Here is a 144,179-nt window from a genome sequence, read left to right as displayed (position 1 = left end):
CAGTACCGATCGCTTCAAGGATGCACATGATGTGGTGCGGTGGTGCAGCCAGCACTTATCCACTAGTGCTACGTCCTCGTTTCAGTCGCGTGACGATAGGGTGGTGAGCCGGTATTTTTGGTGCGTGGACATTGGGAGTCTTGATCGGTCGAGGCCTTTTGATTGTCGTTCTGTGCCTGGCACTCTTGATTTCCATTCCATCAGGAGTGTAGGTGAGTCTCACCCCGCGATCTTTTCTCGACGGTTTGCATGTTTTTGCTCTGCATGCATTGATGATGATTGGGGAGGGTGCTCCATGATACCATGGGCCGATCCATGGGTACGGCGAGTGCTTTCTCCCTTCCAGCCTTGGGAGGAGATACATGATGATCAGGATGCGGGATTCAGTTCCTCTAGAGATTATGACCAGCTTACAGATATTTTGCGTATTGGTGATATCTTCGCGGTTATTGCTTCAGAGGGCAATGAGGAGGGTGTGGATTATTACTTGTTGCGATGCTCTATGCTGAAGAGTGTGCTGAATGAGGATACAGTGGATGGGCATGGGATGCACTTCAATGCTCATAGCATGATCGTCAGTGGCCACTATTTTCAGCAGATACAGAGGCGTGGTCGCTATATTGAGTTCCAGGAGTACATGGCGGATCGGGAGGCATACATGTATTCTCATCTTGTTGTTGGGATCAAGATTACTTTGAGTCGTGTTCGCACTCGCAAGGCGACGTCCACTCCACGATGGCACCTTGCAGTGGCGGATCACGAGAGCATACTTGCAACTATTGGCATGAGAGCTGATCCTGAGGAGTAGCACATTACATATCTTATTTTTTGGGATCATCAGTTGATCAGATTGATTTTTATTGGGTATCACTAGTTGATTACACTTTTTTGTATTCGATATGTATAGGCTCATTGTGTGATCGTACCATTGTAATTTTCATGGACTCATATTTTGTATTTCACTATGATGGCTGTATACACGTTCATACACATCATTGTATTAGATTCTATTTTTAACATGATGTCCGATGTCTTCTCAATGGGATTTGTTGTGTTTGTAATACAAAAAATTGTTTATTAGTAGTAATGTTGTAATTTGTTTTGTGCATTAGGACATTTTAAAAACGTGACTAAGAAAATCGCGCACGTACTAACGAAATACGCGTGTGGACTTGCTTGTTGGGGATGAAACTTCGCACGACTCTTAGGCCACCCTAGCCAATAGTCCACGCGAGATTTGGTCTGAATTGATTTGGTGTGCGCCACGTGGAAGGTACAATGCGTACATTTTTACAATCCCTACTAGCACTCGTGACTACGTATGAGCTATGGCGCATGTACTAACGAAATGCGCGTGTGGACTTATCTGTTGGGAATGAAACTTCGCACGACTCTTAGGCCACCCTAGACATACATCCACGCAAGATTTGTTCTCCAACTTATTTGGTATGCGCCACGTGGAAGGTATAATGCGTACATTTTTACAATCCCTACTAGCACGACTACGTGTGAGAAATGGCGCACGTACTAACCAAATATGCATGTGGACTTATCTGTTGGAGATTAAACTTTGCACGGCTCTTAGGTTACCGTAGACATACATCCACGCAAGATTTGGTGCCCAACTGATTTGGTATGCGCCACGTGGAAGGTACAATGCGTACATTTTTGCAATCCCTACTAGCACGACTACGTATGAGCTATGGCGCATGTACTAAGGAAATACGCGTGTGGACTTATCTGTTGGAAATGAAACTTCGCACGACTCTTAGGCTACCATAGACGTACATCCACGCAAGATTTGGTGCCCAACTGATTTGGTATGCGCCACATGGAAGGACAGTTGCGTACATTTTTACAATCCCTACTAGCACTCGTGACTACGTATGAAAAATGGCGCACGTACTAATGAAATACACACGTGGACTTATCTGTTGGGGACGAAACTTCACACGCCTCTTAAGCTACCCTAGATGTACATCCACGCAAGATTTGGTCTCCAACTGATTTGGTATGCGCCACGTGGAAGGACAAATGCATACATTTTTACAATTTCTACTAGCACGACTAAACCCTAAACCCTAAACCCTGGACCCTAAATCCTAAACCCTGTTGGGCATGAAACTTCACACGCCTCTTAGGCTACCCTAGACGTACATCCACGCAAGATTTGGTCTCCAACTGATTTTGTTTGCGCCATGTAGAAGCAATCCCTACTAGCACGGCTAAACCCTAAACCCTAAACCCTAAACCCTGGACCCTAAATCCTAAACCCTGTTGGGGACGAAACTTCACACGCCTCTTAGGCTACCCTAGACGTACATCCACGCAAGATTTGGTCTCCAACTGATTTGGTTTGCGCCACGTAGAAGCAATCCCTACTAGCACGGCTAAACCCTAAACCCTAAACCCTAAACCCTGGACCCTAAATCCTAAACCCTGTTGGGGACGAAACTTCACACGCCTCTTAGGCTACCCTAGACGTACATCCACGCAAGATTTGGTCTCCAACTGATTTAGTTTGCGCCACGTAGAAGCAATCCCTACTAGCACGGCTAAACCCTAAACCCTAAACCCTAAACCCTGGACCCTAAATCCTAAACCCTGTTGGGGACGAAACTTCACACGCCTCTTAGGCTACCCTAGACATACATCCACGCAAGATTTGGTCTCCAACTGATTTGGTTTGCGCCACGTAGAAGCAATCCCTACTAGCACGGCTAAACCCCAAACCCTAAACCCTAAACCCTGGACCCTAAATCCTAAACCCTGTTGGGGACGAAACTTCACACGCCTCTTAGGCTACCCTAGACGTACATCGACGCAAGATTTGGTCTCCAACTGATTTGGTTTGCGCGACGTAGAAGCAATCCCTACTAGCACGACTACACGTTAGCGTACCACCAAAGTCAAAAGAAAATAGTAAAATTAAATTGTGGCCTAACATGTCACACCTTCCTTGTACTCCCATACATGAGTGGAGTTTAAAAGGGAGAAGTGGGATTGTTAATATGTGTATATTTTTTTGGTGCATAGCCTGTGCAACAACCCTTTCTTTTTACATAAACCAAATACCAACACTTTTCCTTATACCAACCGCCAATCCTTTCTCTTGTACATAAACCACTAAATGCAAAAGAAAATAGTGAAATAAAATGGTGGGCTAGCATGCTACACCTTCCTTGTATTCCCGTATACATGCATTAATTGCCAATTGTGTTGATTTCTCTTCTTTATGTTCATTATCTTTTATACATGCATAATAATTAGATTGGTGCATTGGCAAATGTCATATTAAGGAAATTGAAATAGTCCTTAGAAACTTGGAAGGCATATGCGATTGTGATTTGGAAGGCACATGTGATTGTGGTTCGAATATGACAAATAATTAGGTCTTGTTTTCTTTGATCACCAATTAGCACAAGTATTGTTAACAATAACAGACAAATTAAACACTGAGTCATAATAAATAACAGCAAAATCATGCAAAGGACAAGTCTAACTCCATTTTTGAAAAAAATCCCCAAAAAATTTATATTTTTTAAAAATTGTAGGGACAAAATATACGCTTCATGTCAATAATATTAAAAAACTAGAATTGTGAAAAAAGAATGCATAAAATATTACTTATATTTTATTGCAGAACCTAAAAATGTCTAGTATTACCATTTGCAAAAAGTATTCTCTCCTTTAATTTAAAAAACATGACAAATTGCAAAGGAGAAGAAACTGCTTCATTCAACTAAGAGAGTTGCTAGAGCTTTTTCTTTGAAATACCAATCGTTTTCTATGCAAGTGCCCATATCAAATCCATATAAAAGAATTTCTACACCCTACAAACTAAGCATGTCCACACATTGGTGATTTCTAGAATTTTTTCCTTTTGTCATGTTGTTTAAGTATCTCTAGATCACACATTCCCTCAAGTTCATTGGTGTTGAAAGAATTTTTTATCAATTGATTTACACATAGGTAACAACATTGCCCTCGGAGTCATGGATAAGTTTTGTACCAATATACATTTCTAGAATACTTTTTGTAAATAGCATAAATTGAAAGTTGGTAAAATTGATGATACTTTAATATCTAATTTCATTTGATGAAACAATTTTACATTGGGCTATGGCATTGTCTAAAAAAAGTAATTTTCTTTTTATACAAATTAGTTTATCAAATGGTTGAATTTCAACATATTTTGATATTAAGATCGGAAGGCTAGATTTGGAAGCATGAATATGACAATAGTTGTCTTTTTGAAAAATTGATGAAAATTTGGATTTTGAAACACACTTTATTGACAAACATGAATAGAATAAAATTTTTGTTTAAAAAATGAAAAACTTTAATCCGCAAAATAAAATTTTCATCCAAAATAAGATGAATTTTGATATGTTTAATGTTTAATGTTTGCAATTAATGTTTAATGTTTACAATTACTTCACATGGCATTCTTTTTTAAATACCTTATGTATTAAACAAACTATAAACTGAGATAAACAAAGTGTGAAGAACATCATGAAAGTACGAAAATGCTCATACATCATAAAAGTGGGAACAATATCATGAAAGTACCAAAATGAATCTGTACATCATCATCATCATGCTACAAAAGTGCATCCCTATACAAGAAACATGTGAAGCCTAAACAATCAATCTGAATCTGAATCTGATAACTCTACATATGATCCTCTAGTGGAACGCTGACGTGGCTCCTGTATGACTCGCTGCCCAACCGTCCGCTGTGTGCCCTCAGGCAATGCCGGCTCAGATGGGCCAGCCTCATCACCTGCATGAGATGGGCCAGCCTCATCCTGATGAAGAGGAGGGCATGCTGCACGCGCCACTGCTGCCATCTCTGCATCCCTCGCCTCCTCTATGTACGCGCGTCTCAGCTCCCATAGCCGTGCATCTGCGAATACTCGTGCCTCAAATCCAGCGCGAGTAATCGTCTCTACATGTGAAATACGCTGGTCTCGGCCCCGCCCTAGCTGCAGCTCCACCCACTGCTGCAATGATGTCTGCAGCTCTGCCTCTCGCTCAATCCGGCATGCCTCCTCCGCTCGTGCCTCGTCACCTGGCATGAAGTCACCGTACGAAAAGCGGCGTGGAACGCATGATGCAACCACTGATGTATCCACACCCTCCTGCATCAGCAATGCTCTCTGTGCCTCCTCCCTGTAGTGCTCTGTCAGGACTACACGGGCGAATGGATCAACAGCCTGACGATGACCAGGATATAGATCATCCATGCCCAGTCCTCTGTATGTCGCCACATCAATGTCGGCAAAGCATACCGGGCACACTGAACGTGCCACCATGTGGCAGGTCATGCAGTGGAGATGTGCGATGTGGCCGCACCCTAGTCCAAACCACCCTACGGTGTCAAAGTCCTCGTGGCAGAGGACACAAGTGGAGGTAGGAAGCCTCGCTACGACTGCTGCGTCTATCGGTGTCCTAGTCGGCACATCTACAGAGGAGGAGCAGGGTATAGGGCCACACTGGGGTCGATCCTATGGCGCGACGAATCACGACTGATATGCCTCAACTGCAAGATATAGTGCTCTGCGCGATGGTATGCTATACGTGTCCGAATCCTCTGCTCCTCCAAATCTGTCTGCAAGAGTCGTACGCGAGACTCCATCTCCTGACGCAAGAGTCGTACGCGAGACTCCATCTCCTGACGCAATAGATGTGCCTGCAATGCAAACATGTCGCGTACATGGTGAGAATTAACCAAAAAACTTCAGTTCAAAACACGCTACAAAAAAATAAACTAACATAATCAAAATAACTAACCTCGTCCCTAGACTCGGCCAACACAGCCTCCAACTCTGCAATCCGTCTGTCTCGAGCCTCCAACTCGTGCTGAGGCGCCGTAGATGTGGGAGGTGGTGTAGATGTGGGACGCTCCATCGATGATCGAGGTGAGGGAGGTGGAATCGCAATAGATCTCGATAGGGCCGAGACCATGTGCTGCAAGGATGATGCCACTGAATGAACATCCCCCCTAATCTGTCCTCCCACCGCTCGCAATGCCGGTGCAGGGATGGTGTGCAACTCTGGTCCCTCGCATCGACGCCGAACACCTACAATCTGCCGCTCCTGGCGCCCCATCCCACCACGTCCCGCTCCTGATCCTGGACGGGTACTGAGGTAGTCCACCCGATGACCAAGGATAAACTCAGCATAAAGCTGCATGGCAAACGACCTCGCTATCTGGCGGTTGTGAGGCAACTGACCACCATTCGCAGCAAGATATCTCGGATAAATGTGTGCTGCTATGATGGGGTGCCTACACCGTAAAATATGCAAGGGGAGCCCTGATCGTGGTCGCTGGCCCTCGGTGTGACCATCCCAAAACATGTCGTCCAAGGCCTCCCTGTGATGTGACTCCCGCTCAAACAACTGTCGAATCGCTCTCCAATCCAAGCCACCACCAGTGATCTCCGCCTCGGCCTGTGCCTGAAAGCTATCCACAACATCCTCAACTGTCTCCAATCGACTCAGAGCCTCAATAACTGAATCCAGGCTCGCAACCAAGTGAGGGGGTGCCCTAGCATCCTGCAGTGCCCTCATCTCAGCTCTCAGCATCTCTATCTGCATACGAATAGTGGTGCTAGAACCTGTGCGCTGGCTGGCGCATGCACAAAAAAAACACATGGAAATTAATATTCTATTTGGGTAATGAAAATAATATTCTATTCAATATGACTTATAATCTATTTACGTAATGAAAACTATTTGTACGTACTCCTTGATGAGGTAGATCCTATGCACCTACCGACCGGTAGATGGGCCAAATGTGTGGCTCAATATTAATCAATATTATTAATAATTCTTAATTTTGATTAGAATTTTTTCACTCTAGTCGTTGCATTTTAAAACTTAGATGTCTCAAATATTTTCTCCTTATATGTTTCCCTTTTTTCACTTTTTATCCAATATGAAACTTTTCCACATGTGGTGTAAGGACCACATTGTCCACTAATGGCCCCTATACTAAGGACAGATAGTGGAGAGGTTTGGTTAATAAGACCTTCTTTGAATGCTTTACTGCCTTGGGTTTGCAATAGATATGGAGGAGATAGAAGGATACCTAATACATTACTTTGAACGATACACAAGCAAGGCGCATCTAGTATTTCTCGGACTACACATTAAAAATGAGAGCGGGTTCACACTACAGACCTTTTAAAGCGAGAACTTTGAGAAAATAATTAAGCCTTCTCAATATTATCTATTTTGGTTGGGCAATCCACCTCAACTACTGGCCATTCCTATAGATCATCACTTGGTTCAAGACATTTTGTATAAGACTCACTCGACTTCTAGTTGTAAAAATAGTTTTGGAATGAGATCATCCACATACGTAGCAACAACAAAGGGCACAAGATCCCTAGAAGAGGATTCAAAAACTTTGAAAATTAAATCCTTGGATGTCCCTATGCAATGGGAAGGGTTGCATACGATAACTAATGTTAATTTTGGTTGAGCTCAAGTAATAAGCGTCACCGTTGCCTATGGTTGGACTAGCAAGAAAGAGACCACCCTTGCTTACAATGAAACTAACATATAATTCCTTGAGCATGTGGTTGACATTCCATGTGTGACATAGTTTCAACGAGGGAAAGGAGATATGTAGCATCCGCACTATTTTGGTTATGAGGTGGTTCACGTGATTATTGATACAAAGTCTTTTTGGGAAAACATCTTAGTCGTTTGTAAAAGACAAGATAAATGTTGTTAACATTGTCATAGGTTTCCCTACGGTGCAAAAAGGGATGTATGTGTGCCACATGGCGAGCTGCCATGTAGCAAACAACATGGAATGGGATGCTTCAAATGTCGACTCTTGAAGGTTATGGAGTTCTCTCTCTCTTAAGTCTCTTATCTATGATCATTAAGGGATGATTAGGAGAGATTCAGTCATTAACAGGCTCTATTTGAACTTAGGTCTATAGTTGATCAAAACACTTGCATATATTAGCATGAATGTGGAATGAATATAGATCCACTAGAGTCCCATGTGCAATGAATGTTAGGTATTCTAGTTAAACTTTCAGTTTCTCTATGGCGTATTTCTTTCTTCTTATACATATAAGAGAAGTAGATGAATTATGGAACTAGACAACAAACATGATCAAAGTGCTAGATCTAAAGCATGCCATAGTGATAGCATAAGAATCTCAAACAGTTTATAGGCACAGACCGTAATATTCGAGTTCTTGAAGACCCATCCAAATATTCTCAATCTTGTAATATTCTTTTTTCAGTTATGCTAGAGTCTATGCATAACTTAGAAGAATTAGACATTTGCAACTCCATGTCTTCTTAAGGTCTAAGCCACTATTTCATGTCTTCTTAAGGGATATTGAAGATTTGGACTAAGCCACTATCTAGGCATTTCCAAGCTATAGCCTTATCATGCATGCTTAGTCTAATCAATCTATTGACTAATAGGGGACATATGCCTTCAACTTATTTCCTAGTAGAATCGATCCTTACTAATTGCCAAATAGTTAAAGGATGATTTATCATTAGTAATTTCCCAATATATTAGGGATGATTACCCAAGCTTAAACCTAGTTTCCTTCTAAAGAACTTGCTTGTCCCAAAGTGTCTAGTCAACTTCAAGCTTTGGTCACCAACCATGTCACTAGTCAATCTTTAATGTCCAACTCCAATAGTTGACTAGTAGGTTTATGTTTGTGTATTAATTCGATAAGTCGAGCGAGTCTTATACAAAATGTCTTATTAATTTGATAAGTCGAGCGAGTCTTGTGCCTCATTAAACGTTTTTTAAATTTAAAATTTTCACATTTTAAATTTTAAATGTCGTAATTCAAAAAAAATAATAATTTACAAATGCATTTCAAATTTATAAATACTTAAAAATTATTCCTATGAACGTTTTTTTATTTAATAGAAAGAGCTCTATTTAACAAAAAAAAATCTCATTTCACATTTTAAATAAAAAATGTCGTAATTTACAAATTTCAAAAAAACATTAAAATGCATTATAAATTTTGAAATTTTTTATAATTTTCCTTATAAACTAAAATTTAATTAAATTCTACCAAAAAGAAAATGCTACATTAAAAAAACAGAAATATAGAACTCCTAATTCAAAAATTTTTAAAAAATTTACAAATGCATTTCAAATTTATAATATTTTATAATTATTAATATGAACGTTTTTTTAAAATACAATTTTATATAAAAAAGCTCTATTTTGAAAATACAATTTCATTTTCACATTTTAAATAGAAAATGTCGTTATTCATAAATTTCAAAAAAACATTATATTGCATTTCAAATTTAGAAAATTTTTATTATTTCTCTTTTAACCTAAATTTTTTTATTATTTCTCTTTTAAATTCTACCTCATAAAAAAAACAGAAATATTTAACATTTTCACATTTTTAATAAAAAAAGCCTCATTAAACGATTTTTAAATTTAAAAATTTCACATTTTAAATTATAAATGTCGTAATTTAAAAATTAAAAAATAAAATTTACAAATGCATTTGAAATTTATAAATATTTTATAATTATTAATATGAACTTTTTTTATTTACTAAAAAAGGCTCTATTTAAAAAAAATAATTAATTTTCACATTTTAAATAAAAAATCTCGTAATTTATAAATTTAAGAAAAACATTAAAATGCATTTTATAATTTTTCTTATAAACTAAAATTTTAAATTACGTTTTTTAAAATTAAAATTTTCACATTTTAAATTATAAATGTCGTAATTTAAAAATTAAAAAAAAATTTTACAACTACATTTCAAATTTATAAATATTTTATAATTAATAATATCAACGTTTTTTTATTTACTAAAAAAAGCTCTATTTAAAAAAAAAATTTAATTTTCACATTTTAAATAAAAAATCTCGTAATTCATAAATTTCAGAAAAACATTAAAATGCATTTTATAATTTTTCTTTTAAACTAAAATTAAATCAAATTCTACATAAAAGAAAATGCTACATAAAAGAAAATGCTACACAAAAGAAAATGCCAACCTGGACTCTCCCGCTCCTGCTCCGTCCATCTCCGTCGAAGTCCGTTCGTCGCTCTCCGTCGCTCGCGCTCTTCCGTCAAAGTCCGGCAAATCCGAAATCGGTGAATGAGGCAGAGCTCGATCGAGGTATGCGGAATGAGGGGGGTCGCTCTCCTTTTATAATAAAAATTAGGGTTTACCTACCTCGATCGAGGTATTTTTTCGATGCGCATACATCCCGGCACATATACCTCGATCGAGGTATTGGCATGCCACGATACCTCGATCGAGGTATTCTTGACATAACCATGCATATCGTTGGCATGCCACAATACCTCGATCGAGGTATTCTTTCCATGCGCATACATCCCGGCACATATACCTCGATCGAGGTATTGCCATGCCACGATACCTCGATCGAGGTATTGTGACATGCCCATACATCTCGGTACATCCACGTCGATGGAGGTTTTGACATGCCACCATGCCTCGATCGTGGTGTGTTGGCAGAAACGGGATGCCAAGTCATGTGTCCACGATACCTCGATCGAGGTATGTCATCCGCCCTGTTGGCTGCCCTTTCGGATGGCACATACCTCGATCGAGGTATGCTGGACATGCCACGTGACCTCGATCGAGGTTGAGCTGGATGGCCACAATACCTCGACGAGGTAGATGTGGCATGTGTAGCTGGCTTGCCAGCAAACCTCGATCGAGGTACAGGCTCGGTCCGGCAAAAAAGCTACGTACCTCGATCGAGGTATGGGCTAGGCTCGGTTGTGCTCGTGTGTGATTTTCATTGGAGCTTATACCTCGATCGAGCTATAGGAGACCGAAGCAAAACCTTTGTATTTTCACTCGAGCGGGTGTCACACTCACCCGAAAGTGGTCCGGAAGTGGACACCCTTAGCTTGCTACCTCCCTGTCCTTCTTCGAAGGGTGGGATGCTCCCCAAGCTTGGGGGGAGATTTGGCACATCTACTTATTAATTCCTGTGGATAAGCTCGTCTTGAATTATCTCTTCTCAATCTCACTACAAAGGTTTCTAGGGCTCAGCTATGGTTGGTAATGTTTTGACCAAGGAATCCCTTTGTACCTAATCAACCCTTTATGTCTCATTTTTAGCTTCAAGTTGTAATTCTTTTTTGTCTAAAGATAAACTATCAACAAAGGATTGCAAGTTTATTTGGTGCTGAACGTCTTGCTCAAGTATTGAATTCTCCCCACCCTCCTTCTACCTATCTTGGACTACCGAGAAACTTGGGATGTCTGGATTTTAGTCTTGGTGTGATGAAATCTTGGATCCTTCAATTTGACGGAGCATATAAACCTTTGACCAAGGCTGCTGGTGTGGGTGTGAAGCTCACTTCACCGGGGGGTGAGGTGTATTGTTTTAGCAAGTCTGCACCTGCAAGTACTTGCATCCAAGCTGAGTACTCAGCACTCATTTTTGGGCTACAAAAGGTGCAAGAACATCACATCAAGCAACTTGAGGTGCAAGGAGATTCTCAACTCGTTCTGAACAAGTTAGTAGAAGGTGGAAGGTGTGGAGGAAGGCTTGGTTCCATAACATCAACACGCATTGGAATTGTGCCAACAATTTGAACAGGTAAAAATTCAGCATATCCCTCGAGCTCAAAATTCAGTTATTGATTTCTTGGCACGAGAAGCTTGTACTTCAATCACACATGAAACGAGTAGAAGCACCGCCCCAACAAAGCCGCAAGCCACGAATGAGAGTGATCGTTTGTAAGGAATGAAAAGGTTGTGGTCATCATGAAACTAAGTGTTGTGCATATTTGATACGAGTTTACCGACTTCAAAACATCATCAGAAAGGTCCTTAAGGACACTGCATGCTAGACCACACACCCCTTGAAGAAATAGCATGGCAACTACAAGAACTAGAGGAAGCTAAAGGTGATGTGCAAGCTCTCCAACTATTGACATTTGTGATGGCATTCTGGTTTGCCTTGATGAACAACCTCATGCAATGCCGTGTCTCTAACCCTTGCCTGTAAAGATGCTCTAAAGATGGATGCAATATCATGCCTCGACCAATAAGGTTTGGTCCTTTCAAGATTGTCTATGAGCTATTCTATGCTAAAGATTCTTCTCGTATAGTATGTCACAATACACCAGTCACACCCTACCCTGCCTATGTGTGCTTTATGGATGTATCTTCACCTTATTTTCAGTTCAAGCTTCCTCTTTCCATTGTTTGCCAATAGATAAGCCTCATTTCGCCTCTCTCTTTTCCATTTTCCAAGCATGGCAAACATTCCTGTGTTCTGTGGACGGGTTGAAGAAAATCCAAGTGAGTATCTTATGGCCTTCAAGTGCCGTTGTGTTTCTCTCAACAGAAAGATGGTTGTTGGTTCTTTCCAAATTTCTAGAGGGTTTGACTCAAGTGTGGTATGAGAAGCAAGCTAAAGACGTTCGCCAAAGTTGGCCGAGGTTGACAGCAGCTATGATTGAGTATTTCAGCAAAGAAGAGGAGCCAGAGAATCTGTACCTGTAGGTGGAAAACCTGAAGCAGTCAGAAGGGGAGACGGCACATCAATATACGGATCGAGCGACCGTGCTCCTAGACCGTTTAATTGCCACGTAGGAGAACAATGCCGAATTTTGAGCTAGAGTGACTCAGCATGTGCTAGGCTACCTTGTAGCAGGAGCAAGTGATGAATTACGCCTCAAGCTTAAATGGGAGAATCCAAAAATCATGGTGCTAGCATAAGAGATGGCTCAGAAGTTTAAAGTTTAGTCTGACCCCGCTTCAAAGAAGACGATTATCCCTTCGCAACCCCCTCCGCTCTCACAACAACAACCTGGGGGGTCCAACTTAGGGGCTCACCCCCATCCCCCATCAGGTATGTATTCACCACCTCCACCTCAAATGTATGGTCCTCCCTTAGATGCTTACCCTCAACAAGGTGTATATCCGCACCCTCTACCTGGAAGATTTTCCCAGCCTCACCCACGAGCCCCCCTCCTTTCTACTCCCTCAGCCCCTCCAACTAAAGAGGCCCCTCCTGCAAAAGAACCTGGAGTCAATGACCTAGCCAAGGCCCTGAATGATATTCGGCTTGAGATGGTGGGCATAAAAAATCAAGCCAATCACCCTCCAAGAGAACGTGCCAATGTTGTATGCTATGAGTGCCACCAGAAAGGGCATTATCGCACCGAATGTCCCAATATTCCAAGGGTGAATCTTCTAAGTAAATTAGGCTAGGAGGATTCTGATGTAGAGGTCCTTGACCTCGGGAAGAGAAGTCGTACCACCTCAAACCCCTCTCCAAATTGTGGACCACTAGGCCGCCCCAGGAAGAAGGTCTCCTTCTCAGAGCCCTCAGATGCTGAGATGGTAGACCCACCGACAAAGAAGGCTAAAAGATCTCGCAGGAGTAAGTGGTCACCTTCAAATTTCCCAATCCGCTCAGGGCAAGAAGACTATTCGGTCGTTCAGGACCTTGCTCATCGATCTTTGAGCATCACACTTCCTCAACTAATAGTATTAAGCCCTAAGGTGAGACATGAGTTGTAGCAAGGGCTCTCAACAAGGAAGAGCAAGAAAAAGGGAAAGGTACAAGAGATTTCTTCTATCTTTGAAGATGTTGATCAACACCCGCATACAGTAGATGTCATCATAGATAATTGCCATGTCAAAAGTGTGTGTGTTGATGAGGGAACTACATGTAATATCATGGTGCCCCGTATCATGAAGAAGTTGAATTTAAAATGCGCAAGGCGTTCCTCCACTCGAATCAAGGTAGTCGATGGTTGACAACTTGCCACCCTGGTAGTCATCGAGGATTTTCCCATCACTGTCAATGGATCGACCACCACCATCGATTTCTATGTAGTGGGCATTGAAGATACATGCAGGAGTTACCCAGCCATACTCAGGAGACCATGGTTGAGAAAGAGTGATGCAGTGAGCTATTGGAAGATAGGACACATGTCTTTTGGTGCTTCAAAGGAGAAGATCCTGGTGCAACCTGGTGCTACTGAACCAGAAAAAGAAGAGGAGCAAGACAGTGATACTCTCTCATCCTCAGTGTCTGAGTCAATGGAAGATTCAGATGGGGGGGAGGAGTTCTTAGAGGAAGAAGTTTACATGATGGAGGTGTCTCCGACCCCGCCACCCACGAAAAAGATAATAGCTAGTCCTCAACAGCTTGAATCTATGCTTTCCCCAGACCTCACTCCGAGTGAGAAGATGAGTTCCTAGAAATGTTCAAAGGTTTCCCTGACCTCTTTGCAACTAGCTACCACCACCTTCGCCATGTGATTACCATAGAACACAAGATAGAGCTAAAGCCTGATGCTAAGCCAGTGGCTCATAAGTTTCGAAGATCAGGGCCCCTACAAACCGATGCTTTGCGCTCAGATTTGCAGAAGCTTGTAGAAGCTGGGTTTATTGTTCCGGTTCACAATACTGAATGGGTTTCACCAGTGGTAGTCATCCCAAAGAAAAACAACAAGTGGCGGTTCTACATCGACTATAAGAAACTCAATGTGGCCACCAAGAGGGACCATCACCCTATGCCCTTTCAAGACCTCATTCTTGAAAAGGTAAGTGGTCATGAGATGTATACTTTCTGTGATGGTTACTCCAGGTTTTATCAAATCAAAATTGCTGAAGAAGATGTGCTTGAAACCACATTTGCCACACCCTGGGGGACGTTTGCATTCAAAGTAATGCCATTTGGCCTCACCAATGCTCCTGCTACCTTTCAAAGATTTATGCAGCTGGTGTTTGCTCCATATTTGGGGGATTTCTTGGAGGTGTTTTTGGATTATTTTTGTATATTCTGAGCACGTAAGGAGCACGTCATGAAGGTTAGGTTGGCCTTCCAAAGGGTCAACGATGCAAATGGCAGTCTCAACCCTGATAAATGTACCATTGGAGCCACTCAAGGGAGGTTACTGAAACATATTGTCTCATCCGAGGGTGTCAAGCCTGACCCTGAGAAGGTAGAAGCCATCCTCAAACTCTCCCCGCCAACAAACAAACGTCAGGTACGCTCATTTGTCAATCTAGCAGGATACTATCTCCGCTTCATTGATCAATATGCTGCTTTGACGTGACCCATGACTATGCTATTAAAAGATGGGGTTGATTTCTCTTGGGATGAGGATTGTGATCGTGGGTTTGCACAAATCAAGAATGCCTTGGCTTCAGAACCCATTCTATGCAATCCTAATTGGTCAAAGACTTTCTATATCAATCCTAGGTTTGGTGAGCACACTCTGGTGGGTATTCTTCTCTAGCAAGGGGAGGATCAGTTCATGTATCCTATTCGATTTGCTTCTCGACAATTGCTCGAAACTGAACGATGCTACTTTGAAGCTGACAAGCATGCCTTGCCTTTGGTGTTCTGCATTGAGAAATCTAAGCAGTATGTGGCTGGGAAGTCTTTCATTATAATCTCTAGCAATGGTCTTGTAAAGCAGGTTCTTCAATCACCAAATCCCATGGGCCGGTTGGCCAAATGGTTGGCACTTCTACAAGAATATGATTTTTCTTTCAAAATTGTAAAAGGGGGTTGTTCCAACTTGAAGAATGCTTTGATTGATTTAGAGGAGTGCCTCAATGTAACCTTTGTAGCAGCCATAGAAGTTGGGGATCCATGGTATGGTGGTATCTATAGTTGTCTGACCGCTTTCTCCTTTCCTCCATAGGTAATGCCTATAAACCCTAGCTTGTTATTGCTTATACCATAGAGCCAGACACCTGTCGGGCATCTAAATTTTATAATTAAAAAGGGCCTCACACCCTTATAAGAGAAAGTTAACTCTATTTTTATAAAGAAAGACAAGGGGAGTATTCCACACCCTGATGAAACAATATTATTGTTGTAAATTAATGGAACTTATTGTAAATTGGGGGATAGTTTGCACCCACAATGAACAACATTTAAATTAAAACAAAAGTTTGTTTAGCCTCTATTAAAGAGGAGTAACTTAATTAAGGATAGCAATAACTCTCTCTAGTGAAAACCTAAATCTTTAAATAAAACCTGCCATGGGAAAACACCACCAACTAAACAAATTAATGAAAAGTTTTTAGGAAAATTAACACCAAAATGTCGAAGGAAATTTGTAAGAAAATTTTAATTTCATCCTATTGATGAAACGAATACAAAAAAGTAAATTACGAAGGACATTAAGATAAATAAAGTTTTAAAGGTTAAGAAGGAAAATATTTATTGAAAAAATTAAGTGAAGTGAAAATTTTAGAGAAATTATTAAAAATCTAAAATTTAACAACTAAAATGAAGGAGGGAAAAAATGAAAGTATATGTATATAGCACATTACTAATGAAATAAAAGAAGAAACTAAATGCAAACATAAAAATGAGTATACGGTTCCAAAGAGGGCAAGCAAGAAAGCTACACATCAATTAAAATTTGTGTTTAAATTTTAAAATCCCATCAATAATTGAGCCATACAATTAATTCCATCAATTCGATCAAAAGTAAAAAACGGAGAAACATGTCAGGGGAAAATCTTTGAGACATTTAAGTTGAAAAATGCAACAACTATGAGTTTGTAAAAAATTTTCCCAAAATTAAGAATTGTTAATAATATTGAGCTTAACAAACACAATATTTAAAAACGATGTCAAATCCTCAGGCAATCTAGGTTCCAAGGTCAGGGTCCACTTACCTGCCACCATCCAAATAGACTAGGTGTTAGAACAACATAGTTACATTTGGGTAGACAGGTAATGCATGTTTTCCCTGGCTTGCTATCGCTTTACCTATGAATATAGACAACCATATGGATTCTTACATAATTTAAAAAGAGTTTAAGTCACAAGTGAAGGGGGAAATGGGAGCATGGGTCGAGAAGGGATTAGTGGAGGTATGGGAGGATTAGTCTGCTTGGTGTGGGGTGGTTAAAAAAAGAGTGTAAAGGGGAGATTTCACGGGCTGTACATAAAATAATAATTCATTGTATACATGTGTGTGTGTGTGTGTGTGTGTGTGTGTAGATTTCATAATCCCATCAATAAATGAACCATACAATTTATTCAATCATTTGGATAATTATAAAAAGTTGCATATGATAAACGAATTGAAATTTTTTAAGAAAACAAAATTGATGTAACTTTTGACAATATTGCAATCCAAACATTTTTTTTGTTAATGACCTGAGCAATAGGATTGGTAATAGAATTTTTCTTTATATTGAGTTTGCAACTTTAAGCAAAGAATTAGTACAAAAGTGTTGAATCCATCAGGTAGTCCAGGCTCCGAGGTCAGGGTCCACTTACCTGCCCACCATCTAAACCAACCAGTTGTTAGAACAATGAAGTTGAATTTGGGACAGGTAATGCCCATATCCCTTGGCTTGTTATCACTTTACTAAAGAATATGAATAAACCTTTCAGAATTCTAAGAAAAAAAGAAGCCCTAAAGGAATTTAAGAATGTGGTGGGCGTTTACATTCTAAAGAATTCTGATAAAGTGAAAAAATCCTTAATGGGGTATTCCACGCCCGAGTGAAGAAAAGCATGAAAATATGATTTGAAGAAGGGGGGTAATCCTCATCCTTGAGTGATAATTGAGGGATTAAAGATGGGGGTTAAATCCACTCCCATGAAAGGTAATTAAGGGAAATTTTATAATATAAAGTGGAGAGATAAAAAGTTGAAAGCTTTAATTACAAAGAGACTCCACATGGAGGGTAATCAACATGGGATACTCTACAATAAAAATGAGGTAATCCTCACCCATGGCAATCAACTAACACAATTACCTGCTCAACAATTCAAAAAAATGTTATTGAATGATGCAATTGAAAAAAATAAAAATATTTTCATATAAATATATATTTCATCTATCATATAAAATATATTTATTAACTAATAAAAAATTTAGGCTAAAATGTCCTTAAATGGATAAAATTAAACTACACAATGCAAATAACAATTAATCATAAGCTAAACCCAACATAAGTGGCTAAATGAAAAAATCTAAGGGCATGTAAAAGAAAGAAAATATTTCTTTAAAAAACAAATAAAAAGGAGATATATAAAAGCTCAATTAAGGAAAAAAGAGGGGATTAACTATCTTTGGACAATTAACTCATGGGGGGTCTTCCACACCCATGTTCTATAAATGAGAAAAAGAAGTGACACCAAAGAAGTTAAAGCAAATAATTTAATAAAGGAAGCAAAATTTAAAACAATTTAAGGAAACATCAATAAAATTCATAATAAAGCAATGAAGAATAAAGAGGGAATAATGACATTGAAAATCATGAATAAGTATTAATCATTGCTTTAGGAAAATTTTCTTGCTTTAGGAAAATTGATTTAGACAAGAAAAAACATTAAATGAAAAAAATGAGTAAGCAACCTGAAAAAATAAACAAATTAAACCTATACACACACACACACACACACACACACACACACATAACTACAAAACAAATATAACAATACATAAATAAATGCAGATATATATACCTACTAGCAATGCATAAATAAAGACAAGAGACCAAAGGTTTAAGACCAAGCTGAGAATTACAAGAGGAAAAGAAGAATTAGAAGGAGGAGTTTAGAAATGAATGCCATGAAATCCATTAAGTTGGCTAAGGGAAAGATGAACATATGAAGGGAACAGTAAAGGGAATAAGGGTTTCAAACAAGCCAAAAAATTAGGATGAGCAAACTAGTCAAATCCATGCATACGAAGAGAAAGTATGAGCAATGACCAATGAAGGGCCATGAGTCATTTACGCTAATCACCATGCAACTCGTCATGAATCACATCCTCTAGTGAGAGCCAATAAAGAACAACATCAAAATGCACCTGGCTTAGTACAAGGAATGAGAGATTCTAAGTGGTAAAGAGTTTACAAGAGTACGTGAGAATGCAAATGAAGACTAGAAATGAGCCTCAGAATCCATGTTTCGAAGGAGGAGCATGAAGGCACGCACGAGGGTAGTGTGGTGAAGGCGTGGACCAAAGAGTAGAGATGTCAAAGTGACAGCGTCGAACAGTAGTTGGAGGAGAAGAGGAAGCAAGTACAGTTCGCGTAGGTTGGCAGTGGGAGAAAGAAGGAGAGTAAGGAGGGAGAAGGGAGTAAGGGGTGGAACAGTGGGCAGCGAGGGGGGGACAGTAGTAGAGCCACATCCAGGGTGGAGCAGTGAGCAGCGGGGGGTAGAAAACAACAGCCCAGCATCAAATCCAGAGCGCGAGATGCGAGGTGATGAGAGGCTTGTAGGCTGTAGGGTAATAGGTCGTGAGTGAAGGGGAGGGGGTTAATATATAAGGAAGGAGTACGATAGTCGGGGGAGTCGGGGAGGTAAGCAATGAGGAGCCTGAGGAAGCGAAAGCGGGAGGGACGATGGGTGCACAGTTGGAGGAATGTAGAACGCAAAATGAGGTGCATAGTTAAAACAAGGCGGCGCGTACGGGGATAAGGGGGTTTAGAATTTAATGATTAGGGAGGAGTAGGGGGAATAGGGGGAATAGAGGATGATAGGGGAATGTAGGAAAAATAGGGAATAATAGGGGAGAGAGGAATTAAGGGAACATTAGGGGAAAATAGGGAAATAGAAAAGTAGAGATAAATAGGAAAATAGGGAAATTAGGAAAATAGAAAAAATAGGGAAATTAGAAAAATAAAAAATTTAGGAAAATAGGAAATTAGGGAGATTAGGGAAATAGGAAAATGGGGAAAATAGGAAATTAGAAAAAATAGGAAAATATGGCAACTAGAGAAATAGAAAAGAAAGGAAAATAGGAAAAATAGGAAAATATGAAAAACTTTAATAGGGGGTGGGAAAATTAGGGGAAAATTAGGCGAAAATAGGGAAATTAGGGAGTGTAAATGAGAGAAAGGACAAAGAGTGTAAATGTAAGGGGGGAGAGGAAAATGAAGGGAGGGGGGGTTTGGGGAGGAGGGGGGGGGGGGTTAAGGAAAAAATGTCAAGTAACTGTAAAGGAAAAAATGAATAGGAAGTGTGTGTGTGTGTGTGTGTGTGTGTGTGTGTGTGTGTGTGTATGTGTGTTGGTACCTAGAAAAGAAATCAGGACAAGAGGCCAAACACTATGCATGGTGACACTCAAGGGCCATAGAGGAAAGGAGAACGTGAGGGCGAAACGTTGTCATGGGTGGGGAAAAGGGATTAGAAGGGGAGGGAATGAAGAGGGAGACTATGGCACAAGGGGAAAGGGAGAGGGGAAAGAGAAGCATGTAGCAACCATCCAATCATCTTGCCCCCTCCCGACATAATTGGATAGTTGTAGATGTGGTAATCTGCCTATGGACATAGGCGTGGGATGGCAAATTGCCTTTTCCCATGTCCTGCCCGATCTCGAGTAAGCATCTATTTGCACTATGATCATTTACTATATCATGCTGTGTACGTGAATGTCAATATGCTAGTGCAGTAGCTAGCAATGCTTACATCGACGTGATAGTTATTTCACTCACACCAACTACTTTTCAACCATATGACACAACTATTCGGAAGATTTAAAAGCATTTGTCCACATTACAAATAGTCTTAAGTATCCGAACTTACCTCACATATCATCAAATAGAATACGTATGAAACTAGCAATTGATTTATTTACAATCCCCATGGTCCAAATCAACATCAAATTACAATGGAATAGCTGCACATATTAAATGTTCCCTCATTTACATCTTCAACTTGTGCACGGGGTATACTACTTTCTGCATGGTTAATGCCTTATAGGATGGCAGCAATAGATTTGACACTTGGTCCCTTACATCCCTTTATTTGTTTTACTTCATCGCTAATCAAATGTTTTCTCATCCTCAAGGCAGATCCTATAAAGACTTTGTTGCAAAAGTTGCACATCCACTTTTGATAGCCTAACATTGTAACAAAATCCTGCAGTTTTGCAACACTTTGCCTTGGTCCATGAGCTTTATTCTGCGACTGATGTTGTCCTACCCTATCTTCTCTATCGGCCATGACATGAAAAAAAAGATAAACCATCTCATATCATTAATATGTTTTCAGAAATTCAAGACAATGTCACTAATATGTCATCAAAAGACAATGTAAGTTTGCTAGACCTCGGGACAAAGCAACCATCCAATCGTCTTGCCCCCTTCTTACATAATTGGATGCTTATAGATGCGGTAATCTACCTATGGAAATAGGCATGGGATGGCAAGTTGCATTTTCCCATGTCTTTCTCTCTCCCTAGTAAGCATTTATCTGCACTATGATCGTTCGTGACATCATGCTCTGTACACAAATATATCGGTATTCATACGCACTAGTGCAGTAGCCAGCAATACCTAAATGTGCACTTATCATGACTCTTTGTTCAAATCTACGGAGTAATGGACACCTACCTAGGATGGACAAACCTTTCATGAGTTTAGACGTAAATAACATACCTACATAAATTTAACTAATTCTTCTAAAAATAAAGTGTTACAGACTATACATAAATGCATGGTATAGTATGCCACATTTTTTATCTTATAACTATTTAAACAAGTGCAGTCCGTAACGTTCTCTAACATATGATTTGCGGTCTGATACAAGCTAGCAATTGCGAGCTACACAACCAACTAGACTTTCAACAGGTTTTTATCAGCATACAGCTAGCAAATGCGAGCCACAACTGGCCAAAGCTTAGCATTTTTCCTAATAAGTATCAATAAACTATAATATATCATTTACTATTTCACATCCATGTGCGAGTAGTTACCAGTCGGCATATGTAGACTGCCAACTAGCACATGGGTCAAAGATATTATGTATCCATATGCGAGTAGTTACGAGTCAGCATACACAGACTCCCCACTAGATAGTTACTTTCAAAACTATCTATCATTTTTACTATTATTTTGTAAACTATATAGCTAATACTTTATAAATATACTAAAAACTATATGGTTTGTGCCCACCAAAAACATCATTTTTCAATAATTTTCAAAAACTATAATAATATCTTTCTTTTTAATTTTTGCATGAAAATAACTTCAAATTTCTTACAAAAAAAAATCTCTTCTCTATGAAAATAATCCTTTCAAATAACAAAAGTTAAACTATAAACTAAGAGACAAAAGATAAACTATAAACTAAGAGCTTTGCATTTGTCCATTTCGCATCCTAATGTGGGCAGATATCATAAGCGAGCCCACCACCGACACTGGACACTTTTTAAAAGGATTCAAAAACTTACAAATTAGCTTGCAAGTTTTCTTTATCCATTTTTGCTTAAACTTCTTTGTTTTTTCTGAGACTCCAAGCAAAGCTAGATTCTCGGGAATGCAAATAGTACGAGGTGAGCACCCAGTATATATAAGATACTGCACCGCACGGTATATCAACAATACCACACGGTACTTATGCTAACCCTGCGTAATATTTACACTTTACCGTGCAGTATATCTACTATCACCGCTCGGCATAGATAAATACCGAGCAGTAATGCCACCTTCTTACCACACGATGTGTCTTTCCATCGTGCAGTAATGGTTACAACTGGTTCTGGTAAAAAAAACATGGTAGGGCTGGTTTAAATCGCTCCAGGGGGGGGCCAAAAAACGTTTAAAACATTTTATTTTTGATGTTTTAAAACGTCAGTTTTAATTCCCTCCCAAATCCCTAATGACTACCCCAAAGTTCCCAATGCGCTTGGTTCTATCTTCTCCCAAGGGAGAGCATCCCAAGCAACTCCCATGAACAAAGTCAATGAACACCTCAGTCACTAATCTCGAAGGCGCATTAGTGGAGAAAGAGGATTGTTCCACCACTTTACAAAGCGCTTGAGGACTGGAAATACTAATTGATTCACCCATCGAGGGGCAAGTGAATAGTTTATTGAACATGGGAGACATAGATGGAGCCCCTACGGGTATTACACTGGATGCATCTGCTCTTCAACAGGAAGTTCCATTAGCAACTTTGTTTGTGCAGGAGTGCATTGCCCTGCTCCTGATTGGGACGCCCGACAACAGCAGATGCTTGTAGACTTTCCTGTGTGATGATAAGCAATCCGAGCTGACCCTAGGACCACTATTAACTTCGTAGAGCACCATCATGGTGCGATGACCTTGGTCTATAAGCTATTTCACTTCAGTTTAGCTATGCCTCCTTCTACATAATGTCCAAAGACAATGTTGTTGAGCACCCTTCGTTCTCTAGACACATTGATTGATGCTCAAGGATTAGTAATGCTTGGAAACGTTAGGCACTTTGCTATCCTTGTTGATTAACTTGAGTATAGTCAATATTTAATCGATGCTCAAGTCCATGATGAATACTTAGAGTATCGCTCAGTAGGAGATGATCGAAGTAACTATAGCAATGCACAGTAGTTTGGCAATGGCCAATGCAACGAGTTAGATTAATGTGGGAATGATTGTACATATGTAGTAAACTTTGGTAGATTTTTATACTGGACAAAAAACTACAACGTTTGTATGGGATAATGATTGAGTTGATCTGACTAGCCTACAGGAAATACAATGTATACCAGACTCATTACTCAATTTTGTAACCTATTGAGAGGAATATATGTATATATATGTATTTTGTGACCTACAAGACAACGATGTGCGCTAAGAGTATCCTGATTATGTCGAGTTGGACAAACAATGAAGGGGAGAGGACATTGCCTAGCCTAAACGAACTAGGCAGACGTCTGTTGAGGATGCACTTAACTAGGAAGCATTATCAACAACCATCAACAAAAACCCTTTCTTGAATAGTAACTTTTAGATGTTTTGTGTCGACGTTCTTATTAGAAATAGCTAAGCTTGCGTTTAGCTTTTGAATTATGTACGTAGCATGTGAGACTCACCATCATCACTCCCTTTCAGATAGACCTTAGGAATACGATTGAAGGACTCAGCATCCTCATTCCATGTTACATCAACCATAATCCTGGAGGCTTGCGACGTGATAATGGTGAGGCAGGAAACCAAAAGGGCTTGACATTGCAACGGTGGACATAAATTATTGTGGCTAGTCATAAGTGGGGCCTAGCATTAGAGAGGGCTGCGAAGAAGGGGTAAAGACTAAGGTCCCTTAGAAGGATACTTGGAATCTAGAAGCTCCACATGACATGCAGTGGTCTTGGAGGGAGAGTTCCAGAGAGAGAGAAGATAGTAAAACACGAGGGGGGGGACATCTCCCTATGGGGTTCTCTCGGTGGACTCATGGCTGGGTGGTGAAGAGATCACAGCCCTCTATGTTCTTAGAGGTGTATCATTGCTATTAGAGCTATATCGACGATGGGAAGATCTCATGGATATTGAAAGCTTCTGACAGAGTGTGATAGCCATTACAAAATCGTTTTGAACTAGACAACGGAGGAGTTTATACAATATTTCATGCAAGCAAGGCAATGTTACAACCGGTGGTAGTGAGTGGTCGCGAACATTGTCAGTGTGGCTGGGAGGTATTAACGTCATCAATTCATCATGTATTTCACCATTTCATCGATTTGTACATAAGATTGTTGAAACACTGCAGTGACAGCTCCTTTCTCGGTGGTGCTTGCTGGTCAAGTGCGGCACAATGGATCTCAAGGAACACAACTGTTCACAAAGCCCTTGGATAACCGGTTCCATTTCCTCTTGTTGGCTATTCTGAGCGTCTCAGGTGTTGCTCAACAATTCATATCGTCTCATCAAGTAGGAGCCGTCACGCCATTCTCCAAAATCGAGATAGCTTGATGTTGGCTTCAGAGATACACCCACCCTTCCCACTTCAAAGACCGCTGCATTTTGAATCATCTTCCAGAGGTGTCTTTCTGGGCAGTCTGCTATAAGAAATTCCGAAATAATGTCATCCAAAACTTCTTTGATTGCCAGTATAGCTGAAGATCATGGCCTCACAATTTGTGATTGTTGCAAGCTAGCCATGTTCATAGGAAGATAGTGGGAATTGGTGCTGAAAATAGTTAGCGACTTGCTATGGAAATTGAATTTGTTGAAGGAAGAGGAGACAAGGCAACTCCAAAAAGTGACCTAACGATTAGGGAGAGTGAAGAAAGAGTGAGAAAAAGGAAAGCTAGTTGAAGAGGAGACAAGGCAACTCCAAAAAGAGACCTAACGATTAGGGAGAGTGAAGAAAGAGTGAGAAAAAGGAAAGCTAGTTGAGGGAATACATGAGGAGGCGCATAATGAAATTTAGGAGGATAATATAGAAATGGACGACATTAATTATAGTGATTATGGAATTCCGTATGCATAATTCATTAAACTTGAAACTAGAACACAAAATATAGAAATGCAGTTAGGGACAATTAATGATAAATTAAAAGCCCTAACTGAAGCCATATCTAAACTATCAAATTCTCAATCCATAGCTCCTATGGCATAATCACCGACTCCTCCTAGTCAAGTTGAGAGATCTATCTCTCGACTTAAAGAAACATCAAATATACTTAAGAACTTAAAACCACCAATTTAACTCATAGAAAGAAAGTTCATTTTTGGCAAAATCCTTTACAAATCTCCTATATAAATTGATGAGCACAACAAGTGGTATAACCTGGGGATAACTAGGCACCTAGAATAAGGATACTCAATAGTCACATGTGAGGTTCCAACTGCCCATAATTTCCCTTAGTCTTCTATCTTGAGGTACTCAATCAGGAGTGCACGTATGCAGAATTACAATGATTCCTCTACTTGTATTTCTGAGTTTTCTATTCTGTTTCAGTTTCGAAGTTCTGAATGAGGAAAGATTGTTTGTCACGTTTGAGTTCCTGTAATCTAATAGGTAGACTTCTACAATAAGAATCTACCTGTTACACTAGCGATCCTGCAATGGGTTCAAACATTCAGCACTCCGCGGAAGAGATCATCCTGTTTTCAGAGAGTGGAGCAGTTCTCACTCTAGAAATTCCAGTCCGTGCGGGAGTTTTCTTGTGGCCAACACTTTATTTTGAACGATGGAGTTTACGGTTCTTGTCTTGTTTGGAAAAGAAGAGGCAATTCGTTTTCTTCAGACTCTCATCCCTTACCTGAGTCATCTCATCTTCTTTAGTGCGGCGCACAATATTATCTTCTTCTCTCTTTCTCTTTAGTTTCTCTGTTCCTCTCATCATTTGCTCATCCATCCAACACGTCAATTCAAAATCCCAGTTGCAAGTTCCCGAGGAAATTAAACAGCCGGACATACTCAAAGGAGGAGAATTCCTGCAAACTGACAAATTGGCTCAACAATCTGGCGCAAAGAATTCCTGTAAATTGAAGTTCTGCTACATCTCTCTACGTCCATCACTGCAACAATTTGAGTCATAGCTACCTGTAACTCCTCGTCCTAGAGTAAAGATGAAACGCAGGACACTCTCATTTCCTCGTCAGCAGGTCAAGCTGAAGGCCGCCGTTTGATTGGCGCTGAAGGGATTGAACCGTAAACATCTCTAGCCAAAACATGGTCCTCGCCGATGCCGCTGCAGTTGGTACGATCATTTAGAACTCTGGAGAAAGACTAGCTCCTCTTTTAAAATGTAGACTCAATCAAATCTGGTTGATCGCTCGGTGTGACTGAGCAACATGGATGAATTCTAAAAGAATTTTGAAATCTGAATTCGAAGATGAAGAGAAAGAGGGGGTGCAAAAGAAGAGTGAAGGAAATGGGTCAAGAAAGAGAGCCGTGGGCATTTTTTGAGATGCCAGAAGAAGGGTCACTGTAATTTGTTAAGGAAAGTCCTTTGTGGCGACGAGCAGCCTATGTTGTAGAAAGGTATACTGTAGAAATGTGACCCTAGGCCAAGGAAAGAGAGGATCAGCCCAAGATGAGAGATGAAGGGTTGGCCATGGTGAGCGTAAGGAACGAAAGTCGCGATGGTTTCTGAAGAAAGGACCCTGTTATGAAACGAATAAGACACTTCTTCTTGTTTTGAAGGAAGGAGCAATCCATAATAAGAAGAGAGGTGGACGGCTTTGGAGGTTCCAATCTGCAACAATGTTTTTACCAACTGAAGGTGTCGACAGTATCAAGCGATCTGGCTTCACAGGTATATCGGATGGGTTCAACAAGTCTGAAACTGCCAACCTCGTTATCCGGCTTGATGCTTCAAATGTGAGGCGAGGCAATGCAAAAATAGACCCGGAAATCTAGTCTCTTTAGATCTAATATCAAGCAAAGCGGCCAAAGTAAAGATCCAAACCACATACAAAGAAAGGAGTAAGAAGGAGCAGCCTCGTATTCATGGCTAACAGGAAAGTCGCATGAGGATTTTATGGTTACCTTTGACTGTCTCTGATTTTAAAGTAGTTTAATCCCTTTCGCATATGAGCTAGTGATGATCAACATAGAGATCCTGAGCTTCCAAAATACCAGAACCTTACAAACGGAGATTCTAAAATATTCCAGATATCTAGAGAGATATCCTAAAGAAACAGAGATTTGTATAAGTACAGAAATCCAAAACTGAACTGAAACTCCAAATGGGCAAATACAGTAATTCGGGATTCAATAAAGGAATCCAGGATTCAAGAGAGAGATTTGGGATCAAGGGAGAGAAAGGAGATCTAAAAAGAGATCCAAAAGAGAGAGAAGGGGGATTCGGATCCTAGAGAGAGATCCGATACTAGGATCCAGAACAAAGAATCCAGATTTGCAACCAGATTTCACCAGTAACCAGAACTTAAAGCTGTGGAATTGTTTGTAGCAAGGTCATCGCGGAAAATATTGTCCATTGCTCTTGGATGAGAAATTTTATCAGATTTATCCTACCATTTGTGAAGAAGAATCGTCCAAAAGTTGACCAAAGAGCTCTCAAACTATTCTAAATTGATTTCTAGTTCTTGATGAAAGACAACTCAAGATCTCAGCCTATGGACAAGCAGATGCAATTCTTAATCTTCAAGGTGCGAGAGAACAAGCAAGCATAAGTAAAAGATCATTATTCTAAAGTTTGAAGCATGAATCGGAGCAAGCAATGTCATTTATGTGGAAGTGCTAATCATAGTTCGAAAGATTGCTATATGTATTTGTGCAAGCATTGCAAGCAATATGGGCATCAAAGGAAGTATTGCACTGATCTTTGGAGCAAAAGTTCTATAAAATATTTCCAGCTTTATGTGAAGAAAGAGCAATCCGAAAAGTCACAAAGCTCTTGGAAAAGCTTTCAGAATATTCAGTTTTGCTTGATAATGCAAAGGATTGGTATGCCAAATTTCATAAAGATGATTACATATCTTTTCGATATATTGCTGATATCTTGGAACTTCAAGAAAGAGTTCAGATTTTGTAGTCCGAATATTCTCATGAGGAAGATGATGATTTTAATTCCAATTTAGATTCTGAAGATGATTCCAAAGATGATCAAGGTATTTGCTGTGTTTATTCAGATATTTCAGTTTCTAATCAAATAACAGATGTGTCAAATCAGATCAGATCAAAAAGTCATTCCAAACAGTCCGAAAGTAGTTTTAGACATTTCGAAAGCAAGTATGATAAGCAAATGAATGAAGAGGATGAAGTGGTGGATCAGTTCCTACTTTCTCTTGAAGATGAAGATGATGTATCTAATCAGGTTCATGCTTTAATGGATACACACACTATGCAAGAAAGACAGGAATCATGCAGTTCATGTCTATGTCAGGAGGCAAATTCAGCTTTCTCTTTGAGTGACCTAAAGATGGATTCTTCTCAAGTGGTATTATGTATTCCAAGACAAATGTATGGATAGAAATCTCATCAACTTGGATCGTATTTTGAATATCAATTGGGTGTGTTTCAGTCTATGCCAAAATGCAGACCTAGTTGGGAGCAATAGTGCAGTCTACTGATTGGTAGTTTTGAGGAGCTTCAAAATCAGGTCAAATGGATTTATTTGACTGATGTTAGATGGCTGAGAGTTAGTCATGTATATGCTTTATACCCACCTAAAATAGTTTTTTATTTGGATAAGTCTAACCCATTCATCTGAGTGTGTTTTTTCAGCAAGAAAGTTGATTTTCTGCAGTCCACAAGTGACAATGCATGGCAAAGTGATGATCCGATTGAGGGTGAGGTAAACAAAGAAAAGAAGTCAGATGAAGATAAATCTAAAGACCAACTCTTTCAAGATTTCAAAATGCAAATAAGTTCAGTTCGATCATTGGGTGAAGAGAATGGTAAGGACAATGTTGCAGAGGGATCACTCATTGAAGTGGTTTCCCAAACAGAAATTTCAGCTTTGAAGAATGATATATATGGAATGATTTATGATGCTTTTACTGAGTTTGAGGATGGATTATATGATGCAAAAGATGATATCATGCAATCAGAATTTGGTTTACATTCAGATTTGAATGATGGTACAGTTTTCAGCCTTTGGCAAGATGCAAGTGCAAGAGCACAATGTGAAAAATCAAATGCAAATGCAACCAAAAAAAAATCAAAAAATGAAATTGCTGATGTTGATGTTGATGTTGATGTTGATGTTGAAGAAATGCAAAAGGTGAAAGATGAGGATAAGTGGAAGAGCCCAAACCGGATCCAAAAGAGCCCAAAAATGAGCCAGAAGAGACCGGAGGAGTTCCAAAATCACCTCTAATTCATACCACAAATATGCAAACTCTTGGCAAGTGGTCAAGGTCAAAATATACAGCAAATGAAAGCTTGGAATCATGAAAAACAGCAAATAGCAATTCAGCAAACAGTTTGGAAGTATGTCCGACAACAGAAAGCAGTTTTGGCATGTTTCGGACAATCCGAAAGTCCGATTATCAATCTGATTTCAAATAGAGGAATTTCAGAAAGTCTAAATGATAGAAAAGCAGTAATTTTTGTGTTCTTTAATTCAGCATATGTTGTTCAAACAGTCTTGATAATTCAGTCCAAAATTCAGAAGGTTCAAATGTGGTGGATTTCATTCCGAAATCAAAATTCAGTCATTGAAATCAATGGAATTCAGAATTCATATTTTCAATGGTGGTTTGATGAATGGAATTTAACTCAAATTTTTCAAAGACAAATGAATGATTTTATTTGAGGACTCTACACTGACATATGTGGCGGATGCTGGAGCTTCATCGATGCATTCTTATTTGCTTGATCGGAGCAATATATCCATTCCGTGCCAATGGAATGTGAACATACTTATTCATGCATGATTCTATTTATTCATTTTGTATGACCTCACATGGATGACATTATATTTTATGGGTTCCCAGCCCTAGCATGTTGCCATAAAATGGTGGCACCGTATTTACACTCACATAATAATGATTGCACTATAGCTTACCTTTACTTTACTGCATAATAATCTCTTTCTTTTGGAGATTAGTGGACAGCTATGTATGGGGGTGGTTTGAACCTTGGTACTGCAGTGGTACTGCACCAAGCTCTTCACTCTACTAACGACATGGTCTTGGATTGATGTGATGTTTACATCATGACAAGGTCTACTAACTTCCATAAGATTGAACCTAAAAATAAATCAATGGGTTCAAGTCTTGGAATTTTTCAAATTCCAACCACCGGGTGTGCCAGTGTGAGGGGATAACTAGGCACTTAGAATAAGGTTAGTGAATAGTCACATGGGGGGATGTGAAAGGGTGTGAATGGACCCTTGAGGTTCCAACTGCCCATAACTTCCCTTAGTCTTCTATCTTGAGGTACTCAATCAGGGAGTGCACATATGTAGAATTACATTGATTCCTCTACTTGTATTTCTGAGTTTTCTAAAATTCTATTCCAGCTTCGAAGTTCCGAATGAGGAAAGACTGTTTGTCACATTTGAGTTCCTATAATCTAATAACGTAGAATTCTGGAATATGTCTCTATCTATTACATCTATCATCGGCAATGTGGAAGCCCACCTTTGGTCCTCATGATTTAATGAGGATGCATGGAAAAATAAAGGGGCAAATGATAAGAATCATGGTCGATGATAGCGCAACATATAATTTCTTAAACTATTCACTAGTAAAGAAATTGAAGTTGCCAGAGAGTCCAAGTGCCCATAAATATGTGGTCTCTCTAGAAAAGGGCAATGATAAAAAGGTTTGGGACTTCATGATTCATGGTGTAGAGGTGGAATTCCAAGGTCATCAGGATGCCTTGGATTTCCAAATTATGCATCTGAATTGAACAGATGTCGTGCTTGGTCGAGAGTGGTTGTATAGTCTTGGGCATAGCTTACAGCGAAGTTATCTACATAACTCCATTATGCTTGAAAAAGATGGTAGAGTCTTCCAGATTTAGGGAGAACATATGACGCCCACCTCTCCTCTTATTTGTTCAATGGAATTGGAACGATTTCTACAACAACAACAACAACAATGCGAGGTATATCTCTATGAGCTTTCTTTTATTGGTGATTTTATTCCTTCTACATCTGAAAATAATAAATTTTATCTTGATGTGATTAAAAAGTATGAATCTTTGTTTAAAGATGTAATGGTTGAATTTAAAGATGATTCTCCTAGTGACTTGCCTGATGGTTTTACCTCCTGAGCGAGATATAGATCATAAAATAGCCATAATTCTTGGATGTACCCCTATTTATAAACCACCCCATATACTTAGTCAAACAAAAGAATGTGAGGTCAAAAGACAATTAGTGGAATACCTTAGAAAGGGCCAAAGTCAACCTAATAACTCACCATGGTCATTGCCAGTTTTACTGGTAAAGAGAAAAGATGGCACTATGCATTTATGCATAGATTATAGAGCCTTAAATAAAATCACAGCAAAGAATAAGTATCCTATGCCTCGCCTTGATGAGCTCTTTAACCAATTGCAAGGGACAAAGTATTTTACTAAAATTGACATAAGATCAGGATATCACCAAGTATGAATTAGGGAAGATGATGTCTCTAAGACATCATTTCGTACTAGATACGAGCATTATCAGCTCAAAGGAATGCCATTTGCTTTAACAAATACTCCAACAACTTTTATGACACTTATGAACATTATCTTGAGGCCATATTTCTCTTTGTGCAAAAGAATCCAAATGTGAATTCTTTGCAAAAGAAGTAAAGTATTTGGGACATATTATATCCCAAGAAGGGATTCATATGGATCCCGATAAGATTAGGGCCATATTGGAATGGCTACATCCTACAAACCTACAAGAATTGCAGACATTCTTAGGTTTGTCTAGATTTTAAAGGAGATTCATCCCAGATTACGCTAAGATTGTTGTTCCGATGATGGACCAGTTTAAGGAGAAGGGAAGTACCTTCATATAGGGTGAACCTCAAAAGAATACCTTTGAGAAATTAAAAGTGGCTATGCTCTTGCCTTTAAGGTAGTGGATCCCAATGAACCATTAGTGGTTGAAATAGATGCCAGTGATTTTGCTATTGGGGTGGTACTATTACAAAAGGGTCGACCAATATCTTTTAAAAGCAAAAAGTTAGATCGTGCCCAACAAAATTACTCAGAATATGAGAAGGAACTGTATGCTATAATCTATGCTTTGAAGAAATGGAGGCACTATTTATATGGTGCCAAATTTGAGATCATTTTTTATCAAGAAAGCATTTAGTGAATTTGCAATCAGCCATAACTTAAAGGTAGAAAAGCGAGATGGGCTGAAATTATGCAAGAGTTTGATATTCAATTGACATATGGGAAGGGTAAATTCAATGTGGTGGCAGACTCCCTAAGTCGAATGCCAATTGTTAATGAATTGAGTTTTACTCAATTTTAAAATTATTTCCTATAGTCCTTAAAAGGAAAATGTGAGTTTGACCCTCACTTTTCTAAAATATGAAAAGCAATTAAGGAGAGGAATGCAACTATTCGAGGAGCTTTCGCTGAGGAGTTACATGGAAATAGTGACACACCACAGGTTGGTGATAAAGGACTCAAATCGAAAAAGTATACGATTGAGGATGGCTACCTGCTCTTCAAGGGTATAATAGTGACATTAGGCACCAAATTATTTATGAGTGTCATGATAGTTCGAGTGCTAGACACCCCTAAATTTAGAGGACGTATGCACTTTTGAAGAGGCAATTCTTTTGGCCTGGAATAGATAAGGATGTCCAAGACTATGTATTGAAGTGCCAAAAATGGCAGGTCAATAAGACTGAACGCCTTAAGGTAGGAGGTCTCCTACATCCATTGGAGATTCCATCTGGCAAATGGGAAAGAGTCTCCATGGATTTTATTGTTGGATTACCTAGGACACAGAGGGGGCATGACTTTATGTGGGTAATTGTTGATCGGTTGACCAAGATGGCTCATTTTATTCATATCAATGAAGGGGTTAAAACTCCAGAACTAGCTAGGCATTTATGGAGCATATTTGTAAATTGTATGGGCTACCAACCAGTATTGTTAGTGACTAGGATAGCAAATTTAACAACCATTTTTGAAGGGTTGTGTTTATGAGGTTGAAAACTTCTTTGAACATGAGCATTGTGGTTCATCCAAAGACCTGATGATTGCAAAAATAGAAAAAAATAGAGGAGAAGAAACTGCAGCAATATTAGCCTAAAGCTAAATCAAAAAAGGTGTTTACAAATCGCGCGACTTCCTCTCTCATATGAGAATCTCCCATGATCTGAAATCATTCCATTCAGGAAGTCAAGGTAATCAATGATCTGAGTGAACCATGAATGATATAGGGTGTTTGGAGCTTAGAAGGAGCTACTGGACAAGATTCTCTGAGAAAGGATTAAAAAAGATTGACTTTCAGGCATTGTAGTTGTGTTGATGCATGAAAATCAATCTTTTATTTTCCCATCTCTCAATATTGGTCACTTTCCCTACTACAATCTCTAAGGGTGCATGATTTCAAACCACTTGTGAAGGTTTGGAGTCTATCCAAATAGATTGTATGGAGGTTTAGGTAAAAAAATCTTCGGAATAATGCAACACAATGATTATTACGAGATTTGTTTGTTAATGATGCAACTTTGAAGAAACAATTAGTTCGTAGTTCATTTTGTGTTTTATTACATGGTTTGACAACGTTGACAGATTTGTTTGTTTTGTAAGAAATGTCATGACAAATGAGACCTTTCCACTCTTACTATCAATAGTTTTCTATAGAAATATTCATTACACATTGGTTTGAAAACGTAGAAAGATTTGTTTGTTTTGTGAGAAATTTCATGACAAATGAGTCCTTTCCACTCTTACTATCAATGGTTTTCTGCAAAATATTGCTTGAAATAGATTTCAAGATGTTTGGGAGCATATAATTTATTTTAAAACAAGAACCATCAACTTCAACATTCTTAGAACACAAGAGGGACCACTGGGAGGGACAAGTTTGATCGCATTTTTCTTTCAAAGAACCTTGCTCTAAGAATCAGGTACTGTTCATTCATGTAGTTTTACAAGGTTTTAGTTTTCAACTCGAATTAGGGTCTATTAGAGCAACTTGCATGGAGATTAAGGTGAGAAAATATTTAGAACAATGCAAGATGATGAAACTAACGAGATTTCATGATGCAACTTTGAAGAAATAGCTAATTTTGTTGTTTTCTTTTAATACATGGTTTGAAGAGGAAGAAAGATTTGTTTGTTTTAAAAGATACACTCTTATGATTGAGGTTTTTTATAGAAGATAGTTTGAAATAGATTTTGAGTTGTTTGGAAGCATATATTTAGTTTTGGAGCAAAATCCATCAACTTTAGCATCCTGGATTACAAGAGGGACCATTGAGGACAACAAAATTGATCACATTTCTCCTTCAAAGATCCTTGTCGGGTATTGTTCATTCACATAGTTTAACAGTGTTTGATGAGAAGTTAATGTTTTGCTGAATTTATAGATTTCTATAGTTAGATTTTGCATGCAATTTGGGGTTTCATTTTTGCTTGGTTTGATACTATTTTGAAACATGTCATGTTTGTATATTTTTTGCTAATGTCAATGTTATATTATATTAGGTAGGAAGTGAATAAAATCATGCACGCCCTAGGAATTAAAAAAAGGTGGATATCCATTTTCAAATTGATGCAGAGAATGCACCATTTCTGAATAGGAATAAATGCTCCTTAGCAAGTGAAAGTGATTTAGTAGCTCTTCAAAATCAAGGAAAAACACAGGAATTTGTGGTTAGAAGGGAAGATATATCCAGTAGATCCACAAACTTGTCAGACTCCTCAATTCCATGGATTGACTAGCTTAATAAACATTTTGTGTAAGGGTGAGAATGGTTTGTTAGGATATTGTCGAAGGTTGATTGCTCATGGAGCAAGTAGCCTTCACAACCAATATCAATCTTCACTTAATGAAAGAGACAAAAGGATTGCAATGTTAGAGGCTTGGAATCAAGATTTGGTATCATCTATGTAAGCTACATGTGTCAGATGTCTTCGTATCATGGCATAGAGAAGAAAATCAAGAATTATAGGTAAAGATTCAAACATTAGATGATAAGTTGGGAGAGACCACTATAAATGCAATTTACTTGTAGATGCAAAATGCAGCTCTAAAGTATGAGATCAAACAATTAGAAAAACATTATCATACATGAAGGATACTCCAATGGATCCAAGACTATGTAAGAGAAAATTGTATCCATTGGATGAAATATCCAAGAAAAGTGGTCTCTGACAGCGTTGAGTGAGAGCTTGTAGGAGTGTTTCAGAACTCATGTCTATCCATGATGTACACTCTGGTGCTATGGGTGAAGTGTTTACAAAAAAAACGTTGGAGTCTATTATACAACATTCAAAATTCAAAAGTCTAAAATCAAAGATAACATCCGAGTCAAAGAACAAAGTTGTGGAGCATTTCAATGCAACTAGTGCACAGGGAGCTTGTGATGCTGTAGGGATAAGTACAAGGGAATATCAGCTCATATTTAAGAGCTTAAAAACAACATGTCTTTTTGTGGAAACAAAAGCTAAAGCCTTGCTTCCTAAACTCATTGATGTCGATAAGGCCAAGCATGCACTCCATTTGGGTGTACTTGATTTAGTCGATGAGCCTCAACATGTATGTACTTGAAAATGAAGGTTGGAGATTCTAAATAATTTGAATTGACAGTCAACGACTTTATGATGGATGTTCGAAGAGTTCTGCAAGCCATGGTGAAGTTTTATTATAAGCCTATGGAGGAGTGCAATAGTCAACTAAAGATCGTACTAAAGTTTGATGAAAGTGAGGTGGTCAAAGGTCAAAAGTTAAAAAGAGTTAGTTTGACAATAATGAATAGAATATTGGACTTTCAAGTTGAGCTTGATGATGCTAGACGATTCAGTGTGTGCAATGTGTGCAATCAGAATAGGAGATTTGGTGGTTAGCTGCCATTGAGGTAAGATGGAAATTTGATTTTAATGTGGTAATGTAAAAAGACTCGAAATATTTTGAAATAGGATGTGAGTTTTTCTTTAGATATAGTGACAAAAATTGGACTTCTCACGAGCAAATCATTACAATGCGATATGGGTGGCCATGTGAGGTCACAATTGCCATACCACATTGTAGTGATCTAAAAATACTATGAAGCAGATTGTACACAAGCTAAATTTTGATGATAAACCAAGAGGATAACATGAATTAAATAAATACAATGAGATAGACATGACTTCTGGAGAGCAAATCGTCACAATGCAAGTGGGTGGCCACATGCGATCAAAGGGCCCAAATCGCGTTGTAGTGATTTGAAAATGCTATGAAGCAGATTGCATGTGTAATCATCAATTTGATGAGAAACCAAAAGGATACAACAAATGAAATAGATACAGTGAAAAAATTTGGACTTCTGAAGATCACAATGCGATATGGGTGGCTACTTGAGCTCAAAGGGCCCATATCGCGTTGTAATAATTTGTATGCATAAGCTACAATTAGAAGACAAAACAAGTGAATGAAGTATGTACAATAATAATAATTGTACTTCTGAAGATCGAATCAAAACAGATGTAGATAGCATTTTGGAGAAGATTGTAAATGTCCAAAACACAACTGCAAAACCACAAGGAAGAGTGCCAGAGATGTCCATTGAAGTTTTACAAACGACAAATAGAACAACTAAAAAGAAATAAATACAACCTCTCAAAGAAAACCATAGCAATGTGGTGTGGATAGCCACACTCTAATGAGACACCAAGATGATACAATGAATGAACAAGATTGTACGAGATAAGCTAGAAGCGGTTGTGAATGAAATAGAAAAAATGACTGATACAACAGGCCAAAGTGAATGGAATAGACCTTACCATAGCTCTCCCATAGCTATGTATGCTCAACCCCCAATCCCAGGAAGGGAGGAAGCAAGAGCCCAAGAGGAAGAAGAAGATGACTCAAAAGCGAGGAAGCGAGATCCCAGGAGACGACTCAGAAGTGAGGGTCCAGGAGATCCAGTGAAAATAGTAGAGCATGACTAGCATGTATGTTGTAGTGATTTTCTTGTTAGCCTTCTAAACATTCCTCTACAAATAAGAGCGCATGTACGAGAACTGATTTTGCATGTACGAGAATTGATTTTGCATGTACAAGAACTGATGTTGCATGTACAAGAGCATAGCTTTGGCGATGCAAAGAGTCCATATTAAGTAATGCATCTCTAGTTATGTCACATAGCTCTGGAAAGAGAGTGAACTGGTTTGAATCCTCTTCTAGAAGGACTATATTTGTAGTAGCCATCTTTACCTACATGACTACATCTCCAAAACATGACTGCTACATAAATGCCCCATAAGCCAACAGCAGCAAGAATGTGTGTTATTGCATGCAAGTTATCTCCTATCACAGGCGAGTGGATTGAGGGGAATAGTACAAGAACAAATTTTGCAATTGAGTTAGTGTGTAGTGGCAGTAGTGATATCCTGGGGAGACCAAACAGCAAATCCATGTGTGACATGTGTCTGACAAGGTGTCCACTCGCTTTCCCCGTGTAAATATCTTGGTGTAAATTTTATCACCTTAAGTGTCTTTCCTACTTATAGAAGTGATTCATTGTGTTTTTATTGCCTTCCAGAAGCATATTTCCCATCACTTAGTTCAAGTGTTTCTCTCTTGGTTCAATTTTCTTCCCCATCTTGAAGCCACTCTCTGTCAGTAATTAAAGTGTCTTCCCCATTGAATTCTCTCTCTTGCCTTCCAGAATTATTTCCTTGGGGTTATTTAAGTCAAGTGTCTTTCCTGACTAATCTTAGACACCTACAAGTCACTAGTACCACGTTTTTCTCCTCAACCCACCAATGAGTCACATTTTTGTCCCTTACTTATGTAGATGAAAAAATTTTCCAAATGTGATGGAGCACATGCTGCATGAATATGATTGCCTATGTAAGAAATTAAAATCACTACAACGTGATATTTATTTTGGGAATGTCCCTTTTTTTGAAGTCACCACAGTGCAATAAAGCCTCTTTGATCCATGAGGATCCCCCATATCGCGTTGTAGTGATTTCAATAAATTCTTAGCATCTCCAATGATACGCTTCACGACATCTTGCAAATGGATCATTTCAATTTCGATATAGAGGTCTATGATGATGCAAACATGGAAGAAACACCAAGAGACAAACTATTTAATTTTTTGTGCAAGGTTTTGTAGGTGCTCCTTTACTTTAGGCTAGGAGCCTTTGAACTATGCTATACATTGTAGTAAGCCATTTGGCATAGAGTCATTGACGGTCCTTTTGAGCGTGGGTGCCTCTAGTGTTAAAGGTGGCTGAAGCTTTGTTTGAGTCACTACCCACTTGAGTATTGCAGTAGTTTGCAAGGTCGGTAGCCCGTGCAAACAAGTCAATGAAGCAGAGGCATTGGTGCCTTCACTGAAGCACTAGCAGAGGAGCGTGGAGGCCAAAGTCATTGGTGACAACTCATTGACAACTGGTTTATAAGAACGAAATCCACAATCCTCCGTCAAAAGATTGTGTGCATTTGCAAGCTTCAACGTGAAATGGCAACCACTCCCATGCTATGCCGTGCTAATGTCTCCAATATACGTATGAAGAAGTCAGCTTAATCTTCTCTTCTGAAAGTATGTCAATGTAGATCAAGCAAGCCTTGGAGACTAGCAGATGAGCAAAGCAAGGTTGCCATCCCATGCTACGCTGTGCGAATATCTCCAATATACGTATGAAGAGGTCAGCTTAATCTTCTCTTCTGAAAGTGTGTCGCTGTAGATCAAGAAAGCCTTGGAGACTAGCAGATGAGCAAAGCAAGGTTGCGGTACTAGCAAGCAAGAGCTGCGTGAAACTGAATAAAGCATGATTGATTCACACAAGAGTTGCGTGAGACAGAATGAAGCTTGGACAAGCACATTGTGCGCGACTTCTAGCTCCTCAACGACCTCCTAGCCAAAGCGGTGGCCCTTGTGCTGAAATGTTTAAGTATTGGAGGATGCAGTCCAGTAGCTGAGCATCACCATCCTAAGCCTTAGCTGCACCATCCTCAACCTCAGCTGCACCATCCTACAATTGCAACCCGGTAGCCGTCTCTCCATCAAAGGCCTCCTCCACCACACCACACCAACTTCTTCAGTCACTCCAATGCCTACCGCCACGAGCCGCGTCTCCATTGATGCAACTCACAAGCTCTACAACGACTCGTCTCCAATAGTCGATCCGCATCCAAACAACCGCCTCAACGAAGCCTCTTTAACGCTCTTCTTCACCACAGGGCTCCCTCCATTCACAACGACCTGCAAGAAGCTGCCAAGACCTTTTTGTCAGTGAATCTCTTCTAGAACCGAGCGAAGAAGTGAAGTTGTGGTGAAGCTTCAACACCAACTGGCAGCATTAAGGTGTACTTTTAGAATCAGCTGGAGAACTGCGCTAGTTTTTTCAAGACACTGGCATATTCGAAGTTGTTCAAGGCTTTTGACCGCCTCGTCCAGCAATTCAAGCCCCGGTTATTTCGTGTCAGAATTAACAAAGGAACATGAACCTTTTTTATACAGCTTGAATATGTGCTATTATATTCTGCTTTATGCGCCGGTACAGCAAAAGTTTTGGTCTTCCATGATAGAAATGGAGTATGGAGGTGACGGGAGCGTTCTACAATCTGATGCTGCCAACATCCTCCTCCAATTCGCTCCAATCGACAACAGCGATGCTCCAGCAGAGAGGCCGCATGATGGAAAAATGATTGTTGAGGATGAGTCTGCGTCAGATTGTGGCTATGCAGAATAGCATTTAACACTTCGACCGCTCGCACCTACGCATCCTGCGACACTCCGATCGTATTCAGCTCCAAGAATGGTCATGTTTTGGTGACTGCCGGATCCTTCACTAGAGCCCAATCAATTCGGGTCCCTGCATGCCTCGTGCTCTTGGATGCCGTGAAAAGCATGATCTCGTGATCGACCGTGGCTTCGTCGTCGCCGTTCAACATCGAGTACCGTAGCTTCATCGTCGTCGTTGCCATCTCTCTGCACCTCTATCTCTCTCTACTTTTCTCTCTCTTGTTCTATGTAAGACACATGGCAGATAAGCTCTTACCACAATTAGAAAGTAATCTTGAGTTTAGTATCTTGTTTGGTCAGCTTAAGCCACGTGGCACCCCTATCTCATCTGACACGTGAGCAGCCCTGTCACGCTGCCACATTAGCCCCGCTTGCCACATCAGCCTCTCTGCAGGCACACACAGTGCTTCACAGTCACTGCATGTGACCACCCCTGCCACCTCAGCACAGGGCTTCACTGGCACACCTCTTGCTAGGCACATTTACCTCTACATCGACGCATCTGACCCAGCACTTAAAAAGAACAAAAGAAAAGGAATTATTTGTTGTTCTTTCATCGAGCAACGGTTGGTTTAGATCTAGATTAGAGTAGACTAGATCGCCATAGAGGGGACGTTTTGAATTTCCCCAAGTTGCCAATCTAAGCCATGCCCGAAGTTCCCGACTAGTACCTACTCGAAGTTAGTCCATACGCTCACATACGGTTTCACATCATTACATTACCTAAAACCTTACATTCAACATTCAGAGCAGACTTCAGAGTTCAGAGGCATATTGCAGATTGTTTCAGTAAGCAGATAGCATTTGATTTCACACACATGCCACCATTGTAAAGCCTATTCAGCTATCTCATGGCATCGTGCACATCATTTTCAGCCTTGTAAAGCCTCTTGGCTATTCCCGGCATCATTGCCACAAGCCTTGTAATACAGATCAGATTTTATATATTGCAGTTCTATCTTCACCGACGGTTCAGAGATTTCACTTGACATAGTCACTGTATTTGCAGTTGATTCATACAGGGATTTTTCAAGACACTTTTGAGTACATTTCTTGCACCATGTCGACTAGCAACCTAAATCTGGAGGCATCTGCTAAGTTAGACAACTCCAATTACGGTACATGGAAATACCGAATGGAGACCATTCTTGTACTTCACGACAAATGGGAGTATGTCGATGGGTCTACACCTAGACCATTGGACAATCCAGCCACAAGTAGCTCTACTCCATCTGTTGTCACAGCACCAGCAATAGGATATACATCTACACAAACAATTTCCGCACCAGTAGCAGATCCTACCATTGCCCAAGCTCAGGTAGAATGGGATAAGAGAGACAAGTATGCCTATCACTTGATCAAGCAGAATGTGCAAGATGTCATGCTAGGATAGCTCAACACAATCAAGACATCAAAAGAAGCATGGGATATGTTTGCAGCTCTCTACGAGTCCAAAAACACATCCAGGATTCTCACCCTAAGAAACCAGATCAACCAAAGTTTCCCCAACAGCAGTGAAACTGGTCATGCTTATGTACTCCGCATAAAAGACTACAACAACCAATTTGCAACAGCAAGAGAGACTATGAACCCCGCAGAAATGATTCAAGTCATTCTGAATGGACTAGGAGAGGGATACGAGAATCTAGTCCAGAGTATTGCCATCCAATGGCAAATTTCAATACTGGAAGAACTTCAACCAGTTCTACTTGGTGAAGAACTCAGGACTCAAGCCATTCAAGCACATAAAGGTCATTCTAATGATCAGGCATTCACAGCTTCAGACAGAAGCAGAGGCAGAGGCAAAGGCAGAGATAGATCATATCAGAAAAGTGGTCATCATCAGCAACAAAATCAAAGTCAGCATCAACATCAGCATTAGCATCATCCTCAACAACATCAAAATCAGCAAAGAGAAAATCATTCCAACTGAGGAAGATTCCAAGGACAAGGAAATGCATCCACCAATGTGTCAAACATTCAGTGCAACTACTGTCACAAGTTTGGACACTATGAAAGAGATTGCCGCAAGAAGCAGTACAACCAAGGCGGTCAATCCAGCAGTAATCGAGAGAATTCCCGAGGCAGAGGAAATCATCGTGGTGGACATTCTAGTCACAGTCATTTTGCAAATGAACATGGAAATATGTTTCTTGCAAGCGAGAAATTGCATCAGACTAATACAGTGTACCTAGACAGTGTACCTAGACACTGATTTCAATCCCAAAGAGGATTTCACTATCAAGTCGACCAAGTGGAACAGGATCCTTGGTACATCGACAGTGGTGCATCATCTCATATGACAAATCATCAGGAATGGTTCACAGACATGAAACCATTAGAAGGTCAGAAAAATGTCATCTACATAGCAGACAATACACTGAATCCAATTCAAGGGACAGGCGTTATCCCTATGAGCAATTTCACTGGTACAAAAAGATTAGTGAAAGATGTGCTCTATGTTCCGAAGCTCAGCAAGAACCTTTTGTCAATAGGTCAAATGACGGAAAATAATTACAAAGTCATCTTTAGACAGTGATGAATGCACTATCAGAGATAAATCCAAAAGATGTCAGCTAGTAGCAAAAGGTGTCAAGGAAGGACGCTTATACAGAATGCTAGCTACAGTACCAGATAAGCATGCCATGTCAGCTCAACTGCAACAGATGCCACTATCTGCAAAATGGCACAAGAGATATGGTCATGTCAACTTCAAGTACTTGTTAGATCTCAAGAATCAGAATATGGCAATTGGGATTCCAAAGCTATAGTTTCTTGGAAAAGTTTGCGAAGCATGCTGCTTCGGTAAACAAAAGCGAACCAACTTTGTTAGATGTACCTCTTGTGCACGAGGTATTCTTGATTTGAAACATACAGATGTATGGGGTTATGCTTAGACCCGTAGCATCAATGGTTCACTGTATTACTTGACTTTCATCGACGACTACAGCAGATATTGTTGGGTCTACTTTCTGAAAGAGAAATCTAAAGTGTTTTCCAGATTTCAAGAATTCAAAGCCATGGTAGAAAACCAGACAGGCAGAAAGATCAAAGTCATGAGATCAGATAGAGGAGGTGAATACATGTCTTCAGCATTCATGAACTTTTGCAAAAATCATGGCATTCCAAGACAATTCACATGTGCAGATACTCCTCAACAGAATGCAAGAGCTGAAAGGAAGAATGGGACTTTAGCAGACAGTGCTAGAGCAATGCTTAGTGAAAAGCATGGTCCAAATCAGTATTGGGTAGAAGCAATAGCTACAACAAACTGCTTGCTTAATCGGCTTCCTACCGAACCGATACAGGGTATGACTCCTTATGAAGCATTCACTAGACACAAGCCACACATTGGGCATCTATGCATATTTGGTTGCATAGCATATGCCCACATAAATGATGATCATCGCAAGAAATTGGATGCAAAGTCACGCAAATGCATCATGGTTGGCTACAGTGAAGAAAGCAAAGCATACAAATTGTATGATCCCATCAACCGCAAAGTCATTATCTCCAGCGATGTAATCTTTGATAAGAAATCAGAATGGAAAACCTCACCTACACAGGAGATAGCAGCATCGACTTCACAGTCATCTACAGAGCAGGTTGATGAAGAAGAGCAAGAATTGCTAGCAACACCCCAAGCAGAGCCACAACAGCTCAGACGGTCTACTAGGAAAAGCAGATCTCCACCCAGATTAACATATGCTCAAAAAGGCAAAGCAATTTAGGTGGAAACCACCAACTATGCTCTTATGACTACCATCATGGCTACAGAAGAGCCAGTGTACTTCGAAGATGCAATAGACAAGCCAAAATGGCAAACTGCTATGAATGAAGAAATGGATGCTTTGTATAAGAATAATACTTGGCAATTATGTGACCTTCTACCAAGAAAGAAGGCCATAGCAAACAAATGGGTATACAAAGTGAAGTACAATCCAGATGGCAATATTCAAAGATACAAAGCCAGATTAGTTGCAAAAGGATTTGCACAACAATATGGTCAAGACTATGACGAAACTTATGCTCCCATAGCAAAGATGGATTCCATACGGTTCTTGATATCACTAACGACACTCAGTAAATGGAATGTGTATCAGCTTGATATCAAGAATGCATTTCTCAATGGTTACCTAGACGAGGAAGTCTACATGCAACAACCAGCAGGTTATGTTGAACCAGGAAAGGAGAATAAGGTTTGCCATCTCAAGAAAAGTCTCTACAGCTTAAAGCAAGCACCCAGAAGTTGGTACAGCAGAATTGACAAGTATTTTGCTAATCTGGGATACATGAAGTCCAATGCAGATCATACTCTCTACTACAAAGTTCAAGGGGAAGACATTACTATTGCACTTTTGTACATAGATGATCTGATTGTTACAGGAAGCAAGGATAGCTTCATTAGAAAACTAAAACAAGACTTATCTACAGAGTTCGACATGAAAGATCTTGGACTTATGCACTATTGTCTTGGAATTGAGTTCTGGAGAGATTCAGATAGCACATTCATGAGTCAGCTCAAGTATGTTGACAGTCTCCTGAAGAAGTTTCATATGGCAAATTGCAAGATTACAACCACTTCCATGAAATAGAGTTTGAAACTTACTACAGATTCAGAAAAGCCTATAGTAAATGACAGATACTACATGCAGCTCATCGGATCTCTTATATATCTAATAATCACAAGATCAGATATTTGTTATGCAATAAGCTCACTAGCACAATTTATGACAAATCCAAAACAGTCTCACTGGAATGCAGCCAAAAGAGTCTTGAGATACATCAGAGGTACAAGACAGTTTGGGATTCAATACAGAGGAAGTCATCCACGGTTGCATGGATACTGTGACAGTGACTATGCCGAAGATAATGAGACCAGGAGATCGACACAGGGATATGCATTTTTCCTTGGTCAAGGTGCTACATCATGGTTATCAAACAAACAGCCAACTGTTTCTTTGTCTTCAACTAAAGCAGAATATAGAGCACTCACTACAGGTGCATGTGAGACTATATGGCTCAGAAGACTATTGTCAGAAACAAATAACTTTGATGAGTCAAAGCCAACAACAATATATTGTGATAATCAATCGGCTCAAGCATTGGCCAAGAATCCAATATATCACTCCAGGACAAAGCACATTGATGTCAGAGAGCACTTCATCAGAGAAAGAGTGTTACTTGGTGACATCACACTGCAGCATTTTGATAGCAAAGAGAATGTTGCAAACATCTTTACCAAACCACTCGGTAAAGAGTTTTTCGAGAAACATTGATTAGCTCTTGGTTTGACACAGAGGAAGGACATTCCCATTAAAGGGGTGTGATGGAATGTAATGCTCAGACCTTCTTTGATTCCCCAGAATCATCATCTTGAGGGAAGGCCTACTTCATGATGTTGATCTTGAGGGAAGGTGTTGAGAGTTCACGCTCAACATCACATGATCATATGTGCATAGCACTAACCTTATAGAGTGCTATAAAGGAAAGGGTTAGATCCCCTAACCCTAACTCTAAAAGGGTTTGTATATATTCTATTTTTTCAACTAAATCTAGTGTGCACTTCAGGAGGTCATCAATGCCATGTGAAGAAAACTTTTTGTGGATAACCACAAAGCGCCCTTTTGCTTGGCCAAGGTAATGTGCCAGTGAGTGATCTCGGCCGAAGCTACTGCGAACAAGGCATTGTCGAGATGAGAATAGGTTGACCTCAAATGCCTCTTGCAACAGTCCAACATTACATTAGAATTCCATTAAAGCAAAAGTATACCAAGGGAGAAGAAATTCAAAGCTCATAGTTTCTTACCACTATCGAGTCTTTATGCTGAATCCCTTTCTCTTTGTCAATGAGGATGGATCCAGAGGCCTCCTGCTGTTTGAAGTGATGTGGAGGCTTCTTCTGGAACATCAAGTAGGTCAAAGTAGATTGATGTCTCTGCATCTTTGATTTGGGCCAGTGTTAAAGCAAGAACCTCTTCTATTGAATAGTTAGTCATTTGTGGTGTGCCCTCTCTCTTCATCTCCACTCTTCTCCTCTCCCCTCTTCATATTTTGTCATGTATGGCTTCGTCTACTATTTGCATATATTGCTTGAAGAAGGAGGACACTCAGGGAGTAGGAGAGGAAAGCAAATAGGACACTACTGGGGCAGCAGAGGATGATCAAGAAGTAAGAGAGGACAGACAAGATACTACTAAGGAAGCAGATGATGAAGCCTATGAGATACATGAGGAGATTGATTTAGAGGCTGAGAGGGAGTTAAGTGATAGGATTTACTCTGAAGTGGTCAAGAGAGAAACCTTCTAAGTTCTTGAAGGTCTCGAGGCCCCGCAGAATCTAGCGAAAGCCAAAGTCGCTCCCCCATGTTTGGTTGCTAAAGGGTTCAAGCAAGAGAAGAGTCTGGACTTTGATGAGATATTCTCTCCGGTTGTGAAGATGACCACACTTAGATGTGTACTTGGACTTGTGGCAATAGAGGATATAGAGCTTGTGCAGATGGATGTCATATGCTTATGAAAAGATAGAAAAGAGGATGAAAGAGAGGGGAAAAGAGAGGAAAAAAGAAGAGATGGAAGAGGGGAAAAGAGAAGGAAAAGAGAGAGGGAAAAAGAAGAAAAGAGAGGAAACAAGAGAGGGGAAAAAGAGAAAAAGAGAGAAGCATATGCTTATGCTTATGCATGAGCATATGAACATACGCTAATGCTTAAGCATAAGCATATAAGCATATGCTCATGTATTAGCATAAGCAGATGAGCATAAGCATACGCAAATGCATATGCTTATGAAAAGAGAGAGAAAAGCATAAGCATATAAATGATTTAAGCATATGTTGTATATCCTACAAGCGTCGCTATATAGCGATGAAACATGGTATAACGTCGCTATATAGCGACGGTTCAGGACACTAAATCTAACAAGAGAAGGAAGGAGCTCATGGGTGGCTATTTTTTGGATTTTAAAGATTTCCTTGCATTTTGTGTTGTGATTTTGGAGGTGTGCAGATCGAAGGGACGAGTGGAAGCTCTTCAGATGATGCGTCAATGCCCGAGAGCACAGAGTGGCTTATAGAGAGATTGTATTATCATTGCATGCATTGCAAGCGAGAAGTACGACATCAATGCCGTATTGTCATGCACCACTTGCGATGCATGGGGAGGAGCCTGCACCAGTACCCACTGTTGGTAGTGCACGTGGTGATGGATCATCTATAAGTCAATGCTATTTGAGTTCGTGATTAAGATTGCATGTGTACACGACCTCCTTGGTCCTTGCTTTGTCTCTTTGGTAGTTTGTCCACATTTCATTTTACACAGTTTGTCTTTTGCCTTAATTGCTCCTTCCAGCATTATGCTTTTTGAAATGTGCATAAAACCACCGAACAAATCTTGGACATTAAGATTTGTTTTCTTCCTAACATTTCTAATATGTACTAGTCTTGGTAATAAATGTTTCTTTACACCTTATTCTTCATTAACAAAGACATTACATACAGCTAAGTAACCTTGCTGACTAACTTTAGCAGCTTCACTTGCATGGACAACTTCTTCACAAGATTCTCTAAATCAACAACAACCTATTGTAATATTGCATGTCGCAATGCACATCGACGAGGATCCCTAAGAATAGAAAAGATTTATTTCTTCTTCATTACACTCTTTAGGACATAAAGTTTGTCGGTTCCAATAACCTCCCTCATAATATTTATACAAAAACCATGACAAATTTTAAAAAATAAACAACTACATTATCTGCAAGTAGCACTTCATAACTAAGCATACAGACCATGTAGCTTGCACCCTGTGCTTCCTTGATCCACCACCATATGCCAAGATCTCCATTGGTTGCATAGGCTTGATCCTATACTTGTAACTTAGAGGGGTTCTTTTTATTTTTCATAATCTACTAGTCAGTGTGGAAAGTTGTTGGAGGGACCAAGTCTTTTCAACAATTTGTTTTTCACATCAATTAATCTTGTGATTGTCTCTTGTAACTTTGCTCTTGTAAGTTCATAATCGTCAAGTTTCTTTTGTTCTTGTGATTGTCTCTTGTGACATTGCTCTTGTAAGTTCAAAATCGCTAAGTTTCTTTTGTTCTTGGGTGAGTTTTTCATGGAGATTTTGCATGGTATGTTTAAGTCTTTTAATCTCTTCTTCCATCCTTGATAAGTGAACTTTGGCAAATTGTGCTTTAGCATTGGAATGGCCAAGGCATTTGCATTAGCCAAGTAAGCCTTGAAGACCGTTTTAGGACTACGTATTGAATCAAACTTGTCACATTTTGAAACAAAGGAGAAGCATCTATTGAAGGATCCATAGGATAAAGTCCACCAAAATTCCACAAGTCAACATGCCTTGCTCCTTGTTGTCGTAGTTGATCTAGTGTCTCTTTGTCAACAATCCCATGGCCACGGCATTGATGAGTCATAGCATACTCTAGTGCAACTTCAATGTACAAGGTGCTTTTTCGTGGCTTGTTGGTGTGATCTTCCAATAGAGCCATGAGAGGAGATCAAAGATAGGTTCCTAGACCAGAAATCAAAGAATCAAAGATTTTAGATTACAACAGTATAGAATAGGATCAATGAAAGCAAGTTTGGAGATATGTTGCTAAATGAGTATGTGGAGAAAGTCCACTCGCTCCAAAATATGCTTCCTTTTGCTAATCATCCCCCAATCAAAGCCATGAACTCCTACTTTCTTAACAGTCTTAACAAGAAACTGCGTAAAGTCATGGCTTTCATGGATATTACACAACTAACATTTGAAAATATTGTTGACATTGCCCGTAGAGTGAAGCAAATGTTGGTTCATTGCATGTCATGCAAAAATTCTAGTTAACACTCTTCTGACAACAAGTCTTTGGGTTTTGAATCCGTTGATCGGCTCAAATGACCGTGTTGGGCATCACCATAGCAAGAAAAGAGCCACCATGAAGGCCACATACTTGATCTAGAGATGTACTCATTCCTCGATGGCTTCAGCGGCTATTCTATGGTAGAAGAAGACCAAGAAAAGATAGCCTTCATTACCAACTAGTGCATCTTTGCCTCCAATGTGATGACCTTCAATCTAAACTTATGCACCTTCCACATTCTAGCACCTAGTGTAGGAGATTTTTGAGGAGTACATCACAACATTTTGCACACGTTCCTTGATGATTTTAGTATTATTGGCAGTCAAGATGAGCACCTAACCCACCTCAATATCTTTTGAAGCAAGTGCCACGAGTATCAATTCTCCCTTAATCTAGCCAAGTGTGCTTTTGTAGTCAGCAGCAGCATGCTGATTAAACACATCATTTTAAATTATGACTCTTGACCCCACCAAAATCGAGCAAGTTTGCAAAGCTCCACAACCCACAAGTAAACAATTAGTGCATTTTTTGAATCAAGTATGGTGGCATAGCCACATGCTCAGATACCTTGAAAATGTGGCCATACCACTAAATGCGGGTCTTCACACGAAGATATTGCTAATGTGATACACACAGTGCAACCATACATTTCACTTGCTCAAACTAATTTTGACGAAGGCTCTTGTCATACAGCCCCGGACTGGAACCTCCCATTTCACGTTTTTGTTGATACTTATGATATAGTAATCAGAGCATTACTCATGCAACAGTAAAACAAGGGTTGATATTGCCCCATCACTATGTGAGCCAAAGAATCCTCCCACTTGAAACGAATTACTGCACCATGGATAAAGAATGTCTTAGGATGATATACTCCATCAACAAGTTATGGCATTACCTTCAAGGAAACCGGCTCACCTTCATTTGGACCATTTGACTTTTCTATCTCAACAACAACTTTGTCATGGTAGGTACGCTTTCACGTTGGATGTTGTTACAAAAAATTGACTTCTCCATTGTACATACCCCAAGTTTCTCCCATGTGGTCGCCACTTATTTGTCCCATTTGGAGACCGGCGTGTTACCCACTATTTTCATGGATGACTTGCCCAATGTCATCTTTTTTTGGGCTTAAATTACTCACCCTTTGGAATTGCTCCCTTCGAATTATTGTAATTAGCTTTATCAGCTAGGGATTGAGAAAGTAATCTGCTAATGTGTGGCCCCACATGAGCAATCTCTTGCACAAAACCCATTAGGAATAGCCGGAGAACACTTTGTCGGTGACATGATTGGCCAAAAGATCCTTCAAGCGGGCTTATGATGGCCCACAATCTTAACAAATGCAATCACATCATCCAACAGTGCAACATGTGTCAACACTTGGGCCCATCCAACATCAAGCTCATGCCCCGATACTATCCCTCGAACCACTCCAAAAGTGGCGCCTTGACTTTGCTGGCCTATTCAAGCCAACCGCCCACCCATCTGGAAATTAGTATGTGCTGCTATCTACAAACTACTATACTAGTGGGTCAAAGCAAGGGAAATGTGTAATGGATGCCCAATGGAGATCATGAGTGACAAGGAAGGTCATATCATTAATGATGTCATGTCCAAAATGGCTAAAAGGCATATGAGTGTCCACAAAATGTCCACAATATAGTATGCCCAAGAAAACGAGTAGGTTGAATCCAACAATAAGACCATGAATATGATCTTGAAAAATATTGTCAATGAAATTCCAAGGACCAAATGCTATATTCTATGTTATGGGCATACCAGACACCCTACAAGGTTGCCACTAGTCTCACACTCGGAGGGGAGGAGAGAGGGGGGGGGGGGGGGGGGTCATTATGTATGAACCCTATATATCACACTAGTCACTTGGTTATGATGCACCTGATGTGCAGTGCTATATGTATCATGGCTCTACAAATATGTATACATTATTGGTTGATCTGTTGGCGACATGGTTGGCTATCCTTTCATATTTGGTTGGTCTGTTGGTTGGCTACCCTTTCAGACTTGGTTGATCTATTGACCGAATTGTTGACTATCCTTTCAGATTTGGTTTTAATCTTTGTCGTTTTGTTTTTCTTTTGTTATTGTCTTTGTTTGCAAGCAATCATGGAGATTTGCCTTCTTTCAAAAGGGGAGTATATCACGAAGGCCATGCATTTATGGGACTTTTAATTTGCGACTCCTATAATTTACGTGTGACTGCCTTGAGCCTCTGAGGCACGAGAGTTTGGCCACCTGCACAAAACTAGGAAAATTAAAATTCCTAGTGAGCCCTTGGAAATTATAAATGTGTGCCTAGTTACTAGGCAATTAATTCCTAGGAACAAACTATGCAACAGGGAGCCAAAAGAGCAGTGCAATTAAAAATTACTATATTAGGCACGGGACTCTAAAATCAGCACAAGACACCAGTTTGGCATGCAGGAGGCCAAAAAGCATGCAAAAAAGTCAAAATTTTCTTTAAGGGCCATTTTATGGACCACAGAAGAACAACGAGAGGCAAGTCACAGGCTGAGAAAGTGCTCCAGAGCTATTCTATCACATTGCCTTGCTAATTTTTGACTACCAACGCAGACTGTGGGCTGTTGGTGGGCTACCAGAAGCTCAAAAACGAAATTCGTTTTTGCTGCTTCCAAGTTGCACAGAGGTGGTTACACGTGTTGTGGGCTATTTCGGAGCTGAGCAAGAGCTTCTACAAGGATTTTGCCCTATTTTTGGTTGCTTTTGGGCTGTTGCTGTTGATTTTGGAGCTTTCCAGGATTAGGTGACCTCTTCTAAAAGTTGCTTTTGCGGCTACGTCAGGGCAAAATCAACTATTCTTTATAGGATCTAGAGTTTTTCAGCCCAAATGACCTGATTTCTGTGGATTCTAAGCAGAGGAAGACTAGCTTTTGCCTTCTTTTACCATTCCTAGAATGGTTGTTGGTTGGTTATTGTGTTTGAGATTGATTCCTCGCCAAGAAGGGTTGGTTTTTGCTATTGGGCACTCGCCAAGAGAGCTATAGATAGAGGTGACTTGTTTGGAAGCACTTGGTGGAACGATTGCACTAGTGTTTGGCTGTCTTTGGCTTTTTAGCAATTTTTCAACCGTGTCTGGCTGGTTGGGCACTGGGTTGTGCAAGTGCAAGAAGCGCACAGTCAGTTGATGCCTTTGGGGTTCTATTGCACACTTGGTTGACAGGGAGATTGCAAGATTGCCTAGTAATTGGATGCCTATTCGCCATATAAGATTTAGCAGGGATTGCAGGGTGTGTAGGATATTGAAAGTCTGTGGGCAATGGTTTGCATGTGGTGTAGCTTTCAAGAGACCTTCTAATCAGCCGCTTTGCTTTATATAAATATAAAAGAAATACCGCAAGAGGCGCCGGCATTTGGGACCAATCGATGTTCTTGTTTATGAGGAGCATTCTAGCTCCCTGTGTTTAAGTTTGTGGTGATTAACTGTGTATGCTTTAGTTAAAGTGTATCTCACCATCTTTTAATCTAAGAAGGCTGGTTTCAACCCCTTCTACTAGCTCAAGGAGTGGGTTTCAAGACAATCCATGTACTATGATGGAAAAAGTCGGGCTCAAATGTGCTTGATGAACTCCTCCCAATCATAGCGAGCTACCTCTATTACTTCATTGTAGTGTGCTCTGTGAACTACAACAATGCCTGCACAACCAAAAAATATATCTGAAATTGATTGTGCCAAGGAAAGACCTAGTGGGTCTGCATTTCCATTGTATATATCAAATTTTAGCTTCCCTGCAAAAGAAATCCTAGATTGAGGTGGACCCGATTTGTCCATCTCCGTTGTGTTAGCATGGAGCAATGACAAGACAACGTTCCGCACATCTTTTAAGTGTTGTTCTGTTGTAGCTGAAAAAATCCTGAAAGATGAATAAACACACTCTTATGTACTAAGCAAACACATGCAACAACATTTTGTTGAACATTGGCAGTGCAGGCTTGAGACCAAACGGCATAACCACAAAAATGAGCTCGCTATGTCCTGAATGTTGCCTTTTGTATGTCAATGTCCAAGATACGGACTTGATGGTAGCCACTTTTGAGATTTATCCTAGAAAAGTACTTTGCACTGTTGAGTCTCTCTAAAATTCATTCAATGTGGGGCATCGGCAACTTATTGCTGACTATGAGTTTTTTGAGTGCCCTATAGTCAACACACACAAGCATGCTAGCTTATCCTTTTTTTGTACAAAAAGTATGGGAGCCATGAATGGTAATGAAGACAATCTAATGAGCCTAGCACGTAGTACAACGGAGACAATTGCTGCTCTAACTCCCCCTCCATAGATTTAAAAAGTCGATAAGGAAACTTACTTGGCAGGGTGGGATTTGGGATCAAGTCGATCCGATGGTCCTCTGGTCTATGTGGTGGAAGTTGACGTGGTACATCATCCCGGAGCATAATATCTTGAACCTCGTGGATTAGATCGACTATGCCTTGCCCCAAATTGTACTTGCAACATAGATAAGCGCTCATATTGCGCCCTTGCAAATAGCACGAACTGCTTGAATGTGAGAAATCAAAGATATCCCTGAAATAATCATATTCCCGCGGGTGATGGCACGTTCTGATACACCTTTGACTATGGTGGAAGGAATCTTGCCACCAATCAAGAACAAGTGAATGCTCATGGAACCATTGGATCCTCAATATCATGTCGCAAACAAAGATGTAATGATGAAAGCCCGTTGGAATGAGACTTTTTGAACTGAGAGAGAAAACTGTGTGGCCTTACGTGTGATATGTATGCGCAATCCGCGCACGGCAAGCTGATGTGGTACCAGAGTGCACCCCATCTTGTCTAGTTGTTGGGAGATAGCATGTTCGAAACTTCCCATATCAAAGAGAACAACAAACTGATGCCCTTTAGCCGTGCCATACACTATGATAAGAGCCTTCTTTTGTTCTTCAACATCACTCTCATTCTTGTCTTCAAAGATCACTGATGGAACGGCGTTCAACGCAGGCAATACTGAATTCGTAGTTGAAGTTGGCAAAGCAAGAAGAGCTATTGCAAAAGTGACGGTCGAAGCCAGTGCTTTTGCAACCTTCCCGGCCAACCACTTTAGACAACCCATACCCTACAATATGATGGCGATGTTTCGCGTTATATCGCTTCAATTCACCAAGCTGTAAGAAAACACACTTGTAATACCCGCTTTAGCATTTTCATCTGGATTCATTTTCGTCTTAGACTCCTGATGATGACCAGACAACAAGTAGTTATCCTTCTTCTAGTATGATTGTCCTTTTGTTGAGGGCCATTACCCACTAGGTTTGAGAGGAAAAGCTTTGGCTCCTATCTGGACCTGCTTGGGCTTTCTCTCAGTCAACATCATTTCTTGATTTTTACAGAGGATAAGCGCACTCTCCTAGGTGAGCGGGTCAAAATTCCAAACAGGAAAATGGATGTTGGAGTCCAATCCTCTCATGAATCGCTTCAACCTGCAGTCTTCAGACACCCCCAATTGTTGTACCAACATGATGACCTTGTTACTAAAGGACAGCACACACAAGCCATTTTGGGATAGACGAGAGAACTCATCTTCCAAGTTAAGCATATACTAGATTGGAAAAAAACATGACTTTAAGATCATAAATAAATGGAAATTTATGACATGCGTGACAGGGTCACTAAGGCTATAATGTTAGAAATGGACCAACAGAGAGTACGCACAGCGGAAAACTATTAGAATAGCCGAGGAGCTCACACAATGTGTGTGGTGGGGTGGAATCACAAACTTCTTTAAATTATGTGCATCAACTAGATGTACAAACTCATCAACAGACAATAATCCAAAGAATACATATTTCCATCCAAAGCTATGGACACAATACAAAAGAGAGATAGATCCAAAGTCCCACGAGAGTGTGGTCCTTTGATCTTACCACCATGTACTTCTACTATCTGCGGATATCTCTAGACTTAAGCCCGCATGCTCCACCTCGAGCGTATGTAGACTCTCCGTCCAGATCACAACACCTTGCTGACCTAGAAGACAGCCAAGGTCCAGCCCTTGAGAGCTCAGTCTGCAGCACACCTTATACTCTCCTTTACCACTAGGATGAGGCCCAAGGGAGTGCCTTCAGGCTGCTCTTGTCTTCTCCTTTGTTTGCTGAACTGTTGGATGCAAAATGAGGCCCAGGGCCTCTCCTTTTATAGGCCCCAATGGCCCCCTGAAATACCGACTGGTCAGCCCCTTATGCTGGCCGACTCAGTCTGTAAATGGCTGACTGGAACAGCCTCAAAAACCGCCCTGGTTGGCTGCCCCTACCAGCCCAACCAGGGCCCCATGTAAGGGTCCTTACTTGCCCTTTCCATGGATTTGTTCCAAGGCATAAAGCCCTCCATTTTACTGCAGGGTCCAGCCCCTCCTGTCCTGCCTTGGTTCAGACCTGGTAGGCTGGCTCTGACCAGCCCTACCAGGCCTTTCTGTGGCCGACCAGGCTTGCTGGCTCCCCTTCCATCAGCCATATGCAGGTGCCTATGCTGCCCTGCTGGTTCTGCCTCTTGCAAGGCTCCTTCCAGCCCCGTACAACCACGTGGCATCCCCCATACTGTTGCTGACATCATCCCCACATCAATGGCTCCTTTCTCTCTCTGATCTTTGCCCCCATGGCAGCCATAGTGCTGCCCATGTGGCCTTCCATCAATTCCTAGGTCCCCTGCTCTCCTCATATGGGGGCTTACAGATGGGGAGGTGACCTTTCCAACATATTGGCCCAATGCTACCACCACGTAATGCCTCACCAGTGAGATGAGCGTAGGATTGATAAACGAAAGAGAGAGTGCAAGGTACAATAAGTCAATAGATCTCAGCCGTCACGTCAACTAGAGTAGTATGAAAAGAAAAGTACATAATACTTGTACCTAGACCCTAGGACTAAGTGTCCTAGGTGTCACATAGGACTAAGTGTCCTATGTGGCATAAAAGGCACAAAAATAAACTCAGTGCCTATAACTATGCCTACAAGGCACATACTAGGGCCCATAGGGCATCACTAGAACTGGGAGAAGATGCCCTACAAACCCCCCTCCATGGTATGGGCGGAAGTATTCTAGAAACGTCTCAGAATACTTGGTATTTTGTGGTCATGATGGCACATGTTCATCCAAAAGGATATAGCCACCTATGAATGTACAAGGTATATCAGATCACGTAACAAAGGGAACCAAGTGTAAAGCCTGTCGGAAGACTTCGAACTTGGGACAAGGAAGTGCCTTTGTAAACAGATCTACTATGTTTTCCTCTGTGGGAAGATAGGACAACTCTACGTCTCCTGCTGACAACTGCTCTCGAACATAATGATAGTGAACTTCAATATGCTTGGTACGCGCATGAAACACTGGGTTACGTGCAATGGCCAAAGCACTCTGGCTGTCAGTGTAGACCATAGTGGAGGATGTCTGGCGAATACCAAGATCTGTAAGTAACTGTCGAAGCCAAACACACTCTACTAAAGCAGTGAAGGCTGCCCTGTACTCAGCCTCACAACTAGATGTGGCAATTGTTGGTTGCTTCTTGCTAAGCCAAGAGATACATGAATTGCCAAGCAAAAAACAATTGCCCGTATGTGACACGCTGGTGTCGGAACAACCTGCCCAGTCACTATCCGTGTAAGCATGCATGGTAAGTGAGCCCTGATCACCATAGAAGAGGGCTAAATTCTGAGTGCCTTTGAGATATCTGAAAACTCTCTTCACTGCCTGCCAATGCTGTGAACTGGGCATGTGCATGAATCTGCTGAGCTGAGAGACTGCATACTGTAAGTCAGGTCTGGTGTGACGTAAATAAATGAGACATCCAACAGCCTGCTGGTAAAGAGTGATATCACATGGTGGGCTCCCATCATTAGCTGAAAATTTGAAGCCAGGGTCCACTGGAGTAGATATTGGCTTGCAATCCTCGAACTGAAAACGATCAAGGAGCTGTCCAATACACTTGGACTGTGACATCATGAAACCCCCCTCAACATGAGCAAGCTAAATGCCCAAATAATAGTGGAGCTGTTCCATGTCTAACATTTCAAAAACCTGCTGCAAATCAGCCTTGAAAGCTGCAATATGCTGAGTATCTGGGCCCGTGATGAGCATATCATCCACATATAAAATCAGCACTAAAAAATCAGATCCACTCCCACGGACATAAAGAGTGGGTTCTATGGGGCTATTTTGAAAACCAAGAGATAGTAAGTGTGCATGAATTTTGGCATACCATGCCCTGGGTGCCTGCTTCAAACCATTAAGGGCTTTTCTAAGCCGGCATACCTTGTTTTCAGAATTAACAACCTCAAAGCCAGGAGGTTGTATGACATAGACTTCTTCCTACAGATCCCCATGAAAAAAGCAATCTTGATGTCAAGTTGGTGCACTTGCCAATGATGATGGGCTGCAATGGGAATGACAATCCGGGATGTGAGAGCAAATGTCTCCTCAAAGTCAATGCCTCGTTGTTGGGCATACCCTTTTGCAACAAGATGGGCTTTGTGTCGATCTATACCGCCATCAGATTTCCTTTTGTAGACCCACCGAGTACCAATGGCATGCTTGCTGGGAGGGAGATCTACTAATTCCCATGTGTCATTTTTGGCAATGGATTGTAACTCAGCTCTCATTGCATCCATCCACTCTTTGCTGTCAAAAGCATCTGTATGGCACAGAGGCTCTTCATTGCAAGCTGTAGCAAGAAGTGCAAGTGACCATGCATCTGTCTGTTCCCTGATCTTGTCCGGGCAGCAAATGGCTGATCTTGTTTGCTGTCCCTCAATGTATCAAGAAGCCATCTGGGAACTTGCCTTTGCTGTCTATTGACAGATCTTTCTTCAATCACTGCATCATGAATAGTGGGATCATTTTGTGCTGGAAGAGAAACCTGCAAATCAGCATGGGGTACTGGCTGATCATTGCTTGTTGGAGGGCCTACAGGAGGCTCGTGTTGCTGGTCAAAGTCGTCTTCTGAGGAAGGCAGAGGTAACCAAGAGTTCAAAGGCATCAAACATGTCAACTTCTAGCTTAGCTTTGCAGTCCACAAGAGGAGAAGCCCAATGTTCAGCAAAGATTACATCTCTACTGACAATAATCTTCCCAGTATTTGGTTGGTATAACCTATACCCTCTGCTCTCCTGGCTGTAGCCAATAAATATGCATTTGATTGCCTTGTCATCAAGCTTATGTCTCAGCTGAGATGGTACATGAACATATGCAAGAGACCCAAAAACTCTCGTGTGAAAGTGAAGGCTTCCTGCCTTTCCATGCTTCATAAGGTGTAACAGTCTTTAATGCCCTTGTAGGTGATCTATTCAACACATAATTGGCACACATTACTGCATCAAGCCAAAATTTATGGGCAGGGACTTGGCCTTAAGCATGCATCTGGCCATCTCCATAGTGGACCTGTTTTTCCTTTCAGGAACAGGATTATGCGGAGGAGTGTAAGGAGTAGTGCATGAATGGACAATGCCCCATGAAGACAAAAAAGCATCAAACTCCTTTGACATATACTCTCCCCCCCTATCTGTGTTGAGGGTGACAAGCTTGCATCCTGATTCATTCTCAACCATATTTAGCCACCTCTGAAAGCATAAGAACACTTCAGATTTGGCTTTTAAAGGATATACCCAGCAATATCTTGAAGTCATCAATGAGAGTCATGAAATATTTGTACCCTCCAATGGCAGTTGTGTTCATTGGGCCACAGACATCACTGTGTACTAGCTGCAATTTCCTTTGTGAGAGTTTTGGACAATTCTTTTGAAAAGGAAACCGATGCATCTTACCCAAAAGACAATCCTCACAGACACGTTTGGAAACTGTGTTGAGTCTGAGGTACATCATCTGCCATCTGCTATGAATGTAGCTTTGCAAGAGCTCTATAATTAAGATGACCCATTCTCTCATGCCAAAGATGAGTTTCAGCAAGCTGTGAATTTGAAATAGCAAATGCTTCAATAGAAAGTGCAGCCGAGTGATGATCAAGGTGATAAAGCCCCTTTTGCAAAGTGCCAGTGAGAACTATGGCATTGTCATCACGAAGATCATAGACTAGGCATCTGTATCCATCAAAAATCACTCTAAAACCTGAAGTGGCAATTGCCGAAATTGAAATCAAGTTGACTTCAATTCCAAACACAAAGAGAACATTTGTCAAAGTGACAGAATGGTTTGAAATGGATGTGAGCTGCACATCTCCAATTCCTTTTACAGCATAGGAAGCATTATTAGCACATGTGACAGTCCCCCCTCGAGGTGCATCAGCTAAAGAATGAAACAACCGTATGCAAGATGTGACGTGCTTGGAAGCACCACTATCAAAATACCAAGACTGAGCATCATTAGCAATAAAGAGTGCATCAACTTTGGAGGAATCAAATGAACAATGGACAGCTCATGCCCAATCATCCTAGAGAGCATGTGCATGTGAAGCATCTGCTAGCTCGTGGGATTCAATTGCATGTGAGGCATTAACTATCAATCATGCTTTCTTTTTCTCCGAAGCAATGCGCTTCCTGCATTCTGAAATGTCATGTCCAAGCTTGCCACAATAGTTGCATCTTTTCTTCTTTGACTTATCTGCTGTATTTTTAGATGCATTGGAGAAATTGCCACTGCTATGAGCACATTTAGGCTTGCCCATAGGCTTGGAAGCCTTGCCTCTTCCTGTCTGCTGTGAAGTAAATGCATGATCAGGAATAATGGCTTGTCTATTAGCATGACTTTGCTCTTCCTGCAAAAGCAAAGTAACTAGCTGATCAAAAGAGTAGTGGTCTGGATTACCCATGGCCACTAACCGAAGGGTTGTAGCAAACCCTTGATATGTATCTGGCAGTCCATTCAATGTGGTACTGACAAGCTGAGAATTTGGCACCACCTCATCAATATTTGCAAGTTGTTCCATGAGGTCCTTGACCTTTGTCAGGTATGCATCCATAGAGTCACCTTCATTCATACTGACTTCCTGCAATTTGCAACACGTGCCTCATTGCGAATCTGATAAAGAGAAGCCAATTTGTCCCAAGCATCCTTTGCTGTCCTGCAAGACCGGATGTGTGGAATAATGATTCTCTTGCATGATAAAGCAATACAGGATTGTGCATTTGCATCTCTTGCATTCCATCTTAATTGTTCCTGAGTTGGGGGAACAGCACTAGGGGTGCTAGAAGATAAGGTATCAAGAGGAGTACCCTCTGCAGAGGGACCAACATCAGAGGCAACCACTGTAGGATTGGCTGGCCTCAGATCAATCCCAAAAACAATATTCCAAAAATGCCTTGCAACAAGAATATGTTTCATGAGATAAGACCACATCGGATAGTTGGTGCCATCCAACTTATCATCTTCACGAAGAATGCCAAATAGATCATGATTATTGCCAACCATTGCAAATGAGATACCCTGGAAAAAAAAAAAAACTGAAAATACAAAGCCTCAAGGCTATCACTGCAAAGAGCTAGCTGTCCAAAAGTGACAGCAAATGTCTGCAAGTAAATGATCTGCAAATTTCCAACCCAAATCAAAGGGCAAATGCAGATTTGACCCAAATGTGACTGTGTCAGGCAATGTTCACTGCAAAAAACAGCAAATCTGGCAAAAGAACCAAATTTAATGAGGGCAAATAGACCAAAAAGAGGGCAAATGCAGAAAAGCCCCAAATTTTTGCTGAAATTTTTGCAAATGTGACCCAATGTATGATAATCTAACTCAATGTACTGCAAAAGTGACTCAATGTCCTCCAATCTGACCCAATGTATTGCAATCAAACAATAAATTGCAGACCAAATCCCAAAAGGTAGCCTCAAGGCTTGCAACTGCAAAATTAGGACTCGTTGTCCACAAGGTGACTGCAAAAGTGCAACTGTCCCAACGTATAGACCTCAAGAGGTTGGCTTTCCAAACTGTTGAAATAGCTTGATGAGACTTCAAACAGTAAAAGGAAGGTAAGGACAGCAAAAGCCCTCAAAAACCCCAAATTTTGAGAATGTCTTGAAATCCCGGAACAAGTACGATCTGTACGAAAAAGTACGAGCTGTACGGACAGAGCAGGTACATGAGTGTACGGAGCAGGGTGTACGGCTGTACGGAAGTAGGTACAACTGTACACAGCATAGTGTACGGCTGTACGGGAGCTATATGGAGCAGGTACAACTGTACATACGTGTGGCGTAGGGCTTCTGCTGTACGAAAAGCCTGGTGTATGGAAGCCTGTTGCAGATTGTACGGAAGCACAAAAAAATGGAGACAAATGGCCACAGGTGCTGTAGGAGACCTCGAAAGTGCTGCAGCAGGGGCCTAGAAGTAGTCGTACCTGCTGGAAGCAGCAATAAGGCAATTTTTGGTGACGAATAGACTCTAGGAGCCTGGGACAGCAGCTGGAGAGCCTCGAACAGGCTGGAACCGTGACGACCAGCAGAGGATCAGACTTCAAATGAGCAATGGAGGGCTCAATGGGCTGTGAAGAGCTGGAAGACAAGTGTAAGGCTGGCTCTAATACCACTATAGGATCGATAAACGAAAGAGAGAGTGCAATGTACAATGAGTTGATAGATCTCAGCCGTCACGTCAACTAGAGTAATATGAAAAGGAAAGTACATAGTACTTGTACCTAGACCCTAGGACTAAGTGTCCTAGGTGTCACATAGGACTAAGTGTCCTATGTGGCATAAAAGGCACAAAAATAAATAAGTGCCTATAACTATGCCTACAAGGCACATACCGGGGCCCATAGGGCATCTCTAGAACTGGGAGAAGATGGCCTACAATGAGGGGCTGCAAGAATGACTTTGTCTTGTTCATTCTAAATTCGTGTTAAAGGAAAATCAGCAACAAATTGATAAATAAACTGCAAGATAGCTGAGTGGTCACACTTAATGTCATATTTAGTAAAGTTCGGAGCAAATCGAATGAGAGGAGTGATCTTAGCTGATGTCGAGGCACTTGCCAAAAATCCTTTTCAGGGCCACATGGCACAAGTGACTTTTGGCAAAGCAAGAAAGAAGTGAAAGAAAAGCTTTCCCAACAGGTTGAAAAGAACAGGCAAGGCTCTCCTTCCCATTATGGCGATTTGTTCCAAGACAACTCCCACTCCAATTCTAGGTGCCTTGCTCTAGCTCCCTTATAGTTCCAACTTCCAGATCTCCACGCAGCCCTTCTACTGGCCTCCATGCAGCCATTCTCTCTCTAATCGCAATCTAGGACAGCTCTCTTCATCTCTGTCACCAGCTTCCATCATCTTCTCTCCCAGATGCATGCTTCTGCTCCCTTTTCTACTATCCCTTATGCTATTGTTCTGACCTGGGAGACTGTAAAAGAGAAGTTTTCCAAGGTGTATTTAATTTTGAAAAAAACTTTGACATTATATTTTTTATTAGTCTATCGAGGTAAGAAGTCTTCTTTTATAGTCTTGAGAAGCAAAAACTCTTGGATCTCGGGAAGTTAAAGGAACTAGAGTAGGAGGAAGAGAAGGAAGAGAAAGTGACGGAGGCAACTCACGATCAACATGTGAGATTGTAGGATAGCTAGGGGTTTCCAAACAAGGGTAGGTATATGACTATGTTGGTAAAGAGGAATGTTAAAGGGCTTGATATGCGTTCTCCACATCAAAGGGTTCTTTTTAGAGGTTCTTTTATTCTTACGATGAATAGAAAAAGAAGTTGATTGAGGAAGGAAAATGTTTCCAATGTAAGAAACATAAGCCAGGCCACCTATGGCATAAGTGTCATGTTCCCTTTGCTAAAATTGCCAAGACGAATTCGGAAAAAGGGAAAGCCAAGGATCCAAGCCAGAGGGTGAGGCTTCTACCTCGTCATCCTCGAAATCTACCGTGACTATTGAGCCAATAGTGAATACTTTCCATTCAGCCAATACCTTTGGACCTCATGATCTTTTTAAGGTGTATGGATTCGTAAATGGACAGAGAATAGTGATTCTCCTAAATGATGGATGTAATTATGACTTAGTGAGTGATAGATTGGTAAAATTACTCCATCTTAAACCAAAACCTATAAAAAGCATGTCACTCTCAGGAGATTTTAAGGGACATAATGAAGAAGACACATCCATAGTATGGAATATCCCTTTTCGTATACAAAAATATAGAGATCAAAGGGATTTTCTAATAGCTTATTTACAAGACGTTGACATGATTCTAGGTAAACCATGGCGGTATTATTTTAACCCTGCTATTCATCCTTATACTCATCATTGCTGCTTTATACATAAGGATCATAGGGGATCGAGACGTGTATATGACTTCATTGATTACTCCTACCCAAGCAAAGAGATTGGTAAAAAGAGGGGTAGATTGTAATCTTGTGTATATACGGGATTCACGTTATCGTCGTATCTCAAAAGAAGATCAGGAGAGAAATGAGTTCCTTAAAGCTTATGAGGATCGATCCTTAAGACATGGCTTATGGAGAGAGAAGATGATCATGCCATAGACTTAGAGCCAGGAGCTTCTCCTCCATATAGGGCTCCATCCAGGATGAACAAGATAGAAATAGAGGAGGTAGAAAAACAAATTGAGGATATATTGCAAAAAGGCCTAATTCGACCAAGCAGTTCTCCATTTGGAGCACCTGTATTATTGGTCAAGAAGAAGGATGGATCATATCATATGTGTATAGATTACCGTGCTTTGAATAAACTTACGATTAAGAACATGTAACTGATTCTAAGAGTGGATGATTTATTGGATATGCTTAAAGATGCTAAATTTTTTAGCAAATCGGATTTGAAATCTGGTTATCATCAACTTCGGATGAAAGATAGGGATGAAAATAAGACTGCTTTTCGCACTCTCACTAGACATTATGAGTTTTTGGTCATGCCTTTTGGCCTAACTAATGCTCCAGTCACTTTTAGTAGGCTGACGAGAAGGGTTTTGCAACCCTACTTGGGAAAATTTGTCATAGTCTTTTTTGACGACATTTTAGTTTTCAGCTAAACTGAGGAAGAGCACAAGGATCACCTTGCTAAGGTGATGGAGCTCCTAAGGAAGGATCGATTGTTCCTAAATAGCCAAAAAGAGTGAGTTCTTCAAGACAAAAATAGAGTATATGGGACACATTGTATCTACTGAGGGAATTCAAGTTGACCCTAAAAAGGTCAAGGCCATAATTGAATGGCCAATAGCCAAAACTATACATGAGTTAAGATCCTTCCTAGGGATGTATAGTTATTATTATAGATTCATTAAGAATTTTGCACGTCTTGCTTCTCCACTAACATATTTGTTGAAGAAGCATTCCTTGTATGAGTAGGGCGAGGTTCACCCAGTAGCTTTTGAGGAGCTTAAGAGAACATTAGTCACCGCACCAGTGTTAACACTTCCAGCTATGGACAAAGAGTTCTTTGTTGTATGTACCGATGCGAGTGATATCTTGATTAGGGCAGTATTGATGCAAGGAGGGCATCCCATTGCTTATGAGAGTAGAAAGCTTTAAGGGGGGATTTGCCAGGTCATGACGTCCAAACAAGAAACATATTGCCACCTGAGTGAGCGTAAACAACTCCTACCTGAAAGCATGCCTCGATCAAAGTCTCCTTTGCCACTGCACATGTTCGGCAAGTCCCACTACCACATACAAGCAAGCAATCCTCCATCTCGAACCAGAGAGCCTACTGGCAGTGCATCTTGTCTCTTGCTACTATAAGGCTTGGAATAGTCGATATAACAGAACCTTCCTTTTGCTCACCGGTCCCCTCATTGATCCTTTGAGGACAGTGCCACCAATGACGACCTTTTTGGCCACAATGGTTACATGTACGTGAGGCCTTCAGGGCTTCCATTTCCTCAATGTCAACTTCTTCCTACCCTTCTGCTCCGCTAACAAAGCCTCAAACTGACTGTCATAGGTACGATCTAGAAATCTCTCCTCGTTGACCACCATCGGGACCAGTTCGTTCCAGGTCAACATATTCATCCTTCCACTGGTTAACAAGGACGAATAAAATAAAGCATACTGAGAGGATAGTTGGCGCAGCAATGTTATGGCCACGTCCGTGGATAATACATGATTCCCCGCCTGAAGGATCTCTAGCGAAGTTCCTATACCTTGTTGATGTGCTCCCGCATCGAGGAAGACTTCTTGGGATCCAAAAATCTCATATGGACTTCCAAAGAGACCCTCTTCATGGGACACGTTTGATTGTACAATGGCATCACATGCTCCCATATACATTTGGCCATTGTCATATGTTTCACGTGATTAATCACCTAAGGAGTACTATTTGGAAATATGAACAACCCCACCCTCGCATTGACACAGTCCCACAACTGCAACAGGGTCTCAGCCTCCTTTTGCACCTAGGTTGGACGCAAGGGGATCAGGCTTGTCAATTCCCACCAATATGGAGTCAGAGGCCATCCCATCAACAGTCAATCTGGAAGGTTGGAAAAACTGGAATTTTTGCCTTGCTCTCCACCATCTCAGCCAAGGTAGACATGTTGGAGTGAGGAGAGAGATGAGCTGGAAAGAGAGAAAGGATGGGAAAGAAGCTAGAAAAGGGAGTGACGGAAAAAAGGAGAGGACAGGGCTGAAGAAGATGATGAAGAGGCTTGGGGCCCATGTACCTTAACACCTTCATTGTCCCGACCCTCCAGACCTCCTCCTTGTGAATCTGAAAACACCCTTCAAAGACACACCTTCGTTGACACCCGTGGACCATAAATCTGCACACTCCTCACGAAGACCTCGAACAGCAGCCCTAAACCTCCTCTCAATTTGCTGGCTCAACACTCCCAAGTTTCTAGCTAATAGTGGCTTTGATACCATGTGAGAACTACAGCCGATCTGGACAGAAATGGAGAGAGAGAGAGAGAGAGAGAGAGCGCAAACCACACATGAACTGAACTGAGAAGGAGTAAAAGAAAGAAAGAAAGATATATTAACATTCACAGGAGGTCTCGTGGGCCTATGGGACAAAGTGCACAGAAAAAGTAGACGCATACAAGCCTCAGTGGGCTGGAGCAGAGGGCACGCTAGGGCCCTCTTCTCCACAGAGATGCACGGGATCTTAGGACAAAACCCCAAAAAAATGGGTAAAACCTCTACTATATATGGCACCAAACTGTGATACAAGAGATGCACTGACAAGTGAAGGAGGGGGCCTATATATAGACAGCCACACCCCCCCCTGCCCGCCTCTTCTAGTTTGAACCGTACAGTAGATGAGCAGACCCCATCTACTAATGGGGGCTAGCACACAGCCCTATAGCAAGGCTCTCCCCCCTTGCCTATGGGCTGACTCAGCAGCTCCAAGGGACTGACTCCCTCAGCCCTATAAAGGGCTGCTACGCCATCTATAGGGGCTGAACTCCTACCCCTCTACCCAATTGGACTGCTCAAGAGGGCCGCCGACCTCCTCCAGACCTCTACAAACACTTCCTTGCAGCCACATAGGGGGGTTCAAACCCCCTGCCTATAGGCCAAACACTAGGGCAAGGTGGTGGACTAGCAGGTCAGCCCACTCAGCCTATAAAGGCCTCGTAAGGGCGGGTCTATAGCTCCCCATCATTGCTTAGCAAGACGCACCTCAGTAGGGGCTGACAGGTGGCAACCAACAGGCCCAAAAGGACCCCCATGTGGGGCCTCCGCAGTGAGCAGATCTTCCCTACCCTATTCTACCCTCCAGGCCTCAATCAACCTAACCTAACCTCTCATAGGGCGGGCACAGCCACAAGCAAGACCCTCTCTCTCTACCATGTGACATCAGGAGATGTTGACCTCCAACACCAATCCCCTCTCCAGCCCTATAGGGGCTGCACACAACCCTATAAGAGGGCTCTCTCCCCCTGCAAGGAGCTGCCCTGAGGTGGGCCGACCCCCTCTGCACATAAGGAGGCTACCACGCAGCCCTACAAGGAGCTGCCCCCCTGCCATGCTCTGGCCGACTAGCCTTCCCAGCCACATGCCCTATAAGAGGGCTGTTGCACAACCTCTAGGGGGTGACCACCATGCCCTATCCTGCCTGACCAGCAGTCTTAGGTGGCTGACCTACAGGTCAGCACCTCTGTCCATAAAGGGGCTGATAGGGGTGGCTAGGGGTGGCCACGCAAGCCCCGCAACACCTGCCAGTACACAGCGCCTCCATCTGGCCTGCCATGTGGCTCCAAAGGGTCATGAATAGTGCCGCAACCCAGCAGGTAACAGCAGCAGCCACCGTGGGCTGTAAGGAAAATTAGAAAATAGATACTTTCCATCCTCTCCTATTAATATAGTGTTGAGCAGACTTCAGTGATAGTTTCCAAAAGCAAAAGGTAATAGAGAAGACATATATAAATGACAACACTATGCACTCCTGCAGAAGCTAGCAAAAAACTGAAGCCAAAACAGAATATGTGAGCTTTAAAGTCAGGCCAAAAGAACCAAAAAATGGTAAGCACTAATGAACATTAATCAGATAGTTGCACAGACCTTATACACTGGATACACTTGCCAGGATTCTTCTCCGTAAACCTTTTGCAAGCTCTATGACATCTGCTGGTGAAACAGCATATTTACCTTCCGGTTTTGTTGTCTTACACAAAGGAACCCTACTTGTCAACCTGTTTGTGACACATATGCTCAACCTCGTCATAGACTTGTCAACTGTCACAGCAGCCAATGTGGTTGAGGACTGCATAGGGTGAGAGGCAAGCCGGCACAGCAGAGTCAATGCCTCACGTATCAAGCATTCCCTGTCAATTACACATTGAAGACAATATGAGTGCCGAGATTGATAAATTGATGTAGTGCAGTACATAGAGCCTTGACACCACACTAAGCAATAAAACAATAACTGCACACAAACGTTATCATTCACATCATCTATCTTTCAGATAGACTTAAAAAACTCAGACTAGAATACTGGTAACCCTGTGAATGTTTCATGTCTTTGTAAAGTAGCTCATGAGAATAAATTCCACACCACTTTATATCCTAAAGTGCCATGTGTCACTATGGGACTTATCCCATATACATTTGACACTTAGAGTGTGTGTGCCTATCCTATAAAGGCATTATACTTTCATTGTCATTTTCATCAAGCCTCATGCCTTTCTTGATCATGTAAGTACTTTGCTTAGTTGTATATTTCTTTCTCGCAGTATTTCATTTCCATTATGCTTTCCTAGTCTTGCTTTTCCTTTCCATTCCATTCCATGACTTGCATCTTCAAGTGGCATCCAAGAAAAAAGCAGTGTCATCAACTAGCTCACTATCCAAGAGCTCCTCATCCTGTTTGAAGCGAAGTCTCAGCCCCAATAAGGTGTGCCTAAGATCTCAAAAAGAAGCTCATTACTTTAACCACAAATAGATACAAGAAGGGGACGAGCACATCCTTGTCGGACTGACCTAGAGATTTGAAATCTCACTCCTTGTCCTCTTTGATAAGCACCTCATTGTGGACATACTTGCACAAAGAGGAAACCTCTCTAATCCAAGCATCTGAAAATCCAAAGCATAGAAGGGTACCCTCCAAAAAACCCCAATCTACTTTGTCCTAAACTTTCTTGAAATCCAGGAGTAGAATGGCAAGCCGTTGGCTACTATATATAGCCCAATGTGGAGCCTCCCAAAATCAGAACATATTATTAAAAATGCTTCTATCCAAAGCATAGAATGGTACCCTCCAAAAAACCCCAATCTCCTCAGTCATAAGCTTCCTCAAGATCTAGAAGTAGATTGGCAAGCCATAGACCACTCTGCATAGCCTAATGTGGAGCCTCCCAAAATTTTAAAATATTATCAACGATGCTTTTGCTATGCACAAAGCACGTCTATGTATCATAAATGAGATTTAGAAGAATGGGCCGCAAACGCAAACTAATAGCTTTGATCAAATCTTATTGAAGGTACCCAAAAGAGTGACGGGCCTCCATTGGGAGATCAAATCGAACGTTCGGTGCAGTAGTTGTTAAAGGATGCAAGAGGGAGCAAGAAGAGTGCAAACGTAGAATAGATAAGATAGATAAAAACATACAAGAGGTAAAGGTTTTGTCTAAGTGACAAAACCTAAACCTATCCACTAACCGTAGTTAGGGATCCTCACTGTAGTTAGAGGGAAAAACCTCTAATAGGAAAAAAAGTACCGCTAACTCACTTATTGACTATACATTGGTCACTGTTATGAATTATGGCGATAATTCCAACACCCTCATGCAATGCCAATGTGATGATGTACAAGGAAAAGATCAATCACCAAAAGGAGATAAGTTGAGGGCATTGTGAAATGCCTCAAACTTCTCACGTGGAAGTGTTTTGGTGAAGATGCCTACAACATTGTCATGTGTGGAGACATGAATCATACTGATCTCCCCTGCATGCAACTTCTCTCTGACATAGTGATAATGAACCTCAATGTGCTTCGTGCGAGCATGAACCACAAGATTCTTTGCAACTGCTATAACACTCTGACTATCAGTGAGAATTGGAGAAGGACCCTCCAATGATAGGTGAAGATCAACAAATAAGCGGCGTAGCCACACACACTCTACTGTTGCTGTGAAAGCTGCCCTGTACTCAGCTTCACATGAGGAAGTAGCCACAATAGATTGTTTCTTACTTAGCCAAGAAATGCAAGCATGTCCCAAAAAGAAACAATTACCACTTGTGGACTACCTAGTGTCATAATCTCCAGTCCAATCTGAGTCACTTTAAGCATGCATCTGCAAGACATCCCACTGGGAAACATCAAGCCATAAGGCTTTGTGCCTTATGTGTTGTCTTTGGTCTGTGCATATACCTACTCACCTGAGATACTGCAAACTGAATATCGGGCCGTGTACTGCACAAATAAATGAGGCATCCAATAGCCTAGCTGTAGAGTGTGGCATCTATTGATTTACCTGCATCATACATAGTATGCTTCAGCCCTAGCTCCATGGGAGTGACTGTAGGCTTGCAATCTTGCATGTTGAGATCCAAGAGCTTTTGCACAAACTTGGATTAAGACATAATAATGCCACTTCTCTCTTGTATAAACTAGATCCCCAAATAAAAATGTAACATGCCCAAATCTGACATGTCAAATGTAGCTTTTAATTCAGCTTTGAAATTTGCAATTTTTTCTTCATGTGACCCTGTGAGCAGCATGTCATGACATGTCAAATGTAGCTTTCAATTCAGCTTTGAAATCTGCAATTTTTTCTTCATGTGACCCTGTGAGCAACATGTCATCTACATAAAGAATGATGACCAAAACATCCCCCCCAATCCTTCTTGATGTAGAGGATACTTTTAGTTGGACTGTTATGAAGCCCCTTGCTGGTCAGAAAGGCATCAATCTTGGAGCACCATGCACGTGGGGCTTGTTTCAGCCCATACAAAGCTTTATTTAGTCTGCAAACTTTATGTGCATTACCAAAAATTTCAAAGCTAGGAGGTTGTTTGACGTACGCCTCTTCTTCCAAGTCTCCATTAAGAAAAGTTGTTTTTATATCCAACTAATAAACATTCCAATCAAAATGTGCAGCCATAGCAATAACTAATCTGATGGTGGTCATCCTAGAAGTAGGAGCAAATGTCTCCTCATAATCAATGCACTTCTTCTGAGCATAGCCCTTTGCAACCATATCAATGGACCCATCTGACTTTCTTTTTACTTTGAAAACCCATTTGGTACCTATGGCATTCTTTCTTGGTGGCAAATCCACAAGATTCCAGGTCTGATTTTTCTCAACGGACTGCAATTCATCTTACATGGCATTCATCAAATGCACATTGTCCTTAACTTTTTCAAAAGTATCAAGCTCTTCTTCATGAAGAAGAGTACCTACATAAGCTGATTCAACAGAAAGAGCCCCCCCTTCGTGCCTTGCTGCACTACGAGCTCTACCAGGAAAAGGAGCATCAAGCTTACTCTCCCTGAGAGTTTGGAGTAACCACTTGGGAACAAATTCAGCGGCATGTATTAATCTCTTGCCTGACAGCATCTTCTAATGCTTGTGGAGGAACTGAATCAGCTGGAGGCTGAATCGGGGCATGTGGAACATAAGGAGATTGCTGTAAACTCTGATTTTCAGCAAGGATGTCAAAAGCAGAACCCAAAGCAATGGGTATTAACCCCTCAAAAACGTCATCTGATGGAGAAGAAGCTGACACATTAAATTCAGCTTGTTTATGTGCTGAATTTTCTGAAAAGATTACATCTCTGCTGACAAAAATCTTGCGTGAAGCAAGATTATAGAGACAGTAACCTTTGCTCTCTGCACTATACCCAACAAATATGCATTTAATTGCCTTGTCTGACAACTTATGTTGAAACTCAATAGGCACATGGGCATAAGCAACACATCCAAAGACACGAAAATGTTCCACTAAAGGCTTTCTCCCATGCAAAACTTCATAAGGAATCTTTGTCTTCAAAGCCTTAGTGGGAGCCCGATTCAAAACATAGTTGGCACACATGAGAACCTCAAGCCAAAACATGTGAGGCAACTTTTTGCTTGTGAGCATGCATCTATCCATCTCCATAAGAGTTATATTCTTTCGCTCAGCTTTGCCATTTTGCTGCGGGGTAAGCCTCACTGTAAGCTGATGTGTGATGCCTTATAAGCGTCAAATTCATGAGACATATACTCCCCCCCTCTATCAGTGCATAGAATTTGAACCGTGAGGCCTGTTGCATTCTCAATCTTTGCCACAAAGTGTCGACAATGCTTAAATAAATATGATTTTTATTTAAACCATAGACCCAAGTGTAATTTCACATAATAGAGATAATCACCCAATGCAGGAGTCCTCATGGGACCACAGACATCACTATGAATGAGCTGTAATTTCCAAACAGCTCGTACTGCACCATCCAAGGCAGGGGTGTGGGCATTCACAATAACAACAAGGACATGAGCTAATAGTTGTATTGTTTTGACCAGTCACTGATTGCATAATCCTAACTGCAAAAGGTAAATGCTAATCAAGCTAAGTATTGGCCCCCTACTATACTCTAGGAGCATCCATGCTTGTTGCTTAACATCGGGTCGTGTAGCTCAAAACTGGTATTTTCACTGCAAAGTAAAAGTTATAAGCCAAGAACTAAGCATTGAGGACTCGAAATGGTCATTCTGGCTTCAAATGATTGCAATGTGTGGACATTCCATGCATGCTTGGAGTTGGCGAGTTGACCAAAAGATGGCTCTCGATATGAGAACTAATGTGTGGGAGGACTCAACCACAGACAACTATCTAAAACAGGTGTCTGACTGCAAAAAAGAAGAGACAGCTCCAGCCCCCTCCTAACTATGTGCATCCCTGAGCAAGAAGTTCCTGAGATCAAGAAGTAAACATTACTAAACCAGTAGGTTACTTCTTGGAATGGAGGATAGCACCTTCCCAAATCTCACCTTTCTTCACCTTCAACCGTTCTCGCTGGAGAACAGTCATTTTCCTCTTCAGCTTTGAGCTCGTTGTCCAAAAGAAAGATTAAGTGAACTGGTAAGCTCCCAGTGATGACTAATGGAAACTCTTGATCCTTTAGCCCTTCTCCTCCTGCCTCTTTTAGACTGCCTTCCTTACAAAAAGTCACTTTTGTAGCCAAAACAGTGGCTGCACCTCTGTGCCCTGATGTAGCAATGAAAGTCAATACACGAAGAGCGCTGCGCCGCAGTGCATATTCCTGCAAATTGCACGTGTCTAAAATGCATTAGCGCATAATTCTAGTGAATTGTTTGCAATGCACACTTCTATAAAATATTCAGTATGTGCTTTAATATATTCATAGTAATCTCACTCACAATACATAGAATACCTGAAAACTGCCACCCAGGTAGAACAAACAAGCGATCAATCCCTCAATCACTTCCATGTTCTTTAGCTCTGACTTACTAAGAGAATTTGTAGTCTCAAATTGAGATATATTTTTCTTGCAAGCTGCCAGATATGTCTCCCCCTCTGTAATTTCAACATCATTTTCTCTACCATGTGTACTAACATCACCCTCCAGACCTTGTCCTGATATTATGGCAAAGGCATCTGCCATCTTTCCCTTAGGGGTGCACAGCTTTTGGAGTACAGATGGACCTATAAACACCCAATCTTGGCCATTTCACATCAATGTTATTGTTATTTGAAGCATATAAATACCACTGCAATGCAAAGAATGATGACAATAGGCTTGAGAAGTTGGTCAGACCTACAATGTAACACAAACTGAACAAGTCGGACAGCTTGCAAGCGCACATCAATACCTTCAGACTTTCTCATAAGAATTTCTATGCTTCCATCAAACAATATTGCACCAAAACTGCAAAAAGAAGCAATACCAGAACAGCAATGGATCATGTGATTCTGAAATCAACAGTGGCATGAAATAATTTGGACCAGATTTTAATGCCCAAAAATAGACTAGACAAATATCCATATCTCAAGTCAATGCTGCCTAAGTCCTTACTTATATTACAGTATTAAGTGACCTCCTTTGGAAACTCACCGTTCTCTCTCATTCATTGGCTCTGTGTCCATTATAAGCACATTCAAAATTGACATAGCCTCTATCTTTACAGCTTGACTCCTGCCTTGCAACACCAGGGAAAAGATTCTTCTAAAAAGTCTCGTCAGTACAGTTTCCTTCTCTTCATCCTTTCTGTTATGAGACGTGTTGAACTCCTCCATACAGCATATGTCTGATCCTTGAAATTGATAGTAAATCCTTGGCGAAGAAAAGTAGGATTTAACTGATTCCATTGGAGAAGCAGCAGCACATTGACCTTCAATAACCCTTACACACATCTGAGCATCATTCAAACCCTGAATATGTGACTCAGCACTTACATGGGAACTAGATGTTAAGTTGCGGCCTTGGCTTTTCTTGGGTGGCTGAAATGAGCTTCTGTGATAACAAAACTCTTTAAAAGTCAATCTTGAAATACAGCGAACTTATCAGATCCCCAACAGGATTCTCAAAACTCCATGCAAGATGAGTAATAAACATTTAGCAGTTTCAAAATGAAGTCAATCACTGATTAGAATTCATGAGAAATACCTTCCAAAAAGCTCATCTCGAAAGTTGCGATCATGAACCAAAATACAGCGCAATACTCGCAGGGCACTCTCAACAACTTGTACCTGGAAAAACCAATTGTAGATACGGTTACAGCCATGAAAAGGCGTCCGGTTCAGCACATACGTTCGATTACCCATGGATTACAAGCAAACTTTAAGGAAAAACCATCCAATAGTGACAAGTGGATGTCATAATGAGCCAGTTATGTCGTTACACCAACAAGAAGCACTCCTTTTGTTGACACAATGAAGGTAGGTAAGAGTAGACTGTAAATGCAACACTTCTGTATTGCATTATTTCTTTTCATTCTTAACATATGTCTGTGGCATTTTGGGAAAAAGGAGCCAGCAAAAGGCCACAAAGGGGACGGACAGAACTTCTTGTAGCTCTGATTTGTCTGTAATGACAACAGTTGAAGCTGACATTGAAAGAAAACATTTACTCACTTTCTTAAATCGGCAGATTTCCAGAACTTCCATGAAGAGAGTCCCAATTGGTGTGAGCCCATTAGCCATCTTTGACGAAGCAATATACAAGCAAATCCAATGTTGTTAGAGAATGTACAAAGCCAATGAGAGTCATCAATCAGCTGCTAAAAGAAAGTAACCTCATAAAATAGGAGGATTCTAAGATACACAATCAAAACAGCCAACTTTGGAAATACCTAACAAGAAGTGGATAAAAAGTCAGCCTTTTGAACCTGATAAAGTAGGAACATAAAGAGACATGGTGGATAAGACCACAAAGAGAAGAAACCCAAAATCATATAATGCTGCACTAAAATCAAAAATGAAGGAGCCCTGCTACAATAGTACCATCACAATTGACCTTCAAAATGCATGTGAATTCAATCTTGGGGCAAGCCCCCAAGATGCTAAAATGGACATGGATCTTTGACATGTTGAGCTTAGTCATGTACAAGGGGTTTCTTGTCGACTCAACCAACAATGACTCAAAGGGGAAGACCAGAAGAGCATCACAGCTAGTTCAATGATGTCCAAGTTGTTCGGCACAGCATAGTGGGACATATGAGCCAAGAGGCCTACGATTATTCAAAGGGAAAGCTAGTTTTTACAGAGCACTTATACAAATGATCACTTGCTGACTCTACATATGCTCATAAAAGAGAAGCACTAATACAAGAAGGCCAAGTACCGCTAAATTATTACTCTAAGAAGGGCCCCTCTCTACCCATCCTTCGGTAACTTGGGAGTGCGATCTGACGATGATGAAGGAGCTATAGAGCCAATGAAGCAAAAACAAGACCATTAGTGTACGGTGTGTTTCAGTGAACACTACCGTAATTTAGGCACCCACTTTTGTGTTTAGGGCATAACACTGTTAGGGTTTACGAAAGTTTGATTAAAATTTGAGATCACTAGCCTAAGTGATGAACCTTGGAGAGTCTAGTCGAGTCTTAAAGTTGACTTTTAAAAATAGCCCAGTTAGATGTAAGGGTAGAGGGGTCATGGGCCAAATTATTGAAGACTTGTTAATCTAATTCAACCTGTATCTCCAAGCAATTTTCAGAAGACGTTCCAAGGTATGGATCTCATTTTCAATGGTTCAAGAGGAGTAGCAGTTTTGGTCCACTCATGTGTGCAGTCATTTACCACTGTTATGAGCACAGATGAGAAGCCCAGATACACATGGATCTGTCTTAGGAGGCCTTCCATCAAAGACATGCATATTGCAGCATGCTACCCCCCTCCAAAGACATCGGACTATGCCAAGGCTTCCCAAGTAGAGTGCAATTACCACCACGGCTGAGCACCCTTGCCCAACTCAAGGGTTCGCATGCAGCTAGGGGGAAAAGAGCAGACCAAGGCCAACTGATTCGCCCCAAACTGAAGACCCTTGCTACAACCACACCTGCAAGACCCTTGTTTTCAGCCATTGCCACCATGCCACCCAAGTTTTATTATGATAATATGTATCGATGTGAAGAACCAAATTTCTCAAGAATGCAAATGTGTGTAATGCATGCAGAATTTGGATGCCAATTGGCCCTCCAATGGGAGAAGAGAGCCCTCATGAGAGTACTTGTTTCTCTTTTCTACATGGAGGAGAAAATCCATTCCCTACAATGAATATACCTAGTCTCTATCCAATTCACAAATCCATACACCAGTGTTGGCTGAATGGATAGTATTCACTCTTCGTTCTTTAGTCACGGCAGATTCCTAAGATGACGTAGAAGCCTCACCCTCCTGCTTGGATGCTTTGCCTTTCCCTTTCGCAGAAAAGGTCTTGGCAATTTTGGCTCATATAATAGGATATTTACGCCATGGATGCCTTGGCTTAAACCTCTGAAGCATTTACCCTCCTTAATCAACCTTTTCTTCTCATCATCAATCTTGGAAGGAATGATATCCATCCAAGACGTGTTTGGCTGTTAACATTTTGTACCATAGCTTTCTCCTTTTCTTTGATAAAGGGTTTACGAGGATTCAGCTTCCTCTCGGCTATTTCAGCCAATTTAGTGAGGTCTCTAGAGGTGGTTGGTTGAACATTTCAACCTCATACCTCATTTTCGAGCTTAGGACTGCTCAATACTTCTTTCTTCTATAATCCTCACTCTTTTCAAGTAACTCTAAAGAGAGTTTCCAAAACCTAGCTATAAATTCGGTATTACTCTCGTTGTCAAATTGCCTAAACCTTTCCCAACAGAAGGTCAATTCCTCTTCATGTCTCAAAGGCATGAAAGCGGCTTCCAGCTACTCTACAAACTTGGTATTTATAATATTTCAATTAAGCTTAGAAGCCAAAATTATCCCTTTCTTCCAAAATAAGGGATTTGCATTGCATAGCCTCTTTGAGCCCACAAATGATTTGTCTTTTCCACAAATGTTACCCAAGCTTTACAATATCAAGAAAATACAAAACTGGTCCATGGCCGTATAAGATGTGCAGTGCAACGCGTCGATCAGTACCCTTGCACTAACTCCAATCCTCACCATTAGTTCCATCACATATACTCAAGCCGCCAATTACATTAGTTATTAACAATCAATTGAATGAATCACCGAATCAACCGATCCCAATATAATCGCCCTCAAAGTACAATAATCAAACATAATACCAATAACACTAGCGACATCAGTATTAACATAGAATCACCCACAATACCAATCATCTAGCATGGCAAAAACACATGCTAGTTAGGCGTCCCCAACTAAACCACACAAAACATCCACTAGGATCCCGCCGCGTCCGGTGCGCTCCTATGGAATACTTTGCCATAGTCACACTTGTTAAAAAATGAAATCCCACCAAAGGGTATCCACAGTGGAAGACTTATAGATAAATCCCAAGAATTACACGCAGAAGTTTTTCACTATAGAATCAAACTTCGCAACCATTTATGTGTGTGTGCAAGCCAAAATAGACAGTGCATCACACACTTTTTTTGTGAAATCTTATATTTCTATGTGGGAAACTCCAAAAAGAGATAAAAACCCACCAATAAGTACAAAGGAAAAAATTACAAGTAAAGCCTCAGAGCAAAAGTCATGAGGCAACCAAGTAAAAAGTTACAAGATTCAAACTGGAGGAGGATCAAAGACAAAATCCTCCAATTTCAGATTGTTGCTTTGTAAAAATTGATGTAGTGAAGAAACTGCACCATCAATAAAAACCACTTGTTTTTTGCCCTTGTGATTCTTCTTAATATTAGCTGGGAGCCTGAATTTTTGAATCACAGGGTCAAAAACATGTTGCAACATAGGATGAAAAGACTCCACAGAAAAAGAGACATCTGCATCCTGAGAAAGAAACTCCGGCATAGTCATCACAGACAAAGGAACTGGAGCAATGTCTACACTCTCTTTCGAAGGAGCTGCATCGGATAAATCAGAGCTGATCATATCAGCTTCACTTCGAGTATCAACCGGAGAAATAGCATGCGACAGTGCATCACACACATACTTTTTTTTTTTTGTGAAATCTTATATTTTTGTGTGGGAAACCTCAAAAAGAGGTAAAAACCTGCCAATAAGTACAAGTAAAGCCTCATAGCAAAAGTCATGAGGCAGCCCAGTAAAAAGTTACATATCAAGCTGGAGGAGGATCAAGCACATCATCCTCCTATTGTTCAGTAAAAACTGATGCAGTGATGAAACCACACCATCAATAAAAACCAGCTGTTTTTTGCCCTTGTGATTCTTCTTTATATAGGCCGGTACCCGAAATTTCTGAATCACAGAGTCAAAAACCTATTGTAACATGGGATGAAAAGATTTTGTAAAAAAGGCACTTCTGCATCCCGAACAGAAGAAGACTCTGGCACAGGCATCAGAGGCAAAGGAGCTAGATCAACATCTGTATCCTCCAACGAAAGAGCTACATCTGATAAAGCAGGACTCGGCATTTCAGCTTCACTTCGAGGATCAACCTGAGAAAGAGCATGTGCAGCATCCTGTATGATCCCCTCTGCAAGGGGCACATCCATATCTAGAGGAGAAGGAGGCTGATGATGCTCAACGGGAGTTGGATCCTGAACTTCTTCAGCAAGAGAAAGATTAACCTATGATTTTTCTACCTTCCTCCAGTAATGCTTCGGAGCAATAAAAGAAGGCTTATCCAGAGCAATAAAAGAAAGCTTATCCAGTAAAGCCTTCGCAAAAACCGGAGGAGAAGGAAGAGTAAACTTTACTGTTGAAGAAGGAGCAGGAGAAGTGGTCATGGAAGCCAAAGGGCAAGCACATGCAAAATGACCAACCTGCCGGCACCGATAACATGTTGTAGGAAAAGAGGCAGAATGCAGCCTGATGCGCATCGGATGAGCAAATCCCAAATCGAGATCCAGAGTAGAGGGCACAGGCTGCATCACACACACACACACACTTTTTTGTTAAATCAAATCTTTGATTGATTATATTATATGAGTAGCAGCCTTAAAATAAGGTGCTACAATTACATCAACTGAAAATTTCAGTATATGCCAAAAAGACCTTATGATCTATGCAGCGAGTTTGCAAGCAATCAAAGAAAGATTGCTGCTGAGAATGCCTAAAAGAGCCAAACAAAGAGAAAGTAGGATCACCAAAGACTTTACAATTCCTATATGTCCATAAAGTCCATAGTGCCCAATAGCGAACCCAAACGAAGAAAATATGAAACTCCAGTCTGGATGGATGAAACCCAAATCGCCAGAAGAACTTCCCAAACAGAACAGATGGGAATCTCGCTCGCAAGCGCTGTCGAAGCAAATCAAAAAACTCACGAGAGCACGGACAATGCCAAAACAAGTGAGGCACAGTCTCCAAAAGAAGCAGAACATCTGTGGCAAAGTGCAGGAGCAATGTGTCGATGAGCTAATAGTTGTCCAGATGAAAACACTCCCAAAAGAACTCGCCAAAAGAAAGCATGTTGCCGAAGCAGTACTTTATAGGCCCAAAGTTGTTGTAATCTTTTCCTCCACCACTTGGCTGGGCGATGCATTCGCCAAATAGAATCACCTCTCTCTGAAACCCAAGGTTGAGGCAAAAGGATTTTATACAATGCAGGTACAGTATATACCTAGATGAATCCAGGAACATTCCCAAACTCATCCTCTAAAAACACAACATAGTGCAGTTTCAATCTCATGATAGTCACTCACAAGGTTGAAAACCATAAACTCCATCATGCATAGCAGGGACTAGCTACTATGACATCCCCACTGACGTCATCAGCGCCCAACAGTGGGTGTAGACCATAGTATAAAAATATGCTCTCACACATACAAATCCACACACCCACACATACTTGAGCATACATTTATACAAAATCTTCGTACTGAGTTTCTGTCGGCACTCCGGAGGTGAAGGGCAGACTCAGCCATGATGAAGGCTAGCACTAAAGGATTTTATACAATGCAGGTACAGTAATTTGAGATAGCCTTAAAGGACAAGAAGAGGACCCTGGAGAAGTCAAAGTCCAATCTTCTAGCTAGTCCTGGAGTTCCAAAGGAGGAATCGAAACAAAAGGCGAAAGCATAGAAGTAATTTGTCACCACAAAGGACGATAATGAGAGCCCAATCCATATGTAGTAGCTGCTAGAGAAAAGGGGAGCACAGTACCAGCATCATCTATAACATCAGCAACCGAGGTGATGCCTTTAAACGAGACAAAGTAGGAATGTCGAGGTTCTTGTAAAGCCAAGGGAGGCTGAAAGACTTTCGACCAGTGAATGCTTTCAGCTCTCAAAGAATTCCCAAGTAAAGATTGCTGTCCATTCCATTCCAAATGAGAAAGAACATGCTTCCAGTCACGAAGCAAACGGGAGACAAAAGGGCAGCCAGGCAAAGTGCCATCAGTGCAACCAAAAAAGAAATCCCAATGATCGAGTTGCCAATGACCAAATGCAAAAATACTGACATAAGTGACCAGAGTCCTAATCATAAGAGCTCAAGGCTGATCACCTTGCAAAAATTGCAGCAACATTTTCCCCCTGTGGGCAAGAATATGCACATGAATATCTGTGATGTTCAATCCACCATGCATCTTGGGAGAACAAATGTGATGCATCGAAAGCAGCCTAAGACTTTTCTGCCATGTTTGGATCGCCAGAAGATTTTCATAAAGACAGACATGAAATTTGTAAGATCTGCCTTAGTGAACATGATCAATGGAAAGTAAAATTGAATATATGCCACAAGGATGGACTGCACTATTCGAAGACGAACGTGCAAAGGTCAAGTTGCAAGTTTCCAATACTCAAGCTTTTTCCGAAGCTTAGCCAAGACCCGATCAGTTTGTTATCGGCAAGTGAGTTCCCACCCCAAAGGGTAACCAAGATGACGAACAAACTGAGTGGGTGGAATGATATCCCCAGGCCATAATAGACTATGCCAATCTTTGGAATGCAAAGGGAGCAGCTTAGACTTCTGAAAATTAACATGAAAACCAGCTACCAAACCATAAACAGAGAGGGCCTGCATCAAGGCACCAAGATCATGGGGCGTATTCTTCAGGGTAAAGAAAGAATCATCAGCATAAGCCTGAGCAACTATGCTACGATTAGCATCCAATTCCAAGCCATGAAGTGATCCTGTAGCCACAAGATGATCAATATATTGCAGCATAGGATGAGTAGCAATGGCATACATTAAAGCACTGAGAGGGCATCCCTGGCGGACCGAACAACGAAGAGTCCACTCATCAGAGATATCCCCAGAAAGAATGCAAGCTGCATTGCTATCTCTGTAAAGCCAGTACATAACCTGCTGCATTTTTTGTCCAAACCCCAAAGCTCGCATAGTTTGCGAGATGAAATCCCATTAAACTGTGCCAAAGGCTTTTGCAATATCTACCTGCAAGAGTAGAACATCCTACTGCGTGTATTTGGCATATTCAATCCCAATATAAGCATTGGCAATCTTATCTGTGATATGGCGACATGGAACAAAGCCATATTGGGAGGGATTCAACCCATCATGCAAATAACCTTTAATCCGATCAACCACCATTTTGGCAATGATCTTGTAAATGACTGGCATGAGCGTGATTGGCCTCCAATCACCAAGTGAATCACATAGCTGATTTTTTGGAATCAGCTTGAGAAGACCCTTTTTCCATGACACAGGCATCTACTGATTTCGCCATGCTGTATTTACCATTTGCAGCAAGGTGAATTTAAGAAGATCCCAAAATGCAAGATAAAATTCAACAGTGAGACCATCCCATCCTGGAGATTTCCATCTCCCACAGGATCTCAGTGCATCAGACAATTCCCTTTCAGTGAAGGTATGTTCAAGTTCCAAAGCCTGAGCATCAGACAGAATAAAATGAATATGCTGCAAAAGAAGCTGACGTGCAGACACGAGCCGAGAAGAAAGAGTATCCACATGCCCAAAATGAGTAGAGAAGTGCTGCATACATAAATCAGCAAGCTCTGAACGAGATGTTGACCAAGAGCCATCAGGCATCCGAATCCAACAGATATTGGCAGCCTATCTTTTGTAGTGTAAACTCTAAAAAAATTGCTTGGAAGAGCAACCTTTATCCAAAAAAACGCCCATTGTCTGGATCGTGATTCCCATTTAGCAAGCTTTCTGCAATCATTGGATTGAAGAGAGAATTGAGCCTGACATAAGAGCATGCTTTCCTCTAAAGACAAAGGGCGAAGATGAGCAAGCTCAATCAAACTCTGACAAGTAAATTTGGCATGTGCTACAGTCTCCCTTGTGGCTTGCATATAGGATTTGCCATAATCTCGAATAACTACTTGCATCCGAGCAACAAAAGCCTGCCAGGTATAATCCAAACCAATGTGTATCTGACGAGAGAGAGGCTGAATAGCATCAGAGACCAAGGCTTTAAAGTCAGCATGCTCCAAATAACTATTATTAATCAGCAAAAGCCTTCGGCAAGGCAATCTGTCAGTGGGAAATTCATGTAAGGAAAGCCTCAACCAAAGAGGAGTATGATCCGAATGTGTGAAAGCATGATCAACCCAAATTTGACAAGTAAAGGCATCACAATGCTGTGTACCATCTATCCAAGCGTGCCCGATAAGAAGATTGGGCATTATGCTGAAAGGTATAGCCCGGAAGCATGGGCTGTAATTCTTTCCAAAGATCAACCAAGCGCAACTGAAGCAAAAAATCAAACCATGCCTATGTTTCAAAAGCCAACATATGAGTGTGGCCTGTGGTGTTGTCACCCGATTGAGGGGCATTATTAAAGTCACCACAAATGAAGACATGTTGTCGCCATGGATAAGTATGCATGGCAGCCCAGATCAAAGCTCTATCACGAGAAGATTGGGGGGCATAAACCGATGCAAATTCAAAAATTTCCCCTTGAACAAGGCATTGAACAATAATCCATCTACCATGGCGATCATTGAGAGCCACAACAGGTTAAAGGTCGTGCTTTACCTAAAAAGCCACACCAGAAAAGGACTGCTCTCCAACATAGAAGATATCATAACTAGCAAAATGGCCTATCTGACCAGCATACATATGCTGATTATGCTCTTGCAAAGCAACTATATCAAGCTGCAATTGCCTCATATACATCCAGACCAGTTTCCATTTGCAAACATCACACATTCCTTGTAAATTGAGAGTAACACACTTCAGATGATCAAGCATATTTATAGTTATGGGACAGGTATCTACAACAACTAACGGGCTGTCTACGTTTGCATTTCCACCTCAATGTCCGGGCCTCTGCCTTGGGATAAAGCATCAGCCTAAGGAGAGGACAAAAGTGCAACGACTTCTTCAGGAAACAAGGTCCGATTTGCAGTCACAGCAACCGAGGTTAAGCCAGCACCAGAGTTTTCAACGGGTGTTTTCCCATGAGAGGATGCACCACTCCAAGTTCGAGAAGGAAAAGGTCGCCTGGGGGAGATCACTTTGCGAGGAGTTTGCCATCCATCAGTCAAAAATTTTCCCCCCTTCCCCTGAGGTGGAGAGGACAAAGGCACAAGAAAAGAAGCCTTACCATTTGAGACAGTCGGGGCTTTGCCTTTGTCTTGAACAGAGAAAAACTGTTTGACCCCTTTGTTTTTTACCACAGAAGAGGCATTTGCATTCTTATTCAAAGTCTGAACCATTTCAGCTTGCACTGGCATCCGTGCAGCTCGAGGACATTGTGAAGCCATGTGCCCAAATTCCTTGCATTCGAAGCAAGCACCTGCAAATGAGCCCCCACTTGAGCTTGTAAAAGGCACTTTCCATGAAAACATTATTCACAGTAACCGAATATGAAGCTGGAGTGAAATGATACATGAAACGGGCCTCTAATCACTCAAAGGGCAGTGGAACTAAACCTTTAATCACTTCAGCACTTATTTACAGCTCACAAAGCATATATCACAACCATTAACCATTGCATGATCACCATTTGCAATTACCCATTTGTTCACAAACAAAACCACTGAAAAAGGGATGGAGACTAGAATGCCCCTGCTCAACAAACATAGAAAAGTGCACCCGATTGGCCCCAAACACCGTGGCGCCCCTTTCGGTATTTCTTTATATTTCACAGTGAAATGATTACAAGTTTCATCTGGGAGACCTTCCCTGCAACTGAGCATGCAGCCCCAATTCACTAAGCCTTCGCAAGGCTTTCAAGCATAGAACACCACCACATAAGTGCACTTAACCCATAGGCTCAACCCAAAGGCATTCTCTTTTCCGAGTGCAATTCCATTGGCTGTCCAAATGCAATCACACTGCACCCTAGGTGCACTCTCTTTGAGTAGTTTCTAGATGGCATTCACAAAGCTTTTCAAAGCTCCAAAATAAAATCAGCAAAGTACCCAACCAAAGAATGACTCATGTAGCACTGCCTGGGCACCAAGCCCTGAAAACTCGAACCAATTCCTCAATCGCCAAGAGGACATAGTAGCCAATGCCCAATTGCATTCTCAGCCAAAGAGGAGTGCAAAGGCATAAAGAAAGAGCATTTACAAGAGCCGACCAGCAAGAATGCCACTGAAAAATGCGAAAAGAAGCACTTCTGTCGCGAAGAAATGGGAGTTCTTGGGCTCAAAAGAAGTGTGCTTCAGAGAGGAATGCATTTAGAAGGTTTTGGAGAAGTTTCATCGCCGGAAAGTCCTCCAAAACTAAGAAAAACCAGTCAACCAGCGCGTGGGACCACTTGAAATTCAACAGAAAGCTATAGCTTTGCAAGAGGAGAGGCCCAGGAGACTGTAGAAGCAAAAAGGTCCAAAAAAAGCCACTTTTGCAAATTCGACCAGCAAAAGAAGTGCTTAGCTCTGCCCGTTCTACCAAACACACGGAGAGAAAAGCATATCACTGCGAAGGGGAGGCAGAGGGGAAGCCATCGGGCCAAACGAAAGTCAAGGAATCCAAACGGAAGTCAAGGAATCCAAACGGGTGAGGAGTTATGAAGAAAAACGGAATTCAACTGAAGGAGGCTGAAAAACCAGTCCAAAATCTTAACAAAGGGAGAAGATGAGAGAGAAAACCACACATGTGAAGTTTATAAGGCCCAGGAAGGTCCAGGAATGGCAAAGGAGCATGTAGAAGGCACTAGAGCCACCTGGAACTCTAGGGGGGCCACTGAAGGTACATGGCCCTGTAGGGGGCCCATTAAAAATACCACGTCATCATTTCCCAACAATCACTCTTTTAATTCCTTGGAATGCCTTTGGAACTAGGGATTAATTACGCTTATGTGCTAGGCACCATGCCGCGTTTAATTACACATTATTAAGCCCACGCTTGGACTTTTAAAACCAAAGTTATCACGGTCTTGTAGTACATTAAAGTACTTAGAATTTCACGTCCCCATGACATACCCCTCTCTTGAAGCAACAAACAACAGTTTGTTGTCCCAAAACACAGGAGCAAGCATGAAATATAGCATGAAAGAGTATACAAGAAAGCCGCAGCTATAGTATACAGAGACAGTGAAAATATGGCTAGGAGAGGCATGCATCCATCCATATACACTATCCATATACACTGCTCAAAATCTATGTGATCCTCGGCGATCAATAGTCAAGGTGCATCAATATCATAAAGTCTCACAGCAGAAATACTGTCAGCTCAGTATCTCGGATGAAACATATAGTGTCATCAAGCAACCTCATGAAATCACGGTGAGCCCGTCTGTACTAAGGGAGTGGGGTACTACCCCCTCTCGAACACCAAGTAATGCTCCAGACGCTTGCTCTGCTAAACTACCTGTAGGAGCCCGGACCGCAATTGGCTCTAACTGGAAAGCATCAGGGTAAAGCTGCAATATCCCAAGTGAATCTGCCAGTTCACCTTCTTCCATCCATTTCGCATCAAGTGATGGGTAATTTTGAAATTTTACCAAGTAGCGACGGATAACTTTACCCTTGAGCTTTCTATCTCTGTGTGCCAAAATCTGCTCTGGGACTAGAAGTTCATCCTGTTCTTCCACTTCAGGCTACACCTCATCAGGTAAATCCTCGGGAATATCTCCATGATATTGCTTTAATAAGCTCACATGAAAGGCATTATGTATCTTCCAATGCGGAGGCAACTTCAACCTGTAAGCTACCTCGTTTACTTTTCAGAAACCTGGAAAGGACCATAGTAACGCATGTTCAGCTTTGTATACAACCTTTCCTTGCCTTTCTTATTTTTCAGCCTTGTCTTCTGAAAACACAGCAAAACCCAATCACCTTCTATGAATGCCAATTCCCTACGGTGCTTATCTGTTGCTCTTTTCTGCTTGTCCTAACTTCTTTGCAAGGCATATTTGATCTTCTTGTAAGCCTCTTCAAGGCTTTCCACAAAACAATCAGCTTCGAAGATTTTCTCTTTTGTATGCAAAATAGGAGATATCTTCCTGGCACCTTCCACTATTTCAAAAGGTGCTTTACCTGTGGATGTGTGTACCGTATTATTGTAAGTATATTCCAACAAAGGCAAATAATGCTCCCATTTGCTTTTGTGGTCTGAGACATAGCATTTAAACATATCCAAGATGGTAGAGTTTTCCTGCTCCGATTGTCCATCAGACTGAGGGTGAAAAGATGACGAAAAATTCAGCGTAGTTCCCATATTTTCAAACAGCCGACTCCAAAAGAGGCTGGTCATCCTCGGATCTCTATCACTGATTATGGATTCAGGCATCGCATGATACTTAAAGACATGTTGCAGAAACAATTTGGCCATTTGATCTGCTGTAATTTTCTTTCTTACTGGCACAAAGTAGGCTTGTTTGCTAAACCTGCAAATTATTGTCCACAATCCATCATGTCCAATAGGAGTACGTGGAGGATCAAACACAAAATCCATAGCTATGCTTTGCCATGGTCTATCTAGAATTGGCAAAGGGTGTAACAACCCAGGTGCCTTCTGCCTGTCAAACTTTACTTTCTGACAAACCATGCATGTTCTCACATATTCTTCCACATCTTTCCTCAAAGATGGCCAATAAAAGTATTGCTCCACTGCTGTAATTGTTGCTGTAATTCCCCTATATCCTGCATATGGAGGAGCATGACTTTCCATTATGACCTTCTGTCGCATCTGATCAGTGACACAGAGTCGTCCATGCATCAAAATGAAACTCTCTTTCAACATATAGTGATCATGCCTTTGACCATCAGAAAGCTGATCATAAATAGTTGAAAAATCAGCATCATTAACATATTGATCTTTCATTACATCTAACACATTGTTGTAAGCAATGCTCACTGCTGAAACACTGGGTTTCTTGGAGACTGCTTCAGGCTGTGGTTTCCTGGAAAGTGCATCAGCTACGATATTTTTGTTACCCGGCACATATACAATTTGAAAATGAAACATTGAGAGGAAGTTAGCCCATCTCATGTGCTTTTCAGATAATTTTATCTGTGTGAGAAAATATCTAAGTGACTAATGATCTGTCTGCACATAAAAATCAGCTCCAAGAAGGTAATGTTTCCATGTGGTCAAAGCATGTATCACTGCTAACATTTCCTTCTTGTATGTCTGCAAGTACAATTCAGCATCTTTGAGAACTCTACTCTCATATGCAACCACTCTGCCATCCTGCATCAAAGTGCCTCCTATGCTGTTCCCACATGCATCACAAGTTACAGCAAAGGGTTTTGCAAGATCTAGCAAGATAATAACGGGTTCAGAACACAACTTTTGCTTCAACTCTTCAAAAGCTGCATTTTCCTTTGGTCCCTACCGAAACGGTACAGCTTTCTTTTATAAAGCATGCAACTTTCTTTTATAAAGCATGCAAGGGAGAAGCAATTTCTACAAAGTACTTTATAAACCTCCGATAGTATGAACACAACCCAAGGAAGCTTCTGACTTCATGCAGATTTTTCAAAATTGGCCAACTCCTTATGGCCTCAACTTTTGCAGGATCCATCTTGACTCCATCCTTTAACACTATATGACCGAGAAAATGAATCTCATGCATACAGAACTCACTTTTCTTGGTGTTTATTAATAGCTTGTGTCTTTTTAACTCTTGAAACACAATAGTGAGGTGTTTCATGTGCTCCTGCTCATTTTTAGAGAACACAATGATGTCATCGAAGAAAGTGCCCACAAACTTTCTGTGTGCTCTGAAAATTATGTCCATCATTCTATTGAAAGTGACAGGTGCATTAGTCAAACCAAAAGGCATCACAAGGAACTCATATAAGCCAAATGAAGTACAGAAGGCAGTCTTATAGACATCTTCAGGCCGTATCCTTATCTGATGGTATCCACTTTTAAGGCCAATACGACTGAACATTGAAGAACCTTCCAACCGATCCAATATATCATCAATGCGTGGAATTGGAAAATGGTTCTTAATTGTGACTGTATTCAAAGCCCTATAATCAATACACATTCTCCAACTGCCATCCTTCTTTTGCACAAGCAACACAGGGGAACAGTAAGGAGAATTACTTGGCTGTATTAATTCCTTTTCCAAGAGTTCCTTCACTTGTGACATTATCTCTTCCTGTTGTGCCTTACTGACACGATAGGGAGGTATATTAGGCGGTGAGCTTCCTGGAATTATATCAATTTGATGATCCTCGGGCCTCTTGGGAGGTAATTCTTGAGGAAGTGCATCTAAGAAACAATCCTGAAAATCTGAAATAAAAGCAGCCCTTTCTCTATCTAAAGCCAAAAGAGTAGAGCCTTCCTAAACTGGTTGGCTGTCCTCTTTGACAAAAATCAAGTACGCTGAAATATGACGCTTTATTACATTGGAAATACAAGAAGCTGAAACTACAGGGATGGACTCCCCTTTCAACTTTACATCAAGTACATGATTTTTACCTCTATGAGTTAAAGAAATCTTCTTGTTTCTCATCTGCACATCAGCCCCCACCCTGTACATCCAAGGCATCCCAAGCAAGCATCACACTCTGGCAAAGGCATAATGTAGAAGTCCTCTGCATCCTGATATCCCTGGATATGCATCCTCAACTTGCCAATGATAGGAGTGACAGGTGTGTTGAGTTCAGGGTTGGCCATATGACACATGCTGGATGGCCCCATTTCCTCAGGCTTGATGCCAAGCCTTCCTGCCATATCAGGAGTTATGAAATTCGCCTTTGCCCCAGAATCAAAGAAAAAAACAATTCTGATTTCTGATTTTTCCCCATGCTCTGCACATCTCAGTCTTTTTCGTTTCCTCTTCATCATGTGCATGTGGCAAACTCCCAATCACATCTGGAAGAAGTCCTGCAGAAGGTTTAGGCCTTTTGCCCTTCCAATCAACCTGTTTATCACCATTCTTATCATCATCTGACCTGTCTCTTTTCTTGGATGGGCAATCATAAGAGCGGTGTCCCTCTCCTTTGCATATAAAACATTTGTTTTGCTCCATGAGTGACTTTTTCTCTTCATCTGATAACTTGGTACGGGGCTGTTTATTAGGCTGTCCACGCCTTTGACCAGCTTTGAATTGGGCTTTTCCTCCCTTTTGAAACGGTCGTTTGCCATAATTTTTATTTTCAGATTTGATGTCCTTATCCTGGTGTTTGGCAGCCCGTTTGTTGTCTTCTTTCTTGCTGTCCATAAAGCCCAAATTCTTCTCCTGCATCCATGCATATGCTGTTGTTACGCTCAAGTCGAGGTAACATGACCTCGAAAGGATCAATCGACATTTTTCTTTAAAGGATCAATGTTTGTATTATATTTGTTTGGGCTTCATGGAAATGATCAAAAAGGAATCAAGGTCAAGGTCCTTGGTGAGGGTGACATGGCATTAGACTAGGTGGATCTAAGGCTAAGGGACCTAAATGCATGAAATGTGCCAAGGGGCAAATGGTTTTAATGATATCCCAAGAGAGGGGTAAATGATGCATTAAGGAGGGACCTTAAAATAAAGACATGTGGCATACTATAAGACTTGAATATTTGGGATCATAATTACTCCTGTGGGGGTAGAAATGGATCCAAAGAAAGTGACTGCGATACTAACTTGGCCAATCCCTCAGAGTCTGACCGCTTTGCGATCATTCTTGGGATTTGTCCAATTTTATCGAATGCATATCAAAGGATATTCCGAAATAGTATAACCATTGACTGATCTGACCTCAGATAAAGTACCTTTTATATGGGGACAAAATCAACAGGAGAGTTTTAACACCATAAAACAAGCTGTGGTCTCAGGACCAGTGTTAAAAATAGTTGATCCCCAAAAACCGTTTTTCCTTGAAACCGATGCAAGTGGCATTGTAGTAGGAGTAGGTCTCCTCCAAGAGGGAAGGCCAATAGCCTTTGAAAGCAAGAAGCTTTCTCCCTCTTAACGAAATTGACAAACTCATGAATTAGAGCTGTATGTTGTTGTCCATGCTCTGAAAACATGGAGACATTATTTGTATGGGTCAGAGTTTTATGTTGATGTTGATCATGATACTCTGAAACATTTTTGTAAACAACCTGACTTAAGAGGCCGCCAAGCTAGGTGGGCAGAACTCATGCAGGAGTTTAACTTGACGATTCGGTACCGAAGAGGGAAGGATAATAAAGCTGCTGATGCGTTGTCACGCATTATGCATAATATGAGTTGTACAGTATTAGAGAGTGCTCTAATGACCGAGATTAGAGAAACTCAAAAGATGGACGAGTTCATCCAAAGCCTTTGGCCTAAGGCTCACGTGTTTAAACCCGAGGAAAAGAATGACTTGGCATCCAAGAAAGACCAAACTTATGCAAGATATGCCATAAGGGATGGTATGCTGAAAAGAAATGGCAAGGTAGTAGTACCTAATCAAAATGATCTCAGGAGAAGCCACCCGGACTTGTACAGCCCTTGGAAATACCACTAGGTAGGTGGGAGAGCATTTCCATGGACTTTATTGTAAGTCTGCCTACGACACAAGGGGGATATGATTCTATCCTTGTAGTAGTTGATCGTCTTACCAAGATGGCTCATTTCATTCCAACTAGAGAGTCTGTTAGTGCCCTGCAAGTGGCGGATTTGTTTATTAGACATATATTTCGTTTGCATGGATTACTCAAATCCATAGTGTCAGACAGAGATGTCAAATTTACCGGTCATTTTTGGACTGCGGTGTTTGAGACACCAAGGACTGAGTTGGGAATGAGTAGTGGGGATCATCCAGAAACTGATGGTCAGACGGAAAGAATCAACCAAATCTTAGAGAATATGCTTAGAGCATATGTGTCATTGAGGCAAAATGCATGGGACAAGTGGTTGCCATTGTTAGAATTTGCCTACAATGATAGAAAACATTCCTCTACAGGGTTCAGTCCGTTTGAGCTGAACTATGGTTATAGACCAACGAATCCAACTATAGTTGGAATACCTCAGAAAGTGCCTAGTGCCGCGAACTTTGTGGTTCAAATGCAGGAGATGCTAGCACTTGCGAGAGCTAACATCCGCCAAGCTATGGATAGAGCTAAGGCGTATGCGGATGAAAACCGATCCGCTATAGAATTTAAGAAAGGAGAAAAAGTTTTTCTCGGAGTTCCTTCGCACTCTAAGTCTTTGACTGCAGGAGAGTGTGCTAAGTTATCACCTCGATATTGTGGGCCATGGTTAATTCTAAAAAGAATAGACAAGGTAGTCTATAAATTAGAATTGCCACAGGATTGTAAGGTGCACCCAGTGTTTCATGTTTCTCGTTTACAGAAATTTTTGCATACAGGTGACTCACTAATCGAGGGTGTTGTTTTGTTTCAGGAGATAGAGGATAATGCAAGACGCAAACCAACAAGAATCCTGGACCGAGGAACAATGCAAGTACGCAATCGGAAGATACCCACAGTGTTGGTTGCATGGCACGGTCTACCTCTATCAGAAGCGACTTGGGAATCCATATACCAATTAAGGAGAGTGTTCCCAGACTTTATCATCGAGGACGCTGATGCCTGAAGAGGAAAGGAATGTTACGCTAAAGTCGAGGTAACATGACCTCGGAAGGGTCAGTCGATATTTTTCTTTAAAGGATCAATGTTTGTATTATATTTGTTTGGGCTTCATGTAAATGATCAAAAAGGAATCAAGGTCAAGGTCCTTGGTGAGGGTGACATGGCACTAGACTAGGTGGATCTAAGGCTAAGGGACCTAAATGCATGAAATGTGCCAAGGGGCAAATGGTTTTAATGATATCCCAAGAGAGGGGTACATGATGCATTAAGGAGGGACCCTAAAATAAAGACATGTGGCATACTAGATCCATCTAGGGAAATTTGGGGCTTGGTGGAGATTTAGTAAGCAAGAGCTTCAACGTAAGTGATTTAAGAAAGACGAGAAAGCTTACGACCACTGAGATCGGCTGGGTGGTGATTCAATGTGCCGGCACCCATGATTCGACGTAAGAAGCTAGGAGTAAACAGGTTTTCGTACAATAGCTGTCCTTGCATTCTCAATTAATTGAGTCATAGAACCCATCTTTATTTTGATGCAATAATCATGTAGCTCACTAGGCAATCCACAATAGTACCTCGCTATTTGCTCTTTCAAAGAAACATGCCTATAAGAGCTCAATGGCAGCAAAACATCCCAAAACCTCTGGGTGTAATCATCAAGATTCTTGCAAAGTTTGTATGACAAGTCATGCCCAATGTGAAAGTACTTCAACTTCAAAAGTTGGAGTAAGCTAAGTAGAAGAGAACACTTGCTTAAATTCCAGCCAAGTAGCAGGTGCATCTCCATGAAGCATGAGGTTGGTGTACCACTTAAGTGCATTGCCTTTCAAAAATGTGGCAACCTTCCTCATCTTGGATGCTTCTGTAAACAAACCCCCAAGAAATGCAGCATCAAACTGTTGAAGGAATGTGAGGGCTTTGTACATGTCCTGTACTCCATTATATGTCTCAAACTTGACATGAGAATCACCATCCTTAAATTCTTTATATACATTAAAAATTGGCTGTCCCAAAGATGGCTGTATTTTTGCAGCATTCCCTTCACTAGGGCTCTGCTTGGCTGAACATTAGGCATGGGAGCATATGATGTGGCTTGCATGCCTAGCTGCATTCCCACATTGTCATACATGGCTTGCTTTCTATGCCCAATTGGCAGTGAAATCAACATAGCATCAAAGATAGAATCTGTACCAAAAAATTCAGGTTGCTGCCTCAAATATGGCTGAGGTGGTTGAGCCACATTTATGGACTGCACATTATTATTTTGAGGAGTAGAAGTACCCAAACCAAGGCCTTGTGCTGGCTGCTCATACTATTGCACTGGCTGTACTTTTTGTACCTCTTTCTCAAGTGCTCTTTTGGGTGATTCCTCTCTCTTGGAAGTCACTTTCTGAGTCATTTTTTATGGCTGTCCCTCATGGGAAACTGATGCATGAGTGTGCGGTCCGCCATGAGAAGCTGATGCATGTGTGTACTCACTCTTTCCGTGCTTGTGCTTTCTTGATTTCTTCTTCTTCTTGGCATTTGTTTGCACAATCTGAGCCAAATTTTGAGTCACTGCACTTGCAAGCTGTGCATTTAACATAGTAGCATCATCTCACTCACTGCTAGAACTAGTATCACCGTTGAGCTCAGTTGTAGCTTCATGTGTGGCCTGCTCAAAAGGCATTTGTTGTGCTCCCTGCAGCTGTACACCTGCAGCTGTACACTAGCTGGATCATTAAGGCTTTCCTGCCTTCTCCTTTGAGGAGTTGTGGAGCTCTCTTGCTCATGGGTACTCACCATGTTTATGGTTGTAATATTCAACTGTCAAAAAGTGCAGCAAAGATATCCTTCCACCAAACTACCGAGACTCACCTCTTGAGAAAGTGTGTGGTATCCCGGCAATGGAGCCAATGAAACCGGCCTCTAATCACTCAGAGGGCAGTGGAACTAAACCTTTGATCACTTCAGCACTTACTTACAACTCACAAAGCATATATCACAACTATTAACCATTGCATGATCACCATTTGGCATTTACCCATTTGTTCACAAACAAAACCACTGAAAAAGGCATGGAGACTAGAATGCCTTGCTCAACAAACATAGATAAGTGCACCCGATTGGCCCCAAACACCATGGCGCCCCTTTCGGTATTTCTTTATATTTCACAGTGAAATGATTACAAGTTGCATCTCGGAGACCTTCCCTGCAACTGAGCACGCAGCCCCAATTCACTGAGCCTTCGAAAGGCTTTCAAGCATAGAACACCATCACATAAGTGCACTTAACCCATAGGCTCAACCCAAAGGCATTCTATTTTCCAAGTGCAATTCCATTGGCTGTCCACATGCAATCACACTGCACCCCAGCTGCACTCTCTTTGAGTGGTTTCCAGATGGCATTCACAAAGCTTTTCAAAGCTCCAAAATAAAATCAGCAAAGTACTCAACCAAAGAATGACTCATGTAGCACTGCCTGGGCACCAAGCCCTGAAAACTCAAACCAAGTCCTGAATCGCCAAGAGGACATAGTAGCCAATGCCCAATTGCATTCTCAGCCAAAGAGGAGTGCAAAGGCATGAAGAAAGAGCATTTACAAGAGCCGACCAGCAAGAATTCCACTAAAAAATGCGAAAAGAAGCACTTCTATTGCGAATAAATGGGAGTTCTTGGGCTCAAAAGAAGCGTGCTTCAAAGAGGAATGCATTGAGAAGGTTTTGGAGAAGTTTCATCGCTAGAAAGTTCTCCAAAACTGAGAAAAACCAGTCAACCAGCGCGTGGGACCACTTGAAATTCAACAAAAAGCTGTAGCTTTGCAAGAGGAGAGGCCCAGGAGACTGTAGAAGCAAAAAGGTCCAGAAAAAGCCACTTTTGCAAATTCGGCCAGCAAAAGAAGTGCTTAGCTCTGCCCGTTCTACCAGACACACGGAGGGAAAAGCATATCACTGCGAAGGGGAGGCAGAGGGGAAGCCATCGGGCCAAACGGAAGTCAAGGAATCAAAACGGGTGAGGAGTTATGAAGAAAAACGAAATTCAGCTGAAGGAGGCTGAAAAACCAGTCCAAAATCTCAACAAAGGGAGAAGATGAGAGAGAAAACCACACATGTGAAGTTTAGAAGGCCTAGGAAGGTCCAAGAATGGCAAAGGAGCATGTAGAAGGCACTAGAGCCACCTGGAACTCTAGGGGGGCCACTGAAGGTACATGGCCCTCTAGGGGGCCCATTAAAAATGCCACGTCATCATTTCCCAACAACCACTCTTTTAATTCTTAGGAATGCCTTTGGGCCTAGGGATTAATTACGCTTATGTGCTAGGCACCATGCCGCGTTTAATTACACATTATTAAGCCCACACTTGGACTTTTAAAACCAAAGTTGTCACGGTCTTGTAGTACATTAAAGTACTTAGAATTTCACGCCCCCGTGACAATACGTATCCCACAAAATGCCGAAGCGATTCGAATTTCCATTGAGTCGCGGTGGACATACCACCTTATAGAGGGAAGCTGCAATTTTAGGTAGAAGACAAGACAAGCATTGAGGAAAATCCACAACTTCTACCCAAACAGGGCAACGATGCCGAATCAATGCTTGATAATCCTGGGTGGGAGACCAGGGCAAGACATGCACCATCTTCTAGCCATAAAAGAGAGGAGAGTGCTCCAGCAAAACCTGACGATGCTCCTCATCAGCCATGATGATCTCAAAAAAGCCCCTGGCTGCATAATGAACTTTTTTGACATAAGAACCACCCAGGGTTCGAGTCAACCAATTCCCAACATCTGTTGCGGCAGGCATCTGTCCTGGGAAGAAAATTATTATGGCATGCTTTGCATACTCCTTAACTGGATCATAATGCTAGTGGTCGGAAGTGGATCTTTCCAACCTTTGCAGGTGTCTCCAAACCCTTCATGCATAACCTCATAAACAAGCTGAGCCTCAGCAGAGTCATGAAGGGAATCATCTGAATCCATCACCTATTTTTGTTTCTTGCTGGAAACCGACTTGTCTTTGTGAAAGGTTTTCTCATAGGAATAATCCACCATTCAAGTTAAGAAAAAGGCTTGGAAGTAGCAATGCTTTACAAGGAGGAAAGCACAGCAGGTACAAAACTGTACGGATTTTTCTTGGCTGTACGGATTTTTGACAGTACAGGGGGGGAAATCTAACATCAAAACTGTACGGACAAAGATGTACGAACAAAACTGTACGGATTTTTCCTAGCTATACGGACAAAATCGTACGGATTTTTGATAGTACGAAAAAAAAATGGATTTGCTGACAGAGCATACTCAAGGGCGTCAAACTGAGGGAGAAACAAGCAGCTGCAGCGTGGGAGCACAAGGGATCTCTCTCTCACACCCTGAGACTAGAACTCTCTCTCTCTCTCACAAACACACACACACACACACCTCTCTCTCTCACACAGACACACACACACACACATATCAGTCCGTCCACAAACTGGACACAATACACTACCCAAATGTCTTACTATATTTCTGGTACCTCTAGATCTTTGAGCATTTGTGCTCCACTAAGCCTATGTAGACTCTCTATCCAAAGATCCCTTCCACCTTGCTGTCTGGAAAGCCAGCCTAGGTGGGCAGCACCTCAAGCTTAGTCTGCAGCTCCTATAGGTCTCCTTTATCTCCTGGATATAGGCCCAAGCAAGTCCAAAGTGCTTGTCAAAGGGCTGCTCCAAGCAATGCTCAAATGAGGGCCCCAGGGCCCCTTTTATAGGGCCAAAGCCCTACCCAAAATAGCTGAACAAACTAATGCTGAATTTTTCAGACCCTACCAGCCGACTCAAACAGGCCAAAACAGCTGACTTTCCAGCAGCCTATAAAGCCCCCTTTGGGGACATACTTCCATACTTTGGCTAGCCCTACCTGGTCACGTGGCAGGCTGCCACCGGCCCAAGCAGGCCTGCCCCTTATCCAGCCTGATTTCCAGGCCCATGGGCCCTCAAACATTGCTGTACCTGTTCCGTCTCTGTTCAGCCGTGTTCCAGACCCTGGAAAACTTCCAACCAGTCCGTACTGAGGTCCGTATTGTTCCATACCCTGGCTGTTGTCATCCCCCCTGTCCTTCATTAAGGCACATTGTCGAGAGCTTCACAAGGGGTGGGCTTCCTTCAATACCTGTGATTCTAGTACTGGGCTCTTCTTGTTTGATGGGCCGTTGTCCCAATTGGAGTGGAGCTTTTAGGAGTGCAGTATAATGTATTCATAGGAACTAGGGGGGTCGATGACAAGGGAATTGCTTCAATTGTGGGAACCAGCTTCTTATTTTTATCTTTGTGCCAAAGGGGCGCCGCAAATGTATCATCTCTGCTTGTCAAAGTCGTCATCCTATCTCACCGTTTGACGCGGTAGTTATTGCTGGTTTCCCTGCACATGCATGTCCTTTCGATCCATGGACAGCCCAATGGCACTCCTGCACCACTTCTGCCCACCATGGTGACCTAATCTGTCATGTACCACTCTCTCTGCTGCCCACATGGCATCCCACGTGCTGCCCATGTCTACTCCTATGAATCTATGGTCCACCGCCCCCCCCTCTGATGCACTCCTCATATGGGGGCTCACAGGTGGGAGGTGACCAACTGTAATCCAACATTGTATCCCTATCTTCTTCTCGTAGCGAAGGAAAAAGGACAAGTTCATTATTAAATGTCCCTTGCTGTAATTTCAGAATAGAGGTTTATTTTACAGCAAGTCAAGTGTTGTAGAGTTAGTGGTACTTATGCGACTCCCACTTCATTCGTGTCAAAGAACAACCCGAACTTCCTTCTCTTTTGGGCTCTTGTTCTTGTTTTTCTACTACATACTGCTACACTCGATTTGGGCCGGTTATTTTGAGTGGACCGGAGCTCTAGATACCGTTATAGGGGGTACTTGGTGGGTGGATCACCCCCTTAAAATCTTGTTCCAATCCGACCTCCCGTTAGGAAGAACAGGAGAGGTCTCACGGTTTAAGGGTTTTAAGGGTTCATTCACAAGGGAGTTCACCCCATTTCCCATCGAAAGAGCAAAAAAATTTCAAAGAGAGCCCTTATCTCAGAGATTCGAACTCCAGCCTTCCGCGCCAGCGGCTCTTGTGCTTCCACATAGATTCTCTTTCCAAAATCATTGCACAAAAACGTTGATTTGCATGTTCGAATTTTGAAACATTGTGAGGGAGGCCTTTCCTGAAGCTTGCCGATCGCGATGACTTCCTAGTTGCTCTTGGATTCGGAAGAATTGCTGCCCTTCTGCCGGCTGCCCCGAACACTACCCTCTCCCATTGTCACGATCTGTGACGTATTCCTTTCTCTTTCTAGACTTATGGATGGTTTAATGAATGGACACTTGTGGAAGGGTATGACCTTTCGACGGGACACTTGCCCTTTCGACGGGACACTTCCTAATGAGGCATAACCCTTCACAAGAGACATTTTAATGAAGAGACATTCCTATTGTAATGTACCCTCTCATCAAGGGTCACACCCTTCACAAGGGGTACACACCTCTTCATGCACATACCCTTTGAGTTCACACCTTTTCATGTGTGACTCTTCACTCTCTATATAAGAGAGGCCAAATTGTATGGATGACAATCACATCCACCCTACAGACATTCAAGCAATACAGTTATTCCTTTGCTCTCTGCTATCTCAGTCTCTTTTCTGTTCCTTAGCACAGTTCTAAATATAGTAAATCTAGGATTTCTTACAGTGGTATCAGAGCAAAATTCGCTCCTGCCTGTAGGAAATGCCCTCTACCTTCTAGCGCTGATCTGATACACTTTTGCCGCTAGAAGGATATCCGTGCACATAGTGCATGGAAGAGATGGAGAGGATGAGCGTAAAATTTTTAAACGCCTAAAGTCATCCTGGCCTCTCCATCCCCCTCACATCACAAGTTGATGTGAATGGACACGACTAAAATCGTGTCCTTTAAGGTGCTTGGGCTGTCCCAAAACCAAGGGACGCGCCTTTTCCACCATGGGACACACCTTTTGGTGACGAGTCTCGACTCCTCACTCATGGGACATACCCCATCGTGGGCAAAGGGACATACCTATTCATGCAGGGTCGCACCCCTTTTAACAATAGGGACATATCCCTTCATGAACAGGTGCACCTATTCCAAGGGTCACACCCCTTCGAATAGGCACACCTCCTAGGCCCAAGTACCTACAAAAGGGAACCTAGAGGGGTAAAAAGGGAAAAAAAATTAAACCCATCCCCTAACCCTAGGTTACCCTAACTACCCTAGGGTTAACTTAACCCCCAAATTAATTTGGGGCAAATAACCCTTAGGCAGCCCAACGAAAGGGCGTACCTTTCCAGCCAATACAAACACTAAATTTTCCGTACCCAGCCGTACAGCCTGCGCCATTTTTCCGTACCCCCCCCGCAGTCCATCCGTACCCTGCTGCGCATCCATTGGTACCCTGCTGCGCATCCAGCCGTACGGCCAACCAGCAGCCTGCGCCGTTTTCACGCCAGCTGCCTGCGCCATCTACCGTACGAACCGTACGGTACTTCCGTACGGACAGCCAGCCTGCATCCGTACAGGCCGTACCGTCCCTTCTGCATCAGCCTGCGCTGCCAACCCTTACTTCGCCATTCTTGCTGACAGCCCCCCTCGCTATTTGCAGCCCTGGCCTTGCCATTGCAGCCCTGGATACCTGTTTTTCCTGACAGTCTGCTGCCCTCTCCTTGTTTCGCCATTTTCACCCTGCAATTCAGCACCAGTTGCCACTTTTCTCGCAATGAAGACAGCCCGTTGACAGCCCGGACCAGACAAGCCTCGAGCATTCCTCGCAACTACTGCAACCTGGACCTCCGGACAACGATTTGCAGCCTTCTTCTACGCAATAACTTGGCAGATTAAAGTATTGCCAGGTGGAGTCTTTCCAATCTGCTTTTAAGGATTCTTTTTAACAAATTACAGCAAATGAAAGAATCCACATTAAAGCATGGAAACCCCTGGTAATTCACCCGGCCATTCAAGGACACCTCAGGCACCTGCTACTACACAATATCGTGTTCAAATTGCACAGCCAGCCCATTTTGGAGCCTTTGCATCTTGGGTCTTCTGTGTCACGTGCCCTCCGAGTGACTTGGATCACATCCTCTACCTTCTGCGTGAGGCACCTCAATTACATTATTTCCTCAGCACAGTACAGGTTGTGTTCCACGAGACACGAAGATATCCGGAACACGATATTCCTCAGGAGTTTGCTGTTCATTTTTGGAGAGAGTTCTACCCTTCACCTTCGGCATCCCCAGGGTACTCTCCACCTCCTTCAGCTCCCCGATATCCTCTTCTACAGGGTGTACCTTCTCCCAGTCAGTATTTACATCCTGAAGGCACTCCCTCTCCTGGATATCCTCCTCTTCCGACAACAGCTCCTTATCCTTTTTCAGATCCGTGGACTCTGCTACCTACCCCTGTCTTATCACGAGCAGTAACACCTTTTTCAGAATCTCCAGTGTTACCTCCGACAGGACCTCCCTTACCAGATTTCCACGGGTGGTTCCATCCTGCCTCGCCTGCCCCCTCCAATATGAGCAACCTCAGGGAGCAGCCCGAATCCTCTTTCAGGGATGGTACAAACTAGAGCGCAAGTTCGCGCCTCTCTCACAGGGATTTCCGACATGTCGCACCACTCGCGTGAAGCCTCTCCCGCGATTAAAGAATCAAGTCCCAAAAAGACCCCTGAAGGCAACACCCAAAGTGAATCTCTATTGCAACTTCAAATATCTCAGCTTCAGGACAGCATCTCCGACCTGGTTCAAAAAGTTCAACAACTCCAAGATTCTCGAAGTCCAGCACATACAGAGGACGACATGACGCAACCCGACGACGATGCGGATTCTTTCCCCCCCGAGGTAGAAAATACTGAACTGCGTACTCTCTACCGATTACTTCAAGCTTCCAAAACAAAACGACTTGACGTCAAACTTCCGGAAGCCTACACTGGTCAACGTAATCGCCGAACTGTTGACCAATGGCTCGCCAAAATGCGCATGTATTTTGACACTGTTGACCTCACGGAAGGCAAAAAGATCGCCTTGGCAGCCTCCCTCCTGAAGGATACAGCATTTCTATGGTGGCAAAGACGCTTAAAGGACGGAAAAAGTGTGTTAACTTGGGAACGTTTTGAACACGTGCTCCGTAAGCAGTTTGTACCTGCCAATGCGGACTTCCAAGCACGATCAAAACTTCGACAGTTGGAGCAAACGGGTTCCCTGTCTTCTTATATCTCTCAGTTCACCACATTGGTGCTAGAGATTGATGGTTTAACTGAGGATGATCGCCTTCATGCTTTCATCTCAGGCCTACAACCCTCGTTACGCATTGATGTTCTTAAAGCCAATATCACCACCACAGATGGCGCTATTGCTTACGCGGAGCGCATTACAGATTTCCTCAACACAGGGAAGCAGAGTGCTAATCGCACACAGAACTCTCCTATGGCCAAAGGTGCTCGCCCTCAAGATAATACCAGGTTTCGCAAAAACTTCGGTAATCAAGGTCAGCGACAGTCTCAAGATCCCCAGAAGCCTCAGAAATCATTTGCTGGATTCCAACAGAAGCAGTCCCCCAAGGATCGTGTTTCTTCTTCTTCACAAAGTCATTACCGACAGCCCCAACATAAAGGTGCGGCCACTGACAAGAAGAACAACTCCAGCACAAAAGGACTTTGTACCATCTGTACAGGCGACCATAGATGGTTCAATTGTCCCAAGCAACCAAAGCAAAATTCTAATATGGAACCTAGCACTTCCCCAAAAGAAGATGCTACCTCAGCACAAGACAAGAAAGGCAAAGCTGTTCGAATGGCGAATACCATCCACCTGAGCCTTGCCAGCAACCCCGAACCTTCCCTGGCCACTCAAGTACTTTGTGTTCAAGGATCGATTCGTGGAACAACGGTCACCATCCTCATCGACAGTGGCTGTTCTCATAATTTCCTAGCCAGTTCTGTGGTCGATAAACTTCGGTTGACCACCAGTCCTAGCCTCATGGACTATCAGATTGAACTCGCAAATGGAACAACTTTCTTGTGCAACACCAGGATCAAAAACTTGTCTTTTCGCATCCAACATTATACGGACAAGCTGAACTTCGACATCATGCCTCTTTCTCGGTACGATGTCATACTCGGACAACAATGGCTCTACGACTATGATCCATCAATCAGTTTTCGCAGCCATACTATCCAGTTTGTCCACCAGGGAAAACTTATTGAGCTAACTGGTTCTAGGGATTCTCCTTCAACCCCAGTTGCCTCTGCCCTACAAGTAAAGAAGTGGGTTCGTAAACGCCAAGCAAAGACTTCACTTCTGTTGGTTACGGCAGTAGAGGAGATACCAATAAAGGATCCTCCTGAATACCTCAACCAACCTTTTTTCCAGCCTTAACTGGATCTTTTTCCACAGGATTTGCCAAAGCAGTTACCACCTCGACGACCTGTGGATCACCCAATTGAACTTATTCCCGGCAGTAATCCACCGTCGAAGCCTCCTTATCGGGTTTCTCACACTCAAAATGCAGAAATCCAAAGACAGGTCACCGAGCTACTCGACAAAGGTCACATTCGGCCCAGTCGCAGCCCTTTCGGATCTCCTGTACTACTTGTGGAAAAAAAGAACAAGTCTATGCGCCTCTGCATCGACTACCGAGCCCTCAACAAGCTCACTATCAAAAACAAGTATCCATTGCCTCGCATTGATGACCTTTTCGATCAACTTCTACATGCAACACACTTCTCCAAGATTGATCTTCGTTCAGGTTATCATCAAATTCGTATACGAGAAGGCGATGAATACAAGACAGCTTTTCGTACAAAGTATGGACACTATGAATGTTTGGTCATGCCTTTTGGGTTAAACAATGCCCCGGCCACATTCATGACATTAATGAACGACATCTTCAGGCCTTTCCTCGATAAGTTCGTCATCGTTTACCTCGATGACATCCTCGTTTTCAGCAGATCCCTATATGAGCACAAACAACATCTTCACCAAGTTTTTGAAGTTCTCCGCGCAAATTCTCTCTACATCAACATTGAGAAGAGTGAGTTCTTCAAGACCCAACTTGAATATTTGGGACATGTTATTTCAGCTCAAGGTATCTCTGTGGATCCCAAGAAGGTCGAGGTAATCCGAAACTGGCCTACTCCTAAGAATGTTCATGATGTCCGCTCTTTTCTCGGATTGGCAAACTTTTACCATACAAAGGTCTATCAGTTTTCCGAAATCGCAGCTCCTATGTCCGAATTATTGAAAAGCACAGCAATTTTTCAGTGGCTTCCCGAAACAGAGTATAGTTTCCAACAACTCAAGCAAGCACTCACTACTACACCAGTTATGGCTATTGCTGACCCAAATCTTCCATTTGAGGTCATGACCGACGCTTCCGACATCGCTAGAGGAGCAGTCTTGATGCAAGAAGGCAGAGTTATTGCTTTTGACAGCCATAAACATTCTGATATCCAAACCCGATATCCAGTTTATGATAAGGAGTTTCTTGCTGTTGTACATGCTTATCGCTCTTGGAAACATTATCTCATGGGTGCCGACTCTGTGGTCAAGACAGACCATCACTCTCTCAAGTACATCTTTACTCAGCCAGTCATGAACGCTCGACAAGCACGCTGGGTTGAGTTTCTGGCCAACTTTCACATGACCATTGAGTACATACCAGGACTACGCAATATAGTTGCAGATGCTCTCAGCAGGTTACCTCTAGCATCAGCCATGGTAATCTCTACATTATCTGTGGATGTTCCGAATTCATTCAAAGGAAAGTATTTCAATGATAAAGACTTCGGCACCGCAGTACAGGTTCTTTCCAAAGATCAACCTTCGACTTCCGAACAAAAGATTTTCTCATCCTATTTTTATACGGACGACCTTCTGTATTATCAAGATCGCGTCTGTGTACCACATGACAAGGATGTTCGACGTCTTTTGTTAAAAGAGCATCATGTAGTTCCTTATGCTGCCCATCCAGGCATCAATAAGACTTATCGGTTACTCAGTGCAACATACTACTGGCCTCAGATGAAAAGAGATGTCATCAACATGGTTACATCTTGTCTATCATGTCAACAAATGAAAGCAAGTCGACGACTTCCAACAGGACTTCTTCAGCCTCTTCCAGTTCCAACTGAAAGGTGGGAAAGTATTTCCATGGATTTCATTACAACACTACCACGATCCTCTAGAGGTAATACTCAGATTATGGTAATTGTTGATCGCTTGTCCAAAATGGCACACTTTGTTGCTTGCAAAAGCAGTGCACAGGCCCCGGACATAGCCAAACTCTTTATACAACATATCTTCCGACACCATGGATTACCCAAGAATATCATATCCGACAGAGATCCTAAGTTTACCAGTCACTTTTGGATTTCACTGTTCGAATCTTTGGGTACTACTCTACTGTTCAGTTCAGCCTATCACCCAGAATCAGATGGACAGACTGAAAGAGTCAACCAAGTTCTGGAAGAAATGCTTCGACATTATGTTCAGTCACGCCTCGCAGCCTGGGAAGAGTATCTACCACTCCTCGAGTTTGCTTATAATAACTCTTTCCATAGTGCCATCAGCATGACTCCATTCCAAGCAGCTTATGGACACACTCCGATTGTACCAACAAATTTTGTACTTCAACATCGAGTGGCCCTAGCTGATCAATTGGTTCAAGAAATGCAAGATATTCTACTGCAAGTCAGGGATCATATGCGAAAAGCGCAAGAGCGGTATCAACGGTCTGCCAACAAACATAGACGTCACCTGGAATTTAACACTGGTGACATGGTGCTATTATTTGTAGCCCCACATCGCTATAAGACGGTTAAGTCTGTGTTTCCTAAGTTGCGACCCAGATACTATGGACCTTTCCGGATCGTCAAGAAAAATTCACCTTTAAGTTATAAATTGGAATTACCACCATCATGGGGTAAAATCCATCCAACATTTCATATTTCTTGGCTAAAGACGTACATTCCAGGCGATGAAGCAGTTCCTCCTGCAGGTGATTATGTCCCAGAAATCGAAAACGATTATGTTCTCCTTATTCCTGAGCGTATTCTGGACCATCGACAGCGAGAGACTCGACATCGACTTATCACAGAATTCCTTGTTCTTTGGCGAGATCTGGACGACTCCGACGCTACTTGGCAGTCCGATGAAGACTTACAGCAGTACCCTGATCTATTACAGCAGTATTTTCAGCATCTACCATGATATTTTCTACATCGGTTCATTATCTCCACCAGGGTCTTCTTTTGAGTGGGAGGGGATGTCACGATCTGTGACGTATTCCTTTCTCTTTCTAGACTTATGGATGGTTTAATGAATGGACACTTGTGGAAGGGTATGACCTTTCGACGGGACACTTGCCCTTTCGACGGGACACTTCCTAATGAGGCATAACCCTTCACAAGAGACATTTTAATGAAGAGACATTCCTATTGTAATGTACCCTCTCATCAAGGGTCACACCCTTCACAAGGGGTACACACCTCTTCATGCACATACCCTTTGAGTTCACACCTTTTCATGTGTGACTCTTCACTCTCTATATAAGAGAGGCCAAATTGTATGGATGACAATCACATCCACCCTACAGACATTCAAGCAATACAGTTATTCCTTTGCTCTCTGCTATCTCGGTCTCTTTTCTGTTCCTTAGCACAGTTCTAAATATAGTAAATCTAGGATTTCTTACACCCATTGCATGTTTGTACGCCTTCTCGTGCGACTGCCTGTCCGTACGTCTCTCATCGCATGTCCATGCGTCTCCTGGTACTACTAGCTTCCCATCCTTGTTCGCCTCCTCTGCTTGATTCTTCTCTTTCTCTTCTCATCCCGATTGTGGATTCTCACTACTCTGATACCAAATGTGAAGAACCAGATTTCTCAAGAAAACAAATGTGTGTGCATGCAGAATTTGAATGCCCATTGGCCCTCCAATGGGGATGAGTGCCCTCATGAGAGGGCTTGTTTCTCTTTTTGACTTACATGTAAGGTGGGAGAAAGAAAGAAAGAAAGTTTATTGAAGTCTTCAGAAGACCGATGGGTCTATGAGACTGTGAAAATCCTGATACAATGAGCTGTGGTAGTGGAGCTACTAAACGAGCATCCACACCAATGCAAAATGCAAAAAAAAGCAAAATGGTAGTACTAAGCCCTAAGTAAAACATAGTCATATCCCAACTATATATATCAATCTTAGCATCATCGTCGGCATCATCATAACCATCATCATCATCATCGTCAGCAACAAGACATCAGGATGGATGAGGCTGTGGAAGTGGAGGCATGAGGTCAGCAATAGAACGATGTCGCCCTCTCAAGGGTGCAATATTGGTACGTCTCCTCGTTGTAGCTCTGCGTCTAACCAAGGCCACTGTGACCCCCGTCGGTCGGGCTCCGACCCTACACAAGGAGGGGATGTCCCCATGTGTGATCTGTGAGTCAACCCTCTGTCTGAGCTGTCGGGTCACAGGCTCTGGGTCACGGTCATGTCGAGGTCTCGCCTCGTGGGTGTCTATGTGATCTGGCTGAAAGAGCTCCGTGATAGAGCTCTGAGAGGTATCAGTCGAGGGAGAAGTCTGCTCCTGTCTCCGTGCTGGGAGTATCCTATCGCAGTGTCTGAGCATCTCTGTCTGAGCATCTCATGAATGAAACCAACCAAGCATCGCTAGTCTGGGTAGGAGAGGACATGGGCCGACATCCCATAACAATATCTGAAGAGGCAGTAGAAACGCCCTCGGATCTCATAGTAAACAGGACACCTGAAGATGAAATGTTCCTCTGTCTCAACCTCCTGCATGTCACACAGTGTGCATATGCGCCTCTCCCTGGGTAACCGCTCTGCTCGGCCGCTCTCGATACGAAGTCTGTGTGAAGAGACCCGGAAGTCCCAAGGGAGATCCTTAGCGAGTGGGGTAGGTGAATTTGCATGTATCCTGGTGGATCAATGAAACCCTCCGTTGTGATATGTAGGAAGTGATCTCTGTAGAAGCCCAGCTTCACTAGAAGATCAATCGGGCCCAACCAAGTCCGGAATATGTGTAGCTGTAGTAGATCCTCACAGATAACCTGATTGATCTCGTGTGATAGGAGGGGAGAATAAGGAGCATCCATACTGTACTGGAAAGGAGGTAGTCTGTCCATGTGGAGCCCTAGTCCTGCAAACCATCTCTCTGTGCGTGCATACCAAGACCTCTGATCTCCCCCTGCTGCAAGTGCCATAGAAGAGGACGGTGCTAGCCATGGTATCCTGCTACGCCCGAATGTGTAATCCCCATACTCCCTGACTCGGTACAGATATGTAATGACCTGAAATGCAATATCTAGCTGTAATGGGGGTGACCCAAACTCCGCCCGAATGATCTGGTGAGGGACAAATGGCTTACCACGGATCATCCGTGATAACATGAGAACTTGTAGCCGCTCCACCCTAGCCCACTCTGTATCCGTCAAATCTGGCCCCCAGCATGGGCTGCCATACATCCCTGCAGGGCGGACCAAGGAGTCAAAAAGCAACCCTTTGGTCCGTGGATCCTTAAAATGAGAGCGGAAGCACTGTCTCTCTAGTCTAGCCAATGAAGCATATCATCTGCTCAGGCGTGCCTGCATCGCGGGTCTAATGGTGAAGGTGGGTCCGGAAAAGACGACCCCCAGATAAGTGTATGATGAAACTACCTCAACAGGCAGAGAAATGGCAAATGAATGCACGGTGAATAGAGAATGCTACATGAGATTCACAATGAAGGGTGATACCCTTTCATTAATGTCTCTTTTAATCACTCAAGTTCCATCTTCCCATTTAGACCTACCCTTTGCCTATGACCCATGCATCTACCATTCAATGTGTTGGAAAGGTCACCTCCCCATCTGTAAGCCCGCAAATGAGGAGAGCCTGGGGGAGGGAGACCTAGGGCAACATGTGCCCAGAAAAGAGACACATTATCTGGATAATGACTGCCATGTGGGCGTGGATCTGATCCAAGACAGAAGGCGCCATTGTACGGCCTTGTACGGAGAGACATGTGGCTGATGGAGCTTGGACATGGCCAGACAAGAAGCGACACCTGCAGATCCAAAGGGCGATGAATGGAGGTAAGGTTTGCGCCTGGTTTAGGTGCTGGAAGAGACCTGAACAGAGGCAGCACCCTGGTTGGGGGTAGCCAACCAGGTCAGCCCTGCTCGGCCAGCAGCAGGGCCTAGTCGGCCCACATTTCAAGGCGCTCAAAGCTCCTATAAAAGGGCCCCCTTTGGGGCTCATACATCATCACTTGCAGCAATCATTTTGGAGCAGACAGCAGCAGCAGGAAGCCCTCCCTTGGACCTACAGGAGGAGACCAAAAGGACAAGCAAGGGCCCTCTTCCTGAGCCACCATAAACAGATATTTCAGCTACAGCATGAAATTTGTGACACTGCAAGACCCTTGTATTCAGCCATTGCCACCACCCCAGCCAGGTTTTAGTATAAGAAGATGTATCAGAAGGACAACCACACCAATTCTAGCACCCATGAGCGTAACCTCAGGACTTCTGTCACAAAATTCGAGATAGAAAATCAGTGTTGGTGATTGTCAGTACCCTGGTTTTCTTTAAAAATGCAACAATATTGCAAGTCTGCTAATCAACCAAGATTGGCCCTGAAGATGTGTCTTACGATATAGCAATTTCGATACTCCATATCTGGGTCTGATGTTTAAGAGATGCTCCTTAAGAAGTTATTATATCTCTGCATTTTGTAAAATGACCCCCATAAACCCTCATTGTCATGGTTAAGCTTCTGCCTGAATTCCAATTTGTCATGAACAGAGACTAGACATATCCAATCTTGACCAGACTTTGCTTGACTCTTTACAGCATCTCCTAGAATAATAGACAACAATATTTTGCACTATCCTCTTACAGTTGCATTAGAACGAGGGAACTGAATAGATAACAAAACTGATCAACTATGGATCCAAAGGAAAAAAATAATACCAGAGTAGAAGAGGTATGGGAGCAACAAACACAAAATAAAACTCATCTGCCCAAGCTCACTCAACAAGACAACTGTGGAAGCAGTATCTTGACAAGTTGCAGCATTGCAATTCTAGTGTTGGAGTCAGATGGACACAGGGCAGAAAATGGTTGGTTATAAAGGCTCCAATCAAGAAGATCACCTAGCTTCGTTATGATCCTTGCAGCAGTGTGATTAGAGATCTGTCAGAGGTCTGTTTCTGTGAAAAAAATCCCACATCCTGACGCAAATACAATGAGATTGCAAGAGTGGTGCTTGTCCAACCAAGTGAGGAACCCCATAACTTATGAGGAGATTAGATCCACAAATTTAAATAGTGTAAAGTAATAGAAACCATCCATGGCCAAATAGGCCACCCACAAGAAATTTATAACCCTCTCAAAATACAGCTGTACAGCGGTGCTGTTCAGCATTGTCTCTGTGAAGTGAAAAGCAGGCCTTCCCTCATACAGCACCCTTTTCTATTCCCAAAAGTCTTGAATACTGACAAAAAAGTGACCACAAAAGATGTGACAAAGTTGCCCAGGTCGAAATGAGAAATTAAGTGCTACATACATCAAGGGAACTAGTACCTACATCATTGAAGTCACAATTGCTCTTAAAGGACTCTTAATGAGGAGTGTCCCCCTAAAACATGATGGAATTATTTTGGTCTTAAAAGGCAGAATACAAGCACATATCAATTTCAAGACAAGTGCAACAATGTTTCTAGCTAGACTTAAAAAGCTATCCACATGAAAGATCTGTGATGCAAGCAACATATACTTCATCCTGAAAATGGATAACATCAATAAAGTGGCTATTACTTTTACAACAAGGTTGAAAGAAATACAATCACTAACCACAGGACCAGAGTCCAGACCTTCGCAAGAATGGCATGCAAGTCCAGTGGTTCTGAAAGCCCTTGATCTACCTCCTTACAATTTTCATCAACATCACAGACATTTTTGTTATAACCAGCTTTCTCTGAACTGATGGACAGAAGCACCTTCATGTCTGCTTGGCAAATTGTAAAAAGCTTTGAGATGAGCTCTAAGGAATCTTCTTTTATGCTCCCTGAGCTCCATATTTTCAGCAAATTGAGAGAAGTATATGTGTTTTCTCCCTTTCTATAAGAGTCCTTAACAACATTTGATGGCATAATTGTGTCCTTGGGAATAAATTCCTGATCCTGCACATAAAAAGGCAAACCATGCATTCAAACTGATAATACCAGTAGACACAGTATGAATTCTTAATGTTCCTCGTCGCATTAAGGCTGCTCTTGTTTTCAAAAGAAAAATAACCAAAAAAACACATGCAACAGATTCCAATAGAAGTACCTGCAGTATGGAACCACCAAGCTTGCCTTGCTTTTGAGTTGTAGATGTACAGCCTGCCAAATAATTTCCTTGATTCAAAAACACTTTAAGATTTCTTTCTACTTGGAAAATTCAAAGCGTAAAGTCAGACAAAGAACAAGCTCAATCATCTTTCACTCTCCAATGTTGCTATTGGTTGATGCTCTGATATAATTTGCAGGAGCCAAGCTTAGACAAACTCTATTTACCAAAGATGAGCAGACCTTGTCCACATTTGGCTTTAGACATTGGGACTCTGACTCATTTTCAAGCATCAGTTATTCTTTGAAAAGTACTCTGATGTATAGGATTACCGAATCCCCTAAAACCCATACCAATGAAAGGAATATGGTGGTCACTGAAAGTAAATGCATGGCATAACGATAAACGAACCATTATCAACTGTCCTGGCTTTCAGCTCTGCAACCATAAATTGGTCTTCAGTATCCAAAGCTGCATTTTGCAAGTGCAGAGACCCTGAAGCATGAAAATTTTTAGCATTTGGTGCACTTTCCAGGACTTCTGGTGCTACACCTAGTGTCCAAGGAGGTAACCAAACATCTTGACTTCGTAGGCCATGGCTCCCATCCGAGTCAGGAAGACACATGACTGCTGGACTTTGCAGATTGTCTGTTTCTTTCCTCAGCTTCATTTCTGCAGAAGCCTTTGATTGCCTGCAGATGGCACTACTCACATTCCGTCAATAACTTTAGATGTAGAAGTGTCTACATCTACTAGAAACTAGTCCAGAAACTTTTTATAAGCACAGAATATTCTGTGTTCCAAACAAAATTTTGTTGCTAATTATATTAGAACATTTTGATGTTCATACGTGACAGCACTAAGCAGACCTTAGTGCTGTCACTTAGAATCAATCACAAGACAAAATTTCCAAAGATTACGTGTTAAAACGGGCTGCAACATCTAAAAATAAGGAGGTGACAAGATTCTCCGTAAAACTGCACACCAAAGGAATAAAAAGCAAACAAGCACACCTTAAAATTTTGCACTTTCAATCCTTTCTTATCGCTACATTAAAGAATAAATACAACCTTATGCCCTGCAGTTCTTCAGATTCCTTTTTCAAACAGTCGACCTCACACAAAGCCTCTTTGAGCTTTTCTGCTTTCTCTGTCAATGCCCTTCTTGCCTCAAGAATCTCTTGATCCTGCAGTACGAAGACCATATTGTTATGTTAGTGTACATCAGATAAAAATTGATCCAGTATCGGTCAAAGTTTATCATAAACAACTTGAAAACCCCAAAAATGAGCATAATATCCCATTCTCACACAATCACCAATCGAAAAGAGGCTAAAACTCATGGAATTCAAGCATGAACAACACTTATGTCATCATCAATGCCCAAGCATAAGCAGCTATGCTGGGTTTCTAAAGACCTGCAGAGTCTCTTGGGCAAAGATTTCCTAATCTTTACCCTGATTCTATACAGAGTAGCCCACACAATTACATACAGCATTAAGTGCCATGAGTTTTGTAACCTGTGAGAATTCGTTTCACTTTGTGTTGAGTCAAACAAATCTAAGAAATGGGATCCAGGTTCTACATGTACATATATAATCTTATCCTGCGAGAGAGGTTGGTATCTCTGGAGTGGCTGCACTCCTTTCCTTACTTTAGGATCAATTTTCAAACAGCACACTTATGTGTTCATGTCTTTCTCCCTGTTTCTCCTCTCGGGTGCCCTGTTTAAATAAGCCAAGATCATAAGCCTCCCTCTCATAACCATGTCAATTCTCTGATGCCACGTCCCAATACAATTTATTTATTTATTTTCACAGAAAAGAACACTCCTTAGTAACACAGAAACCAGGAAAAGACAACTCCTCAATGAAGGGTACAAAATAAGAATACAAGGATATCACCCTGGTTGGCCGCTCTATGGGAATTTCCCTCATAAAAAGGGCTGAACAGCCGTGCTGGTGCTTATATACCAAACTGTGAAATGAAGCAAATGGCCTGGCAATCCTTTGACAAATCAAGGAAAGAACATTTGTTGCTGAGAGCACAGAGTTTCTCTCAACCTCATCTATTTAAACCTCCAACCAAGAACAACATCTTGCTCCCCCCCCCCCCCCCAAAAAAAGCACACACACACAACCAACCAACCAAAAAAGAAAACAAAACACAGAAACAATGTGACTTTACCAATTTACTCAGATTGCTAGCTTCCTCTGAACATGTCACTTATCTGATGACATGTTACTATATAAGTCTTTACCTAGTCTAGGAAAAAACACTTGCCTCCATAGAATTTTACTCACCCTTATCCACTGAAAAATAGAGGTTGCATTTTGGTCAATTAACAAGCTTGAGATAACCAACCTTGAACAAAATTTGAGCTCTTAACCGCTCTAACTCCTTCTGCATTAGAAACAGAACAACTTCCTTTCATATAAAAGTGAATGGATCCAGGAACATGCCCAATGCCATCCTCTAAAACATGATACAATTTACCCAAAACTCACAGCATAAAACAAACCAGCACCATCAAAGGATGCTTTTAAAGAAGTGACTTTCTGAACACTAAAATACCTGTTCTAACGATGATGGAGCATTCATCGATAGCAGTGAATTTCTTCGAGATTGACTTAGTTCTTGGTCAGCCTGACAATGACCACAAAAAACAAAGGTGATACACAACTTACATACTTTCAATATTTCAGCCCCCAATACAAGCTTACCAAAACAAGGCATCTTCACAGACCTCAAAGCTTCACGGTCTAAACGCAATGTGCACAAGCATACAAGTGAGTGTTTAAATACCAAGCTTTGACCACAAGGGCATCCAGCTGAACAATCAGCCTATAAAAGAGTTGAGACTTAGCTTATGCTAGACAATAGAATTGTGTATGGATCTGGGGCAGTAGGGTAGGTATAGACTATTGTTGGGAGGAGCAGATATCATTCTGGAAGCTACTGGAGGTCAACATCTCTTAATGTCACCTAGAGAGAGAAGGCCTTGCTTGTGGGTGTGCCCGCCCTAAGAGTGAGGGTAGCGTAGAGAGAGAGGGGCTGTGTTTGTGGGTGTGCCCGCCCTCGTGAGTGTAGGTTTGTGTTGCTTTCCAGTGCCTCTTGCGGGCCCATGCAGTGCCACAGTGGCCATGGAGGTTCCCAAGAGGGGTGTGGAGGAGTTTTGCTAGATCTGCCCTGAGGGGCTGCCATGGATATGCCCTTATAGGCCCCCCATGTGGGGGCTAGAGAGCAGAGGGTGGACCGACCTGCAGGTCGGCCACCTTGGCTGGGTACAGCCCCTTTTTTTCTGTTTGTTTTTCTTTCTTTCTTTCTTTCTTTCTTTCTTTCTTTTTTTTTTTGGGGGGGGGGGGGGAAAGGGTGCCCTTCTTATAGGGCCATGAGCAGACCTAGTAGTGGGTCGGCTCACACATGCAAGTCGGCCCTACAGCAGGGGGTCGGCCACCCTCTAGACAAACCGACTAGGCAGGGGGGGCTGCCTGCAGCCTATATATAGGCCGGCCCCCCATTCTCATTGTTCATCATCACCTGGTGAAGCAACACTTCATTGCAGACCAGCATCACACATTGGAGGGCCTGGCCTGGCAAAGGAGTAGAGCCAGCCCTGTTGTGCATCTTGTGGATCAGTTCAGTCCACCACAGAGTGGAACCTGGCAGAGGTGCAGAGCCAGCCCACAACATCACTTGAGGAGCAGGGTAGTGGAACAGTTCATCCACTCCCTTGAGCTTTCGTTCTTCGGGTTGTTGAGCTGTTGTGTTCCGCACTCTCGAGCAGCATTGTTTCCGAGGCTTTCCCCCAGCTGTAGCAGGGTTTTCTCTAGAGATCACTTGCAGTTCTCTTGTGCCTTTCTCTCTCCTTCTCTGTGTGTGTGTGTGAGGCGTGCTATCTCTCTCTCTCTCTTCTGTTCATTTCCACTGCACTTCTCACATGGTATCAAAGCCACGGTTGGCTTGAGACCCAAGGGGCGGAGGAGTGAGCCAACACGCAGAGAAGAGGATTAGGGTGCCGTTCGGAGGTGTCTTTGAGGAGGAGCATGTTCGAGGAGTGGACTGTTCGGGTGACCAACAAAGGGGTGACTTTGAAGGGTGTTTTCAGATCAGAGAGGAGGTGTTTCCAAGGAACGGAAAGCGAGGTGTGAAGATACACTGGGCTGTCGGCCCCTTCATCCTCTTCTTATGCCTTCTCCTTTCTTCGACCCTCAGTTCCCTTCTATCCCATCCATCTTCTCTTTCAGTTCATCATCCTCTTCACTCCGACATGCGGCTTTGCCCACCGGTTCATGCAAGGTTAGCGCTTGCAATGGAAAGTGTACTGTGTGGAAGCACATGTCGGCAAATGCAGTACATAGTTCTATTTGTGCTCTCCCTTCATCTTGGGCTGGATCAGCATTTGCTTATAACCCACTAGCTATCTTGGTCATATGGACCAGGGCACTAGCTGTTGCCTTTCCAACAGATCCTTTCTCCTTCGCGTTTTTTCTACAATTAGAAATCTACGACGCCTTCCATTCAGTCGTCCAGAGTGCAGCTTCTCCTTCCATTGACACGCAAGGCTACATTGCTCACCTTTGCATATAATTCCCATTGTCCTATAGAATCTCTCAACACTCGAGGGACAAATTTATCAACTCTCACTTTAACATCCGACCGTGCCATTCGACCACGACTGGGCCAGCTCATTTACATAAGGTCAAATATTTGGGATACCATTTGATCCATAGTTAGGGGAAACGGAGACGTTTCAAGATTTCTGGGAGGGCTGAAACGGGGAAACACCACGTCAGTGAGGAGGGGTTTAGAAAATGGGATTTTGAGATGATAACACACACATTTAGAATGCTGCAGCCTACAACCTACCTGTAACTTAAAATATCGTGCATAATACTTACCACAATGTCACTTAGAAGTTAGAACTTAGAACAAGTTACAAATTAGAACTTAGAAGTTAACTTAGAAGGCTGAAAGAGAGGGTTGAAATGTTGGGGTAAAGGCACTATGGCCACCCAAGTACAGTTAGTACACTTAAGTACAGTTAGTACTTTTATTTATTAAGTACACTAAGTACGGTGTACTTAGTGTTGTAACCTTATCCTTTCATATAAAAGGTTGACTGTGTGCTAGGGGAAGTACACACATATTTTTTATCCCCACACTCTTGTGTCCATCCTGCTTGTGTGTCGGTGTGCTCTTTCTCTCCCTCGCCACAAGTGGTATCAGAGCCTACCTACCTTTCTCTCCCGTCCATCCAGCAACAGCGCCAGCAGCAGCATCGATCTGCTGCTTTCAGCAGGGGCCGGCAGCATTCAGCGCTGCCAACGCCATCAACCATCGAGGCCATCCGTCGCCAGCAGCAACGCTACCAGCGACGCCAGTAGCATCGCTACCAGCGATGCCACCAACGACGCCCACAGCAGCGACGCCAGTGCGCCACTAGCGACGCCAACAGCGGCGTCGCCAGTTGCAACGCCACATACAGGCGACGCCTTCAAGGCCCAACGTCGCCCATACAGGCGACGCCTTCAACGGGTCGCCAATTCGTGGCATAGGTGACGCCACCAACGGTCCGACAAGTCGCCACACAGGCGACTCCTCCAACGCACATCCAAGACAGCCCGCCAGGCCTACGAGCTCTCATCAGAATTTTTCTTCAACTGCTCCGATAGTATTATAGGTACACGTGCATCCTTCGAGCTCATTGTGAGCATTACTAGTATTGGGGAAAACAGATAACTGTCTATGCCTACTGTGTGAGGAAATCCTCAACATTGAATTGCAGAATCAAGGGGCTTTTGTAGCGAGTGCCAAGTATTGGCTTGTATATGCATGCATTGCGTTTATCCTCCTATTTGGAGTTGATTCTTGCAGGATTCGTATGCATTTGTTGATCCACGGGACAGCAGAAGCTACATTGAGTACTACTTTGTAGACTTGAGCACTGAATGTGCCAGTCAAATTGGGGGTTTTGCAATTGGATGCATATCAGTGCTGGGGGAAGCAATTTAAATGCCTTACAGTGGTCAGTGAAGCAGTAAATGCACTCAAAATTCTGAAAATTTTGCCTCCAGTCAAGGGGCTTTTGCCTAAATCCTACTCTAAACTGTGTTATACAGTTTTAACGGTATCTTGAAGCTTGAAGTTGACAGGTTTGAACATTCAAACAGCCATTTACTGATTCTGTACTTTCTGGTACAGTCAGGTACTGTTCTGTGTCAACTGTGGGGCTGATTACAGTCATTGTACAGAAGTACAGAGTGCAAAATACACTGCTGTTTTTTCACTGTAATTGCAGGGCAGATGCTGCTTTAATATCAGAGTATTGCTGATTGTACAACAGTGCATTTAATGATGCAAACACAGTTGCTGTTCGGGTACTGAAGCAAGCAATAAACAATTATAAATTTCTGTTTAATTGGGAGAAATATTTGCAGGTGCAGTTCCTGTTGTTCCGCTGCAGGAATTAAATTCTTTGAGCACATTTCAAGTGCCTGTGTGCACTTGGTTTGCAGGGAGTCAGGCACCCAAGTGTGGGTTATATTTCTTGCTGATTGTAATGGCTTCATCCTCGGAATCTTCTCTTCTCAATATTAAAAAGTTGCAGGGTGCTGCTAACTACCCGATGTGGAAAAAGATGGTCCTGAATGTGCTAATTCTCAAGCAGTTTCATGCTCCTATTATACACAAAGGTGTGAAGCCCACTGGCACATCTGATGATGCTTGGGCACTAGCTGATCTGTCAGCAAAGTCCATAATTAAATTGTCACTCCATGAGAGTGTTGTTTGAAATGTGGATGGTGAAAAAACAGCCTGGGGTGTGTGGAAAAAGCTACACGACACATATGAGCAGCAAAGTGTAGCCACAAAGATATATTGGTTGCGCAAGTTCTTCAATCTGAAGATGAAGGAAGGGACCTCCATGGATGCACATCTCAATGAGTTTAATTCAATTGTCACTCAACTTGCAAATCAAAAGTATGTGGTGGATGAGGAAACCAAGGGTATGGCACTCTTGATCTCTCTTCCTGAAAGTTGGGATACATTCACCACAGCTGTAACAAATGCAAACACTTTCATAAGTTTTTCAGATATCACAGGGCTGATTTTGCAAGAAGAGCAGAAGCTGAAAGCTCAAGATGCAATAAGGCCTAACAATGCCTTAAATGCAAGGGGGAGAAGTCAGCAAAGAGGCAAATCCCAAGAAAGGGGAAAAGGGAGGAGCAAGTCCCGCTCCAACAAAGATGTTGAGTGCTACTACTGTGGCAAAAAGGGACATACCAAAAAGCAGTGCTTTAAACTGAAAAATGATAAGAGAGACAAAGCCAAAAACACTGATGCGTCAGATGCAAAGGCAATTGTACCAGTAAGCAATGGCAAGAGCAGTGTGAAGATTGAAGAGCTTCATTCTACACACGGTTATGACAGTGAGGGAGAGGTTCTATTTCTCTATACTTTGGATGCTCATTCTCTCCATGCAGGAGATTTTGCAGACATGCACTCTTGGATCATTGACTCAGGTGCCTCATTCCATGTTACACCTTACAAAGAATTGTTTGTAAGGTATGCAGCAGGCAGTAATGGAGTCGTTTTTCTAGGGGATAATCATGCATGCAGTATTGTCGGTGTTGGAGATGTCAGGCTTGTATTTGCTGATGGTACTCAACTTATGCTTCACAATGTCAGGCATGTACCCGAAGTCAAGAAAAATCTGATTTCTACTGGCATGTTGGATGACGAAGGTTTTGTGACCAGCTTTGGTCATGGTTTCTGGAAGGTCACCAAAGGTGCCTTGGTTTGTTGCCAGAGGCTCTAAGGTTGACACAATGTATACTCTTCATGCTCAAGTATGTAATCATGCTGATATTCATGCCACCGAGCTGCCGAATATTTCTATGTGGCATAGCCGGATGGGACATATGAGCATAAGTGGAATGGAGCAATTGGCTCGCCTTGGCTACTTACCGTCTCTTAAATTTTCTGATTTAAAGTTTTGTGAGCACTGCATATATGGTAGACAGTTACAGTGTCCTCATAAAAGGAGATTAGGACATAAAGATGCTCAACTTGAGCTTGTGCATACAGACGTGTGTGAGATGCCTAGTCCTTCACTTGGAGGTGCACGGTACTTTGTCACATTTATAGATGATTCCACAAGGAAGGTGTGGGTGTATCCTCTTCGATTGACGAGTGATGTCTTTCCAGTGTTCCAGAAATAGCTTGCTATGGTTGAGAACCAAACAGGCAGAACACTGAAGGCTTTGCGGTCAGATAACGGTAGGGAGTATATGTCTAATGCATTCAATGCATTTTGTGATGCTAGAGGTATTAAAAGAGAACTCACTGCTCCTTACAGTCCAGCGCAAAATGGCACTGCAGAGCGTATGAATAGAACCATACAGGAAAAGTCCCGCTCTATGATGTCACATGCTGCTTTACCTCATGGATTTTGGGCTGAGGCTGTAAAAACAGCAGTACACCTCATCAATAGGTCACCAAATAAAAGACTAGATGGCAGAGTGCCAGAGGAGCTTTGGACAGGAAAACCTCCTTCCTATAAGCACTTGAGGGTCTTTGGCTGCACTGTGTACGTGCATATACGTAGAGAAGATCGCAGCAAGCTTGATCCTAAGTCTCTTAAATGCATTTTTCTTGGATATGGTGACAGTGGTGAGATGGGTTACCGCCTATGGGATCCTGTGAATAAGAAGCTAATACGCAGCAATGATGTCTTATTTGATGAGTCATGTATGTTTAAGGCAGCAGATAAGCCTTCTGATGCTTCAGAGGTTGACATTGATGACTCGGGACATCCTGTACAATTCAGGCAGGCTGCGAATCAGCCACAACAGCAGCGTAATCAGCCAATGCATGATGCTGCAGCAGGTCCAAATGGACAGCCTGCAGTGGCGGAAGATGTCCTACAGGATATGCCACCTTTGGAAGATCTCCCAGGCATAATTCTGCAGCCTGATCTACTGGAACAGCCACCTGTTTTAGGAGAGCAGCAAGCTGGACAGCAAGACCAATGGGTCCGAAGGTCCACTCGACAAATGAGGCAGCCAGACATATTTGTTCCAGGGGCAGATTTTATTATGCTTATAGACTGTGGAGAACCTTCCTGTTACAAGGAAGCCGTGCAAATGCATGATAAAAGGCTATGGGAACTAGCCATGAAGTCTGAAATGGACAGTCTCCATAAAAATGGTATGTGGGAATTGGTGCAGTTGCCTAAGGGCATGAAAGTACTGCCATGCAAGTGGGTGTATAGACCGAAAGTCACACTTGGAGCTAAGCCAAGGTATAAAGCCAGGTTGGTTGCCAAGGGCTTTAAGCAGGAGTATGGTGTCGATTTTCATGAGATCTTTTCTCCAGTGGTTAAGATGACCACACTCAGGATTGTACTTGCTTTGGTTGCATGTGAGAATTTGGAATTATGCCAAATGGATGTGAAGACAGCCTTTCTTCACGGTGATCTTCATGAGGAGATCTACATGCAGCAGCCAGAGGGATTTGCAGTCAAGGGCAAGGAGTCACTTGTATGCAAGCTTAAGAAGAGCCTTTATGGGCTGAAACAGGCACCAAGGGAATGGTATAAGAAATTTGATACCTTCATGAAGTCCCAAGGTTTCAGGAGAAGTGATGACGATCACTGCTTATATACCAAAAAGGCTGCAAATGGCAGCTTAATCATTCTCATTTTATATGTGGATGACATGCTTATTGCTGGTAAAGCTCGTGAGGAGCTTGATGACCTTAAGAAAAGATTGCACGAGGCCTTTGATATGAAGGACCTTGGTGATGCAAATCACATACTGGGAATGCGGATACGGAGAGATAGGGGACAGCGTTTGTTGTATTTGTCTCAGACCGAATATATTGGCAAAGTATTGCACAGGTTTCATATGGAGGGGGGGAAGACCCTTAGTTCTCCATTACCTCCATATGTGAAACTCAGTGCAATGGACAGCCCACACTCAGATGATGATAGGGCTGAAATGGCCAAGATTCCGTATGCTTCAGCTTGTGGCAGTCTCATGTATGCCATGGTTGCTACCAGACCTGATATTGCGTTTGCAGTGGGAGTGGTTAGCAGATATATGGCAAATCCAGGCAAGAAGCATTGGAATGCAGTGAAAGGTATCATGAGATACCTGAAGGGCACACAGGAGTTGTGCATATGCTTTGGCAAGCGAGATGCAAAGGTGCATGGTTATGTGGATTCAGATTTTGCTGGTCATCCAGATAACCGGAAGTCTACTACCGGTTATGTTTATACATTCACTGGAGGTGCCATGTCATGGATGTCAAGGATGCAGCAGTGCATAACCTTGTCTACCACGGAAGCTGAATATATTGCAGCCACAGAGGCATGCAAGGAGGCCTTATGGTTATCTCGGCTAGTGGGAGACTTGGGCATTACAGGAGATATTCCATTGTTGCATTGTGACAGTCAGAGTGCTATTTAGTTGGCACACAATCCTGTCTTTCATGCAAAGACTAAGCACATTGATGTAAAGTATCACTTCATCAGGAAGGTAATAGATGATAAGCTGATTCAGCTTGTCAAGATTCACACAGATGATAATCCAGCAGATTTGTTGACAAAAGGCTTGCCTGCAGAGCGGTTTGCACATTGCCGACAGTTGATGGGTATAGGTTGAGCCTCATTTATTTTTACTTGAGGGCATATTGCCTTTAAGTGGGAGGTTGTTGGGGTAAAGGCACTATGGCCACCCAAGTACAGTTAGTACACTTAAGTACAGTTAGTACTTTTATTTGTTAAGTACACTAAGTACGGTGTACTTATTGTTGTAACCTTATCCTTTCATATAAAAGGTTGACTGTGTGCTAGGGGAGGTACACACATATTTTTTATCCCCACACTCTTGTGTCCATCTTGCTTGTGTGTCGGTGTGCTCTTTCTCTCCCTCGCCACATGAAAGAGGGGCTAAAGGAGAGTTGAAAGAGGGCTGAAGGAGTGGAGTTTGAGCTTTGAAGGATTGCTGAAGGGGAGTAGATGATGATGGAGGGCTGAAGCAGCCTGCAGGAGAGAAAGGAGTGCAAAGGAGTGAATGGGGCTCAAGGAGGGCTGGAAAACCTGGAGGATGGAGAGAGTATGAGGCTGAAGGAGTGGAAGGAGTGAATCACTACACAGGAGGCCAAAATCAAAATCAAAACAACCAAAATCGGGCTGGCGGTGGATTTTCGCGACATTTGGAGACCCTAGACGTTTTGTTGTCTGAAACGGGCCATTTCTGTGCCCTGCAACGTGTTTCTTAAAGGGCCATGACCAGCCTTAGTAGTGGGTCGGGCCACACATGCAGGTCAGCCCTACAGCAGGGGGTTGGCCACCCTCTAGACCACAACAGACCAGGCAGGGAGGGCTGCCTATCTATAGGCCCCCCATTCTCATTGTTCATCATCACCTAATGGAGCAGCACTTCACTGCAGACCATCACACATTGGAGGGCCTGGCGTGGCAGAGGAGTAGAGCCAGCCCTGTTGTGCATTTTGTGGAGCAGTTCAGTCCACCATAGAGTGGAGCCTGGCAGAGGTGCAGAGCCAGCCCACAGCATCACTTGAGGAGCAGGGTAGTGGAGCAGTTCATCCACTCCTTGTGCTCTTGTTCTTCTAGTTGTTGAGCTGTTGCGTTCCGAGCTCTCAAGCAGCCCGTTGTTTCCGAGGTTTTCCCCCAGTTGTAGCAGGGTTTTCTCCAAAGATCACTTGCAATTCTCTTGTGCCTTTCTCTCTCCTTCTCAGTGTGTGTGAGGCGTGCTATCTCTCTCTCTCTTCCGTTCATTTCCACTGCACTTCTCACAGAAGCACCATGGCAAGCTGAGCACAAAGACCACATAATTGGGAGGCTCAATGTTGGAATAGATGGGTGGTCACTGCCCCACCTGTTGTCAGCCCCATAAAGGAGGACAAGTCTGGCAACAGGCAAGGGATTAAAAGAGGATGCCATATGTGCACGTTGACTTGATGCAACATGGGTAGATCTAGGACAGAAGAGAACTCCAGATGAGCTACCATGCGGGTGGCAGCTGCTGCTACATGGACAGCATAATGAGCACACACACGGGCTGCAGACTTGTCAACTGGCACAGCATGAGAGGCTGGGTGGCCAATAAAGGGGCCATAGCTGGGACAGAAAATGGCCCAAAAGAACAGATGTAAGGTGTGTGCAAAGTATTGTGCCCATCGGATATGCTTTGCATTGTTGATAAGCATAAAACTCCGTTTTTGCCTTAGTATCAAGCACATTTGTAAAAATATGGTCCTAGGTGTGGTATCGGATCAAGTACTTTTCTAACCGACACGCCACTTTTCATGCAACTCAATAACACCTAGGTTGAGGTGGGTGCAAAGTATTGTGCCCATCGGATGTACTTTGCATGATATATCACGTATTAAACTCCGTTTGTGCCTCAATGTCATGCACAACCGTAAAAAAACACGCTTTTAGGTGTGTTATCCGACCAACTGCTTATCGGATGGGAATACCACTTTGCATGCAATGCAATACCACAATTGTTGAGACTCATGCAAAGTATTGTGCCCATCGGATATGGTTTGCATTGTCGAACAAGCAGTAAATACTGTTTTGGCCTTAGTGTCATGCACAACCGTCAAAAAACACGATCTTACATGTGTTATTCGACTATGTACTTATGGAATGGGCATTTGGGCGTCCTGAGCTACAGTCCTGTCAGGGTATAAGGGGGTCAGTGGGGGCTAGACCAGGATAGCAGTCAGCTAAACCAAGGTCGGCCGATCCACTGATGGCTAGCCTTTAGGTTCACCAGCATTAGGGGCCCAGTCGACAGCCACATGGGCCAGTCGGTGAATCTAGGGGGTGAGATGCAGACCGCGGACCCCCACCTATAAATAGGGTGCCATGTGCCCATTGCTTGGTATTTTGGCTCTCCATACTGCTGTGCATTTCTTTAAAGATCTGCATCCTTGTTCAGAATTGTACTCGTGTGTGTGTGTGTGTGTGCGCGCGCGCACGCACACGAACACACACATATATGAATCCAGGAACATGCCCAAACTCATCCTCTTAAAACACAACACAATGCAATTTCAATCTCATGATGGTCACTCACAAGGTTGAAAACCATAAACTCACACATAGCAGGGATTAGCTACTATGACAACCATCATCAGCGCCCAAAGGTGCCCAAAGGTGGGTGTAGACCATAGTATAAACATATGCTCTCACACATACAAATCCTCACACCCACACATGTTTGAGCATCCATTTATACAAAGGTCTTCATACTGAGTTTCTGTCAGCACTCCGGAGGTGAAGGGCAGACTCAGCTGTAAGAAAGACTAGCAATAAAGGAGAAGGGTAACCAAAAAGTAGTCCAATTCTCTTCATTCAAGCTACAACTGCTTGTGAAGACTATACGATCTCATTTTGGACTCTCCCAAACAAGCTTAGACAATCTATAAGATTGGTGAAGCCAAGAATGCACACATCATCTATAAAGTGTTCCTAACTGCTTGTGAAGCTAGGAAAGTCTTTCATTGCACGGTTTAAGCTGTTTAAAGCTACATCCGTTATTCTAACATAGTACCATGAGCCAAGGAGGTGAAAGAACTAGTTATTAAACCCATATAAACCTGGCATCAGTGTTCTACTATGACAACTACAGGAAAAGGCAGCTTCTGATCACATAGGTGTGAAAATTGTGGGGTCAACGTGCTTTGTGGTTCAGAATCTTCTTTGACGCAATTTTCATAATGGGACATGCAGCCCGCATGCCAATTCCAAACTTTGGGGAGGTGGTGGATATCTTATATGAGACCCACTATCCATCTCATAGATCAATATGGAACCACTTGGTTTCACGCAGTATACAGGAGAAATCCAAAAAGTGTGGAGACCCAGCCCCACAATCGCGTCGATGCAAGGCACAAGGTCATGAAGGCTGCAGATCCAACAAATATCAAAGTGCTCAGGGATGCTAAGGACTATCTATGGTCATTGCAAGGACTGCAGACTTAAGCCTCGATTTCATAAAAGGCCTAGATGATCTTATGTGACCTATTCAAGACCATGAGTATGGCACAAATCGTTACTCTCCAGAATGAGTATTCATGCTATCTAGACTCATTAAGTGAAGGTGAAGGCTCAGAGATGAAGTATGGGCGCTTGGTTAGAAGATGGATAGTAATCAATTGGCCAAGAACTTCCAAGGAGCTATGGGTTGGTTGACTACCCTTGAGAACTAGAGAGAGATCAAAGCAACTCACGTTCAAGGGGCCTGGTCTTTTGTTAAAAGTTGTTTGAAGGAGTTGGCAATGTGAGACCAGTCAACAAAGGGTCTTTATTGCGTTCACTTCCCAAAACCAAACCTCGTTTTCAGAATACACATAGATATACCAACCTGAAACAAGCGAGATCGCAGCTCGCTAATCAAATTTTCCTTGTCGACCAAGGGTGCCACTGTTTTTCCCGGCTGGACGGTCCGTGAAACGTCATCGGCCATGCTTTGATCGCGTGAGTGCTGAACGTCTGTAGCATCCCCTGATTGCGAGAACTTGCCTGCATTAAGATTCTGGAATGTCGAATTATTTCTAGAAGCACCGAGACGGCTTTGAGCCTGTCCTACGATGAGTGACTCGTCATCAAAACGGTGCTTAGAATAGCTGAGACACTGTGGCAGCTTGCCTCCAGTCGTTTCTTGGTTTGAGATGTTGATACTACAGCCATCGAAGGTGTGCCCGTAGGACTGATTTTGGATTCCATGATTACCCGCACTTGGAGTTTTTACATATTTTTGTGCTTGAGCAGCATTTGCATCTCCCGCCCTGCTTTCGCCCACTGATAACTGTTTCTCGTGATCGATAGTGGAACTGCTTTTCCAGTTGGATACGAAACCAATATAGTCGGTGAATGCAGATGATACCTTCTTAATGTGGCCAGCTTGTGTTCTCGTAACAGTTGGAAGCTCCTCTGTAGCTGCCCTTTTGAAAGAGGAAACGGGAGGATGGGCGACACGCAAAAGAGGCTGAAGGGCTGAAGGTGAGAGGACAGGCTGGGTAGCTCGTTTGGCAGCTATGGCCGCTTCTTCCTTCCGCACCAAGTCATCGATCAAATCGAGGTCCCAGTCTTCATCATCATCAAAATTCATCGCCGTGCAAATGGGCGACCGGGCAGATGCAAATCTCCAAGGCAGGTGTCGAAGGAGCAACCCACAAAATTGTCGACGCAGTGTGCGATCGATGGAGGGCTGTGTGAAGCTATAAGCAGGAGAATGGCAAGGTGCAGCTTGGAAAACAGGGTGGTTATGGATTGATTGAATTGGAGAGCAGCTGTGGAAAGACAAAAGGAAGAAGATAATGGTGCTAGCAGAAGAAATACAATAGGGACAGCTACCACTGATCTTAGAGCATCCTGGTGTAGTGTGAATGCACAGGAGATGGTATTAGCGCCAAAAATCTTAATATGAATTGAACTCTCACTCTTGGACTAGGACTTTCCCGGTTAGGAAAGTGCCTGGAATAGGGCGCGCGCATGGACACACGGGAGGGAGACAAAGGACAACGCACCCAGAATTTGGCGAGCCCTTGGATGCTGCGAGGGAGGACTTTTCCCGGAGCCCAGACTATGGCTTGCGGCGGGCGAAGAGAGAGAGAAAGAGAGAGACAGACGGACAGACAGACAAACAAACAGAGAGAAACAGAGAGATGTATAGGGCAATGGACCCAGAATTTAGCGAGCTCCATGAGGCCATGAGCCTCCATGAGCCGTATCCCGAGCACTTTCGACTCAAACAATCCGACCACGCCCCACTCCGAGGGGTTGCATGTTTAACTCTAGGTCAAAAACTTGATTGTGGGCGGCGATTTAAGGGTTCTTAGTGGGGTCGCATGTTAGTTGAATTGATTGTGATGAAAGTGCTGCAATCGGGCGATGAAGATTAAATCTCCATTAACCTCAGATCTTTACGTAGCAAGGAATGGGCCCTGAATCCGACAAGTAGTCGGTAGTCCCGAGCCAGATTCCATAGCACTTGCCAACACATCACCGAATTCAAAAGCACTTTTCTACTGAAAAATGCAACCTCAATTCATTCCCCCACTTGGAGAGCCTAAGGGAGGGGCTAGAACTGCGCCACCAAATCATCACCGTAGACATCGTCACTACATCACGTTTGAGAAGTAGCCAGTTATGCTACCACATCATCATCACACTACCACGTCTTGACTTTGCTTCCGCAAGGAACTAGCCATCATTGCCTCTCAATGGGCAAGCCACTTTCCTTCTATGAAAGTGGCCCGATCGGACGGTGGACATTCATCCTCCACCAATCTCGAACCTTTTCATGATGATGATGATGATGATGATGATGCTGGTATCAACATCCATACACGCCAAATGTGGCCTATGGGACCGCAACAGCTCCACAAGTCTTAATTTGTGAGATCTAACTATGTGCCTGTAAGGTGAAATATGTCTAATGATAATGGGCACAGTGAAGTGTGTCCATCTAGCCCCGAATACATGTGTTCTATGTAAGGGGGTCGCCATATGACCAACGTTGTCTTACGCTAGTAAGATGGTCTTGTCTATTGAAGACCTCGAAGGCTACAAAGTCACAAACGAGGAGAGCTCTGTGAGAAGAGGTTTGTGAAGAGCTATGGGAACCTGGCTCTGATGTCCTTTTGGGCTGAAAGAGAGAGAGAGAGAGAGAGAGAGGGAGGGAGGGAGGGAGGGAGGGAGGAAGGGAGGGGTTTTTTTTTTTTTGGGGGGGGGGGGGGGAGGAGGTGGGGGCTAGGGGCACCAGGCAAAGGGACTTATTCCATGTCCCACTGCTTGGACGACACCAAAACCTTCGTGTGAATTATGATTATGTATTGATCATTGGTAAAGTAAACTTGCACACAGTACGATTTCTCATTTTGTTTGGGTGGATCATGCGAGCTAGCAAACTAGAAAGGGTAAGCAAGCCACATTTTTTTTGTCAATCTTGACTATGGGTGTACACACATGAATGTAGCTCTATGGCAATAGCTTGTAGTTGCATTACTTCATAGATTCGCGTTCATTTTTCGCCCTTTTTTTTGCACTCGATGTTTTATATTTTCTTTTTATCATACAACATGTAAACATTAATTCAAAACACACTATGAATCATAACATTTTTCCTTTCTTCCTTTCTTTTTTGAGGGCTAGAGGGGGGGAGGGGGGGAGGGGATTGGGGGGGCGGGGGGCTGGATGATGAGTAAATCCATGGAGATGCAAGGAACATCTAGGCTCATGGTCCTTACAAATATGAGGGGTAGTGCTTATAATATATAGTTACTCATGTCGAACCACTAGCGCTTTTTGGGAGCGAAAGAAAGCCCAACAAAGATGTAAATAAGACACTACTCCCATGCAGTCATAAGACACTGCTTCCATGAGTCCATGAGTTTTCTCTTTACCAGCATGAAAGTCATCATCGTTACAACCTCTAAGATATCGTGACCTCTTCTATGGCCGCGTGAACAAATGGTCTTATAATCCTTCTATCTCACATTCACACTCGTCATCTCTTTTGATCTTCCAGTGGTTCCTTGCCATGAAAACATGCATTAGAAGAGAAATCTGGTTAGTAAGTTAAAGGTAGCTATCATGGTGCTAGAGTCCTCCTCATTTAGGTATGTGGGGTATGCCATATGCTCGGTTTCAAAACAATGATTGATGTTAAACTTTCCCATGGTTGAGAGACAAAGATCGGTTTTAAAACTGATCTTGACCGTTCACATGACATGATGGAGACCATGATCGGTTTTAGAAACACTCTCAAACTCTCTTCCTCCATTCGGCATTTGACATGAAGATCGGTTTCAAAACCGATCTTGATCAATGATCCTCCAAGTCGCCTAAGAGTCCAAGGTCGGTTTTAAATAAATTTTAACCTTTTCCATTAAGAGAGACCATGATCGTTTTAAAACCGATCTTGGCTTCATCCTTTTGAGATCGGTTTTAAAACCGAACCGGACATGAGAGATCAAGATCCATATCGGTTTTAAAATTTCAACCTCCATTGCACGTGAGTGACCACGATCTATTTTAAAGCTGATCTTCTACTTTAATCCTCAACACGCATTCTATACTAGATGAGTTTCAGAACTGTTCTTGACATCTCATCCTCCATAGGACAGGAAAGACAAAGATTGGTCTTGAAACTTATCTTAAAATTTCATCCTCAAACATCACTTTTCTTAATTATAATAAATATTCTTTTTTGGCCCCCCAAACCCATAGTACAAGTAAATGCATGCATGCATGTGTGTGTGTGTGCGCGCGCGCATGCGTGTGTGTGTGTACGTGCGCACGTGTGCACACACATGCTCACACACATGTGTGTGTGTGTTTGATAGGGATGTGATGTGGATATGGTACTTACACAATAACGTGTGTAACATATGTTCCAAATTTGTTTTAAAATAATTTCAAGTATAAGGGAGGGTTATGACATTTTTCAAGATCTTATGAAAAGTTCTACATGCATATACAAGTATGTAGAAGTGATTGTGGGTATTCCCTTGTATAAATTGTCATCCAAATTTATCAATGAAGCACCCAAAAAAGAGAAAGAATAAGGTAGGGCGAATCTCATTCAAAAATCTTGAAAGTTTTGAAAGAATGAGAGTGAAATGGGAGGAAAATGCTCTACCCAAAAAAAAGAAATGGGAGGAAAACGTAGGTGGAGAAGAGAAGTGATGAGATTTTGGTGTGAGAGTTTATCCAAAATAGAGAAAGAAGCTTCCCGCTCAAAAGCAAGCAAGAAATTTGAAAGGAGGGATGGAGCAAAAAAAATTTTGAAATGGTGCTCATAAATGAGGGGGAAGGAAGAGGAATGAGAGAGAATGAAAGGACTGTGGTAGTTGGATGGGAGGATATGGTTTCAGGTCAAATGGTACAAGTTTGGTTGAGAAACTAGGTTTCTCAGTTTGGTTACAGTTTAAAAACATGATGGGAGAGTTGAGGCAGCAAACAACTAGGTGCTCCACATCATTGTTTGGGCCATTGAATAAAGAAATAGAGAAGTCAAACCACTTCCTATATTTTATTGCCCTCCACGAGCAAATACTATATTGGGTTTTATTTAGTTTATTCTTCCATGTTACCAGCCCAAGGGCTCCCTTATAGGGCCCTTTTTGAGTCCAATTTTTTTTTTAATGAAACCTCTACATAATTGTGAGAGGTTGGATACACTCTCGGCATCTTCTTGGGATATTGTCACTCATATCATCAATGAACATTTGGACTGCCCATTGGTCCCCAGAGAAGAGAGCAAGACCTTTGATCAGACCCTGCTCCGATCCTTTCTTGATACACCTTATCAGTGGTACTATAGATAATGCAAATAACGAGGCTGCCAATGGGCAACCTTGTCTTACTAATCTTCTGAGATCATATCTCCCAACTACACCACCATTTAAGCAAAGGATCGCAATAGCATTTCCAAATAAAGAGTTTACCATATTGAAAAACTCATCCCCAAATCCTAGGCGGCTCAGCACCACATCAATATAGTCCCACCTTATTTTATCATATGCTTTATCAAGGTCTTTTTCGAAGAAGACACATCTTTGCCCCATTGCCCTGGCATAATCAAGAGCCCTAGAGGGTCAACGTTTTCTTGGCTGTAGCCAATCACGAAACTATTTTCGGGGCCATTTTGGGGCCGACACGCGATGCATTGGTGGGTGACATGGCTGGCCCTAGTGACTTGTTTTGCACAGGTGCAGTAAGGGGGGGGGATGATGGCAGTGATGCAGATAAGGATGTGGTGTAGGGATGGAGGAAAGTGTAGATCAAAGGGAGGTAGCAAGCTAAGGATGTCCACTTTTTGTTCACTCCCCAATCCTTAGGAGGTGGAAAAACAAGCTTATTGGCACACAAAAATGCAAATCTCGCCTACTTCCCTATGGATCTAGTCTTTGAAGTCTTCAGACACAACATCACACATGCTATTGTGCACACAATGGTATGGTTTGATCGAAAATTCAATGCATGCACAAAAAATTCCTTTGTGTCACATAACATGGTCACATCGCAGTCACACCTTTGTCACGAACAGAGAGTGTCATATTAAATTCTGAATTTCTCACTCATTTTAGATTAAATGTTATTGAAACTTTGTAGGTGGTCTCTTTACATTATGTAGAGCTTAACTTGATTTATTGGTAATTATTTGAATGACTTATCTAGTTATAAATAATTATTTACAATAAATAAAGTCATAAAATACATGCATTTTAGTAGCACACCACATTTTTTTAGTATTTTGAATAATTAAGCAAATCCAATTTGGTGGAAGATTAGTAAGCACATAAGGGTGTGTGGTTCAATCATCAAATCCCAAATCCAACGGTTAGATTTAGGGAGATTGAAGTTTAATTTTTACTTTTACTCCTTAGAGGATCAACAAAGAATATTAAAAATAAATCTAGTAATTCTTAAACATGACCAAACATTTCAAAAATATCAATATTTTTAGTCCTCCACGTGATGAATAAGAGAAAAAAATTTTGGTTAAATTTGAGTAAGGGAAGGGTAGATTATGGCCTCCACGAGGGAAATCTCCCTTTTGTGGGGGGAAAAAGGGCCACCCAAGCCTAATACCAAGACAAGGTAGGCTTGGTATTAGGCTTGGTGAGGTAGGTTAGAGCATTACCGACCCTAGTGGCAAGCCTTTGGAGTGTGCATGCTGCCCATGTGGAAGGTTGAGTCATCTATTTTTGCCTTGCCAACATGCCACGTTGTTAGACCACATGGTGCCATGTCATCAAGGAGGTGTGACATCACTCGTTGCAATGTCACCTTAGATTGCCACACATGCTGCCACATCAGCCACATATGCCACCTCATCATTCCACATCATAGGAGCTCTTGGAGCCATGTCTTCACACCTTGCCACCTTGGCGTACCTCGTCAACATTGCCATGTCACCAATCCCTCCACCTCAGTTTGCCATGTCAATCTACCACCTCATGAATGCCAACTCATCATGCCACATCACATTTCCACGTCATGGAAGAGCCTCAGATATTCCACACCATATTGCCACATCATCACCATGCATGGTGCCAAAAAGCCACATGTACACACATCTTGATGATGGCGAGCCACATCATCAACATGCATGGTAAGATATACATGCATGTGATTTGAGTGCGTGAAGCTTTGAAATTTAAACACAGAATACCACGATCGAGGTATTTGGAGGTATTTGGAAGTGACAAAATAATCAAATTGTCATGGTTTATGACCACGATCGAGGTATTTGGAGGTATTTAGAAGTCGCATAATAATCAAATTGTCATGGTTATGACCACGATTGAGGTATTTGGAAGTGGCAAAATAATCAAATTATCATGGTTTATCACATAGGTTATTCTCAAATTGCATTAACGTAAATATTAATCAAGATAGGCACATAGGTTATGTGAATATTAAACTAAAATAAAATCAAACGACGAAAATATTCAAAATTAACATTGGATTCCATGTATATATAATATGATTAAAGTCAACTTATTTGAGTAGACCACAAAAATTAGTTTCAAAACAAAATCAAACAGAATTTTAGTAGCCAATTATTTTCAATCTTAGCACCTTCTCCACCAATAATAATCAAGAGCAATCTAGTGGATGAGTTCAGGCTTTCTATAAGACACCACGTTTTGGTTCATTTCACCATTCTTAGCCATTCTTGCCTCCCCATCACTTTGTCACACCTTCCATCCTACTTTCATTGAGAATGGGTTCTCAAAGCCGTAGAGCTAGTAGACGTGAAAGATGTAGGAAACCCCCCCAAATCTCGTTGATGAGGAGCGCAAGCGGAAGGCTCGTGAGCACAAGAGAGCCTCTAGAGCTAAAGCTCACGCTATCACCACCGATCCACCTCCACCTCCCACCTCCACCTCCACCTCCACCCCCACCCCCACCCCCACCATTGTCCCCCCCTCCACATCCTCATCCGCTCCCCTACCTCCAGCCTCCGCCCTTCCCCTAGCCACTGACATTTTGCCCTCCACCTCTACCTCTTCCCCCTCCAGCCTCCCCCCTCCCCCTCCCCCTCCCCCCCTTCCTTGGCATATCACGAGTGGAGCTCGATATCTCAACATATACCACGATCGAGGTATGTGGCATCCGACATGGAATGTGCTGGCAGCTGACATACCATGATCAAGGTATCATGGCGAGTCCACATACCTCGATCGTGGTATGCTGGACCATCGACATGGAGCTATCTAGCATCTAGGATTATACGTGGCCCAAATACCACGATCGTGGTAATGCACGTGGACAGCCACGTCGCATGGCATGATAGGCTGGTGCGAAATATCACGATCGTGGTAGGTTAACACCTTAAATTTTCCTATATAAAGAGGGGGACCTCAATCGAGCCCCTCATTGCGAGCTCTTTCTCATCAAAATCGACAGAATTACTAGAGCAACGAAGAACGACGAAAGGAGATGGACGGACGGAGAGCGACGGAGTGGGAGATTCCAGGTAAGGTTTTTTTAAGTGTAGCTTTTTTTTTGCGAAACTTTATTTAAATTTTAGTTTATAGGAAAATTTAAGTTAATTATAAAATATTTGAAATTTTAAAATGCTTTTTAAAGTTTTTAAAATTATTTTTTTAATTACTAAAATTTTTATTTAAATATTAACACGTATATATTTTGTTTTTTAAAATCATCTATTTTATTTAAAAAAGATTAAAGTAGTTTCTATGTTATTTTTCAAACTAGCAAAGTTTTTATTTAAATATAAAAACGTTTAAATTTTGTTTTTAATTTAATTATAAAATATTTAAAATTTTAAAATACATTTTAAAGTTTTTTTGATTATTTTTTTAATTAATAAAATTTTTATTTAAATGTAAAAACTTATATATTTTATTTTTTTAAATCATCTAGTTTTAAAAAAAAAATTAAAGTAGTTTTTATGTTATTTTTCAAGTTAGCGAAGTTTTTATTTAAATATAAAAACGTTTAAATTTTGTTTTTAATTTAATTATAAAATATTTGAAATTTTAAAATGCATTTTAAAGTTTTTTTAAATTATTTTTTTAATTACTGAATTTTTTATTTAAATGTAAAAATGCATATATTTTGTTTTTTAAAATCATCTATTTTTTTCAAAAAAAGACTAAAGTAGTTTTTATGTTCTTGTTAAAGTAGTTTAAATTTTATTTTTTAAAATCATGTTTTAAAAAAAAAAGAAAACAAGAGTTTAAAGTAGTTTTTATATTATTTTTTAAATTAGTGAAGTTTTTATTTAAAATGTCAAAATGTATATATTTTGTTTTTTTAAATCATCTATTAAAAAAAAAGAGATTAAAGTAGTTTTATGTTATTTTTCAAATTAGTGAAGTTTTTATTTAAATATAAAAAAGTGTAAATTTTGTTTTTAAAAATCATCTATTTAAAAAAAAAGAAAACAAGAGTTAAAAGTAGTTTTTATATTATTTTTCAAGTTAGTGAACCTTTTATTTAAATGTCAAAACATATATATTTTGCTTTTTAAAATCATCTTTTTTTTTTAAAAACAAGAGTTTAAAGTAGTTTTTATCTTATTTTTCAAGTTAGTGAGGTTTTAAATTAAATGTCAAAACATATATATTTTGTGTTTTAAAATCATATTTTCTTTTTTAAAGAGATTAAAGTAGTTTTTATGTTATTTTTCAAATTAGTGAAGTTTTTATTTAGATTAAAAAATGTTTAAATTTTGTTTTTAAAAATCATCTCTTTTTAAAAAAAAACTAGAGTTTAGAGTAGTTTTTATGTTATTTTTCAAATTAGTAAAGTTTTTATTTAAATATAGAGACGTTTAAATTTTGTTCTTAAAAATCATCTATTAAAAAAAAGAAAACAAGAGTTTAAAGTAGTTTTTATATTAATTTTCAAGTTAGTGAAGTTTTAAATTAAATGTTAAAACGTATATATTTTGTATTTTAAAATCTTTTATTTTTTTAATTAAAAAAAGAGATTAAAGTAGTTTTTATATTATTTTTCAAATCAGGGAAGTTTTCATTTAATTGTAAAAACATATATAGTTTGTTTTTAAAATTCATATTTAAAAAAAAAAGAGAAAATAAGATTTAATGTAGTTTTTATATTATTTTTCAAAGGGTGAGGTTTTAGACTCTATACCTAAAAGATGTAGTCTATAACCATCATGCGATCGATCATATAGAAATTCATCGCATGTAGTCTACAACCATCATGCGAGCGATCGATCGATGTGTAGGGTTGTAAGAGAACCAAGCAATAGGTGATTGAAATTCATATAGAAGCTAGTACCTTAAAGGGCTACTACCAAGCCATGGAACTTAAAATATATTGATGGGAAACTCAATGTGTAATAATTATTGAGTTGCCAACAAATGCATCACTTGTGTTTTTTTTGTGTCAACAAAATAAAAATTGTAGATGAAGTGTTCAACTTCAGAGAACATAGCTCTACTAAACTCGTCCTTCTAGTGTATTTGCCAAAATGGTTGTTCTCTTAGCATATATTATCACCATGTACATGACCATTAGCTATACAATAAAAACATGTAGCATCTTTAACACAAAGTTTAAAATTTCTTTGAAAATGAAATAAGACCAAGGATGTACATCAAAATCCCTTTGTCATCCATAACATCGTTCAACTATCATGTGTGCATCTTCCATTGAAGAGTGGAGCAACTTGGAGCATGCAAGAGTGCATGTGTTGCATTTGCAACATAGCATTGTTGTAGGCATAGCCACACATTTGGCCCATCTACCGTTAGGTGCATAGGATGATCCCAATGACATCCTACCTCATCAAGGAGTACTTGACTAAGTGTAATCAATCAAACAAATAGGATGATTTGAACAACACAATGATCCCAATGACATCCTACCTCATCAAGGAGTATTTGACTAAGTGTAATCAATCAAACAAATAGGATGATTTGAACAACACATTCGCCTACACATCATTTTCAAATCATCTGGTGTGAGGGGATGATGCAAGGAGAGGGTAGATCATGTGGCTAGCAATCCCTTTAGGTGGCACATGAAACTATAGAAATAGGGAACTAGGGAAGGTTGTAGACCTATGTATGGATATAGTTACATAGACAAAGACAAAGACTTATGTGATTCCATGAAACCTTGTCATCAGATTTTGCAAAAATTCAATCAAAATTGGCTAGCTGAAAGTTTTTATTACCCAAATAGAATATTAAGTCCCATGAATAGAATATTAATTTGCATTACCCAAATAGAATATTAATTTCCATGTGTTTTTTTGTGCATGCGCCAGCTAGCGTGCAGGTTCTGGCACCACTGTTCATATGCAGATAGCAATTTTGAGAGCTGAGATGAGGGCACTGCAGGATGCTGGGGCACCCCCTCACTTGGTCACGAGTCTCAATTTAGTCATCGATGCTCTAGGTCGATTAGACACAGTTGAGGACATTTTGGATACCTTTCAGGCACAGGCTGAGGCAGAGATCGGTGGTCATGGCTTGGGTTGGAGAGCCATTCGAGAGTTGTTTGAGTGTGAGTCACCCCACAGGCAGGCCTTAGAGGATATGTTTTGGGATGGTCACACTGAGGCGATACAACCACAATCAGGACAGCCCTTTTATATTTTACGTTGTAGGCACCCCATCATGGTAGCGCACATTTATTCGAGATATGTCGCTGTGAGTGGTGGTCGATTGCCTCACAACCATCATATAGCTAGGTCATTTGCCATGTAGCTATACGCCAAGTTTGTGCTTGGTCATCGGGTAGACTACCTTAGTACCCGTCTAGGAGCGGCGGGACATGGTAGGATGGGGCATCATGAGTGTCAGACTGTAGGTGTTCGGCATCAACGCGAGGCACCACAACTGCACACTATCCCTACACCACCATTGCGAGCTGTTGGAGGATGGATTAGGGGGGATGTTTATTCAGTGGCCTCATCCTTGCACGACATGGTCTCTACCCTATCGAGATCACTTTTGTTTCCACCTCCCACATCTACGGAGCCTCCCACATCTACACCACCTTCCACATGTGCACCACCTCCCACATCTACACCGCCTCAACATGAGTTGGATACTCGAGACGCATGGATTGCAGAGTTGGAGGCATTGTTGGCTGAGTCTAGGGTCGAGGTTAGTTATTCTGATTATTTTAGTTTATTTTTTTGTTGCGTGTTTTGAACTAAAGTTTTTTTGTTCTTTCTCACCATGTACACGACATGTTTGCTTGGCAGGCACATCTATTGTGACAAGATATGGAGTCTCATGCACGACAGTTGGAGGTGGATATGGAGTCTCATGTACGATAGTTGGAGGTGAATATGGAGTCTCGTGTACAACAGTTGGAGGCGGATTTGGAGGAGTAGAGGATTCAGACACACATAGCCTACCATCAAGCGGAGCACTATATTTTGCAGTTGAGACATATTAGTCGTGATCCATCTCACCATAGGATCCACCCCAGTGTGGTCTTGTACCCTGCCCCTCTTGTAGATGTGCCGACTAGGACACCATAGACACACCAGTCATAGCCAGACTTCCTATGGCCACTTGCATCCTTTGCCACAAGGATTTTGACACTGTAGGGTGGTTTGGTCTAGGGTGCGGCCACATCACACATCTCCATTGCATGACCCACCACATGGTGGCACGATCAGTGTGCCCTGTATGCTTTGCTGACATTGATGTGGCCACATACAAAGGACTAGGCATGGATGATCTGTATCTTGGTCATCATCAGGCCATTGATCCATTTGATAGAGCACTACAAGGAGGAGGCACAGAGAGCTTTGCTACAGCAGGAGGGTGCTGATACTTTAGTGGTTGCAGCGTGTATTCTGCGATGCTTCTCGTATGGTGATTTCATGCCAGGTGACAAGGCACGAGCAGAGGAGGCACATCGTATTGAGCTAGAGGCAGAGCTTCAAATATCATTATAGGAGTGGGTGGAGCAGCAGCTTGGGTGGGGCCGAGACCAGCGTCTTCTACATGTAGAGACGATTACTCGAGCTAGATTTGAGGCATGAGTATTTGCAGATGCATGACTTTGGGAGCTGAGGTGCACATACATAGAGGAGGTAAGGGAGCTAGAGATGGCAGTGGTGGCTCATGCAGCGTGCCCTCCTCGTCATCAGGATGAGGTTGGCCCATCTAATCCAGGAGATGAGGCTTTGCTCGAGGGTACACAGCAGACGGTTGGGCAGCAGGTCACACAAGAGCCACGTCAGAGGACGACTAGAGGATCATATGTGGAGTTATCAAATTCTGATTCATGATGATTGTTCATGCTTCACACATATCTTGTTTAGGGATGCACTTCTGCACGATGATGATGATGATGATGTACACATTCATTTTGGTACTTTCATGATGTTGTTCTTACTTTTATGATGTATGAGCATTTTAATACTTTCGTGATGTTGTTCTTACTTTGTTTATCTCAGTTTATAGTTTATTCAAATCTAACATAAACATTTAAAATTAGGAGTATCATTTTGAATTTTATATAAGGTAATTTGAAAATAATGCTATGTGAAGTAATTCTAAACATTAAGCATTGAAAAGGTGTTCACGGATAAGCTCTCTCTCTCTCTCTCTCTCTCTCTCTCTCTCTCTCTCTCTCTCTCTCGTGTGCTATGAACTTTATCATTTTGAATATCATATTGAATTTAGTATACATCAATGCTTGCAATTATTACACTAATATTGTCACTAATTTTTGTAAATTGTAGATTAAGAAAAAAATGTCAATGTTTAGCATGGAATGGTGCTCAATGGTAGTAACATGTGTCAAACATTAATACATGATTATGTACAATTGGTCCAAAATCATATAATATGTATATAATTTTTCATAGGTAGTCACTAGTATTTACTGCATGCAAAAATGTACACATTATAGCTTCTACTTGGCACATACCAAATCGATTGGCAACCAAATCTTGCATGGATGTAGGTCAAGGATAGCCTAAGAGCTGTGCAAAGTTTCATGCCCAGCAAATAAGTCCACATGCATATTTGGTTAGTACATGCATCATTTTTCATATGTAGTCACTAGTAGGGAGTGCATGCAAAAATGTACGAATTATACCTTCCACGTGGCACATGCCAAATCAATTGGCAACCAAATCTTGCATGGATGTAGGTCTAGGGTGGCTTAAGGGCTGTGCAAAGTTTCATCCTCAGCAAATAAGTCCACATGCCTATTTGGTCAGTACGTGCACCATTTTTCATATGTAGTCACTAGTAGGGATGCAAAAAATGTACGCATTGTACCTTCCACAGCGCACATACCAAATCAGTTGGAGACCAAATCTTGCAAGGATGTAGGTTTTTGGTAGCATAAGAGCTGTGCAAAGTTTCATGCCCAACAGATAAGTCCACATGCGTATTTGGTTAGTACGTGCATCATTTTTCATACGTAGTCACTAGTAGGGAGTGCATGCAAAAATGTACGCATTATACCTTTCACACGGCATATACCAAATAGATTGGCAACCAAATCTTGCATGGATGTAGGTCTAGGTAGCCTAAGTTATGTGCAAAGTTTCATCCCCAACAGATAAGTCCACATGCCTATTTCGTCAGTACGTGCGCCATTTTTCATACATAGTCACTAGTAGGGATGGCAAAAATGTACGCATTATACCTTCCACAATGCACATACCAAATTAGTTGGAGACCAAATCTTGCAGGGATGTAGGTCTAGGGTAGCCTAAGAGCTGTGCAAAGTTTCATGCCCAACAGATAAGTCCACATGCGTATTTAGTTAGTACATGTGTCATTTTTCATATGTAGTCACTAGTAGGGAGTGCATGCAAAAATGTACGCATTATACCTTCCACGTGGCACATACCAAATCTATTGGCAAACAAATCTTGGGGATGGCAAAAATGTATGCATTATACCTTCCACAATGCACATACCAAATCAGCTGGAGACCAAATCTTGCAGGGATGTAGGTCAAGGGTAGCCCAAGGGCCATGCAAAGTTTCATCCCCAATAGATAAGTCCACATACGTATTTGGTTAGTACGTGCATCATTTTTCATACGTACTCACTAGTAGGGAGTGCATGCAAAAATGTACGCATTATACCTTCCATGTGGCACATACCAAATCTATTGGTAATCAAATCTTGCATGGATGTAGGTCTAAGGTAGCCTCAGGTCCCGTGCAAAGTTTCATCCCCAACAGATCAGTCCACATGCCTATTTGGTCCTGACGTGCACTATTTTTCATACGTAGTCACTAGTAGGGATGGTAAAATGTATGCATTATACCTTCCACAGCACACATACCAAATCAGTTGGAGACCAAATCTTGCAAGGATATAGGTCTAGGGTAGCCTAAGGGCCATGCAAAGTTTCATCCCCAACAGATAAGTCCACATGCCTATTTGGTCAGTACGTGCACCATTTTTCATACGTAGTCACTAGTAGGGATGCCAAAAATGTACGCAAAATACCTTCCACAGCGCACATAGTCCACATGCCTATTTGGTCAGTATGTGCACCATTTTTCATACATAGTCACTAGTAGGGATGGCAAAAATGTATGTATTATACCTTCCACAGCGCACATACCAAATCACTTGGAGATAAAATCTCATAGGGATGTAGGTCTAGAGTATTCTAAGGGCCGTGCAAAGTTTCATCCCCAACAGATAAGTCCACATGCCTATTTGGTGAGTACGTGCGCCATTTTTCATACATAGTCACTAGTAGGGATGGCAAAAATGTACACATTATACCTTCCACACGGCACATACCAAATCAGTTGGAGACAAAATCTTGTAGGGATGTAGGTCTAGGGTAGCCTAAGGGCCATGCAAAGTTTCATCCCCAACAGATAAGTCCACATGTGTGTTTGGTCAGTACGTGCGCCTTTTTTCATACGTAGTCACTAGTAGGGATGGCAAAAATGTACGCATTATACCTTCCACACGGCACATACCAAATCAGTTGGAGACCAAATCTTGCAGGGATGTAGGTCTAGGGTAGCCTAAGGGCCGTGCAAGGTTTCATTCCTAACAGATAAGTCCACATGCCTATTTGGTCAGTATGTGCATCATTTTTCATACGTAGTCACTAGTACTGAGTGCTTGAAAAAATGTACGCATTATACCTTCCACACAGCACATACCAAATTAGTTGGAGACCAAATCTTGCATGGATGTAGGTCTAGGGTAGCGTAAGGGCGGTGCAAAGTTTCATCCCCAACGAATAAGTCCACATGCCTATTTGGTCAGTATGTGCGCCATTTTTCATACGTAGTCACTAGTAGGGAGTGCATGCAAAAATGTACGCATTATACCTTCCATGTGGCACATACCAAATCTATTGGCAATCAAATCTTGCATGGATGTAGGTCTAAGGTATTCTAAGAGCTGTGCAAAGTTTCATGCCCAACAGAGAAGTCCACATGCATATTTGGATAGTACGTGCGCCATTTTCCATACGTAGTCACTAGTATTGAGTGCATGCAAAAATGTACGCATTATACATTCTACCTGGCACATACCGAATCGATTGGCAACCAAATCTTGCATGGATGTAGGTCTAGGGTAGCCTAAGAGATGTGCAAAGTTTCATGCCCAACAGATAAGTCCACATGCGTATTTGGTCAGTACGTGCACCATTTTTCATACGCAATCACTAGTAGGGAGTGCATGCAAAAACGTACGCATTATACCTTCCACATGGCACATACCAAATCAATTAGCAACCAAATCTTGCATGGATGCAGGTCTAAGGTAGCCTAAGATCCGTGCAAAGTTTCATACCCAACAGATAAGTCCACATGCATATTTGGTTAGTATGTGCACAAATTTTCTGTCACATTTTTAAAATGTCCTAAAGCACAAAACACAATTACAACATAACTACTAATAAACAATTTTTTGTTTTATAGAAACAACAAATCCCATTGAGAAGACAACGAACATCATGTATAAAATAGAATCTAATACAATGATGTCTATGAAAGTGTATAAAACCATCATAGTGAAATACAAAATATGAGTCCATGAAAATTACAATGGTACACTCACGCAGTGAGCCTATACATATCGAATACAAAAGTATGTAATAAATTAGTGATACCCAAGAAATATCTAGCTAATCAACTGATGATCCCCAAAACTATAATATGTAATGTGCTACTCCTCAGGCTCTCATGCCAATAGTCGCAAGTATGCTCTCGTAATCCTTCACTGCAAGGCACCATCGTGGAGTGGACGTCACCTTGCGAGAGTGCGAACATGACTCAAAGTAATCTTGATCGCAACAACAAGATGAGAATACATGTATGCCTCCTAATCCGCCATGTACTCTTGGATCAATATAATGACCACGCCTCTGTATCTGTTGAAAATAGTAGCCACCTATGATCATGCTATGAGCATCGAAGTGCATCCCATGCCCATCCACTGTATCCTCATTCAGCACACTCTTTGCCATAGAGCATCGCAACAAGTAATAATACACACCCTCCTCATTGCCCTCCAAAGCAATGACTGCGAATATATTTCTAATTTATCATGGAACTATCAGCGTTGGGCTTGCACTTTGGGCTTGCACTTATCACATCTTTTGAGGAAAAGCTTCATCATGACAACCACTAAGTAATGGAGTCTCAAATGGGCCTCCTAAGGAGTGGATTATAGGGAGATTAGTGGTCTAATGCAAGATCCATGTAGGGTCCCAAGGAGGCTAACCCCTTACCTAGCTTAGCTAAGCCCACAATTGAGCCCACCACCTATCACCTTTACACATCATCTTGGAAGGGGGCCACTCGTTCAAATTCAAAATTTCAAATTAAAATGTAAATAGCTTCCTCTCCCCTGACCTCCCTCCTGGCATCCTCCTCCCTCTCTCTCTCTCCCTCCCTCCCTCGCTCCTTCCAGTCTCCTCCTCCTCTTCCCTCTTGCAACATGAACTAGAGGCTAGTGCACTAGAGGATCAAGCCTTAGGTAGACATAAAATAAGGGATGATGATGCATGTGATCATTTGTATATGTAAACACTAAGATAGACATATTTGGTGCGCAAGACTTGGATCAAGATGAAGCCATTGATGTAATGCTACTGATTCATAGTTTTGATGACGATGAGACTTCTTATGTGTAATTTTAGCCCTCATGTTTTTAGAGTGACAATTTGTACATTAATTTATATGTTAAATTCACTATCAATATATGAGTGTTTTAATCTCAGTTTTGGTGTACTCTTATATTTTTTATCTTTCAAATGACCAAACTTGTGGTCCAAAATTATTTTGGGAACCTTGGAAACGATGTTTTGTAAAACCGTCAGTATGGAAAATCGTACCCAGAAGTCGATGAAAGTGTCGGTGCAAGGGTTAGTAGGAGTCAGTATATATGTCAGTATAGGGTCTAGTATATATTGACCCCTATACCAACATACATATCGACTACAATACCAACTGCTATTTTGACATCTACACAGGCACCTTCCCTGCCCGCCAACTGTATCGACGATCTTCATGCCTGCACCTATGAAGCATCGGTAGATAGCATCAAAAAGAGGCCCGTGTCTTGTAGTGCATGTCTTTTTGTGGGAAAAACATGTAAATCCCCGCTTCCTAAACCTACTGATGTCGAGAAGGCCAGGCATGCACTCGATTTGGGCGTACTTGATTTAGTTGGTGAGACCCAACATGTCTATAGTACATTAGATTTGAAAACAAAGGTTGGAGAGTCTAAGGAATTGGAATTGATAGTCAACAACAACTTTGTGATGGATGTTTGAAGAGTTCTGCCAGCCATGGTGAAGTTTTATGATATGCCTATGGATGAATGCAATGGTCAATTGAAGATCGTACTAAATCTTAATGAAAGTGAGGTGGTCAAGGGCAAAATTTTTAAGCGAGTGGCCACAATTTAGGCAAGCGGATTGACATGATTCCAAAAATGAAGTCATAGCTCATTCAATGGTCTAGAACTTCCTAGTTCACTTCATTACTCTATTCCTCACACATCATGTGATATCTATGTTCAAAAATTGCTACCTACTCTCTTTTTCCTAATTGATGTAACAAACAGTGAAAAACACAAACCATAGAGATAAAATGAAACGTATCTCTCTCTCTCTAGGTCTCCGATTGACATGATTCCAAAAACAAAGTTAGAGCTCATTCAATGGTCTACAATTTCCTAGTTCACTTCGTACTCTATTCCTCACACATCATCTAATATCTACAAAAATTTCTATCTACTCTCTTTTTCCTAATGGATGTAAGAAACAGTGAAAAACACAAACCATAGAGATAAAATGAAACGTATTTGTCTCTCTAGGTCTCCTATTGACATGATTCCAAAAACGAAGTTAGAGCTCATTCAATGATCTACAACTTTCTAGTTGAATTCATTACTCTATTCCTCACGCATCATCTGATATCTATGTTTAAAAATTGCTATCTACTATCTTTTTCCTAATGGATGTAACAAACAGTGAAAAACACAAACCATAGACATAAAATGAAACATCTATTCAAAGCAATGGTCCACAAAATTTAAACAAATATAAGTTCAAATGCATAAACATCTGTCCAAAGCCTTGAGCACAAAATGTACATTGTCATCACAAAATAGGAAAAACTCATTCCCCTTTCTTGGCATCTGGATGCCTGCGCTCTAAGGGCCTCAAGTAAACAGTCACCATGCCATCATCTTTCTCAAGAGAAACACAATGTCTGCCTAGCTCTACACATGCATGTGCCATGTTGCCCGTGCCTGCAAATGCATCCACAACCACGTCCCCCTCCTGCATGAATGTGTGCAAGAGAAACCTGGAAACAAGATCCTCAATTTTTAACAAACCAACCATACACAAAGACTAAAAAAAGCACGTGCAAATTAAAATCACCTACTCAATCCAAGTTGTCTCTCCGCACCACCTCGCATGAACTTGCGTCCCTCTTGTGTGCCTTTGAAGGTGTGGATTTTTGTCTCTCTTATCTAGTTTGACTGGCTAAAGCATATCTCATTGCCAAGACTCTTCTCTACTAAGGATTTATTGTAGTATGTG

The 144,179-nt window shown here is 41.9% G+C and overlaps 1 protein-coding gene across 7 annotated transcripts; it reads right to left on the bottom strand.

Annotated features, from left to right (window-relative positions):
* Window positions 1-67,283: 67,283 nt before the first annotated feature.
* Window positions 67,284-125,476, bottom strand: SUV2 (protein dimerization). 7 transcript variants are annotated; one of them, XM_087379890.1, is made up of 15 exons: window positions 124,869-125,468; window positions 124,501-124,658; window positions 112,670-112,741; window positions 112,460-112,498; window positions 111,167-111,282; window positions 110,508-110,788; window positions 110,097-110,149; window positions 109,637-109,945; window positions 74,404-74,472; window positions 73,937-74,019; window positions 73,385-73,783; window positions 73,092-73,198; window positions 72,704-72,990; window positions 72,300-72,571; window positions 67,284-67,655 (listed from the first exon to the last, which is right to left on the bottom strand). In XM_087379890.1, the coding sequence occupies exons 1-15, from the start codon at window positions 125,245-125,247 to the stop codon at window positions 67,394-67,396; spliced, it is 2,886 nt and encodes a 961-aa protein (XP_087236016.1). In that variant the 5' UTR covers window positions 125,248-125,468; the 3' UTR covers window positions 67,284-67,393. The 7 variants fall into 7 exon arrangements, with proteins under 7 accessions (XP_087236016.1, XP_087236012.1, XP_087236013.1 ...); XM_087379886.1 differs by having other exon boundaries at window positions 124,501-125,469; XM_087379887.1 differs by having other exon boundaries at window positions 72,704-72,975; window positions 124,501-125,469.
* Between the last annotated feature and the right edge of the window lie 18,703 nt (window positions 125,477-144,179).

Source organism: Dipteris shenzhenensis, chromosome 9 (genome assembly GCF_047967505.1).
Source record: "Dipteris shenzhenensis isolate YYH24624 ecotype China chromosome 9, Dip_SZ_1.0, whole genome shotgun sequence".
NCBI classification, from domain to species: Eukaryota; Viridiplantae; Streptophyta; class Polypodiopsida; order Gleicheniales; family Dipteridaceae; genus Dipteris; species Dipteris shenzhenensis.
Note: the sequence above shows the minus strand (reverse complement) of the source record. Positions and strands in the feature narration are given on the sequence as shown.

What these genes read in the sequence shown, in the direction of transcription:
- SUV2 (XM_087379886.1), bottom strand. Translation starts at nt 125,247, where the DNA reads ATGAATTTTGATGATGATGAAGACTGGGACCTCGATTTGATCGATGAC. An exon ending in AGCCAGGACAGTTGATAATG is followed by an intron (nt 110,150 to 110,507) that starts GTTCGTTTATCG and finishes ATTATTTGGCAG; the next exon opens with GCTGTACATCTACAACTCAA. An exon ending in AAATCTGCCGATTTAAGAAA is followed by an intron (nt 74,020 to 74,403) that starts GTGAGTAAATGT and finishes TGGTTTTTCCAG; the next exon opens with GTACAAGTTGTTGAGAGTGC.